The 128446-nt window shown below is 37.5% G+C and overlaps 2 long non-coding RNA genes across 2 annotated transcripts; both read left to right on the forward strand.

Moving 5' to 3' along the window:
* The first annotated feature begins 34071 nt into the window (after positions 1–34071).
* LOC144300583 (uncharacterized) lies at positions 34072–40861 on the forward strand. The gene is made up of 2 exons (XR_013367330.1): positions 34072–34276; positions 40430–40861. It is a non-coding gene; the product is annotated as an uncharacterized LOC144300583 (long non-coding RNA).
* Positions 40862–55574: 14713 nt separating this feature from the next.
* Positions 55575–98454, forward strand: LOC144300222 (uncharacterized). The gene is made up of 3 exons (XR_013366811.1): positions 55575–55694; positions 57030–57122; positions 98319–98454. It is a non-coding gene; the product is annotated as an uncharacterized LOC144300222 (long non-coding RNA).
* Positions 98455–128446: the final 29992 nt, after the last annotated feature.

The raw sequence follows: 128446 nt of genomic DNA on the forward strand, positions 1-128446 counted from the left end.
ATATCAAACATTATGCCTTCTACTGCTGCTTATCATCGTTATGAAGTTACTAAAATTTAAAATACATATAGAAGGATTTCCACTGAGAATATCCAATTAAATAAGGTTATTGTTCTTACAGAAACATAGGATCAATTTAAGTGTTAAGAGTGAAAGACTAGAGCACTTTCCTTTTGTCTGTGGAATGTTAAATTATCTCATAAATATAGTGACCAAAGGAGTTCAAAATTCCGAGAGAATGCTACTCTATCCCATGAAATAAGGAGAACATAGAAGCAAAAAGTATCCTAATCCCCTACTTCTAATAAGTCTATGTACACACACATACATATATGCGCGCACACACACACAGATGTCTCATACCACTGGAGGGCATCCTGGAATCTGTGCATCACCAAAATATTCAGTGATAAAGACATTTTCTTCCTGGCACATTAGAGAGAGAAACTGAGACCAGACAGCTAGTAAGATAAGACACACTCTCCCTTCAGGAGCACATGCTGCTTTGGCAAACACAAATATCACTCACTCACACACACATGTACTCAAGCCTGTGCATAATTCTCTTGACAACTCCAACTTATAACATTAGCATATGAATGCCGAGGCTTACAGTGATATTCGCCCACCAAATGGAATTTATAATATAAATGCAATAAAAAGTATCTGAAAGATTACTCCCCGGTCTGAATTGAGTCTGTCAGAACTTGTATGTAAAATACATGTAATATCTGTATAGAACCCAGTGTAAATATATTCTTCCTGCGTGCTTCCATGGAGAACAGCTGAGATGGTTAGGACAATACTAATTTCATACCTCCTTCCCAAATAATGCATAAAATAAATGGCTCCGATTCCCCAGCTTTATGTCTCTGTGTCTCCGCATTTTCAATATTTCACATGTATTAGGCCAAATGTGAGGTTTTTTTCAAGGCCTCTCTGTCTTCATTTTATTTTTGTTAGATGTCCTTTTCTCAGCTGCCAAGAATTATTCACAACTCCAGGAGAAAGATTTTGCAATTGTATCCATAATCTACTCAAACAAGAACCAGAGATTATTAGTATATGTGACATGTCTTTCCCAGTAGATTATAAGCTCCTTAAAGGGAATGACATTGACTTGTTTATTTTTAAAGTCATGTCATCTTTTAAGTCATGTGCCTGCAAAAGTAACAATTTATCATTTCATGTGATTCTGCATGTTGACTGGTGGTTCCTGTCATGCCTTTACCTGGGCTCACTCAACCATTCATCTAGAATGGTTGGCTGAGCTGAAAGTTTCTGGCTTCACTCACAGGTATGGCAGTAAGTGCCACCTGTCAGCTGGGCTTCCTTTGTCCTCTTCCATGTGCCCTCCTCCTGTCCTCTAGTTGACTCAACTTGCTCCTTATACTCTGCCTCTGGGCAATGCTGCAAGGCCTCATACAGCTTCCCACAGAGGTCACACAGCATAACTTCCACCAAGTTTTATTGGTCAAAACAAGTCAGAAGGTAGCCCAGGTACAGATGGGGGGAAATAGACACCACCTTGTGGTAAGAGGACTGGCAAAGTCACCTGGCCAAGGGGCAGGCGCCCAGGATCAGGGAAGCTTTGTAGCCACCCTTATAAACAATTCCCCACACCAACAGAGACCTAAGACACAAATAGTAGTCAAAATTTTTTTTGTTTAAATCATTCATTTATGTATTCATTCACCCACTTAACAAATATCAGGTGCCTGCAATGAGCTTTGGTGACTCTGGAAATAGAGTTGGAAGTAAGGAAGAACCAGTTCCTGATCTTGTGGAATTTATGAAGAGTAAATGAATGAGTGACAGAAAAGTGATAGACAGCTAGGTGGCGCTTGTAGAGGTAATGCCTTCGAATTCTAGGCTCCCTTCATAGTTAAAGGTTTATAAATGTTAAAGTGCCTGAATACCTTATTGGAAGTGGGGGCCTCAAGCCAGGATACTATCAAGGGACTAAAGTCAGAGTTGGATTCCAAAGGGTAGGGATTGGAGGAACACATCTCTATTGAAGGCAGAATAGGTTGCAAGAGCCAGAGGACCTGCCTGGTTTTCAATGTGAAAGACTCTAAGACCACTGATCAATAAAGGTCTGGTAGAAAACAGAAAGGAAACTCAGAGGGAATTTGGGGAGAATTAACAAAGGGACTATACATAGTCATAGGGTCAAAGTTGAAGGAAACAACAGGAGATACTTAGATATCCAAAGACAAGCAATGGGAGGAAGATATTACCTAGCCCTGAAACAACAGAAAGAGGAAACATTTTGATTTGGGGGCAATTTGGGGAGGGCTTTTTTTCTTTTTTTAGTGTGTGTGGGGGGGTAGATGCATTTCAATTGACCACTTCAAAAATACCTTGCAGATATTTGCACTATCAGCATCTTAAGAAATTCCACATTTTGCACATTTGTGTCAATTGCCAGACTTTTAAAATTTTATTTGTATCTCTTTGGAGATTTAGTTTTTATTTCTTCCACATTATGTGTGTGCATGTGTGTGTCTATATATACATTTGTTTATGTAGATGCTCACCATCTACTGGTGAGCATCCTGAAATCAAAGTACATTTTCCAAAAGTTAATCTGTCTCTTCACAAAGTTTAGCTCAGTAGGTACTAACACTAATTATATATTTACTTAAAGAAACGTGATTAGAAAAAGGTTGACCTTATCTTCACTTGTTCACTTTAAGAAAAAAAAAGATTATCTTTTGAGGAAACGCTTTTACCAAAACCAGGTGAGAGCTGGAGGTGTGGAAGAGAGTACTCTCAGCAAGAATAGCCATGGAAGAAGCCACTGCCAGAAGAGCAATTCCAAAACACAGATACAGCAGAGTAATCCAACCTTCACTCTACTGCCGGCTCCTCATTGGCCAGATCCAACCATATTCCAAGGGTATGGAGTCCTCCACCCCACTACATCTAATAAATCATGGGTAGGCCATGGTACCACTACACAAAACAGAGTACAATATATATAAGGAATTGGAACTTGAGAGTTGTGGAAGTGATAAATTTATTATTGAAGTTGTGAGTTTAAGATGTCTGCAGCCCATCTGATTATGGAACTCCTATAGGTAGTGAAAACACGAACCTGGAATTAAAGGGGACACAATATAACTTAAGATCAAGATTTGAAAATAATTGGCTTAAAATAGTTGCTAAATCCATATGAATGTGTAACATGGCCTAGGCAAAGTAAATAGATAAAGTTAAAATTTCATCTCTAACATAGTAGGGACATTTAAATACAGGGAGAATGGCAATAGAGAAAAGACAATGAGGTAGGTTAGAAGAGAACCAGAGAAGAGTGAAATCTAGAAATTCAAGTGAAAAGAGTGTTTCAAGAAGTTAATCACCAAACTCAAATGTAATAGATTAACCAGAAAAGAAATTACTGAATCTGGTAATTAGAAAGTCATTGGTAATCTGCACACATACAAAATGATGTCCTCCAAAAGGCTCCTGCAGCTGGTATTATCTGAATAAATAAAGTTTAGATTTGTGTTCATTATATCTGTAGATGACTCCATGTTGAACAGAATTACTAATAATTTAAATGATAACTCATAAAATGAAAGTAAAGAGGTTTTAAAATGACCAGCTTAAGGAGCACCTGGGCGGTTCAGTGGGTTAAAGTGTCTGACTTCGACTCAGATCATGATCTCAGGGTCCTGGGACCAAGCCCTCTGTGGAGCTTCACGCTTAATGGGGAATCTACTTGTTCCTTTCCCTCCCCTTTGCCCCTCCCTCTACTCAAGTTTTCTCTGTCTCTCTCCTAAATAAATAAATAAAAAGCTTTAAAAAAATAAAATCAAATGGCCAGCTTAAAAATATATGCATGCATACATACATATGAGACAGGTGCAAGATAAATATACATCTACCAGAAATAAATAAACATAAGCAAGGAAGAAAACTATTTGGATAACATATCATTTCATATCAAAAAGATTGTTTTGATCATAGCTACTGCTATCATATTTTATACCATATAGAACGATTTAGTAGGATACCAACATATGCCCCCCAAATCGAAATTTTTCTATGTTAATCAATGCACAGTGCATAAGGGAAAATAAAGTGGTTTAGCATCAGGGAACTGCTATTACTGTCTATGCAGATTCCTGCCTCACGTAGAGCACATTGGACCTTCCAGTTATGTCACTCCCTCCAGCTGTATATAATCTATTTCAGATTTTCCAAAAATTTCAAGTTTAAATCTCTTCTTTGAATTTCCCTCAAAGTAACTTGATCTTTACAAACTTTGAGAGCTGTTTTTCTCATACATTCTGAAGACTCTGCTGGAAAGGACAACGAGAATGGAGAAATGAAAAAGAAAAGAGGAGATGCCACAGAAATGTACTGGAAGTGTCAGATGTAGCCCCTTGCCTCTTGGAGACCGAGGCTTTACTTGGCTGGAAATCCAGCTTACTCCTCGACTGCTGGAAGTCTGACAATTATCCCATAATTCCTGCCCAACTCTAGGGATCAAACCAGCATCATTCTCATAGTCTGTCTTATTTCCTTTCCTATATTCCTCTGGGCATGCAGCTCAGGACTTGCACCAGTTTCCAGTGACATCTACTCATTTCTAAGCACTTCATCAGTTTTGGAAGAATTCATTCAAGCTGCATATGGTTGTCAGGATGGATCACATCACAACCTCCTGCCACCCTCTCCTTGCATGTTCTTGCTCCCTACCTTCTCACTCAGAAGCATGTACTTACCCCAACATCACCCTCTACATTCCTCCAGGCAAAGTTAGCTTTCCCTTTCTTCGGAAATCTTAATACTAAAAAAGGGGTAGTGATCAGCTTCTATCAAACTTGGTTACACAGACTCACTGAGGCTCTTAGCAGAACCCAGGCCTGAGCACTAACAGGACCAGAGAAGATAGAGATAACTTTTACATCCCACACAGCTTTTCACCATTACAGTACCTCACAGTTGTATGGTTACACAGCTAGCTTCAGATCAAACTCTGTCCCCTGAAATGGAACAAACTCCCCCAGTGAAAATCTAGCAAAAAGCAAGTTAGTCTTTATAAAAAAGCTTTAGACATATTCTCAACAAGCATCTTATATAAACATTCCAGTGCAATTTCTCCAAGAAAGAATACCTGAACTAGCAGGAAATGTTAGAAATCCAGGAAGGGAAATTAAAAAGCCATGTGTTTAATAAATTTATTTCCCTGAACCCTCCAGTATGTTAATGAGGCAAGAAGTGAAACACAGCAGGTCAGGTTCCCACTTCTTCTATTGAAATGTTATCACAATTTTATATACTAGAAAAGGGGCAGCCTGTGATATGCTAATGACTTCAAACTGGGAAACATGTGAGTTTCTAGACTTTGGGAAAAGCTCATTAAGCCTTTAGCCTAAGAAAAAAGTTCATCTTGGTCTCTCCTGAAAACTAGACCTTTCCTTATCCTTATCCATGTTCTGTTCTTATATGCTCCAAGAATCCTCCTTGCAGTTTATTATTTTCTCCTCTAAGCCAGGCTTGGTTTTGCTTCCCTGCTGGGCTTTTTTTTTTTTTTTTTTTCTCTAACTTTTGTCTGTTCAAATAGAGAGAACTGACTTCCAAGGTCACCTTGAATTCCTTATATTCTAACACTCTACCTATTAGGATTTGGGGAGAACTATGACATAAGATATGATTTTGTAAAGGCTTCTATAAAGTTAGAAATTGCTGCTTCAGCCACATTTTTTTAAACATCCCAGTATTATGGGGAAGAGTGAAATTATAACAGCTAATAAGTATCTATTTGCACAAAGGCCTATACTGTTTTTTGCAGCCCTAATCTCTTAGCTTTGTGGAAATAAAAAGTTCTTTCTTCGAATCTTTCATTGTGTTCTTAGTTGGATCCCTTTCTTCTTCCTAAACATTGGTGTTCCTAAGATTGCAACTATGGATAAGTGGGCTTCTCACACTATGCTCTATTCCTCTATAATCTTATCTAAAACTGTGTGTGTGTGTGTGTGTGAGAGAGAGAGAGAGAGAGAGAGAGAGACAGAGAGAGAGAATGAGAGAGAAAGAGAGATAAAGTCTAAAGCTCTAAGGAAGTAAAAAGCTTGAGAAATAAATTTAAAGAAAAAAATTATATTACAAATCAGTAACAATATATAATTTAAAAGTCTTCAAATTTTTGAAAAAATAAAACCATAAATCAAAGAAAAAATAAACAAATTCCTTGAAAATAAAACTTACTAAGATTTTCAGCAAAAAGGGGATGGAGAAATCTGCATAGTACTGCTCTTATTTTAAAAAATCAAATCTATAATTTGAAATCTTTCTACAAAGAAAACTTCAAGCCTAGGGACGCCTGGGTGGCTCAGCAGTCGAGCACCTGCCTTCGGCTCAGGATGTGATCCCAGTCCAGGGATCGAGTCCCACATCAGATTCCCTGCGAGAACCTGCCTCTCCTTCTTCCTATGTCTCTGCCTCTCTCTGTGTGTCTCTCATGAATAAATAAATAAAACCTAAAAGAGGAAGAAGAAGAAGAAGAAGAAGAAGAAGAAGAAGAAGAAGAAGAAGAAGAAAAAGAAGAAGAAGAAGAAGAAGAAGAAGAAGAAGAAGGAGGAGGAGGAGGAGGAGGAGGAGGAGGAGGAAACTTCAAGTCTAGATGGAGTAACTGGTACATTCTTCAAGATCTAAGGTAAAAAGCATCATCCTACACTGACCCCGAAGATAAAAAAATGAGGAAACACTATCAACTACAATATACAAAACCAGCATAAATTTAATACCATATTCTTCCAAAGATATTTTTAAAAAGGAATATTATAGACCAATCTCTCTTCTGAACACATGTGTAAAAATAATTTATATTAGCAAATAAACCACAGCTGTATTAAAAAAAAGATAATATATCATGGCAAAGTGGTACTTAAACCAATATTGCAAGGTTATTTTAACAGCATAAAATCAAGTAATTAGTTACTTCATTCTCAACAGAATAAAGAAAAAAAATTACAGTTATCTAAAAATGTGCATTAAAAACATATGGCAAAATTAAATTTCTCAGTAATTATATTAAATTTAAAAAATGAATTGAAGTAAATCAAAAGAAGTCCTAGAAACTAATGATAATATAATAATATAATAGAAACTAGTGATAATGTTATAATGTAATATATATAATATAATAGAAAACTGGTGAAACATTACTGTATTACATGTAAAGTACATTTCAAAAAAAAACAAAGATCATAATAATGGTAAAATATTGAAAGTGTTCTCAATGCAATAAAAATGAGACAATTATACCTTCTATCACTTCAGTTCAATCATTTGCTGGAAGAATTAACTAATGCAATATGACAAATATATATATACAAATAATGCTTTTATTTTTTATACAAATAATGACTTTAAAAGTAATAATAATGCACTAATTGTTTAAAGGCAAATTATTATATATGTGGATTATCCAAAAGAATATGCAGATAAACTATAAGAATTAATAAGTAAATTTAACAAGGTCATTGGATAGAAGTTCAATAAACAAAATACAATAATATGTCTAAATATAAATAATAGAAAATTATATTTTAAAAGTGATATCGTTTACATCAGCACCAAAAACATCAAGTACTTAGCAATAATTTTAGTAAAAGGTGTGTCAAAAACCTTCCCCGGAAACTAAACTTCACTGAGATAAATTGAAGAAAACTAGTAATGGTAGAACATACATAGATTAAAAGGTTCATTTTGGTAGAAATAGCAATTTCCTCAAATTAACCTATAGGTGTTATGTAGTCCATCAAAATCCCAAAAGAATTTCTGTGTGGAAATTGACAAGATGATTACAAATCTACATGAAAACCCAAATGGCTAACAACAGCAAAACCAATGTTGAATAAGAACAAAATTGGAGGACTTACCATATATTAAGACTCATTAAAAAGCTACCATAACTAAAATATTTGTGGTAATAACACAGAGATAAACAAACAGACCAACAGAAAAAACAGAAAATGTAGAATCCTATCCACATAGATATGGTCACTTGATTTATAATAAGCCCAATAAGTAACTCTAAATAAAATTAAAAGGATTGAAATCATACATAATGTGTCTCTGACCACAATGGTATGAAATGTAAAATCCAAAAGAGTAGAAAATTTGGCAAATTAACAAATATATGAAAATTAAACAGCACATGCCTAAATAATCAGTGGATCAGAGAAGAAATCATAAGGAAGATGAGGAAATACTTTGAGATGAATGAAAGCAATAAAACAACCTGCCAGAATTTATGAGATGCAGGTGAAGTAGTTATTAGAGGGAAATCTATAGCTGTAAATGCCTATATTTAAAAAAAAAAAAAGAAAAGAAAAAGAAAAAGAGAAAAGATCTCAGGGCACCTAAGTGGCACAGTTAGTTAAGCCTCCAACTTTGATTTCTACTTAGGTCATGATCTCGGGACTGGGAAATCGAGCCCTGGGTCAAGACCCTCATGGAGCCCTGCATCAGACTCAGCACTGGGCATGGAGCCTACTTAAGATTCTCTCTCTCTCTCTCCTTCTGCCCCTACCCTACACCCTCTCCCTCTCTCTAAAAAAAAAAAAAAAAAAAAAAAAAAAAAAATCTCAAATCAATAAACTAATTTTAACCTAGAGAAACTAGAAGAAGAAAAGCAATAAACCAAAATCAAGCAAAAGAAATACGTAATAGAGCATAAAAATAATGTAATAATACAAAAACAATTGAGACAATTAGAAAAGCCAAAAGTTGATTCTTTAAAACAATCAACAAAATTGACAAAATATGAAATAGGAATCAAGATAAACAATAGTAGATTAATAAGATTAATAATCTACTAATCACAGAATAAAAAGGACAATATGGGTCTGTTATAAGCAATTGTATGTCAGCAAGTTAGATAATCTAGATGAAATGTAAGTAATCTTAGAAAGATGCAAACTGCTGAAAGTGAAAACAGGATAGAAAATCTGAATAGACCTATAACAAGCAAATACACTAAATTAGTAATTTTTTAAAAATCCACAAAGGAAAGCCAAAACAAAAAGTCTTTGCAGGTGAATTCTACCAAACATGTAAAGAATTAATACCATCCTTTAAGAAACCTCCAAAATATAGAAAAGGAGTCCTTACTCATCTTGGGAGGCCAGTATGACCCTGACACTCAAACCAAAGACATCACAAGAAAAGAGAACTACAGAATATATTTTCATGAGTATAAATCCTCTATAAAATCTAAAGCCAGAAACATATAAATAGGATTATACACCATGACTAAGTGGGATTTATCCCAGGAATGCAAAGTTGGTTGAACATATGAAAATCAAGCAATGTATTACACTATATTAATAGAATAACGGGCCAAAATTACAGAAGCATCTCAGCAGACACATGTATGTGTGTGTGTCTGTGCGTGTATAACCTAAGGAATCTATAGGAAAAAAAGAAAAACAGCAGAAGTAATAAATGAGTTCAGCAAGGTTTCAGGATACAAAGATCAATATAGAAAAAATGTATTTTATTTCTATACATTAGCACTGAACAATTAAAAATATATTAAGAGGGCAGCCCAGGTGGCTCAGGGGTTTAGCGCCACCTTTGGCCCATGGAGTGATCCTGGAGTCCCAGGATGGAGTCCCACATCCGGCTCCCTGCCTGGAGCCTGCTTCTCCCTCTGCCTGTGTCTCTGCCTCTTTCTCTTTGTCAGTCATGAATAAATAAATAAAATCTTTAAAAAAATAAAATTATATTAAGAAAACAATTTCATTTACAGTTGCATCAAGCATCGAACATACCCAGGAATAAATTTAACAAAAGAAGTACAAGGTTTACACAATGAAAACTACAAACATTGAAAGAAAAGGTTGTTTTGAGAAAAATAATGAGATAGTGCATTAGGGAAGCTTCTGGGTTGCTTGTAAGTTTTTATAGTTTGCTATTAATGATTGTTACACAGGTATACTTAATTTGTAAAATTTCATTGAATTGTGCATGTAAGATCTGGGTACTTTATCATATGTATGTTATATTCAATTTTTAAAGGGTGCCAGAAAAACCTAATCAAATCATATCATACTTGGTTTCTATTCTCATTATTCAGCATAATACAGGCAACACAAGAAAGAAAGCTGCATTGTAATGAAGATATTGAGCTTGAAAACAGGGCTAATAAAAAAGTGTCCAACAGGGACACCTGGGTGGCTCAGCGGTTGAGCGTCGGTCTTTGGCTCAGGGCGTGATCCCGGAGCCCGGGGATCGAGTCCTGTATCCGGCTCCCTGCATGGATCTCCTGCTCCATCTCTCTGTCTGCTTTTCCCTCTGCCTGTGCCTCTGCCTCTCTCTGTGTGTCTCTCATGATTAATAAATAAAATCTTTAAAAAAGAAAAAGTATCCAACAATAGAAAATGAGTTCAAGTCACTGGATCAAAGTGAAACACATCTTCCAGTATAAAGGATGCTGTTAATATAATCTCTAAGAGAACAACAGTGATTATGAAGAAGTTGTAGGAGAACTGGATAAGGGAGATATTCTTGTTTTCAAAAGGAAAAGAGGTAGATTCCAGGAATAATTCATTTAGAAAAATGATATTGATCTCTATCAAAAATAAATAACATCTTGCTCTCTAATACTATTCTGTGCCAAATAGAAATAGTTCTTTTCAGAGTAATGACTGGCAGACCTGTACCATGAAGGGAACAAAATGAACCCAGGATATTTTATTATTCCCTCAAATAAGTAAATGTTAAAACAACTTGTAACAACAACAAACCAGTGAGTATTTGTCCCAAAGATATGAAGGAGCTCCTACCAGCCAAAACAGGGATAATTTAAATATCAAAATAATTAAGGTTGGTAATTAATTATAGACATTGCAAAAATAGGAATTCATGATTCCAAATTAATAATTAATTAATTAATTAATTAATAGGAAGAGAAAGCTCTTGCTTGCAGTATAATTTTGAGAGCCAAAGGGTAAATGTGATGGGAAAGGCAGAGTTAGAAAAATCACCATTTAGCACCTTTGGAGTAAAGATTGTTTCAGGTAAGAATTATCTATGGATTCTAAACACAGGGGAAATTTCGATGAGGACCATCAAATTTGCATCATCTTAGAGTGTCTGCTTATAGATTTCTAGCAGTTGCAATAAAAAAATAATAACTATACATTTTACCCAGTAATCAAAATCAATATACCAATGAGGAGCAGATAGCCATGATGTTCTTCCAGAAATGATACACGAAGACTATAACATCTCTTCTGGTCCATCCTGGAATGTATAAACTGATTTTAACCATGAGAAAACATTAGGCAATCTCAAAATAAGGAAAGTCACATTTTGAAAACAGGAAAAAAATGCTAAATTCTTCAAAAATACCAATGTCATAAAAACCAGTGGAAAAATTTTCAGAGTAAAGTCAAATAAGAAACATATCGATTAAATGAAATACCTGATCCTAAACTGGATTCTTTAATGATAGGGAAAAAATCATCAAAGGACATTATTGGGAGTGCCTGGGTGGCTCAGTCGGTTAAGCATCTGCCTTCAACCCAAATCATGATCTCTGAGTCCTGGAACCAAGCCCTACGTGGGCTCCCTGCTCAGCAGGGAGTCTGCTTCTCCCTCTCCCTTTGCCTCTCCCCCTGTTTGTACTCTCTCTCTCTCTCTCTCTCTCTTTCTATTTTGGTTGAAGAAATCAATTACATGTCTAAGATCAGAGAAACAAGTTGAAATTATACCTTTTTGAAAACAAAGAAACCTTACTTAACTATAAGCATATTAGGTGCTCATGATGTTCATTAAACCAATAATACCCATATCTACCATAAAATAATGATATAATCTTACATAGTATTTATAAAGTATTGCAGCAAGATCTAGAGAAGTAAAAATTCTCACTGTTACATGCCAGTTGTTGATTTCTGGGAGCCACATTTCAAGAAAGGCAATGCCAAGCTCTGGAGTGTACACAGGATAGGAGATGTCTAAAAACCATTTTCCTTTTAATTTTACAAATACCAAGTATTTACCCAGTGCTCAACATTTTTCTAGGAAGATTCAAGTGAACCCACAGTTCCTGCCATCAAAGAACATCACAAACAATTATCTGGCCTACTCCTCAATCATAGTGCCCTTCTCAGGGCTCTGACCACTCCACCCCTATTAGCAGAGTCAGTGCTCTCTGGTTATGCTCTTACCCATTCTAGCGTATGCAGAATGCAAAGTATCCAGATGGTAATCAAGTTAGCCCACTTGGTGCAGTAGCTGTAACTCATTGCTCTTCTGTTAGAAATTAGTGTTCTTCTGGGTACAGTGACTAAAACCCTAAGATTGTTGCTCGCTATGCATTTCTCTAAGGTTGATATCTGGCCTTGCATACTTTTGTCTTTTGGGAGATTGATTCTTGCCTCTAACTTTGAATTCTACTGGAGCCTTCATGAGTAGTGTTAAAAATCGACTTGATAAAGACCATCAGCTTGCTGTTTACGATAAGCCAAAGAGCTTCAGAGCTTCAGTGTCCCTGTGATTCACCTACCATCTAGCCTCTTTGACACCAGCAGCATTGTCTACCTGAAACCGTGCTCCTGGGTCTGTTCCTGGAAACCCAATGGGCTGCATCAATTTCCAGATCCCAGTGCCTTCCCTGCCAACCTTTTCTGCTTAAGACTTACATTTCTCCAACAATGAAGACAGGTGATAATACAAATAATGCAGGACACTCAGAAAAAAAAAAAAATGAAGCACATTTTAATAATGATTTTAAGGTGTTCAAACAAATCACTGTACAATTCTAAAGTAGCTCTTACCTAATTAGGGATTCAGGAAATAGTTTATAAAGGAAGTGACATTTGATCTAGGTTTTGAGTGATGAATAATTTTTATTAGCAGGATTGCTGAAAGCAAGAGTGGATTCAGATTTTGTGTGGCCTGAAACCTGTAGAAATGACAGAAGGAGGGACTCTTATAGAATGCAAAGTGACAACACAAAATTAAGTATTCACCATTCATTAAATATTGATTATTCATTAAGCAATCATTTAATGAGAATGAAAAAAGAAATGTCAATGAACTTTTAAAAACTGATAAGTACCAAAACATCACAACAACTAGAAAAATAACATAATATTTATATTAACTTACTACCTGACATTTTTGGCTACATGCTCTTTAAATCCTTCTTCATATGACACTAATTTTATAATATTTTTCTACAGAGACAAGAAAGATACTTTAATCTTTTATTGATTTGGTTGAACAAATTTTTTTTTATTATTTATAGTATAAAAGGGTTCCTTTGATTTCATAACTCATTACACTTAATGTCACATAAATTTTTAGGAGTATTGTCAAATTTGGGGAAATACCTGCCAAGTTATTTTCTTATAAAAGACCTATTTTGTAGTACTGCTATAAATTTGCATCCTAAAAGCACAGAAGTCTAATAAATTCTATTTTGTGTAAGCCCATCAAAAAAATATATAGTGATAATTTTACATATTATATTGCCATGTATACATCTGCCAAAAGAGAGTTTTTGTTTTAACTATGTCAATAAGGATACCTTTGTTCTTATTTATTACATTTGTACATTTACTACAATTGTACATGGATGATTAAAAGTTCTTGGGCAGCCCGGGTAGCTCAGCGGTTTAGTGTGACCTTCAGCCCAGGGCCTGATTCTGGAGACCCGGGATCGAGTCCCACGTCAGGCTCCCTGCATGGAGCCTGCTTCTTCCTCTACCTGTGTCTCTGCCTCTGTGTGTGTGTGTGTGTGTGTCTCTCATGAATAAATAAATAAAATCTTTTAAAAAAATAAAAAATAAAAGAACTTCTCACAGATTAGCTTCTATAGGATACACTAGGGTCTCTAGGATATAGTTATATTGATATAGAACCTCTGACCCTGCCATTGTATTTATTTTATTTTATTATTTTTAATATATATATTTTTTTTATTGAAGTTCAATTTGCCAACAAATAGTATACCACCCAGTGCTCATCCCGTCAAGTGCCCTCCTCAGTGCCTGTCACCCAGTCATCCCATCCTTCCACCCACCTCCCTTTCCACTACCCCATTTTTTCCCCAGAGTTAGGAGTCTCTCATGTTGTGTCACCCTCTCTGATTTTTCCCACTCATTTTCCCTCTTTTCCATTATAATCCCTTTCACTATTTCTTATATTCCCTGTATGAGTGAAACCTATAATGATTGTCCTTCTCTGATTGATTTACTTCACCTAGTATAATATCCTCCAGTTCCATCCACATCAAAGCAAATGGTGGGTATTTGTCGTTTCTAATAGCTGAGTAGTATTCCACTGTATGTATAGACCACATCTTTTTTTATCCATTCATCTTTCAAAGGACACTGAGGCTCCTTCCACACTTTGGCTATTGTGGACATTGCTGCTATAAACATTGGGGTGCAGGTGTCCTGCCATTTCACTGCATCTGTATCTTTGGGGTAAATTCCCAGCAGTGCAATTGCTGGGTCATGGGGAAGTTGTATTTTTAACTCTTGAGGAACCCCCACAGAGTTTTCCAGAGTGGCTGCTCCAGTTCACATTCCCACCAACAATGCAAGAAGGTTCCCCTTTCTCCACATCCTCTCCAACATTTGTTGTTTCCTGTGTTGTTAATTTTCACCATTCTCACTGGTCTGAGGTGGCATCTCATTGTGGTTTTGATTTGTATTTCCCTGATGGCAAGTGATGCGGAGCATTTTCTCATGTGCTTGTTGGCCATGTCTATGTCTTCTTTGGTGAAATTTCTGTTCATGCTTTCTGCCAATTTTATGATTGGATTGTTGGTTTTTTGCTGTTGAGTTTAATAAGTTCTTTATAGATCTTGGATACTAGCCCTTTATCTGATACGTCATTTGCAAATATCTTCTCCCATTCTGTAGGTTGTCTTTTAGTTTTATTGACTGTTTCTTTTACTGTGCAGAAGCTTTTTATCTTGATTAAGTTCCAATAGTTCATTTTTGCTTTTGTTTCCCTTGCCTGCCGTTGTATTTTGATGCTGGTGAGTAGGCCTAGGGGAAAGGAGGAAGATTTCTGGAACCCATTCCTACACTGGGTCAGCTTGAAACGACTACACATAAATGTGTCCAGTTGTAATAATTATACATGAAATGATCGCAAATTACATAGTTATCCTACTGTACCAGTTTAAATAAATGTATTCCCAATTCAGCCCCTCCTTAGCTCAATTCCAAAACTATCCACAGCCTTTCCAAACATGGGGAAGAAAGCAAGGTTAAATCAGAGTGGTAAAAGATAATAGGATATGTTACTTTTGTAAAATTTACAAAAAATATATATATATGACTATATGAAGGTATGGCTAAGGCCCAGAGGCTTGATGGGGACCAATCAAGAGAAGATCCTAAAACTAAAATTTCATCACTTCACAGTAAATACACCCTGGCTTCAATGCATTTTCAGGCAAAAGAAATTGACAGTTTCACCCTGAACCCTTTAACTGAGTCTACTATCTCAGCTAGTAAACTAGCAGTTTTATCTAATATTTTGTTGCACTAATAGAGGCATAAATTCAGAATAAGGAGGGGTGATGTCCAACATACTCATAAGACCAGTTTTGAGAATCAAACTTTATAAAGCCAATATTAAAATTGGAAGATGTCCAGAGGACAGTGATCAAGAAGATGTGAAGACTCAAAAGAAGAGTTACTAGAACTTGAATATTTAGAATGTCAAAAAGATGTCTGTCTTAGGGAGAAAATAGGATCTTTTGCAAAACATAGAAGAGATTGTCCTATGGATAAGTAATTCAATTTGCCCTACATTCTTTGGGGCAGAAGAAGGACCAGGAGTGGTTTGAAGACTTAGCACAAAAAATATATAAAATATATTATTAATAATGTTTCTATTGATTACATGTTAAAATTATAATATTTTGGATAACTTGGGGTTAAATAACATGAATCAATTTTACATGAATTTTTACTGTTTTAATTTGGCCACTAGAAATTTTTAAAGTACATGTATAGCTTTCATATATGTGGCTAACATTATATATTACAGTTTGGTAGCACTGGTCTGCTTCAGCCCGCTGAGATACTACCTAAGCCCTCAAAGCTATTGCAATTGTACCAAGAGCTGAGACATTGTACATTTAGGTAGTTTTTATTTGAAAATTTTTTTAATTTAATGTATTTACCTGTTTTATTGGTATCATTTGGCTTTTAATTTTTTTTATTGAGGTATAACTATAACTGACATACATTATATTGTTTTCAGGTATACCACATAATGACTTATATTTTTATCTATTATGAAATGATCACCCCAATCAGTCTAGTTGACAGTCATCACCACACATAGTTATAGAATATTCTCCACATCCTTGCCAACACTTGTTATTTCTTACCATTTTGATAGTAGCCAATCTAACAGGTGTGAGGCAATATCTTGCTTGTTTTGTTTTCTGTTTGGTTTTGGTTTTTGTAAAAGATTTTATTTATTTACTTGAGAGAGAGAGAGAGCATGCACATGAGCAGAGGGGAGGGGTTGGGGAGAAAGAAGCAGGCTCCCTGCTGAGCAGGGAGCCTAATGTGGGACTGGATCCCAGGACCCTGACTGAGCCACACAAGCACCCCAATATCTTACTGCTTTAATTTGCATTTCCCTTATGGTTAGTGATGCCAAGCATCTTTTCATATTCCTGTTGACCATCTGTATGTTATTTTTTAGAAAAATGTCTATTCAGATCCTCTGTCATTTTTTAATTGGATTTGTTTGCTATTAAGTTGCATGAGTTCTTTACGTATATTGGATATTAACTCTTTATCAGATATATGCTTTGCAAATATTGTCTTCCATTCAGTAGGTCACCTTTTCATTTCTTTAATGATTTCCTAATAACTAAAGCTGTGCAGAAACTTTTAGTTTGTTGGTGTCCTACTTGTTTATTATTGCTTTTTATTGTCTTCACTTTTGCTATCAAATCCAAAACATCATCTCCAAGACCTGTGTCAAAAAGCTTATTGCTTATGTTTTCTTCTAGGAGTTTTATGGTTTCAAGTCTTACTTCAAGTCTTTAATCCATTTTGAGTTCATTTTGGTGAACAGAGTAAGACACTGGTCTGTTTCATTCTTTTGCACGTGCCTGTCCAGCATCCCCAACATTTATTAAATAGATTTTCATTTCCCCTTTGTATATTATTGGCTCCCTTGTCACAAACCAATCAGACATACATGCATGGGTTTATTTCTGGGCTCTCTATTCTATCCTATCTATCTATGTGTCTGTTTTTATGTTAATACCACATTGTCTTGATTACTATAGCTTTCTGACATCATTTGAAATTAGGGAGCATGATACCTCCAGCTTTGCCCTTCTTTCTCAAGATTGCCTTGACTTGACTATTCAGGATCTCTTGTAGTTCCAGACAAATTTTAGGATTGCTTGTTCTATCTCTCTGAAAAATGCCAATGGAATTTTAGTAGGGTTTGCTTTGAACCTCTAGATTGCTTTGGATAGTAAGGACATGTTAATAATATTAATTCTTCTAATCCATGAGCACAGAATATCTTTTCATTTATCTGTATCTTCTTTCATGTCTTTCACCATCTTCTTTTCGAAGCTTTTGTAAATGGGACTATTTTCTTTATTTCTCTTTCTGATAGTTCATTATTAGGGTATCAAAACAAAACAGATTTCTGTATATTGAGTTTGTATCCTGAAATTTTACTGAATTTGTTAATTAGTTCTATGAGTGTTTTGGGGGAGTCTTTGGAGTTTTCAATATATACTATCCCATCATCTACAAGCAGTGACAATTTTATTTCTTTCTTCCAAACTGGGTGCCTTTCATTTCTTTTTCTTGTCTATTTATTCTGGCTAGAACTTCTGGTACTTTGTTGAATAAAAGTGGTAAAGTGGGCAGTCTTGTCTTAGAGGAAAAGATTTCAGTTTTTCATCATTGAGTGTGTGAGCTGTAGCCTTGTCGTTTATAGCCTTTAATGTGGTGCAGCATATTCTCTCTATACCCACTTTGCTGAGACTTTTTATCATAAATGGATGTTGAATTTTGTCATGTGCCTTTTCTACATCCATTGATATTACCATATGATTGTTTTTCTTCATTTTGTTAATGTAATGTGTCACATGGGTTGATTTTCAGATGTCAAACTATCTTTACATCCCTGGAATAAATTTCACTGGAACATGGTATATGATCCTTTGAATATATTGTTGAATTCAGTTTGCTAGTATTTTCTTGAGGATTTTTGCATCTGTGTTCATCAGGGATATTGATTGGCCTGTAAATTTCTTTTCTTGTGGTGCCCTTGTCTGGTTTGGGCATCAGGTAACACTGGCCTCATAAAATGAGTTTGGAAGTGTTCTAGTCTCTCTAGTTTTTGGAATAGTTTGAGAAGGATTGGTATTAATTCTTATTTGAATGTTTAGTAGAATTTCCTAGTGTAGTATCTTACGTACTGATTCAATCTCCTTACTCATCACCAGTTTGTTCAGATTTTCTATTTCTTCATGATTCAGTCTTGGAAAGTTGTATGTTCCTAGGAATTCATCTATTTCTTCTGAGTTGTCCACTTTGTTGGTATGTAATAATTCTGGTAGTTTCTTATGATTCTTTGTATTTCTATGGTGTCAGTTGCAATGTCTTCTCATTTCTGACATTACTTATTTGAGCCTTCTCTCTTTTCTTATGAGTTGAGTCTAGCTAAAGGTTTATCATTTTGTTTATTTTTTCAAAGAACCAGCTCTCAATTTTATTCTTTTTTATTGTCTTTTTAGTCTCTATTTTATTTATTTCTGCTCCACTCTTTGTTATTCTTCTGTTTACATTGAGCTTTGTTTGTTCTTCTTTTCTAGTCCCTTGAAGTGTAAAGTTAGGTCATTTGAAATGTTTCTTATTTCTTGAGGTAGCCATTTATCACTATAAACTTCCCTCACAGAACTGCTTTTTCTATATCCCATAAATTTTGGAATATTGTATTTCCATTTTTGTCTCAAGAAATTTCTTGCTTTTACTTTCAATTTCTTGACTTATTGGGTTGTTCAGTAGCATGTTGTTTAGTCTACATAATTTGTTCATTTTCCAGTTTTCTTTTTGCGATTGATTTCTAGTTTCATCCCATTGTGGTGGGAAAAGATGCTTGATATAATTTCATTTATCTTAAATTTGTTAAGACTTGTTTTGTGGCCTAACATATGATCTACCCTGGAGAATGTTCCATGTACACTTGAGAAGAATGTATATTCTATTGCATTTGGAAAGAATATTTTGTATATATCTATTAAGATAGTGCCTGCTCTATGAGGTCTCAGGACAGGTTTACAAGCAGCCCTTAGATGTGTGTTTAATTGGAAGCCTGCCCTTCAGGCTGCAGCTATGATGATAAGCTAATAGGCTTTTTTCCAGAAAGATTGAGCTCCTGAGTCTATTGTCTTTTGCTCCCTGCCTAGGGCAAGGGAGGGGGAAGAAGCCGCTGTTTAAGGACTATTTTTCCATTGGTTACAGCCCTGAGGGACCCACAAGCATAAGCCTCTCTGGTCACCAGAGCTAGATGATATAGAGGTGTCCCCTGACAGCAGCCACAAAAATCAGCACACTGGAGGAAAGCATAAGCTCCTTTCTGAAGATACTGGTGATCTGGAGTGAGGCAGAGAGGAGTACAAAGATTCCATTACTAGTTTCCATTTCTGGAGAGCCCCTACACAGGTCCCTACAAGTGTGCCAAACTGGAGCCTGCCCCTCAGAAAAACTGGGAGTGCTTTGGTCTTATGTCTGTGCAGTGAGCTGGGAGTGGCAGCCTGCCAAATACTGTCTCTCCAACTGTTACAGTCCCACGGGACCCAGGAACACAAACGCCCCCGGCCTCCAGAGGCAGGTGATCGAGGAGCATTCCTTAGTTGGCAACTTCAAAAACTGGGTCACCAAATACACACACTGGGGCCCAGTTTGTGTAAAAGATTGCCTCTAGGAGATAATGACATTTGGGAGCAATGAAAGGGACAGAGCATGAAGATGTCACCCACTGGCTAGAGTGAAGCAGAGGGGGGATGCAAAGATGGTACTTGCCACCAAAAAAAAAAAAAAGAGTGAAAAGAAAAGAAATAAAGAAAAAAGAAAAGAAAGGGGGGGGAGAGAAAAAGAAAAAAGACTAAAAAGAAGAAATGGTGATGCTATTAGCTTTAACAAGATAGAGGGAGAGCAGGAAGATGGTGCTCACCACCCTCCATCCCGGGATACTATCCCACCAGGCTCCCGCCCATACACCAATGCTTTAAAATTAGGAAATGAGTCTCTTTCACATAAAGTCTGGGCACTTTTCAAAGGCCTGCTTCTGTGCTGGGCCCTGGGTGGGGTGAGTCATATGCCCTTTGGTTTGCCACAGCCTGTGGGTCTCTTGTGCATGAGCCTCATGGGTCTCCACACTTGGCTTTTTCTTAAATAAGGAAAATGAGCTCCTATGGTGTTCAAAGAATAGTCCAATAAAGATATTTTACTGGCCCTTTATTCAATAGGAATTGATGGGTCATAACAGTATGTCTGACACTGGCAGGTTTATACTGTAATTTTTTTCTTATCAGCTACTTAATGAAATGAATTTCTATCATAGCATCTTTTAAATGTTAATACTCTTACAGCTGTCTTCAAAGACCTATTTTGAACTAAATATGTTATCAATCAAAATACTCATTAAAATTCGATGCAAGCTTATGTGGAGAGAGAGATTAAATCATTGAGGCATCTGGGCCTCTTATTCCACTAATGTGACCTCATTATATCGTAATTTGTTATTACAGAAATTTAATATTCTGATGCCATAGAATTACTAAGGGTCTTCACATTTCCCTGGTTTTCATCTACCCTAATTGCAAACTTTTGATCATTTACTGGTTGGGTTCTTGGATATTTCCAAGATTTGTATTTCTGGCAGACTACAATACGTAACCTAAGAAATCAGTACTCTCTGACACTGGAGATAGATGATGGCTCCAGTCCCTAAGGGAACTTGGAGACAGTGTTGTCTCTGATGAGATGAAGAAATATTTTTGAATCAGTGTTTCTCATTAGCCATTATTAATACAGGTAGACTCCTTCACATGTTGTATCTTTTCACTGAATGGCATCGCCTTTCCTAGATGTATGATGGAGTAAGAGCACAGAGGGTACTCCTTAGAGCATAAGCATTTTCTCTATCCACCTCACGAAGAGTCCTGAAAACCAAAGAAAATAATGTACAAAGCCCTAGTAAGTGACTCGCCAAATTCTTTTCCCAACCCACCACTTTAACCTAGCCATTCAACCAAACATGTTACTTGGCTCTCTCCTGCCATTACGTAGAACCCAAGAAAAGCCAAAGGAGGAGATAGAACATTCCAAGCGTCAGGAACCAAGAATAGAATATTTAAAATTTTAGTCCATTTTTCATATAAAGACAATTACCAAAATGCCATAATTTAGAAACAAACTCAGAATTAAATCTAAAAACCTTGTCATCTCTAACTCATACGTCTGTATCCAACACTTTACTCAATTACAACAAAATGATCATTCTTCCCATCTCTGATATTTTTTCCCCATTAATCGATCTCCTTAAAAAAAAGAAAAAGTCAACCTTTGTGGACCTAGTTGGCATGGGTGGGAATAAATTCTAACCATTTCCTAGAACCCAGAGATGCAGAATTAGTTCCATGTAGATTGTGATAGCAATAATTACGTAGCTTAATTCCTAGTGATCACAGAGGAAGAATCTATAAGAAGGACATGAGTTGCCCATCAGATCAACAGCTCCTAGTCTCAAGTTATTGTAACACTTATTTCTTATGACAGATGTGAGATGTCAGGAACTAGGTATTTTCATTAAATAAGCCCCAATTAGACCAGCTATCTCTTCTACTATTATTCTTCCCTTGCACCATATGCAGCTACACTGGCCTCTTTCTCCTGCTTCCACAGCCACCCACCCTAGGAGAGCCTTTGCCCATTCTGTTCCCAGAGACTACAGTGCTCTCCTCCCAGATTCCCACATGGCTGTCTCCCTCTTATTCTTAAGGCTTTGTTCAGTGATCACCTTTTCAATGTGGCTTTTCTCGTGACCTAATTGCAAACAGAAACTCTTTCTCTGCCCAGCTCCCCCATCTACTCTTCTGCTTGATCTTCCTGAATGGTGTCTACCACCACCTGACACAACACACCTCATACTTCACATGTTTGTCCATTACAGCCAGTCTCCCTGGCTCAAGTATGATGTCCACAGATAAGGATTTTGGATGGCTTCTTTGTTGCCACATCTCAAGCACCTATAAGAACATCTGGTACAAAGGATAATGAGTGAGTAAATGAAGAGAGCATATAGTAATGGATTTTTGTCATTTTGTTGGAGTGTTTCAAATAAGAGTTAGTCACCCAATGGAACATTATTTTAAAATCCATGCACTGCATAATTTTGGTGACTTGATTTATATGTATATGTCTATTTGTAAATATGAATACACTGCAGTCTAAATTGTTGGGGTTGTTGCTGTATGCATTCTTTAGTCACTGGAATAACAAATGGCTGTGAATTCACATAACCTTCAGCACGACTCTCAGTAACAGATGACAGACTACTTTCCCATTGTTTTATGTGAAATAATGAAAGAGAAATATGTAGGAGAAAAAGCCATTTTAGAGTGAAAAGAAATGCCCGAGTTGGCTTGGCACAACCACTATTCACAGCAGCAGGACCCCAGGAAAACAGAAACTTTAGATTGCTGCATGATGAACAGCTTTAAGTGCTTCCCAATCATCAATGCCTGGCTCTAGTTTCCCAAAACTTCATTTTTGGGAGATTCTACAGCCAACAGGCAACCGGCTTCAACACTACATAAAGAAAATTAAATCCCTTAAACCAAAAGCATGACATTTCTTCTCCACACCCTCTCGTTTGTCCTCTATTATTATTTGAGAGTAAGCCTTAGTGCAAAATGAAAAAAAAAAATAGCCAATTCTTTGCAGATAACTTGCAGTTCAATAACCTGATAATTATTCATTTCAGCTTAAAGCATGCTTGTAAATATCATTTCAAATGAAGCACTGACTTGATTTTTAATCAATGAAAACTGACATTTGTTGAAAAGCCTTTCTGAATAATTACCTTGCATTCTTATTACTAAAGCGGATTTAACGGAAAATCAAAACAAACGATATTAATTACATCGTATCCTCATTATATATTAATAGGTTCAGAAACCAAATGCTGAGTGTCTTATAGAACTGGGTGTAATATTTATATGAAGCTTTCTGATGGAAGCCAGCTTAATTCTAATGCATCCATTTTAGTGTTCTGACCTGTTCTCCGGAACCATGAGTTTTGGTCTTAGTTAGGAGCACACATATCTGGAATCCAGGTTTTAGGATCATCCCTGAGAACCCAGAATGTCATTGGATGTTGACTTTCTCATGCCAAGGGACATGAGTTAACTGATTGATCATACATCATCCACTTTTAACCTTATTATTGAAATACTTCACTGGGTGATGGATTGAGAATATCAAGTGAGGGGATCTCACTATGTAATTCTGGATGTATCATCTGTATGTTCAGCGAGCAACGGTGCAAGAACAAGCAGGAGCATGGAAACAAGAAGAATATCACAGGAGAAGGGATTTCCTTAGATCTTCCTCTCCTGGACTGGCCCCTGCACCATCAGGTCTTTTACACTCCTGTTCAGCTCTAGTTCTGGCTCCCTACTTGTAATTAGAAACCAGCAGGGGGGTTCCTATCTGTGGAAACTTTTTAAGTCATACAACACTTCTGAGCTTCGGGCTCCTCATTGGTAAATTAGAAATAAAAATAATATTTGGTTGTTGTTAGGGTTAAATTTTAAAGAGTGGTTATGAAGATTAAATGAATAATCCACATAAAGTACTAAGCAGAGTTTCTTATGTGTACTAGACTCTCAATAAATATTAGTTACTCAAATTGTTATGAAAGGCCCCTTCTCCTCCTGACATTATAGGACTATCTGAGGTACTGTGAATGTCTGATCAGACTTCTTACTTCTTTAACCTTTTACTCTGGCACACTTCTAGCCTCCAAACTTTTTGCAAAAGCAGAATGCGCAAGTACAAAGAATTAATTAAACTATAGGCACAGAAGTGCTCCCTACTGGAATACAGACCACACACAAAGCAGCAAAATTTCACCAAAGCAGGTAGTGTCCAGATAATACCATCATCCTTGGAGATGACATTTGCAAAATTGGAGTGATTCATTGAAACAAAAATTGACTGTGCCAGGAAGTGTTTTAGGTATGAAGACTCAGTGAGAACAAAAAGACAAGTGCATCTTGGGAAGAATATGTTCCAGTTGGAGGGAAAATGAGTGGATCAGAAGGGAATGAGTTGGTGATGCAGTGCCCTCCATCCTTTGCACAGGCTCCTGAGAGATTTCCTTGACTTCCCCATGACTCCACTGTACATATGAGTCAACGTTAAACTGCCATTGATTTAATTTCCTCATGTAAATCCTCAATCTCCCCCTTCTCTCCAATCTCATTGACCCTTCCCTCAGCCAGGTCTTAATTTTCTCTCACTTTGGTTACAACTGTATTCCATATATTCAAAAACCTAGAGGAATGGAGGGGTGGATGAAATAAAAACCATCCAATTAAAATTTCTAAAGATTAAAATGACAGTGACTGAGATGAAGAGTATAACTGGTGGGATTCACAGCAGGTTTGAAAATATTGGGAAAAGTGAATTGGAAGACACACCAATAGAAACAACCTAGAGTGAACACAGAGAGAAAAAAGACTGACCAAAATATGAGCAGAGTACAGTGAGGTGTGGAATACCTTCAAATGGCCTAATAGATGTGTAATTGGAGTTTTCAAGGGATAGGAAAGAGTGCAAAAAATATCTTTGAAGAGATGTTTAAAATTGTTGTACACTTGATGAAAATTATATACCCACTTTTGCAAGAAACTTAATGGAACCCAAGGGTAAGAACCATGAAGAATACTAATGATAAGAAAGCTAAAGCTCAGAGCATTTACCTAATTTTCTCTTTATTATATAACAAGCACTAGGTCCATCACAATGGGGATGGACTTTATGCATATCTTAAAGAAGTCACAGATATGGATCGGTAAGGACTAGATCAGAGGTGAAAGCAAGAAGAAAAAATATTACTGAGGCATGAAGGCAGAGATGCTGCCGAAGAATCTTTAATAAAATATATTAACATTTCATGCACGAAGCCAAGGTCAACAAGACCATGTCTCCTGGCAAGCAACGAGCTCTACCAACCACACTGAGCATGAAGCCAGTACCGAGGACCACAGTTTGTATTCCCTCTTCCTTATTCTGTGGCCTGACTTCTACATCTGCCTTCTTCCTCTCGGGCCTTAATATTCTGCTTCATGGGAGTATTGCCTCATTCTGTGTGGATTTTTATGTTTGCTTGTTTGTGTCACTAGATTTTCTCCTGTTCTAAAAAATAATAATAATAAAAAAAAGCTTGAGAACTGGGCTATGTATCATTTCCAAAGCTTGTAAGAAAAAGAGGTTTATCAATTATCTTTCCTTTTGCACTTTTTGTGCTTATAAAGTAGAAATTCCAGGTAGTCCTTCAGGACTAACCATTCATACACTTGAAAATGCTAGGGGGTTTTCATTATTTGCTAGATGAGCAGTCTTATTAATTTATTTTTCTTAAACAGTCTTTTACTTTCCTAATTTGACTTTGCCATTTTGTGATTTCATATATTTTCTCTGCTAGGTAATAATCAATAAATGGAACTACTGGTAAAAATCTGAAATTAAATTTATTATTGAGCTAAGCACACTTTTGGTCTTCCTATCTTCCCTCCCCACTCCACAACTTCTCAATATGGTTTTTTACTCAAGTCATTTATAATATGCTTGAGAGTTTATTCAACTAACAGTCATTCCACCGTATTGTGCACACACCATCTAGGCCTACTAGGGGGTGTAAAGATGAATGGCATTGGCAGGTCCCACAGGAGGTCTGTAACATAGGGACAGGGAGGCAAGATTACACTAAAAATCCAAGCCAAACAATGACAAGTGCTTTCATTATCAATGGGTATTCTTCTGAAGAGTTTGTTCAGATATAAAACACACGCACATACAGACACTGCAAGTTACAAAATCCTTGCTCTAAAGCAACTCAACATTAGTTGGAGCAGAATCCAGGCCTGGCCTCATGAAATCACGCATGTATGTACGTGCTTTCAAACAGTGTTTCTGAAGCTTTAGCTTTACCTAGCACTGCTGCATCTCAACTCTGTGACCATACACCAAAAGCCTAACACCCCAAAACACAAACAGCGAAACTTTCATCAGCACCACATTAAACCCACAAACATCAGAAAACTGGCAAAAGGCAGCAGGCCAAGAAAAACAAACAACTCATAGCCAAAAAGCTTCTAAAATTCTGGAAATAAACCTGATTTTAAGCAATACAGGTGATACTCATGCGTTTCTGTTTCTAAAAAAATTCGAAAGAATGGTGGTCTTTAAAAATACTCTAATCCTTGCCCCTAAATCTCTTACCATGTTTTGTGGCATTGAGATAGATGTAGCACTGAAGCAGGCCATCCAGGGAAAGCCAGGACAGCTTGCCTTAAAACCCCTTCTTGACCACCCCTCGCACTCCTGAAAATTGCACCGACCAAATAAATAGAGTGTGCATGAACCGAGCGTAGAAAAAGAGGCAGGTGCCAAGCAGGACTACTAAATTTATTTCCTGACTATTCATCCTTCCCATTTTTCTAGACAGTCCACAGGCAGATTGATCATGCAGCTAGGATGGCTGAACAATCAGGGCAGCACGGCTGCCTTTCCATTTGTCAGATGGAGCCAGAAAAAGACAAAGCCCGGAGAAGCAGGGGCAGAAGAGGGTGCATGAGTTCTGTGCTCTGGCCCTGGAATGGGAGACGTAATATCAGGGGGCAAATGGATGTCTGGGGGCAAAATGAGAGAGAAGGAGCCTGAGCCAGAGAAAAAGCCATGAACAATGGGGTAACTAGGAGGTGCCTGGGGGGAATGTACTAGTTATTCCCAGAAGTAAGGAGCAAACTGGTTGCAGGAAAACAGCTTTATTTCAGCTCCTGAATTGTCTTATGGGTGATTTCCCTAGAAAGATTTTCCTTTTCCTCTGAACAGGTGAGCATACACACTCCCCCAGGAGCATCTCATTTCTAGCCTAACGGGAGGGCTCGGATCCTAACACTCCTGCAGTTAAAAGCTCTCTCCTCTCCGCTCCAGCATCTAGGTCTGCTCTCTCTCCTTTGTTACAAATGCTCTGCCAGCCAGAGAAGGATTCTTTCTAGAAATAGCAAAGGGATGGAGATGGAGGGAGGGAGACATGGGAATCGAGACAGAGAGACAGAGACAGAGAGAGACAGACAGACAGAGACAGGAGAAGGTGGAAAGAGAGAGAAAGCAGAGCAGGAAAGCCCAGTCTGTTGTCGCCGTCCTGTCGCCTGTTCAGGTGACAGCCTGCTGCTTTGGCCGCTGCCACTGCTCTCTCTGCCCTTCAGACTCCCTTCACCATTGTGATGCAGTAATGAAGTAGAGCTGCCCTGTCAGACCTCATCAGCAGTCCCGGGAAGGCAGAATGAAATCACTTCTATTGACCCCCTGGCATATTTACAGGCTGTGTCTTTCTGCTGAGGCTGGTGGTTATCACCTTCCTGGCCCGTGATGCGTTTATTCAGCAGCACGCTACCTCACGCCCGGGTGCAGGGGAAGCACTCATCAGGAACCACAAACCCCTCTTTCAGGCTGCCAAACCTCTCCAATTACTGCAGCTGGAGGGGCCTCTAAAAACCCCTTGGACCAGGCAAGTTCTCTTGTTTGTACCCTCTAAAAATAATACCTTCTGAGCTCTGCACGTTTCCTCTGTCCAGCCTGCACGTTGACTTTGAACTAGCAGAGGCTCATTTATCCTTCATTGGCTGTGTCTCCAAGTTCCCCCCTTTGCTCCTGAAACAATGAGAAAGAGGCACTGCATTTCTTTCTGGAGAGGTAGCGGGGAGAGGATGCGGGGTGTGCCTGCTACTTCTCTCTCTGTCTTGGCTATCTCTTCAGATGTGCAAGTTATGCAGTCCTGTTCTCCTGAAGGGCAGCTAGCACTCTGGTCCCATGCTGCCCTCTATCTTTCCGTTTCTTGCTAAACAACTGATTTGGAAGAAACTATTAAAATAAGGGAAATTGTGTCATTTGGGTTTAAAGTCATGGAAACCAGATTTAGATATCCCTCTAAAATGTTGATAGATGAAGATGGTAAATTGTTTAAAGTACATGGCTCTTAACACAAATTAATTTAATTAGAGCTTTGGTTTGGGTTTTGGTGTTTTGTTTTGTTTTGTTTTTTACCAATACTTGTACATTTTCAATTTCTTTTATTGTATCTTATTTTTCAGGTTAGAAAGAGAAGCAAAGGTTAATATTATTAGACCTAGTATTTTTATCCTGTACCTGGCTATCTTTTCTGAATCTTATTACAATGGAACATTTATGACTTAGGATTTTTTACATTATGAGAGGCAGAGTTGAAGAACAGCAACAAAACCTACCTGGGACTTAGAAAACCTGGATTCTCTTCTAACTAGAATTTTAACCTTGTAAGTCATTAATCACTCTGAGCATTCGCTCCCTTATCTATAGTTCTGTCTAGAGCTAACATTTCCATACTTGCAAGCATGGCATTAAACAAAGGGAACGAAGCTAAATGACCACTTGATTAATAACCAAGCCATTTGTGAAACCTGGGGCAAAGGTTGATTGCTTCTCTTATCCACAGAGGCTAACGCATAATAGCGGTTGAGGGTGCAGCAGTAACATAAAAACATAATAAGAAAGACACCTAAACCAAGCATCAACCTTCTAGGGTGTGCTGGTAGAAACCTAACAACTAGTTCTTAAAACAAACAAACCAAACCACCGATAGGTAGCCTTTGCCAATTTCTGTGGTATAAATAACTCCTGCCATGGTCAATTTCAAGCTACCAACTTGATTTCACTGATAGAAGAGTCAGAAAGAAATGCTAAAAATTGGCTCTCCAGAGCCCTTCCAATGGTGCTCCAGCACACACAGCAAACTACTGTATGTTCAGCCCATCTACCTCCATCCACCACCTACTTCCATACCTCTCCACAGGTCAGCTGGGTTTTGAGGAGGGAATGGTGAGATTCCGAGAGCCTGAGACACACAAAATGAAAGTGGTAAGATTGTAAAGAAAAGCTTGCATTAACAGAGGGGTTTTGAATACTTCTCAAAAATGTCACAGAAGGGGCTCCTGGGCGGCTCAGTTGGTTATGTATTCCACTCTTGATTTTGGCTCAGGTCATGATCTGAGGGTTGTGGGATTGATTCTGGCATCATGGAACCTGCTTGAGATTCATTCTCTCTCTCTCTCTCTCTCTCTCTCTCTCTCTCTCTCTCCCCCTTCCATTCTTCCTCTCTCAAAAAAAAAAAAAAGTTACAGAAATATCCCTAATGTCGTAAAAAACAAAAGGAAGGGAGAGAGATCTTATACCTCTAGTCTTTCTGATATATAGTCCAAAGATAACTTAGAAGAAGATTTCTTTAAGGTTTCATGTGAATTTTGCATTCAATTTTGGAGCTATCTAAAACTATTTTAATACAAAAACAAGGAAATAATATGAACACTTTAAAACTAAAAAAAAAAAAAAAAAAAGATTTTAAATAACCCCTAACATACTAAAATGTAAGTCAATAAAAGATGCTAAAAAGAAATCACAACTTGAAGGATTTTGAATGGTTTTCTCCATGAAGGAAAGAAGAGAAGGATAAAAAGAGGGAAGAAAGAAAGGAAGAGAAAAAAGAAGGGAGAAAGGAAAAGACGGAGGCACGCAAAACAAGCTATACCAAAGCTCTACAACACGGAAGAAGATTTTTGAAAAGAGATACCACAGTTGTGACATCCTTCTCATGAATCAGCTCATCACCACTCTCCACAACAAGAGCTTTGGGTATACCACCAGAGCTCCAAATTTCTCTTCTCTTTAGCTCACTAGAAAAATGAACACTTTCTTATTTAGATGAATGCCTACTTAAGCAAAATGTGAATCAACAGAAGTGATGCTATAAAGACCACCAAGATGGAGGTGTCAAACAGGAATAAGTAGAAAGATATCACAATGATAGTGGTAATCAATGACAGACACATGGAATTATGAAGAGGTAATAGCCTTGGTCTTCACATCCTTAGAGGCAAAAAGTGAACAACAATCCAGAAGCTTCACTACCTCAATGGGAAATGGAATGTTTTGAAGAATTTGTGCCTATGGGTCAAAAAATTCCCAAATTGGTATCAGACCATTCAATTTAATTATGGTGCATCTGTGAGCACAAAATCCCAAGTGGAGCAGAAATTGGTGCAGGAAATTGGGGCAGGGCATAAAGAGTGTTCAAAGGTAAATAAAGACGTGATAAGCACCCTAAAGAAGCTAAGAATATAGCAGAGGTTGATGAACAGCTATATAAAGTACAAGGAAGGATGACAGGTATTATAAAGAGAGGTAAAACACAAGGTTGGGGTATTAACTCCCAGTGTGGAATAAGAAAACGCACCATAACCTGATTCTATGTCTATTCGTAAATTCGTAACTTTTTCCCCTACCAGTGGTATATTGTGCTTATGCAGAAATAAGGAAGTCATTTTTATTCCAACTGGATATACCCAGATTTGCCACGTTTCCTTTTCTCAAGTATCATTTAGCCATGAAAAAGGGACTTTTTACATATTGCCAGCTAAGACAAAGGAAGTTTACAAATAGCCTGCCCTTCTAAAGACCTTCCAGACCAAATCTCGGTGATGAGCTCATAGAGTTGTGCGCTTGGAAAACTGTTTCATGTACCTCACAGTGCTAAGGTGGAGGCTTTGCTTTCGGGTTCAGGCCATGAATCTAGAAATATCTAAGAGACATAATTCTGAACTTAACTTTAAAAAATCTGTTAATATCCTATAAAATTATCTGTCATTTTAACATTTATTAGGGCCACTTCATGTTTATTATGCAGGAATTAAGGAGCATATGGAGATTGTTAAAGAGAATACCATCTGGTCCACATACTGGATGACCTGGGAATTTTACATCCATTGTATATAACCATCTATGTCACTCAAAGCCCGCCACCTCATAGAAATCTAAAATATCCAGTCAGTGACATGTGCAGCAAGACATCTAGATATTTTGAAATTTCAGGTAGCTGAATTTTAATTTTCTTCATTTATAACATTTTAGGGGGAACCACCGCTAAGGGCCAAATTCCAACCACCCATAGCAGATGATTTAGCAAATTCATTAATTGTTCATCAAAACATATGTTTTAAACCAGCCTAGAAAGCTATCATAACAAAAAACATAGGCTGCAGGGCCAGACTTCTTGGATCCAAATTCTGGTTTCCCTCTTCTCAGACTAGAAAGCTTACTAACCTTCTCTGAACATTCCTACATGGTGAGGTTGTGATGATTAATAAGAAAACATCTGTAATACACAGAAACCATCCTTCAGCACTATGAAAGTATTAACTGTTACTATTGCCATAACTTTCTACTCCCCCAGTTGTATACATCCCTAAACATGGACTCTGCTATACTTAGGGTATTAATGAAAGATTTGCTTATGTTTGCAGGCCTTGCAAAATTCCTAAAAAACAAAATTTAACCAATATTTTAGATAATGACCTCTGTGATGACCTTTAAATAAGTTTTCCATGTTAACCCTCGGGCCCCAGGAAAAGGTGACAGAAGGGGGTCACTGGTGAAGTTTAGGGAACCTGTGACCCCCTCAAAAAATGTTTATGGCAAAATGATTATGTCTCAAAGGACATTTTTAGGAGGACATTGCCATGGCTTTCATCAGAATGGAGAAGAGATGCAAAAGTTGACTTAACCCCCTGCATTTAAGCCACAATACCACTGACCCTAGAATTCAAATAGAACCTAATTTAGGTATTCTCTAATTTCTCTTCTTTGCTCAGACCTAACCCCTAATCTTTATGTGCTGGCCAACATTTTATGGCAAGTGGCAATTATTACATTTATACCACTTGTTTCCTTTAATTTTCAGTTAAAACACAGACATGCAAACTATCATCAAGCCCCATTGTAAAATTTGGTTTTATTTATACTATTTTGAACTTAACATTTCCTTTCATTTTCATTTTGAATTCGTATTACTCCCCTTTCTCCATCAAATTTTTTTTAGAGAAGCATCCCATAAAGATATAGAGGATAGTAAGATAAACAGGCTTTGGTGCCTGGATTCCAACTTTCCGTCCAAGGGAAGATGAGAAACTGCCCCCAAAGAATGGCTCTGAGGAAGGTTGCAGAGGACACAACATGCAAAGTACATGCTTTGGAAACAGCAGACATGCCAAGATGGCTTTCTCCCCTTTTCTTCCTCTTCTAGCCCACTATCCCTTAAGACGAAGAATTAAAACTTTGAAAATGGCACTTACTGACTCCACAGACATCATCAAAATTTGCATAATCACCTCTAGTTTTATTCATTATATTCAGAAGCATATTTTCCACAGAAGAAGGAGAACTGGTAAAAAAAATAAATAAATAGCTTTTAATGTTTAACTGCAGCAATTTGTTCTATAATGAATTCATGTTAATAAAAAATTTAAAGTGTACATGGTGTAGTAAGTTAGAAATTATTAGTGTAATATTACTGAAAATGACCACATTCTCAGCCAATTATTTTGTGGGCCCTTGGTGAAAAGTTTATATTTATTTCCAAATTCTCTCTACATAAATTTCCTATGTTTCCCATCGGTGCCAATTTTTTTAGAAATAGACCTTTATTATTACACAATCATTTTCAAAAATATTTCTAATACTCCAGTGTTGGAAAAGACACGTGGAAAAGAATGCCAGTAGCTCAAAGACTTATTTCTTGTTTGAAACACAACTCCCGTCTCCATTGGAACACACTTTTAAAGTTGCCTCAAAACTTAACTCCAGAAAGAAAAACCAAATGAAAGATTTTCCAACTATTAACAGAATTTACTGTAATAAGACAAAGCATAAAAACCAGGTTCTAAATATCACGCTGACAACAATTTTGAGTTAGCCAAAAGGTAGGGTTCAGATAGTATCAGCAATTCAAGAGGAAGCATACAGGTTCAGAATGTCCAGGAATGATTCTCTGAAATCCAAAGCAGAATACACCTAATGCAGACAAATAAATGATTGTTGAAGCAAAACACGGGGGAAAAAAATGTCATTTGTTAGGACATAAGTAAACATGTAATAATGTTAGTTAGTTAGTGAGAAATCCAGCTCCTAATTTACACAGACATTAGATTTACCGTGGTTAAGAAAGAGCTTTCCTGTGTCATTTACATTTAGGGATCAGCAGTAATAGCATTTTATGGGTACCTAAGACAAGACCTGCACGTGCATGACTCTCTCATCTCACAATAAATACGGTTCTGAGTTAAGGCACCTGCGGAGCAAAGGAAAGGATGATAATGAGTCTTATGGGGGTCCTCAAGGGACTCATAACTCCAGGTGGTCTTAGAAATCATGGAGAATATCCCATCAGGAGCTCTTGGGAGGACGCCAGGGATATGCAGCTGGTACGGCGTTCAAGACCTCTTCACAAACTGCTTCAGTATGGGCCCTTGGCACTCCTCAGGGCAGCCCTTCAGCGAGCAATAATTACATCACATTCCATAGATTATCACCCCACGTATAATTTCTCAAAGGTTCTCACTAAGTGCTGTCTTGAAAGCAGCAGCTACCAGCTAGGAGGAGTGGATGCGAGGGGCGACTGGCATCAACAGAGGGCGCTGTCGGCCCCCCTCCCTGCCCTCGCAGTCCTTCCCTCCCCACTCCTGGCCTCCAAGGGAGGATTTAAAAAAAAAAAAAGGGGGGGGTGGGAGTGAATGGGTGACGGGCACTGGGTGTTATTCTGTATGTTAGTAAATTGAACACCAATAAAAAAATAAATTAAAAAAAAAAAAAAAGCCAGTGGCTGCTCTTAAAAACTCAGGTGCAGGAGGAATGCCAAGCCAGAGTTCTTTCAACTTCTTTGAATTCTGGTTCTGTCGCGTAACAATGATATGGCCTTTAATTGTTCTTCCTTCCGTCTCAGTTTTACCCTCTGTGAAATGGGGAGAGGAAGACCTGACTTCCTAAAGTTCTTGAGCCACTAAAGGCCCTCATGTGTATTAGGTGCCTGGGGCCAAATTCCTGTTCCTGGTACTCACTCAAGGAATGGTGGAAATGTGAGTATTTATAATTGATTAACTTCTCCAGGCTGGGCCTTCTGTTAACTTTCTCAGCCCGCTCACCGGGAGTTGGAGGACCTTTTGGTTAATGGCAGTGTCCTACATTCAGACTTCAGAACTCAAAAAATAAATATGCCAGCCCAGTCTTTCACTTATTCTCGAACAGATAATTAGTGAGAACTTTCTATGTGATGGGCTGCCTGTTGGTGGTGGGGATACAGAATTTTTAAAAAGAAATCCTTGTTCTCATATTTCATAATCTATTGTGGGAGGGGGGAATCTATATACTGATTGCCAAGAGAAATCATATGAATAGGAGAGGAAATTATTAAATAGGAATCTCATAAAAATTATCTCACATGTGATTGTTTTTTGTTTCTAAATGGATTTCCTCTCCATTTAGAAACTGTTTCTGTTCATTACTCTGCTGTTTACCACACGTTGTAAGTGGCTGCATCTTGCCAGCCCCATACATGGCATGAGCTTTGGAGCAAAGTGGGGGAAAAAAAAAAAAAAAAGCCATATCTATGCAGTTTTGACCAGTCCCTGACGCAGTGATGCATCCATTTCCAGCATTTCAAAAGACTGATAAGGTTCCTCAGTTTTTCTGTTGGACTAATGATGTGGGACTTGTAATGAGCAAGAAGAAGGAAAAGCCCCCCACCACACAGAGTGGTGTCTGTGGGAGATGTACTGCCCAGGACCCACTGCCCAGGGAGTGGAAAGGGAAGGGAAAAATTGGGAGTAGCTTAGCTGTGAGTATAGGAGATGAATGGGAAAGAGACCCCTGCAAGCCACATCCTCCTGGAGCACAGTCTAAGGAGCCTGCCTGAGATCTCACCTAGGGCTTCCCCAACTCTCCTCCAACCAGACTAAGGGCTTAGCCCAGAAGTTCTGCTGCAACCTCAAGCCCGTGCTTCTCTGAATGGCTTTGTAATGAGATACAGATCTAATGAGTAGCCATCTTTTAAAATCAAAAAGCACTTCAGCCTCATTAAACGCTTACAATTGTGTGTTATAAATGTTTACTCAGCACACAACTTTGGGTTGATCCTCAGGACAAGGCAATGACTTGCCAAGAATCACACGATTTACACTCTTTCTCAGTCCCGAGTACTGTTTGCAAAATGTTTTAGAGACTTCCTTATAAATATAAGCTGGAAAGCCAAGATAAGCCCTTGTTTATAGCATCCAAAATCTTTGCAAATATTCCAGCCTGTGAATTATGAATTAGCAACATTTCATTATTTTTCTGCAAGGAAAGGAGAAGCATGAGGTTCTGCAGAAAACCCAAACAAGTCCTTGGAACTGTGGCATTCAAAAGCCTCTCAGGAATTCTAGGGCTATATATGGAGAAAGGTCAAGGTCTTGAGGAAGCAATTTTCTCTGAAAAGTCTGATACTTGTTCTACACTTTGCCCCCCACCCCGCCCCCCCGCCCCATGAAGGAGCAATTATCTCCATCACATACAAGGTAGCAGTGTCCTACTTGCCCTTCTAGATAGAGGGAGAAAAGGTGCTTAAATATGAGGTTTTTCTTCAGCATCCTTTCCCGGCCCTATTTAGCACCCTTCTATCGCCTCTTGGAACCCTCTGAGTCTCTAGAACTACTTTGGTGCTCTATGACCAGATCTTTTTTCTCACCTCCCTCATCCCCACATCTTCTCCTGTCTCCTTCGGCTGAAGGAGCTTACGATACAGAGGAAGAGAAGCCTGGGACTCATGATCAGAGGTCCTGAGTTTGAGTGGTTTAACCAAAGATGGGGTCCAAGCATCAATATTTTTGAATGCTTCCCATGAACGTTGATATGCAGCTAGGATTGAGAATTAGCCTGATGTTAACTGATGGTGATAATACTCAGCTAGGACTTCAGCTAGAAAACAAGTACATAAACCCAATTTTCCCTCAATATGAGTTAACTGTGGTACCCAGTCTAAGGAATAAGTGTCCAAGGATGAATGTTAGTGCTTCATGGCAGGTCTTTGGGAAAGCTTCCTACACATTAGTGAGTCTTGTGAACATTCTCAAATCTGCTACTCCATCTACCCGGCAACTGGTCCTAATTTAGAAAACACTTGTACTACTCATCTCACCTATAGAAAGCTCAAAGCACCATTCGAGAAGTAACTAGTCACTATATAAATTTGCTGGTATTGTGTCTTAACAATAGGAACCAATCCAGGCAAATATATTACTGAGCCTCTCCTGGAGAACAACTGCTTTTTCCAAATAAAGGGTAAGCTTCCAGCCAATCATTTGGGTCATGTTCTTTAAGAAAAACAAAATTTTCTCACCTTCATCTGCAGACTGAGCCTCCTTGTTATAATTTAAAAATACGGCTGTACATCCCAATGGCCTAGGCCTTTCTTTTGGTGCCTCACCAAAATTTACTAAATTCTATTAAGAAATAATATTAATACTGATGTCTGAGTATGGCTTCTGGAAATCTATATTATTGAATAGTTATTTGTGCAAAAATGTATCATTCAGTAAATAGAATTTGGATAACTGAGAAACTCTGAGGAGAAAAAAAGTAAGTTGAGTCCATACTTCACATATTGAAACAGGTTGAAGTCAAATGGATCACAAACTAAAAAGTAAATAAATACAACCACAAATGCACAAGAAATAAGCTATGTAAGAATTCTTTTACCGTGTTAGAATTGAAACAGCTATTGATGGGATCCCTGGGTGGCACAGCGGTTTGGCGCCTGCCTTTGGCCCAGGGCTCGATCCTGGAGACCCGGGATCGAATCCCGCATCGGACTCCCAGTGCATGGAGCCTGCTTCTCCCTCTGCCTGTGTCTGCCTCTCTCTCTCTCTCTCTCTCTCTCTCTGTGACTATCATGAATAAATAAATAAAATCTTAAAAAAAAAGAAACAGCTATTGATTCAGCAATATGAAATATTTAAATATTATCATAAAAGCTGTTGAGAGAGAGAGAGAGAGAGAGAGAGAGAGAGATAAACAGACCATAAGAAAAGTCAAAGGATAACAAACTGGGGGAAAATGTTAATAGATGACATTTAAAAATCTGATCTTCCTAATAATGTAAAGTATTCCAAAAAATTATGAAGAAAAAGACCAACAACCCAATAGAAAAACAAGCAAAATATTAGAATAGATAGTTTATAGGACAATAGTCAATGGCTCATAAATCAAACATATGAACATATTTTTATTTTTCATAACAAAAACATAAATTAAAACTACACTGAAATGTCTTTTCACAGTTCAGAATGGAAAACATTCCAAAGTTTAATAGCACACTTTTATTGAACAAGGTGTTGTGAACTACCTTGTTCACTCATGTAAAGTGTAAATTACATATCTGTGGAAGACAAAGTAGCAATGCTATCAAAATTGCAAGTGACCATGTCATTTGACCTAACCACTCTCTACTTTTCTATAGACATACCTCCATGCATATGAAAAGACATGTACAATTATTTATCCAACATTGTTATAGTAAAATATTTTAAAATAATGTCTATCAAAAGAGGTTTGTTTAATTAAATTATGGCTTATCCACTCAGAAGAGTGCTTGGTTGCCATAAAATAAGGCCTAGGAAATTTCTTTCAGTACTGAAATTTATTGATGTCTAAGGGAACAAATGAAAACAGCACGGTCTGTTTTCATATTATATTATCGTACTATTTGACTTTTTTATAGGCCAGTGGCAGGAGCACTGATTGTCTTGCTATCTGATCTCTCAGTTTCATAAGAGTCACTGTAATGACTGCCAAAAAATTTATCCAATATTCCCTATCTAAATTGAAACCTTTCTAATGAATCCACATGCAAGTACCAATAAACATGGTGCCTGATTCCAGGCAAGACCAGAGGGAACTTCCATCATTTCTCAGGTGTTCTCCATATAAAACTGAGTCTCTGCCAATGTCCAATCGACTTCTGCATTATTATCATCATCTTCCCCAAACCTTAAGTAAAAATATCTCCTAAAATTGGAAAAGGAGAAAATAGGTGAACCCGACATAGGGAAATGCCCATACAGAAGAAAAAAGTTTGAGGTAAGCTTGATACCTGATAAAGTAAATTGAGAGAGGGTAACTCAGCCACAGGCAGATTCTGATTGACTAGATTTGGGTTTGGGTACGAGATTTGGCATTTCAAACAAGCTCTCAGGCTATGTGATGCTGCTAGTTCATGGATCATTTTTTTTTTAAGATTACTTATTTGAGAGAGAGCATGCACGCAAGTGAACTTGAGGTGGGAGGAGGGGCAGAGGAAGACACAGACTCCCCGATGAGTAGAGAGCCCAATGCAGGACTTGATCCCAGGACCCTGGGGTCATGACCTGAGCCCAAGGCAGACTCTCAACCAACTGAGCCACCCAGGCACCCTGCATCATATTTTGAGTAAACGTTATCACTGCGTAGTACACAGAAATATACTCATTAATGTGTTCATTGAGTATTAAACGTTTAGTTTCTTGTATGTTATTGTGCAGATATATTTGGGGAATTACTGTATAACAACTGGAGAAATTAGTTGGGAGTTTCTGATTGCCTGGGAACATATTGTTTTTTTCCTTTTTAAATAATAGATTATAAGTTCCAACGATGCAAAACTTGTAATCAAGCAGATTTTCAGAAATTCATATGTGTACTCATGCATATGTGAGTATCGGCTTCTATGTGCATAAAATAATTCTGAATGCCTCTGAAAGAATAAGAATTTTAACATTGAGTAGATTGGGAACATAAATAATGTTCATCAGTTCAATAGTGCTCAGACTTCATTATATCTGCTTTTGTGCCCTTTGAATTTGAATCAGATAAATACATTATTTATTATCAAATAATTTTTTTAATTCTCGTCCTAAAACTGATGACCTCTTGAAGTTGTATGGAAAGAAAGGAGAATTTATGCAGGTCTAAATACGCAGAAAGCTTTTCCAGGAAAGACATGGTGCTGAGCTCACCCTAACCAGCTTGAAAGAGCTTAAATCTACCCACAGAAGCAAATAAATGTGCAATGGTTATATCATCAGTGAATCAGAGTTTTCCATTCTTCTGATACCTTTTTAAAAATACTTACTAAAATTATACATAGACATGATTTTAAAACCACTTCATTTAGTAGGACATAATTTAAAAAAAATAGTATCTGATTTACTACTTACTCATCTAGTAGGGATCAACAGGGAAAAGTGTTTTTTTTTTTTAAGATTTTAATTATTTATTCATGAGAGACACAGAGAGAGAGAGAGAGACAGAGACACAGGCAGAGGGAGAAGCAAGCTTCATGCAGGGAGCTCCACGTGGGACTCGATCTCAGGTCCCCAGCATCACCCCCTGAGCTGAAGGCGGCGCTAAACCGCTGAGTCACCCGAGCTGCCCAGAAAAGTGTTTTTGATATTTTCATGATTGATGATTATGTTCATGCTGACAAATAGTATGTTTGTCACCTATTTATAAATTCTGGAATTTTATGCATTAACCATTCACTCTCTGCTATAATGGATAAAGATTTAGCTCACTGCCAACCCCGATCTTCACCTATCATCCATTGAAAATAGTTTTATCACTATCTGTTTAGGCTTTTCATAACTGTAAATAATTTCTTCTTTATTTCTTACATATCAACTAATAGGTGTCTCTTGACTCGTCACTCTGTATTATGAGAACATTCCTGTCCTTTCCCATCCTTTTAGTTCTCTATCCACTTTTGTCCTTTCAAACACTATAATACTGCCAAGGTGACAACATTTACATTTTGTTTTCTTTTTTTTTTTTTTTTTTTACATTTTGTTTTCAATCACAAATACATGGGTCATATCCTACATGTTGAAAATTTAAGGCAGTGTATATGTAATAATGACCACAATAAAACTATTGTTCATCCTACCCAAATAGTATGATATGATTCTTTTTCTTATGCAACTTATTACTTTTTCTGGAGGTCCTAATTGGTTTCTTATTTTCTTTCCATTATTTAACTTTTTCATCATTTTAAGAACTCAAGATTTTTCCCTAATATATTCATTTTTCCTTTGTAATATCAAGTCATATTTTTCCACTGTCTCTCCCTTCCCCAAGCATTCCATTTTCTGCTGCCATTTGTGTGGCAGTCTGGGCTTGCTAACAGAACTATCTTCCTAATCTTCCCTTCTTTACTGTCCTAGGTTGTATCCCTGCCACATTATTGGTCCTCTGACTGAGAAGCTCTTGGCCAACATACCCCTGCAGCAACCACCACAGTCTTCAGCTCAACAAGGAAATCATGAGGAAAAGGACTAATAGCAAAAGTCAAAACACTATATTCTACACTCCTCTTTTGCATGCCTCCAGAGTAGCAATCTGCCTTTTCAAGAAGTTCCCTAGACTGATGAATCAAATAAGGCAATTTGGAAGTTGATTTTAATTTGGTTTTTTAATTCATGCCAGTTATGATTCATTCTGTTTCATACTGAAATATTGTACTTTATTTTTCTTTCAAGAACTATTTGACAGACACTAAATAGAACCTCTTTTTTATAACAAAGAATGCTTAATTGTCAAAGGAGTTAAAATGCCATACATGGACTAATGATTAAGATTTTACTATATTTTACTAAGGTGCTCTGATTCTGTTTCCTTAATAATGACCTCTTCTTTTATAGTCTACTTGTGAGCCTATGAGATGGGATATGGAAGGAGGTCTATGATTACTCACCAACCTGATTAACTTTGTTCTCTTTTTGACAAAGTATTGTGTCATGGTTATGTACAGCTCCGATTCCATTTAAATATCTGTGTGACAAATATTCTGCAGAGGAAAAAGAATAGGACTTGAGTAATGTGACTAATTCAGCATACATAATTTGTTAATGCAGTTAGTGCTGAATCAGAACTATAAAATTCTTAGTGGAATGCATAAAAGATGGACAGTCTAACTTTTACTTTTCTTACGAGGGTTCAATTTACAAAAAATCCTAACCTTTTATACAGAGGTCAATATCTTGAAGACATGTAATGTGCAATTGACTTATTTTATTCATTTCCATTTTTCAAATCTGACCTAGGAAGTTTAATTTGTTTATCAAGCTCACTGCTGTTTCTTGTGCTTTTGAGCAAACATTTGCTCAATGTTTAGTATTTGTAGTTTCTTCCTATTTACCTGGCTCAGTGCTAGGCTCTTGAAGGAATCAGAATAATTAAAATACCAATACCTCACTCCAAGTATCTGGTAATATAGATACAGACATAAGAAACATATATATGAAGCAAAGAAGTATTCAAAACAGTATTCAAAAGCTATATCATGTGGCACAAAGAATTGGGTGGTATTTAGAGACATCTGAAGAGAAACAAAAATGGAGCACCCATAGAAGGCTTAGTAAATAGAGATAGGATTATACAGTTGCCTATGGGCTATTTTGATGCAACCATTTCAAGCCAATTTGTTGACTATGAAACAGAAATTTTCTGCTGCATCTGGAACATTATATAACTTCTTGGGTATGTTTTCTTTCTCTCTGTGTGATAGGAATAAGATAAAAAGATTAATGCTTGCTTGTGAAAGTTGACTCTAAATGTCAACATTTGTGCGTGTTTGAATAGAGCCTACCATTCTAACTAAAATTCATGCAAGGAAGATTCTTTATTCTTTGCAAGTAACTTGAACTCAGAATGTATTATCATTTTAGAAGATGTGTTAATACTACCCTATGACCAACCTTAATGCAATGGAGAAAACATCACCCACCTCAGTCTGGGCAAGTTTACTTTAAACACTAATTCTGTGGCCAAGAATATATGATACAGGGATACTTCATTTAAGGAAAGAGATATTTCCTTAAAACCATGGAAACTGAAAAGCAGAAATATTAAGTTAAACCATATGAAACTGCCAGTTGTGTAGATCAAAATAACAATAATTTTGTATGATCCGTTGTAGAGATGAGACTCTTTTCCATCCGGTTCTTCTGGTTGCCATTACCTATAACTAGCTCCCCCACCCCCAAATTAAACTTATAAAGGAAAGATTACTTTCAGGATTTCTAAAATCCTAATATTTAAAGTTGGAGGTAGATAAATCATCTCCAGCACAGTCAAAACAGATAACTGAGCTTCTCTAAATTCCAAGAAGTTTCTTTGAAGATTCCTTGGTTGATGTCTTAGAGCAGCTAAGAATAACTAGCATAACAATATGTGTATTTGGTTTTCAATAAATCAAATGATAATGCTTATTCTGGAACCCTTTTAGACTTTCATGTAGGAAATAAGGAAGAGAGGACAGAGAGAAATGCTTGTCAGCCTTGACCCAGAGCTCTTAAGACAAAGAGGGATAATATACTGAAGTCTATTCAAGGTTTGGCCTCTCCACAGATCATTACAACCAAGATGCCAATTAACACTAAATGTGACAGTGGCTTTTGTGACGTGGACAGCTGGCCACTCAAAGATACACAAGGACCACCTGCTCATATAACATAGGCCACCAAACAGGCACCAGATGGTAACAACATTTGAATGTTATTACTATAGTCACTTTCACCTCAGATCTATTTGAACTGGACATTAGGAGGCAGGGCTGTAAAATTCACATCTGATTTTTAGAACAATATGGTTCTCTATAAATCTCACATGTATGACTTACTTGAGGCCAAAGAATCATTCCTGGGCATTGGTGGCTCAGCAGAAGTTCTGCATCATGTGGCAACTAGAAGTAATTGGCTTAACCAAGATATACTACACCTGCTGAGATGCCCTTATGGAAAGCTTGGAGAGGAGAAATGTAGAAAAATCAACTACAGAAAAAGACTTGAATGAGGTGATGGGGTTGGGGGTTGGTAAAAAAAATAAAAAAAGAGTAAAAAATGGTTGTCAGAAGAGGCAAGTGCCAAAGTAGCAAGAGGAGCCAAGACATGCACATTTTTGGCTACATATACCAAGCCTTTGGAAATTGCTTCTGGCTATACAGATTTTTAAGAAAAAGCATTCTAAAAACTTTCAGACAGGCCTCTTGCCCATAAAAAAAGGTACAAATACAAAGGTATCAATAAATGTGCACCAGGAGGTTGAGAGAACATTCAAGAGTTTAAATCACTTCCTAAAACTGAGGTAATTGTTCTGTTAAATTGGCTGATGCCCCAAGCATGGCAAAAGAATTATAAAGTAGCTTAGTTAACAATTCTGAAAACATAGTTTGTACTTTGGACAAAGAGCCACCCATGGTTGTGTTTCATGGGGAGGAATGGACCTGAGATAACGCCTCCCAATCTTTAGTAAAGAAAATACATTGTCTAAGGAACTAGGGAGCATATGTAAATTGCCTAGCAAATTACACAATAATCAAAAGACCATACATATTTCACTAATGTTATTTATTCTGCATTATAAACTGAGGTAGTCTCTACCTATCTATAAAAAAAAAAATCCAATTTCCATTTCCCTAACAACTTAGATGAACCTTGTTGAAACAGCAGCCAGATGTCCAATATAATTTCCTGAATTTCAAAATGCAACTAACTTAGCAGGTGGTCCTAAGTCTCTAAATCAAACTGTTAGGGCTTTGAGGGGGAGGCTCCTAGCTTAGGAAAATGGGGTCAGTCTGAAAAGATTTAAAAAAAAAAAAAAAAGCTAGAAAAAAGGAAAGAGCAAAGAAAAATATTAGTAAAATTTGACAAATGTATTTCTTAGTATTATGTCAAACATGTTTACTGAGCTGCACAATTAATAAAAAATATTCTGTACTAGAGTCCCTAATTATTATTCCACACAGGACAGAACACCTCTTCATTATCCCTTTTTGAATTGATTGTGTACATCAAACAGTCGAGATATAAATAAAATATGCCTGCATGCATAATACCCTCACATTAAAGCTGGAGGCAATTAACCTATGATTTCTCATTAATTAAATTAAAATAACCTTCTAAAAAATGTCTAGAATCAAAACAGATTTCTTTTAGTGTAGATTTTCCTCACAATGATGCAGAGAGCTTGTTTACTAAATTTATCACACCAATAAAAAAATGCTATTTCTGTTTTTATCCCAGGCTGGTCTTGGATTTTCTCCTGAGGTTCCAGTCTCATTTAGCTAAATCCGATTACAGTGTCAGGGTTTTTTGGGTTTTGTTTTTGTTTTTCTCTCTGTCTTTAAAAATACTTTTCATCAAGGCTTCTTTTCTGTTAAATTGTCCAAGTACCTTCTTTCTGAGATGGATCACTATCATGTAGTGGAAAGCTGAAAACTATTTGGTGAGTTCACTGAATTTAGACAGTTGAAGCACATACACATGAGATACCAGGGGGTGTAATGGGCCTAAATATGGGGCTGCCCTCAGCATGGATGAAAAATCCTCATGACCTCCTGCTCAGGCTCTTCCCAATTTTTCCTCTCCTTCCCAGACTCCCCATTACACCAAGTTGTTAGTTACTTCAGATTTCCAAAGTCTCCCCTCTACAGAGTATTTTCATTCTAAGATAGACATAAAAGGATACATATCACTGAGGAATATATCCTTAATAATAGAATTCTTTGTTTTTTCTCTAAAGTCCTTTGCAGATCCCCTAAAATCTCACTATATTAAGAGAGCACATAGCCACAGATTGCCCCCACCTAAAACCTGCCTACCTTAGTACATGATCAGGTGCTAAAAATGTTCTTAAATATCATGCATCGATTGATCGATCTCTTCTCCAATGGGAAAGTCATATATATTCACCCTTTCTTTCATATCCTGAAAATCTGTATGACACACTACTTTCACACGGTAAATCCTCAATAAATGAGGTTATGTTGAATTGAGTGTTAAGCCTGGATTCATTCCTTTACACCAAATCAGCTCCTCATCTCAACCACCACAGGCTGTTAGTGACAACACTTGTCTTCTAGACACCTGGATAAGAGCTTTGGGACATCTTCTACTCTTTAAGAACCATTTCTTAACCCTTTTATTGATTTCCTCATGAGGTGCTATCATTTCTTCCTTCAAAAGATGGGATTACTTCCTTTTCCTTGATTCTGACCACCACAGCCCAATACAGATAGATAATTATTACTTTGCTCTTAAAAACCCAAACTTTCCCTAATTCTACTCACTGCCTCTAAATTATCCCTCTACAATGTCCATACCTATACTCTTTACAACAAACCTTACCTCAGCTTAATTTTGCCCTTGACCAGTTCTTCATATGCCTATGTCAAATGCACAACGCACATTGTCTATTGCCTATCCAACAAATACCATCACCTTTCCTATCTCTTCCCTGCTAGTAGAGCCCTGGATTTTGGCCCTTCCTCTGCTCTAGGATTGGTCCATACCAGCCAATGGTGTAAGGGTAGGCTTTTGTTCCCATTTTGACCAATGAGGTTCAAGAGAAAGTCAGGGCAAGGGGATGGAGGGGTGGGTTGGTGGGAGACTTCCATTCCTGAATAAAATGGCCAAACTTCATAAGGACAAAACAGGATACCTCTGTCACTTTCTTACTTCTTAGACTATTTACGGAAGGTTGTGGTGCTTAGAGCTATACCAACAGATAATAATAGTAGATCAAAAGAAGATAAAAACGTCAGGTCTTTGATGACATCCCTGAAGTACTGAACTAACACTTCAAGACTTTTTGTTAAAGAATAAGAAATTTAGTACATTGAATTGAAAATGAGCAAAAGAAATTATTTTTCTTATACAAGATGAATCTTCAAATGCACAATGTAAAGCTTTGTTACTCAATGCCCCAGTTTGGGAAACCACTGGCACAGAAGACCATGAATACCCCAAATACCATGTAACTTCATGATAAATTCTTGTAAGAGATTGATAACATATTACACAGGATTTAATGTCAGGGTACACACAATCTCGATGCAACAAAGGCATCTGAGAAATTCACTAAGCACGTATTTAAACAATTGAATCTGTCATGTGCATTCGGAGAAGTCCCTGAAGAAGAATTTGCCTGACAGGATACAATGGCATTGGAGAAGCTATTATAGTCAATTCTATGAATCAGGTACCCTGATTCCCCAAGGCAATTTTTACAAGAGCGGGTCAATGGCTTATGTATAAAGCTTTGTTTTAAAATGATAAGAGGGATTTGAGAAAGAGTTTCCTTTTAGTTACAATACCTTTTAATACTACATTAAAATAAGATAGGTGCTATTTATACAAAATACCTTTTGACAAAGGAGGATTTTATGACAAATAAATCTCAAAGTGATGTATTAATCCAATTTTTACTGCAGACCATCATAAATAGAACACGGTATACTATGCATAAAGAAATGATAAAGCATAAAAAGTGTAAAATATTAAAGTAGTACTACTGAATTTTACAAATCATATAGATGATTTTTAGCCACTTCACCTTGTAAAGCTGTGCCCTTATTGTAATAATGCTCAAAATGTACTCTGCATATATGTCCTTGATAATGACAAGTCCTTAACCTTTGAAAATGGAATTGTGCTTTGGAAACAAGACAATCATTAAGCTGAATGAAATTAAACTCAACTTGCCAAAAGCCCTGTGCTCCTCAAAAACCAATGAAACTCAAGTCTCTCTCATTCTCATGTCCTGGGTCATGCAAAGCAGGCCTCACCGATGTCATACAGGTGGATGAATGCAGATCCTCTCCCATGGTTCTTGCACATCAAAGGCCTCATTCCTTCAAAATAGTTTCCCAGTATCCAAGGACCCAATTTCACCAAAGGCTATATATTGAAGATCATTCCCACTATGTCATTTAATTCATGAGCTTAAATCCTCCTCAAATTCATGAGAAAAACTCACTTCTCTTTCCTTCATTTCTCAAAGGTTCATCTAATCCTAATTCTATCTAGTACATCAAACCACTCATTACCACTTCAGTGCTTTTACCTCAGGATCTATAAGGTTCATGCCTACACTTCCCCAGTGTCCTTAAGGATTCGGGTCCAGTATCCTCAATTCACTGCTTTCACATAGTCTTTCCCTTTGCATACCATCTCACCAAGAGGATGTCAACTCAAACCCTTTCAGCACCTCCTTTGCAGGAACCATGGAAGAAAGTTATGTCCCATATTATGCCAGCCCTCTGAGTCATTCCACCTCCTTCATCTCAAAGCTCCATAGCTTTCTCTACCAATGACGCTCAGACCTTAATCACACCATTAACAACTGAACATCAACTGAACATCAACTGAAGCTTCTGTTGATACTACTCAATGGTTTAAGAGCTTGAAAATGAGGGAACTATGATAGTTCTTTGATGCTAAACTGAGAGGTAAACATGCCAGCTCTCTTGTTTTAAACATGTACTATCTTGAATATACCAAATAAAATTTTGGAGTTAAAGTTGGTGTCTTTCCCTCTCTAGATTCTGATTTCTACTACTCATTATCCAAAACTTGGGAATGCAATAGATTCAGACTAGCTATGAGATCCCACTATCTGAGTTCTTGCCATAAACACCCCAAGAACCTAATATACTAGGAGACAAGGGAAATTTATTGGACCAGAATTGTGGAGCTGCACGGAAAGAACAAAATGGGTCACAAGGAGTGCAAGACTGGAGTAAAACCTGATTTGCCATATTAACATATTTTAAGAATGTTTAGATGAAAGGAGGATTGGTCAGCTATGAAAACATACATTAGAGTGATACACAGAGAAATAAGCATACACAGTGAGCTCCTCCTAGGGGAGAGGAAGCTTTAGTCAGAGTTTTAAGTACTTCAATTCTATAACAAACAAAAATTATGCTTAAATGGAAAGTGTACATGTCTACATAAAGCACATTCTTCTGCATTGTCAGATTCTAGCTATTCACTTTCTTTGGTCTATTTTACAGCTCTTTCCATATTGATAAGCATTCTGATTCTGTCTTGTCCAGTAGTGCTTCCATGAATTTCCTCACCCTCCTCCCCTTCCCCCCATGGGGGAGAAAGCCACTTCATCTCCACTTGCAATTAAATTCCTTTATTCCAGATACATTGGTTAACTTTTTACTTTCCCTTTAAAACAGTTTTAACACTGGCTGGATTGTTTCACCGAATAAGTATGAACTCTTTAATATAAATTCATTTGATATCTGTATGAGAGTCATCACTTTATCTTTAAAAAATTATCGTTAACACTAGTTAACAAAAGTTTCCCTTGTTTATAGATAGATGTAAAATGCTAGATATCAATTGACTGAATATTTCCAATTCTATAGGTGAGTCTATCTCCCATTAGTAAAAGAATATGTCAAGCTATCTTAATGTCATACAAATGAATACTTATCTTACCTAATTTCTCTTGTTATGACTTGATATTTATCAATTGCCCATTTGATTTTTCCAGACTTATTAAGATATTGATATATAACATTGTTCAAGAGGTACAAAACATTGAGCTGATCCATTTATATATTGTGAAATAATTACTACCATAGTTATTAGCTAGCATCTCCATAACTTCCCATAATTTCCATTTATTTCAAGTAGTGATTTTTTAAAAGATTTTATTCATTTATTCATGAGAGACACACAGAGAGAGACAGAGACATAGGCAGAGGGAGAAGCAGGCTCCCTGCAGGGAGCCTGATGCGGGACTTGATCCCAGGACCCCAGGACCATGACCTGAACCAAAGGCAGATGCTCAACCACTAAGCCACCGAGACACACATCTAGTAGTGATATTTAAGGTCTACTCTCTTAGCAACTTCCAAGTATGAAATACAGTTTTATTAACTATAATCTCCATGCTGTCCATTAGATTCCCCAGTGCCTCATCTATCCCATATCTGGAAGCTTATACTCTTTAACCAACATCTCACCATTTCCTCCATTCACTAGCCCCTCAAAGTCTATCCATGTCATCACAAATGGCAGGATTTCCTTTTTTCTCATGGCTGAATAAAGTTGCACTTTACATATATATATATTCTTTATATAGTCATCTGTTGAAGAACACTTAGGTTGTTTCCATATCCTGGCTATTACGAAAAATGCTGCAATGAACAAAGGGGTACAGATATCTTTTGGAGATCCTTTTTTTATTTCCTTTAAATACATACCCAGAAGTAGGATTGCTGGATCACATGGTAGTTTTCATTTAATTTTCTGAGAAATCTCTATTACGGCTGCACCAGTTTGCATTCCCACCAACAGTGCACAATGGTTTCCTTTTCTCCGTATCTTCACTAAAACTTGTCATCTCTTACCTTCTTGATTTTAGTCATTCTAACAAGTGTGAGGTGATATTGTGGTTTTGTTTTGCATTTCCCTCGTGATGACTGATATCAAGCAACATTTCTGTACCTGTTGGTGATTTGTATGTCTTCCTTGGGAAAATGTCTAATCAGTTCCTCTACCCATTTTTTAATCAGATTGTTTTTGTTGTTGTTGTTGTTTTTATTGACTTGTAGGAGTTCTTTATATATTTCAGATACTGATCCCTTACTAGATATGTGATTTGCAAACATTTTCTCCCATTCTGTGGGTTGCTTTTTCACTTGCTAATTATTTCTTTCACTGTGCAAAAGATGTATTCCCACTAATTTAGTTAGTTGTCCTACTAATTAATTTTTGCTTTTATTGTTTGTGCTTTTGATGTCACATCCAGAAAAGTTGCTGTGAAGACCAATATCAAGAAGCATTTTCCCATCTTCTTCATAGTTCCAGGTCTTATGATTAAGTCAAATCCAGTTTGAGTTCATTTTTGTGAGTGATACAAGTCTAATTTTATTCTTCTGTATGTGGTTATTCAGTTTTCCCAACATCACTTATTGAGGAGACCACCATCTTCCCATTTCCCATATTCTTAGCTCCCTTGTCAAATATGAGTTGACTATATATGTAAAGGATTATCTCTGGGCTCCTTAATCTATTCCATTTGTCTTGTGTGTATTTTTACAACAGTATTCTACTGCTTTGATGACTAAAGCTGTTTTATTTCAGTCTCAGCCTGTTGATAGTCGTGCTATAGGTAGGAATGCCTGGTGTCCTCACCTAGGCCCATATTACTTGTGAAAACCCTCATAACATTTCCCTGACCAGAACTAGTGTTGTGGCTGATTCATCCCTTGTGGTTCTAATTATAATTGCAAGATGTATGTCAACAACCACCGGAGAACTTTGAAAAAACAAGGTTTATTTCTCACAAGTCCTGTAGGCTACAGGGCACACTTGAGGCCACACAGTAAAGTTATGAGGTGAGAGAGAGAGACAAAGAGACAGAGAGAGAGCACAGACCTGGGGTTCTATGTCTATTGGAGTCAAGGGTAAGGTGCCTAGTGTTTCAAGGGTTCACTCTTTATTGGTTAATTTAAAACATAAAAGCAGTAATTAAAATGCAGACAGGGAAAAGCAAGCAATTTTCTAGGCCACCCAGGACTTTCTAAAAAGGAAAATTCATGGATGGGGCATCCTGGTTCTTTATCTAGTAGTGTAGCTGGCAGTGTGTTTATTCAAGATGGATGTCTTTGAAATAGATGCCTTAGCAATCAAAAGTTTAATGTCAGTCACTTAAATTATAATTTAAAAACCTATTGCCCTGCACTTGGCACTAGGGCAGTTTAGTATATAGTTTGAAATCAGGAAGTGTAATGCCTTCATTTTTGTTATTTTTGTTGTTATTTTTGTTATTTCTCAGAATTGCTTTGGTTATTTGAGGTCCTCTTTGGTTCCACACTAATTTTAGGATAGTTTTTTATATTTCTGTGAAAAATGCCCTTGGAATTTTGAGAAGCGTTGCATTACATCTCTAGATGGCTTTGTGTAGTGTGAACATTATAAGAATATTAATTCTATTCATCCATTGGCATGGGATATCTTTCCATTTGTTGGTGTTGTCTTCAATTTCTTTCATCAAAGTCTGATAGTTTTCAGTATACAAAAATTTCTCCGGGGATCCCTGGGTGGCACAGCGGTTTGGTTTAGCGCCTGCCTTTGGCCCAGGGCACGATCCTGGAGACCCTGGATCGAATCCCACGTCAGGCTCCCGGTGCATGGAGCCTGCTTCTCCCTCTGCCTGTGTCTCTGCCTCTGTGTGTATGTGTGTGTGACTATCATAAATAAAAAAATAAAAAAATAAAAAAAAAGATTTCTCCTCCTTGGATAAATTTGTTTCTGACTATTGTTTTTGATGTTATTATAAATGGAATTGTACTCTTTATTTCTTTTTCAGGTTTTTCCTTGTTAGTGTATAGAAATGCAACAGATTTTTGAATAGTGATTTTGTATCCTCCAACTTTACTGAATTCATTTATTAGTTTTAAGTTTTTTGGTGGGGTTTTTAGGGTTTTCCATATATGATATTATGTCATCTCCAAATACTGACAATTTTGCCTCTTCTTTTTCCATTTGGATGCCTTTATTTTATTTTATTTTATTTTATTTTATTTTATTTTATTTTACTTTATTTATTTTATTTTATTTTTGCCTGGTTGTTCTGTCTAGGATTTCTAATACTATGTTGAACAAAAGTGAGCATCCTTGTCTTATTCCTGATTTTAGAGGAAAACTTTGATTTTCACAACTGAATATGATGTTAGCTTAAATAAATAAAATCAGAAATGAAAGAGGAGACATTGCAACTGATAGCACAGAAATACAAAGGATCATAAAACTATTACAATTATACACCAACAAATTGTATCAGAAGAAATGGATAAATTTCTAGAAATATACAATTTGCCAAGACTGAATCATGAAGAAATAAAAAATTTAAACAGACTAATAATAAGTGATTGGCATTATTATTGACAACCTCACTTGTCATATATGGCCTTTATCCTGCTCTAGTATATTCCTTCTACACTCAATTTGTTGAGGGTTTTTTATCGTGAAGGGATATTTGGTCAAGTGGTGGGTTTTTGTTTTTTGTTTTGTTTTTTTTTTTTTGCATCTGTTGAGATGATCATAGGATTTTTATCTTTAGTCCTATTAATCTGGTATATCACATTTATTCATTTGCATATATGAAACATCCTTGCATCGTAGGGATGAATCTCACTAGATTATGGTGCACGATCCTTTTAATGTGTTTTTATATTTGGTTTGCTAATATTTTATTGAGAATTTTTGTATCTGTATTCATCAGGGATATGGGCCTGTAATTTTTTTTCTTGTAGTGCCCTTATCTGACTTTGGTATCAAAGTAATGCTGGCCTTATAAAATTAGTTTGGGAGTATTTGCTCCTCTTCAACTTTTTGAAAGAGTTTGAGAAAGATTAGCATTAATTCTTCTTTAAATATTTGATAGAATTCACCATTGAATTCATCAGAAACCATCTGATCCTGGGCTTTTCTTTTTGGGAGGTTTTCGATCGCCCATCACTCATTATTAGTCTGTTTAAATTTTTTATTTCTTCATGATTCAGTCTTGGCAAATTGTATATTTCTAGAAACATATCCATTTATTCTGATACAATTTGTTGGTGTATAATTGTTTATAATAGTCTTATGATCCTTTGTATTTCTGTGCTATCAGTTGCAATGTCTCCTCTTTCGTTTCTAATTTTATTTAAGTCTTCTCTTTTTTTCCCTAGATAATTTTGTTTATCATTTTAAAAAATCTCTTAGTTTCATGGATTGTTCTACTGTTTTTCTGGTCTCTATTTCCTTTTTTTCTGTTCTGATCTTTATTTCCATCTTTCTGCTAACTTTGGGTTTAATTTGTTCTTTTTCTAATCTCTATGGCATAGTTATCTGAAATCTTAATATAGGCATTTATCACTACAAACTTCTCTTTTAAAACTGCTTTTGCAGCATCCCATTGGTTTTGTTATATTGAATTTCCATTTTCATTTGTTTCCAGGTACTTTTTATTTCCTATTTGATTCCTTCTTTGGCCCATTGGTTGTTCAAAAATGTGTTGCTTAATTTTCATATATTTGTCAGTTATTCTGCTTTTATCCTGTAATTGATTTCTAGTTCCATACCATCATGGTCAGAAAAGATACTTGATATTATCTCAGGCTTTTAAATTTTCCACAACTTGTGTTATGGCCTGACATATGATCTATACTGGAGAATATTTTGTGTGTGTATGAGAAAAATGTGTATTCTGCTGCTTTTAGATGGAATGCTCTATCTATGTGTATTAGGTTCTTTTGGTCTGAAGTATGGTTCATGCTCAATGTTTCCTTGTTGATCTTCTGTCTGGATGATCTGTCTGTTGTTGGAAGTGAGTTATTAATGTTCCCTTCTATTCTTGTTTTGTTGTGTATTTCTCTCCCTTCTGACCTTATAAGATATTAATTAGTAACATGAAAGCCTATGAATGTATAAAACATACTGGTAAAGGTAAATATTTAATATTTGCTTACTATATTTAGGTGCTCTGATGTTGGATTCCTATATATTACAACTGTTATATCTTCTGGATGAATTAATCCTTTTACCATTATGTAATTACCTCCTTGTCTCTTGTTACCACTTTTGGCCCAAAGTCTATTTTGTCTGGTATAACTATAGCTACCCCTATTCTCTTTTGTTTCCACTTGTATGGAATATCTTCTTTCATTTCCTCACTTTAAGCCTATGTCTCTCCCCAAAGCTAAAGTGAGTCTCTGGGAGGCAACATATAGTTGGATCTTTTTTTAGTCATCTAGCCACTCTGTCTTTTGATTGGAGGATTCAATCCATTTAAGTTGGAGTAAATATTAATAGGTAAAGACTTAACTAATGCCATCCTATTGTTTTCTGGTCTTTTGTGGTTTCCTTGTTTCTTTCTTGTCTTTCTGCCTTCCTTTGTGAATTGATGATTTTCCATAGTGATATTATTTGATTCCCTGCTATTTCTGTTTTGTGAATCCCCTGTAGATTTTTGCTCTGTGATTACTATAAGGCTTACATAAAGCATCTTAGAGATATAGCAGTCTCTTTTACATTGATAACAACGTAACTGTGATCACATACAAAAATTCTACCCTTCTTCTTCCCCCCTTAATTTTATGGTTTTAATATTACAATTTACCTCTTTTTATATCATGTTTATTAACAAGTTATTGTAGCTATAGTTATTTTTAATACTTTTGTCCTTTCACCTTTTTACTGGGGTAAGTGGTTAACATTCCACCACATTACAGAATTAGAGAATTCTGAATTTGCCTATATATTTACCTTTACCAGTATGTTTTATACATTCATAGGCTTTCATGTTACTAATTAATATCTTATCATTTCAGCTTGAAGAATTCCCTGTCAGCATTTCTTTTAATGCAAGTTTAGTGGTTTCAGCCTTGTTTGCCTGAGAATGTCTTTATCTCTCCTTCCTTTCTGAAGAATAGCTTTGCTGAGTAAAGTATTCTTGATTGGCAATATTTTTTCTTTCATCACTTTAAATATATCATTCCATTCTCTCCTGCCTTATAAATTTTCTGCTGAGAAATCCATAATAGCCTTGTGCAAGGTTACTTGTAAAGTATAAGGTTTTATGTGGGGTTTTGGTTTTATTTTGGTTTGAGTTTTTTGCTGCTTTTAAGATTTTCTTTTTGTCTTTGATTTTTGTGAGTTTCATTATAATGTGTCTTAGAGAGAACCCTTTCAAACTGATTTTGTTTGGTGACCTCTGAGCTTCTTTAACATGGATACCCAAATCACATATAATATTAAATTTACATATAATATTAAATTAGTTTCAAGTGTACAGCATTATTTCTTTAAATAGCTTTCTGTCTCTCCTCTTCTCCTCTGGAACTCTAGTTATTCACAAATTAGTCCTTTTGATGCTATCCCTTAGATCACATGGACTTTCTACACTCTTTTTCATGTTTTTTTTTCCTTTCTACTCTTCTGACTGTCCACAGGACGGAGAGGTGGAAGGGGTGTGTGAGGCATGTAGGGCACTAGGTGTGCTCATAGGCCAATTGAGAGGCTCTGCAGGCAATACATTCTCAGTGGCACATGTACAGGCTTCTCTAATGTGATCCATGATGCAGTTAGGATCTGTATCCCTTTAGTATACTCTGAGATTTCTATTTGACACTCTCTTTGCCTCTTCTTGCCTGCCAATCATGTAGCTCATGACTCAGTACTCTGGATGGAGTAACAGAGAAATAGGCCCCTTTGGCAGCCTCCATACAGCTGGGAAGGTGGGTACTCACCCACTCTTTCTCTTTCCCATGGGAGATATCATGAGCCAAAGAAGATTTTTCTCGGCCTTTAGCTGTGTCACCTTGGGAGAGGGATGACATAGATAAAGTCAAATTGTCCCTCTTATACACTCTAGTTCCTCCAAATTTGTAAATATTTTCTCCAGTAGACTGCTGGAAGCTCTCTGGAAACTGGGATTTCCACAAAGGCTCTCTCGTCTGTGAGTGATTGTCTACGAGTGTTCTCCAGGGGTTCCCAGAACATGGCCAATAGAAGCTGAGAAGTTCATAGGCCACTGCACATTCTACAGCTAGGCTTGAGGTCTGTTTGCCTATCACCCAATGCGTGACTTATCTCAGATCCCTGGGCATATGGTGCTGGATCCTACAACTCTCTCTCAAAGGTATTTTTGTTCATAAATGAATGATGAATTTTTACTATTGTGGGGAAAAGACATGAGGTATCTTATGTCTATGCTGAAGTCACTCTTGACCATTAAATTTTGGCTTTCTGTATTAATCCTCCTTTAGGAAGAGAAGGTACTGACCATGCAAATATGAGTGTTTTAGTTCAGTGGCAGTTATATATCAGTTACTAATAACTGATAATTCTTAAGTCAAATTTAAATAGTGACCATACAAAACAGTTGTGAACAAAAATGAAATAAAGACAAGTAGTATAGTATAAAGGAAAATCAGGGCATGGGCTTTAAAAATCAGACCTGAGATTAAATTCTACCCGTTCTAATTTATAAACTGTGTGACCTTGGGCAAGTCACTTGATCCTTCAGAGTCCTAGCTTCCTCATCAGCAAATGTGGATTGTGACACAAGATTCTTGGGAAAGCAAAAATGGTGTATTTCTAATTCAGATGTCAGTCTATACTTCCTTTCCTTTTCATGATATGACACCAGCCCCCAAGTTCTTGTCAGTCCCACTGGGGCTGAAATCCCATGGTCCTCTTCCTAAATTCTTGTTTCTACTCAACATTTTATCTCTTGTGCATCCTGCCTCCTGTACCATTTTCTTTTCTTGAACAGTGCCACCCCATAAGAAGCACAGCACTTTTCCTCTCATTTCTTCAAAGCACCACCACTCACACAGGGCTCTGTACCTAGGAGACACGAGCAGAATAATAGCAGAACTTAAAAATAAATATTAAAAATGTGGTGAGCTATTTTCTGTTCCCAATCAACTTTCCTATTAAAATTGCTTCCTCTTACTCCCAACATTTTCCTCATGTCTCCTTCTCTAACTCCCAACTACCAAAGTTTCTGCTATATTTCTTTTGAAAATCAGTGTAATTACCTTTTCTTCTCACTCCCAAGGACATTCTTGTTATGTCCGGAGAGGCTGATTCTGAGAAGAATTTGGTGGTCAGCGATTAAAGTAATGTTGTTTTCTCTTAGCTACATTCCTAAAGTTCCTGTAAGAACAGGCATTCAATTAGTAGTAGTTATTATCATTATGTGGATAGATCCCCAAGGTAATGACCTTGAAATACTATTCTCATCTGAATATATAAATTCTTCTACATTTCTTAAAAAGCCAGTCCCTGTACTTTATGGTTGCCCTTCCAAATTACCATTCCAGAGATCACAGAGAGTAATTCAATGCTTTTGTTTTTTAGAGTACTGAAAAGTAACTCACTAACATTATTACATTTTTACTTATGTCCTAACAAATGACATTTTTTTTCCCATGTTTTGCTTCAACAATCATTTATTTGTCTGCATTAGGTGTATTCTGCTTTGGATTTCAGAGAATCATTCCTGGACATTCTGAACCTGTATGCTTCCTCTTGAATTGCTGATACTATCCCAATGGCCAGGGTATGTTATGGGATCTGGGCCTGGGAAATAGTACATTCCACTCCCTAGCCACAGACACTGGTCAAGGAATAGACATAATAGACATGTCAGTATCAAGTGAACCAGACCAAATGAGACTTAATTCTAGATACTTTCAAGGAAAACCTGTGACTTACCCCTAGCTTCAGGAAAAGTTGTTGAGTCACAGTTCCTAGATGTCAGCTCTCACTGGTGAACTGTCTCAATTGAAAAGACACACCTGCTTTAGGGCTTCCCAGGATAGCCTGCATTTGATAACTCATTCATGAAGTGGTATAAAGCCACCTTGCTTCCATATGGGACAACCCTGAAGGTCATCTCAGAATCTTCTTTCTGTTCTTTTTTTTTTTTTTTTTTTTTTTTGGTGATTGGTACCAACATAAAACTGAAAGTCATCTTCTAAATCTTCCTGTACCTAACTCACAATATCCAATAAGTGCTTCCTATGCATCAAAACCTATATTAAGTGCTTTTTTTGTATTGCTTTCTTTAGACCTCACCACTGACCTCTAAGATAATGACTGTTCTTATCTCCACTTTACAAATAAGAAAAATTCAGTTTAGAGATACTAAGTACATTTTCAAGGTCACACAGTGAGTAAATGAAGAAAACTGATTGAGACTGACTTCTATCTTCTCTAGGACCCACACCCTGAGCCAATTCTTTATAGTGCTTTTGCATCAGAAAAGCCAACACATTCTGCTTTTTTTTTTTTTTAAACACATTCCTATTTTTAACTTTGCAACTTTATCCAGTCACTTTTGGAGAGGAATATTAATTATCTGGAGGCAATTTGTAAGAAAATGTTCTTGTTTGCCATAGGAATGGAGATTCATTCAAGTTACCTCATGCATAGTTAACATGATACATATGCTAACTAATAATGGACTCAAGGTCTCTTAGAATCTAGAAATAGACATACAGTCAGGCCTCTTTGAAAGACAAAATGGATATTTAGGAACCAAGAAACTCCAATCTCCAGCTTATGTTTTTGCTTTTCATCTAAGGTTTGTTGATGTTCACTCTAGTTCTCATTGATTGACATGGCTCAATTCTTTCTCTGTCATTTCTTTTTCTGTGTATATCTTTCCATTTATACTTCTGCTAACTCTTGTATTCCCTCTCTATATCTATAAGTCAAATTCCTGAAGGATAAAAATGATATATTGTTTAGAGCCTTCCAGTCAGATCTTCTCAAATACTGTTGACTGCCTGTGATTGTTGCCCTTGGGTAAATTCCAGTTCAATAAGCTGTGGCTGAGAATATGAGGGTAGGGAAGACTGGACACTAAAGGTAAAGGAAATGGCCACCTATGCCTAAAGACACTCTGGGAAAGGTGCCCTCAACCAGCAATGACAGTAGAGACATTTTCCATTGAAGAAGACTGAGAAGAGGCAGGCATCCACAGGTTTGACTTGCCCAGTATGATGTGGAACAATTAATTGGGATTAAGTGCATATTTTACTCTTTATTGCTAGGGTAAGACTTCCCACACATTAGAAGAAATGATCTAGTTCACTTTTTTATAATCACTACTTTATACAGTAGTTTCAAAGTGTGATATAGGTCATGATTTCAAATGTGTTTCTTATATAGGCTTATAGGATATGATCATTGAAAGGGACCCTAAAAGCCATCTACTCCAGGATTTTCCTCTACGGTAAATATGACATTATGAAATAGTCTGCATTGTTAACAGATTTACTTAATGTAATCAATGTCAGAGGAATAATATGATCCCATCATTGTTTTAGGAAGATAATCTAGACAATGAGGTAAATGAGATATCAAAGGAAAAGAGACTGAAAGAGAGCAGTTAATATGCTTTGCAGTAGTTTGGATAAAAGATATTAAGAGTCTTACTAAGAATGAGGCAATGAGAATGGAAAGAAGCACAAACCAGAGGTATTTGTAATAGGTAAAAATCAAGGTGCTAATGACAATGAGATAATGACATGGAGTGGAAGGAGTGGCAGGAGTGACAGATACTATGACATGAAGATAAGTGTTGATTTTAGGGACTATGGTGCATGTAGTTAAGGAAAGAAATACAGGTGGAGCACAGGATTTTTCTGTAGGAAAAGGATGGCATCTGACACATGATTTTGAACATGTTGCATTTGAGTTTTCTTCAAGTGATCCATGTGGAACTTTCCAGAAGGAAGTATAAATCTGGGTTTGGAGCTTAGAATAGAGATTGGAACTGGTCATATACATTTGGCAGCATATGGTCTATTCTAGCCTTTCCACTTTGAATATTACTTCCAATAAACAAAACATGCCAAAAATAACGTGCATTTATTTCTTCTTCTGATCTCTCAAATACAGGTTAACTCTTCTTTTTAATTCCTTAAAATATGTCAAATTGTTGAAAAAGAAAAAAATATCCCAAAAGATTACATACTAAATGATTTCATTTTTGTAATATTTTTGAAAAAACAAGATAATATAAAATTTTAGAAATGGAGAACAGATTAATTGTTGCCAGGGTTTGAGCAGGGGCACTGGAGGGCAGTAAATGTAGCTATAAAGTTTTATGGTGATGGAACTATTATGTATCTTGATTGGTGATCTGTCAACATACACTTGTGATAAAATTACATAAAGCTAAACATATACACATTAGTACAAGCAAAACTGGGGAAATTAGAATTAACATTGATGGATTGACCAACATTAATATCCTGGTTGTGATATTGTACTACAGTTTTCAAGATGTTATCACTGGGGGGAAACTTGGTAAAGTGTACATGGGATCTCTGTATGATTTGTTGTCACCGCATATGAATCTACAACTATCTTAAAATAAAAAGGTTAATTTTTTAAAATAGATAACTATAGATAACTTTGAAAAAATTCCCCTTATCTTTCCTCCATTTGCTTCCTTGATTCAGGAAAGATTTGTGTCAAGCTCCTGGAAATAATTGGGTTTAAGGAGAAAGGAATGCCCCCTGAGTCTAAGAATAATTTGACCTGATTGAGAAGGAGTGGGGTGAGGAAATTTGGAGGAAAAAAAAAAAAAAAAGAAAGAAAGAGAACAAAGGAGCAATTGAAGAGTCCTTAGACATCACCAGATAATTGGGACAGGAATAAGGGATGGTTCATCTTCTTAGAAGGAAAGATGATGCTTGAGGAACCAAAAGTTACATGGTACCTAAGCCATGGTCCACAGACTACCCAACCCTCTCTAAGGTGTTCACAACCTACCTCTAGCCTATGCTAGCTGTCATAACCACCAGGGACTTAGGAGAGCACCCCTTGGTTAGCATCTAGCACTTTGTTCACTGAATGTACAAAGTAATGCTTATCCCTAACCCAATATCTTTTGGCCTTGTCCAAATTACCCCCCAGTAATGTTCCAACATATCTGTAAAGCCAAAGAAAGGAGAGTGGAACCTAGACATCCAGTGAAGAGAGATATTTGAAGGAGGTGCTCTTCCATCTATATTTAGGGAATGATGTTAAACAGGGCCAATTTGAGACTACCACCCTTCACTCTCAGAAAGACTCAACCCAGCCAGGTACCCAACAGTACCTTTCTGTTTCTTTAGCATTTATCTTAAGCCTATAGAAAGTCTGTATTCCAGTTTTGTATCATTCTTTATGTCTTTTGTTATGTAAGTCTCCTTCCAATACTAGTGAATTTCTTATCAAATTGGAACTCAGCAAAGAGATTTTTTTATGTAGTCACATTAGTTTATTTATATACCTCTACCTTTTATAGTGCATTAGGACTATGTGTATTTTGTTTTCTGAATTTCCATTTGGGGAGACTTCTACCTATCTTAAGCCACATTCTTCTCTACAAACACCTGCCAATGAACTACACTTTCCTCTGATTTTGTTTTAATTTGATTTCCTCCATGTTAATCCATTTGTCAGATTAACCTAGGAATTACCTTACTTTTTCTTATTATGAAATCTGTTATGTCTTCTATTACTTCTGCATCACCAGTGAGTTCTTCCTTCCTGGTAAGCTTTAGCTCCAAAGTTCTACATGTTACTTCTATCTTCTTGAAGAACAAAGTCTCATCAAGGCAATTGAAGAGTTTATCAAAGCCCTGGTTTCAGCAGAATGAGGCTTTCAGCAGATGTCTGGGTAGTTCAAGTTTTTTATCACAACCAGATCATATTCCTGCACCTGTTTTATAGTTTGTATGAGGAGTGCGTCATTCCCTTCCTCTAACTGCCCAGCCATCCATAGTAGTGATATCACATCTGTTTCCTTCCAGTTTACCCTTAACCAGATGTTCTCAGCTGTGTTTCCAAAATCAGATTTATTAACTTTCTTCTGTAAAAAACTTCTTGAGAAACAATGATATTCTCCAGCCATTTCTATTAGTTACATTTCTCTTGTAAATGTTTAATGTCACTTTTATCGCTCCTTATGATATTGGTGATTCTTATGAGCACGTGTGTATCAATTCGTGGTGAAATCTTTGGTTATTTTATTGCTCTATGCAACAGTATGTAGGTACATGTAACCATAGAGTCAATCATGACCTTCTTATTCACTTTTCCCTGTGACAGTTAACACATCCTCCTTCCTCTATGGATAAAGCTACACCACAACAGTAATTCTTGATGATATCAAAATTTTACAGAGTTCTTTGGGGACATTTCCTTTCTCTCCCCTCAATTTTCACTTTTTAGAGGACTTTTTTAACAGGTTGCTGATACTCCTGTTTAAATATGTTCTTTTCAGGCAATTGCCCAATGAGTCAGAATGACGGAGTTTATGGAATGCTAAGAATAATCATTCTCATCTAAATCATTGTTCAACTTGTTTGATAGCAAGCATACAAATTTAAATGGGAGAGAAAAAATCCAATTCTTCTTATAGCTTCAAGTAATTCTGAGAGGACAAATTGCATTATATAGATGAAGCATGAATGTTTAAATAAAAATATTTTCTTTATTTTTAGCTACCCTTCTTTTTTTTTTACCATTTTGATATATGCTTTATGAGTGACAACATCATTGCACAAGCTTCTCACAAATGTTAATGATTCAGAATAAGTTTTATTATAATCTCCTCTCATAACTTCTTCATATCTTTTCAAAAGTTACCTCATAATTGCTTATATAACATAAAGTGATTTGTAGAGTTTGGGTGTGGGTTATTTGTACACTGTTTGGGTTATTTGTACACTTGTCTTAATGTTCAAAAGAAAAAAAAATTTCTGTTAATACAATACCATGACAGGTGTTTCCTTTAATCCTGCTATGTAGCAGTAGGGATGGATGTTCTAAAATGAGAACATTGGTGATATTCAGATAAAAGGGATCATTTGTTTCCAATTCCCTTTGACAGCCAATTTCTCCCTAAAAAAGTCATAGTGACAAATAGATAACAGGAAAGTCAGTACTCCAGGTAATTAGGTGGCTAGTGTATAACATCTTAGTGGGCCAAGTTACTCACCTGTTTTCACATGTGGCCAAAGCATAAGCAGAGACCAACAGAAAATAGCAAAGTACAAAGAACAGAAATATGAACACTACCTAACTTGCAATGAATGAATTTCAGCAAAAGTATCAAAAGCAACAGTGCAGAGAAAGGTTAAGAGATGTAATCACAGAAGATGAAAAGGTTGCAAAAGAAGGGGAAAAAAGGAAATATAAAAGTACAAAAATACCAAGGAGGGGCAACAAAGCCATAGCCAAAGAAATCATAATATGTTTTCAATCTTTAATAGTCCAGGATAGTAAGAAATAGGCCAAATCAAGATAAGCAGTTCCATTGAGGGAGGGGCAAGTACCCAGTGTTCCAAACCACAGAGTCCAAAGAAGTATAGTACACATCAGCTTGGTTCAGAAGAACTCCAGTGGCTGTGGAAATTTATTCTCTGAGGAAAGGCCAAGCAACAGAAGGTTCCAAGAGGAAGTAATATCATGGTTTCAAGAATTCAATTCACTCACTGTATGACCCCAGGTATCAAGTAAGAGTTGAAGGGACAGGGTCTATCCCTACCTAGAGAGAGCTAGTCAAGAGATTCCTGTTGTCAAAGTGAGAAAAACAGCTTCAACAGAGAAATACAGTGTAAGACAGGAATCAAGGGATGGGCAACTAGATGTCAGCATTAGACAAACACCCAGATAAAGAATACATTCCTAGAGCTCTTCTTCTAGGCTTACTAGCAACAAGATAACCTGAAAAGTGACTGCTTACAAACTCTACCAATAGGAGATGCAAACGTTGCTTAAGGCTTGGTCAGTATTTATACAATCTATACAAATTGAACATGTAAAATAAAGGGAAGAAAAAAGAAGTTAGGATGAGTCAACTAAGTGTGTGAAGCCCTTACAACAAAAGAATGAAGATAATAAAAAAAGGACAGAAAAGGAACAAACTGGGTAAAAGAAAAACAATTAGTTGGGATGTAAGACCAAACCAGTGACAAAACTTTATAACTAGTGAAGATTTATCATAAGGTTTTTCTTACATAATATTTTTCTGGTTACTTCAACTCATCTTTCATACAATTTAATTAATATAGATATGAAAAATGATAAAATTAGGAATAATTACTCATAGGTAATTAATCCATTTATAAGCAAGTCACTATTTGTTTAAATGTTCCAGTTAAGAAGCCAAGTAAAATATTGTTTATATCATAAAAAGGGTAAATAAAAGTACTTCTGTTTTTAGTAATGATGTACTGGGTGACAATGACCACTCCTCCCTGCAAGAAAATAAAAAACTTTCAAGAGCTATAACACAATATTAAGTAATTATGAGTTGGTGATCCAGAATACGAAGGTGAGATAATACTCAAGGCTACTTTTACTAATTAAAAAGAGAAGACTGAGAAATTAAGATGAACTTTCGGTGGATTTCCAGGGCTAGAGGGGAAAACTCAAGGTTTTGGTCTCCCAGGATGGAAATCTTGGTACATAACTTCATTTGAGCCAAGTCCGTTAAAGACTGTATCTGAATAGTTAATGGTAGCCATATTAAATTATCATTGGAAACGTCTTCAGAATGTCTTTTTTCATCTCGATATCTCAAGATATTTTATCCCATAAATTTTGGTTAAGGTTATCTTGAAATATCATCACACCCAGGCACATTGCAAGCAAATATCATCTGTTAAAAAGATAACATTATCTTAGCCCTCAAATTATTTATATAAGTAATTTTTCAAACACAATGTCCAGTACAAAAAAAAAGGCACCTACAAAGCCAGTACATATACTAAGATACAGGACAAACCACAAAATACCAGAAGAAACAAATAGAAAATAAAAAGGTCAATAAGAAATTAAGATATTAGAAATAACAGGCACATTCTGTAAAATAAGTAGGTTTTCTGTGTTGTAAGAGATGAGCTTGAAAATTTTAGAAGGAAAAGGAAATCATAAAAAGTGACAGAATTTTTTTTTCTTTTTTTAAAGATTTTATTTATTTATTCATGAGAGACACACACAGAGAGAGAGAGAGGCAGAGACACAGGCAGAGGGAGAAGCAGGCTCCATGCAAGGGAGCCCGACGTGGGACTCGATCCCAGGTCTCCAGGACCAGGCCCAGGGCTGAAGGCAGAGCTAAACTGCTGAGCCACCCGGGCTGCCCAGATATTTTCATTAGTAGATAAATTTAACAGCAGACTAGACATAGCTGAAAAGAGAATTAGTACATTTAAAAATATATCAGAAAAAAATCCACAATTTAATAATGAGAAAAAGGATAAAAACTACAAAAGACATGACAAGATACATTGAATATGCCAAAATGTCTAATAAATGTTTAATTGGAGTCTCCAGTGATTAGTTTTATCTGTCAATCTCAACCTGGCTAAGCTATTGTACCCACTTACTCAATCAAACAGTGATGAAGGTATTGCTATGAACATATTTTGTAAATATGGTAGACATCTCAATCAGTTGACTAAAAGATTATTGTCAATAATATAGGTGGACTTCAACAAATATATTGAGAGGACTTAAATCAATACTAAGGTTTCCCTGCCAAAGAAATTCTGTTTCAAGACAGCATTATCAATTCTTACCTGACAGTTGCCAGCTTGCCAGCCTGCCCTGTGGACTTCAGACTTGACAGCTCTCACAATTGCATAAGCCAATTCCTTGAAATAAATCTTTCTGTTGCTCTTGCTTTCTCTCAGCGTGTGTGGATAGACAGATAGATGATGAGAGATGATAGATGATAGATAGATAGATAGATAGATAGATAGATAGATAGATAGATAGATATAGATAATACATATATGCATATATATATACATGCATACCTACACATATATGTGGATATTTAATTAACATTGAAAAGCTTTGTTAATTTTGACTACGTAAAACAATAATATTGCTTTGACTATAAAAATTTTGTTTCATTCTATGTAAAAAAATAATAATGACATATAATGTCAGTGGAATTTAAAGTATATTTTGAAGGAAAATGAAATATACAAAAAATATAACAAAGTTTACATAAATTTTAAATGGCGTGTAGGTGATCTAATATTCTTATATTATCTAGAAGAGTAAAAGTTTTGACTAACATTAGACTTTGATAAGCCAAGAAGGCTTCTAATTTCTAGGAGTAATTACTAAAAGAATAGAAAACAAATGTATAGGCTTCCAAATTTATAAGGTAAAGTTAAGAAAATGAACTATGTTTTTAAAAAAATATTCAATTCAAGTGATAGAAAAAGAATAAAATGAAAGAAAAGGCATGACCAAAAAAATGCATAGACAGATGGTAGTTTTAAACTCAAATATATAAATAAGTGCATTAAATGTAACTGGATTAAAAAGCTTTTTTAAAAGACAACACCTGTTACCTTAGATTAAGGGGGAAAATGTATACTGTTTAAAAGAGACTTCTAAATTATAAGGCTACAGAAATGCTTAAAGTAAAGGATGTAACAAGATATACCAAGCAAACATGAACCAAAAGAAAGCTTGTGTAGCACATAAGTACTGCACAAAATAAAACTTAAGGCAAAAGGCACTGGTAAAGATAAAGAAGTTCCTGTGTAATGATAAAATGTTCAATTTGCCAGGAAGACATAACAATTCTAAATCATACACATCTAATAATATAACCCCAAAATAAAACAAAAAGCAGCAGAAATGCAAATAAAATGGTTAATTCACCAGCATATTAGTGAATCTTAATATACCTCACTCAGTATTTGAGAAAAGAAGCAGACAAAAATCAATAAGAAAATGGCAAATTTGAAGAACATGATTATCAAACCTGAATTAGTGGGTAATATAGAACAACCAAATTCAGTAATTGCAGAATGTATTTCCTTTTCAAAATATATGAAACAGCTTTAGAGAATGAATAAACTAGACCAGAAAGACCATCTCAACAAATCAAAATCTCAGAGTATATTCTCTGAGCACAATGTAATTATGTTAGAAATTAATAAGCAGAAGATGCTCTAAAAATCTTCCCATATGGTTTAATATAAGAAATATACTTCTAATTAACCAATGAGTCACAAAAGAAATCACAAAGTTAATTAGAAAATCTGAATTCATGGATAACACAACTAGTATATATTCAAACTCATGGAACTCAGAAAAGACAGAATTCAGATGGAAAATACATATGTCAATATTAGAAAAGCCTAAAATTTAGTGAGCTAAGCTTTCAGATCCATAGATAGAAAGATTACATTAAACCTGAAGGAAGTGAAAAGAAGGAAATAATAAAGGCATGACCATAAATGATTGTAACAGAAAACAAATAAGTAGAGGGACCCAAGAAAAGCTCAATTTATAAACACCTTGAAACACTGATTATGGGTGAAAAGGGAAAGCACAAAGAATATCAGGAAAGAAGAGGAAAATGCTACAGATACCAAAAATGATAATAGGAGGAAAACATAATCTTACACCAAAAGTTCTGAAAATTTAGGTGAAATTGACCAATTATAAGAAAAACACAACTTAGAAAACTGACATAAAAATAATAGAGTTCAAAACATTCCCATAGAGAAAACTTCAGGCCTACATGGCTTCACTAGCAAGTTATTCTAAATATTTAGGAAAGAAATAACTCTAATCTTTCAAAAAATCTTCTAGAGATCAGAAAAAGAGGACACACTTTTCAAATAATTTCAGGAGGTCAAGATAACCTTCCTCTAAAAACTGGACAGAAAAGAAAAATTGCAGGCCAATCTCACTTGTGAACAGAGATTCAAATATTCTAAATAAAATATTAGCTAATTGAATCTAGCTATACAAAGAAATAATACAATATGACCAGCTTTGATTTGCCCCAGGAATTCAGAGTTGTTTTCACATTAGAAAATCAATGTAATTCAGTTCGTTTACTGAGTATTATGATGATTTGCAGAGAGGCAGGAAAAGTATGTGATAAAATTCAACATCTTGTCAAGATAAATATTAGCAAGTGACAAAAAATATCAAGCATTATATTTAATGGTGAAATATTAAACATTTCTTTCTGAGATTGAGGAAGGATGAAAATGCTATTGTTCTCTCTATTCAACATTATGCTAGAGATTTTAGCCCATACAGGAAGGCAAAGAAAGAATAAAAGGTAAAAGGATTAGGAAGAAACCAAACTTCCACTTTTCATGGATAATATGTGTGTACAGAAAAAATCCAAAAGATTTCACTGATTATTAGGATTCATAAAGATGTAGTAAGTTCACCTGATTAAAAATCTATGTACAAAAATAACTGTGCTGGCAGTGTTCTGCTTCTTTACCTGGATAGTTGCTGTATGTTCATTTGCTTTGTAATAATTTGTCAAGCTGTATGTTCATCTTTTGTGCACATTTTCTTTTTTTTTTTAAGATTATTTATTTATTTATTCATGAGAGACACAGAGAAAGGGAGAGAGAGGGAGAGACACAGGCAGAGGGAGAAGCAGGCTCCATGCAGGGAGCCCGATACAAGGACTCGATCCTGGGACTCCAGGACCACGCCCTGAGCCAAAAGCAGGCGCTAAACCGCTGAGCCACCCAGGGATTCCCCTGTGCACATTTTTATTAATCCTTACCCATTACCAGGACCTTAAAAATATGCTACTGTTCCTAATAGGATCTATCAACTTAGGAGAGACAAAAAAAGAAAAAAGTATGTAGCTCTTATACCTGAAAAGCAGCAGTACACATAAATGAAAACATTTAGAGCCTTCTTTAATGGACACCCTTGATGCTCACAATTTGGATTAATTTCATTTGTATTTTAATGTTTGAGTTTCTCCTTAAAGCAACAATTTCCTTTATATCATTTACAATAGACCCTGTAAAAGTATGACAGAAGCTATTTATCCACCAAAGCATACTACTTCCCTTTAGATATTTTCCCTCAAAATAGACTTTTGCTTAACAATTCTATGTACCCAGCTTTCAACCAAATTATCTGAATGTTTCACTTGGCACTCAAAGCACTGATCTATACATTACCCTTTACCCAAAGGAAAGGGTCACTTAGAAGCAAAGAATGATTTGATAAACCTATACAGCAAGACCATTGTCAATAGAACTGAGATGTTCTCTTAAAGACAAAGTATAACAATTTCTTTTCATTCACTGATCAATAGATAAAAATAAGTTGGATATTTATGGAACAAACAAGCACTATTTGATTCACTTATTGCTAGTTGCATTGAACATTGTTAAAATCCATTGGAAGCCCAAAGAGCCATTAGCAGAGGGTGGCAGTCACAGCATCCCCGTCATTGGGCCTAAAAGCAGAATAGAAAAGCAATACCAGACCTCATGTAGGGATACAGTTTAGAACTCTGGCAAAACTCCCATGCTCCTAGGGTACCTGCTTCCTTTTACAAAAACATCATGTGCTTTAAATGCCTGAACCACTTTTCATCTAAAAAATACCATCCACTATTGCACAGTTATTGTAATAACCTATATTATATGTTCATTAGACATTAAAAATACAAACACTGACATTCTTTGCCTTACCTGTTATGGCACAAGAAAGCAAAAACGAGTCTGTCAAGTAACAAAAGGATTTTGTTAAACATCCCAAAACTAATCTGTTATTATTCTGCCTGTCAGGGAAAAAAAAACCAGAAAACACAAATTCATATCATTTTCTATTAACCAACTAAAAATAGAGGACAAAATGTAATACCACTAGAAAAATGAATAAGTACTTGAAAACCATCACATTCTATAAAGGTCTAGCTTTTGGAAACTGTAACCCTGTCATTAAATTATTTCCCCAAATCCATTCACACAGTCATGTGCTGAGTCTAAGAGGAGGAGGAAAGATCATTTTTTTCCCCAAATTTGGTATCCAGCTTTCTAAAAAAAGACAAAGGCACATTTTATCATCCTGGAAAAAGTGACTTCAGTGAAGCAGATAAAGTGTCTAATAAGGCCTAATTATCTCATGTTGTGATTCTTTTTAAATCACTTTTAACCTCAGGAAGAATTTTAATTATCTTGTATAATAAAGTCTTTCCTTATTTCACCCCCTCTAGGAGAAAAGGCATATTAAACCTTATTTTTGTCAAAAGATAAGAGCAGTATTAAGTTTAAATTGATGTCATTATGAAATATTCGATATCAGGATTACAAATTTCAACTTTAGTAATTATTCGATTGGTCACAAAAAGAGTATCATTTCACCACCAACTCCTAGAAAGAGGCCATCACTGCTCTCAGCATGCATGTGATACACCAGGGACAGTGGGAGAGAGAAAAATGTATTCTTTCTATTCCAGTAGAGTCTTGTGATTCCAAGGTTAAATTATTGAAGCAGTTTGGGAGGTACTTTTTAATATGATTTTCAAAAAGTTTTCTCCTCATTATCAACTCTTTAATAAACACTTCAAAGTTTCTGTGAGCTTCTCTATTGGGAAAAATATTAATTCATGAGTCTTCTTCCCAAACATACGCTCAGTTCTCTCGTTGGGATTCAAGAACTCAAGAAGGAAATATTATGCAAGTGTCTGCATATGGAAAGACAAAGTTTCCCTTCGTCTTTTTTCTATTTCTCCTACAAATGCACTCCCTTCATGCTTGGCACATAACCTCTATCCTGCAATATGATTCTGGCACGAGGCACAAACTTTCCAACTCGGGGAAGGGGTGTTGGGGGGGGGGCGTCAGGGAGGCGCTTCTGAAACAGGATGTTAATCTCTTTTTCTCCTCTTGACTCCGAATCTATATAAAGGAATAGCAATAGTTAGCACTGACTACCTGCTAGGCATTGTGATGAGCACTTCCAACACATTTATCTCATTTATCATCACAACACTGTCCCCAACTACAAATGAAGTAATTGATCCTTAGAAATGTTCAGTGGCTTTCCCGAGGTTAGGAGACTAAGTAACTGGTGGAATTTGCAAGCCTCTCTGTACCAATACAGAATCCATTCATTTAACCACCATACCAATTGTACACAACCCTTTATTTTGACAGAGAGGAAATAGCTGCAATGTGGATATTCACGATGCCCTGGAAAAGCATGGATTTTTTCATATTTTTACATCTATGTAGTCATCTTTGAGCCTTGCCACAGAAATACATTTGGGTAAAACATTAAAGCAGACCATCCTAGCATTAAAACTCATGCTGGAGAATTACACAGATGCAGAACTCAATTATGTGATATTTTACTCAAAGGAATTCAAGTTCTCTTTGGCTTACTCAGTAGAAGTCTATGTTTTATTCTGGTCAAATCCCATTGGGCAGCATGCAGGGAGAGGTCATTTGTGCACTTAGGGGCCCAAACGGTCAGGGGCTCTGACATCTCACAAAAGCACCTTAGGTGCCAACCTCTAGCCTGGGGCCTTGGAAAGAAAGAGTAGGGCATTATTCTGTGTCAGGCACTAGTCTCACTAGTTTACACATATCAACCCATTTAATAAAACCACTTATGATTAGTCATTTATTATGATTTTGTAAATAATGTTGCCTTAAACTGTGCTACTCAGTTTTGTACTGGGAAGTTTTAACCACCACCTCGTAATCTTTCTTGAACTATTCATTTGATTAGGAAGCCCATGTTTTATTTCAGTCAACACAAAGGTAAACTTCAGATAAGTTGACCTATCTAATCTGTTAAAACATAGACCACAGGGCTCCATTCCCAGAGAGTATGATTCAATAGATCTGGGATGATGTCCAAGAATTTTCAGTTTCCCTAGGTGACATTGAGGCTGTTGATATAGATAAACCAAAAGGGCTTAGCTTGCAAAGGTGTGGTAAAACCCCACGTAAAGAATATAGACCCTCAGAATCTCTGGGGTACAAGAGAATGCCTTATAAGAATGGGTACAACTGATTTTGATTAGAATCGTAGAAAAAAAATGTCCCTCTGGGTTCCTGTGTGGCTCAGTCAGTTAAGCATCCGACTCTTGATTTTGGCTCAGGTCATGATCTCAGAGTCATGAAATCGAGCCCCATGTTGGGCTCCACTCTGGATGTGGAGCCTGCTTAAGATTCTCTGTCTCTCCTCCCTCTGCCCCTTTCCACTTTCTCTCTAAAAACAAAACAAAAAAAAATCAAAAAAAGAAAAAAGAAAAGAAACCAGTGCCCCTGGATATTTATTATAATAAAATTTCCAAAAGTCATGTAAGCAGACGAGGCTTCAGGTGAAATTATGTCGTATTGAGTTTTCACATCTCCATGGAGGAAGGAGATGCTGTGTTCTGCTGTGTTCTTTACGCTTGGCAGGACTTCCCAAACTCCTTCTAAAAAGAAAACTTCAGAGATTGTAGAGTAACCTGATTTAGAGCCACCTTGACATAGAGAAATGAGAAGGCATACAGGAAGAAATCTCACAGGCCATCCATCTCTCTGGCCAGGAGGAAGGGATGCTGAGATCATCATGAGAGATGGGCTCTCTGAAAAGAAGCCCTAGGAAGGCACTGCCTAGCCCACCCTCATAACCCACGCAGGGTGGATACCAGCAGAGTAAGGACACCATTCCTCAACTCTGGACTGCTTCTGACTTTGTAATTTGAGAAGAAGGCAGAACATGACATTGTGATCGATACCCCATTCCTCTTCCTCCATGGGTAATATTGCTTAGAATCCCTTCAGTGCCATAGTCAATTTCAAGGGCCTCTATAGAACATGATTGTATCTGGGCCCTTTCAAGTTCCAATTGTGAGATTGCTTTGTAGGACATTTTTCTAAAATAAATTGTTACATGTTTTGGTTTCTGATTCTCAGTGCCTTTGCTAGATTGGTTATTTTAAAAGTCCTGTTTTAACCACAAATGAGCAACTCAATTCTGTCTTCCATGCAGTGAAAGAGATTGTTATCGTTATACCAAGATCTGGTCTTTTCCTATTCTTCTAAGATTATGGAGGATTGGGAAGGGTGATCAGTTAGTCTGTCCTCTCCATTTTTTCCATCTGAGAAGGTCCTGGAACAGACAGAGAGAGCCAGAGTGTTACCAGCAGTCACAGGGCCTTCTCACTAAGCTAAAATATGTAACAAAGCTCTTTAAGAAAAAGAAGTTGCTCCCTGAGAGTCTCTCTGAGGGTGTCCTTATATCATCAAGTATTTCTATATGAAAAGGGGACAACGGGTTACAAGCTGTCAGGTCTCAAGGAAGAAATAGTCCATGTTAGCAATTCTACCATTAGCATTTCACTTATTCACTCAGCATATCATTATCAAAGGCCACTGTGTATATATCAGTGTATAAACCAGTATACCAGCAGAATGCTGGACTCTGGAAGTACACGAGGGAAAAGAGACACACATATAGTCCCTGCATATACCTTATATTACAACAGGAAAGCCAGATATTAAACAACTATGCATATTGTTAACTAATTGTGATTGCAGTAAGGCTTGGGGAACACTGCTAAAGGCTGAGGAGCTGAGCTGGTCCTGGGAATGGGAAATGCTTTCCTGAAGAACTGACACCTATGCTAAGTCCTAAAAAGAGGAATGGAGTTCTCTGCTAAGAGAACTTGTATCAAGCAAGGCAAAGACCCAAAGGCCCAAATGTGGGAGCAGATTGGGATATTTGAGGAACTAGCAGAGAGCTGTGTGAATGGGTTAAAGACAACAAGCATCCAACAGGAGATGGGGTTCCTGGGAGGTCAGGTGGGGCAATTGTGGGACCACAATCAAACGTGAAGCCTCTCCAAGCATCAAGGATATTGTCCAGAATAATCAAAGTGCTGTCCTCTGATCCACTTTTTTAATCCACAACATCTAGTGTAGTGCTTGGCAGAAGAAGATGTTCAATGAATGTCAGTTGAATAATGAATAAATTAATCAGAAATGTAAGCATGTGTGTAAAATCTATCTTTCACATATTGGAATCTGTGCTCTGGTCCATTTGCTGCAATATTGCAAAATCATATAAGTGTCTGGGTTTCTTGAATTTGAAAAGGCAGCCTAAAATAATTATTGAATTCTAAGCCACTATTCTCTCCAGTTAATTCCCAATGTAGCATATGCACTCTTATCCAGCATCTTTGGTTCTCGGTCCAAATGAAATAAGAATATTTTCAAAAGACATATTGGAGCATTTATATCATATCAGATACCAGAAAATCCTAAAATGTTTATTTATAAGAGCCAGAAGAGATAATAGTATCAGAAGCAGCTGAAAACAATATGGATGATGAAATGAAAGACCTCCTTCCTACAAAATTTTCCACCCTTTACACACATTTTTTTCATATCTATCCTCATCTCTGAATACATTCATCCAAAAACTTTATTTTTTTTCAAAAACTTTAAAATTTAAAAGCAAGAGGTAGTTGATGATGAGGTAGTTGATGATGTTTTCTCATTCACTTTATTCCTGTTTTTATATGTCTGGAGGTTTTTTTGTATATTTTTTATTGGAGTTTGATTTGTCAACATATAGTATAACACCCAGTGCTCATCCCATCATCTATTTATATATACTGAACTGTTATCATCTACCAGGTACCATGCTAAATGCAAGAAAATAAAAAATGGCTGTAACATATTTTTTACTGTCAACAGTGTTAGAAGGAGTCAATAGACAAAAAGTATTGAAAATTTGGGTCTAGGGCAGTGGAGACGTCCAAGAAGGAATGGTCAGTTCTATCTGTAGTAGGCTAGACAGGGAACATGGAGGTCCAGACAGGAAAGGTTCATAGGGGAGCTGACATTTTCCTTTCAACTAGTGTTGAAAATGTTCACCATACAACCAAGCGACATAGACAGGTAGCATTCCAGGCAGAAGGAACAACCAGAGCAAATACAGGAGGATCTGGAATAGCTTGCAGCTCTCCAAGGACTGCATGGCTTGGTACAGAAGAGCACAGGGCTTAAGGTAAGAATACACTTCGTGTTGAAGAGAGAGCAGCCACCAAAGATACTTACAGAGGAATGACAAAGCTAAGAATTTTATTTCCAAAAAATCTCTCTGGTAGCGGCATAAAGGTGGGTTGTGTGGAAATTAAGAATAAAGGCGATTGGCCAGGCAAGAAATATTACAGAGCTAGAACTGATAGAATTAAGATGGCTTTGTGAAAATGTTGATGTAAAACAAAAGGATAGTTAATGCAACTTTCATAACATTAATACATTGGTACCTTTGTATAGAATTATTCAAGGCTGTAGTTGGCTAGACTTAGAGGTCATCTAAAACTGGTGCCCTAATTTGCTGGAATCTGAGACCCAGAGAAGTAATGATCCCATAGCTAAGCAACGCAGAGTAGGCTCAGGTATCCTCAGTGGGCCAGCTCTCCTGAAGGCACCTGTCTCTTCATCTCTCCCTCCTTTATTAATCAGTTAGCAAGCAGCTGTCAAATAGCACTACTAGGATTCTATTCTAAGGAGCTATGCAATAAATTGTTTATAATACAAACCAAGACTTCATTTTATATTTGTACACTCACTTGTTCATATTGCATCATGCAATGCCTAAAATTATTTTTTAAGCTGTTGAAAGTGCTCCTTCATGTAAGACCCAGAGAACAAGGACCATACAAAAAGTGGTCTTTATTAACATTTATAATGTTCACTCATATTCACCTTTCATTCCTTGGATTGTGGTGATCTAAGGGAGTCTTTTGCTTTACAAAAATTATAAACCTGGGGTGCCTGGGTGGCTCAGTCAGTTAAGCAACCAACTCTTGATCTAGATTCAGCTCATGATCTCAGGGTTGTGAGATCAAGGCCCCGTGATGGGCTGCATGCTCAGCACAGGGTCTGCTTGGGTTTCTCTCCCTCTACCTTTGCCATTCCTCCACTCTCTAAAATAAATAAACAAACAAACAAACAAATAAAATCTTTTTTTAAAAAAATATAGGCCTGTGTTTGAAATCTAGTTCTGCCACTTGCTAGCTGTGCTATCTATCTTCAATAAGTCACTTAATTTCTCTGTGCTTCAATAAAATAGGCATAATAATAGAACCTCTCTGATAGAGTTGTGGAACCCTTAAATGAGTTAATGTACTCGAACACTGTTTGACATATGACATATAACATATAAGTGGTAGTATTTATCGACATAGATAAAAAGGGTTGCTAACCATGAGGTGGTCCAAAATGGGACCCTAACAGAGACAAAGCCCGGCTTTGTATTTCACCAGAGGTTTATCTCTGGCTATTTTCAACCTTACATGAGTCTATTAGGATATTTCATGTGATCAAGTTAAATTTGGATGAAGTGATTCTTCCACTCTCTTTGTTTGTGATTATTTTCTTCTGACTTCCTGACTCTTCAAGTATTATCTTTTCTCACTAAGGAAATAGTGTTGTACTACTTTGCAAGAATTATGCTAAACTTACCTGAAAATATCACAAACTCTGCCAGATATTTGCTAATGATGGAGTCGAGTCTCTTCAAATAATGAGAAATGCATTCTCATATTTCTCCTGTCTATAGCCAAATGCTAATGTTTATTGTTCTAATAGGAGATACCCATTTGTTCAACAACAATCAGGTACTGAGACATATTATGTGGTGCCAATGCAGCTAGGAATGCACAGACATTATCTATACTCAAGGGAATCACCATTTTATAGATAATTTGTTCATTGCACTCCTAGCCATAGAGTATCTACTGGGACCCAAGCCCTCTTCTTGGGAATGGTGTATAGTGCAAGAATGGGCTCAATGTAGCCTCTGTCTTCATGGAGCATCAGGTCTAATGAAGGATACAGACAAACATAGGGAAACAAAAAGGTTTATAATTACAAACTGAGAAAAGGCTACATGGGCAAAGAACAACTTCTCCCACCCCTCCAAGAGAGCGGGTCTATGAAAATAAGGTGAGAAGAGAAAGCCACCATGAAAAAGCAATTACAAGAGGGACAATAGCACAGGAGGCTGCCATAAAGGAACAGAGGAAAAGATGGTTGAAGTAGAAGGAGTAGTATAAGCGAAGGCCCCGTGATAGGAATAATTTAACTCTTTTCAAGCAGCAGAGGTAACCCAACATGGCTGGAGCAAAGGCAGCATGGGACCATCTCACAGATGAGACCACAGAGATAAGCAGGGACACAACCTGCAGAACTTTGCAAGCCATGAAACCATGGCCAAGGGTATGTGTATGTTAGTCTTAGTGCAACAGAAAGTCATTAAAATATTTTAAGAAGTGATGTTCAGTTTACATTTATTTAATCTTCTACTGGATGCTTTAAGAATGGATTGAAGGGCTGAACAGTAACATAGATGGAAAGGGCTGAGATCATGAGGCAGCCCATATAACTGCCCACTCTAGAGCTAACACTGGGAAAGTAGAGCACAGTTGAAAAGAAGCAGAGGAATTCTGATTCATTTGCAAGTAGAATGTGTGATCTCACTGATGAATTAGAACTGCAGGATGAGGAATAGGGCAAAATCAAGGACAATGCCCATGTCTGTGGCTCAGGCAACTAAGTAGACAGGAATGAGAAAGATTAAGGAGGAACTAGTTTTATGAGAAAAAAAAAAAATCTGTCCTTTTTTTTTTTTTTTTTTTTGGTCTTACACAGAGAGACCCTTTTGTAAATAATTACCTTGTAGTAGTTAAGTTCTAATAGATTTTCATATCAATAATCCAGAAGATTGTTTTACATACTCTGACTCATACTGAATTAAATGCAAGGGAGGGTTGCGCTCATCCCTGGATCACCTTCTTCTCTGGATAGTGGGCATCCATTAGTAAATGTCTGGTAAAGTGACTCTTAGAGTTGATAATATCCCAAAAAAGCTTCACCTCCCCTCCTACCAGCCTGACCTTTGCTTGGTACTAGTATAAGCTGCCTGAAAATATGCTGAATCCTAAACAAATCTGACATTAGAGGATGAAATGAATAACCATCTTAGAATACCATGTTACACTGAAATTTTAGTGTGTCTTCACAGCTATGTGGCCACCCCAAACGATTAGCCTGACTGAGGGTAAATGAAATGAGAAATCTGGAAGAAGGGTCAAGGCCTCCAAAATGATTAGCCTAACCCAACCATGGCATTAAATTCCCTTTGCCAATAATTGGGTCAGGGGTGAGCATGTGATTCTAACCTAGTCAATTCCAGTGAAGGAAAAACTATTTGTGGGCTTTTGCAAAAGTGTTTTACTTGGTCCTAAGGAGGAGACACAAGGAGACACAGCCCTTTCTTGGTCCCCTGGACACTGCCATATCCAGAGCTTGCTCACAACCTGAGAATGAAGCCAAAGCACAGGTGAAGGCAGATCCAACAGAAGATACATGAATTAAACAGGAGCCCCTCCTCCTTCCCAGGATGCAGTGCTATTCCTCTGCTTCTTGTGTGTGACACAGGACAATCAAGTTCCTCATTGTTAAACCAGTTTGAGTAAGGGCTTTCTCTTGCCGATGCTAAGCGTATCTTTACTAATATATAAGCCCTATCACTTAGGGAAATGATCAAATCATTGTGTGTTCTACTTGAGGGGGTGATACTGTATTTTTTTAATGCTACACCTACCTATTTTTGAGAAACATGTCTATTCTCTCAAGAGTTTATAAATCAAGGTGACTAGATTAAGTTTAACGACAGAGGCAAGCTGTCAAAGAATTAAAATACTTTTCAATAATGTTTCTTCACAATTATAGAATCACTTTCAAAAGAGAAATAAGTGAAAGAAATTCACAAAATGTGAAATATAAAAGTAAGAACATATTAAGACCATATTTGAGTAAATAACCCCTGAAAAATGAAAAAAATAAAAGAATCGACAATAAAGGAGGTTTTCTTTCTCTCTCTTCTGTCTCTTGATTTATTAGCTACCAAGTCAGATGAAAAGTAGAAATGGTACTATTGAAGTTAAGAGGGGAAAATTATTTGGAGGACACCTCTGATGTTGTAAACAGCAGGGAATTGTCTGAGCATCAAAAATGTCTTTGGATGGCAGGTTATACAGAGAAAGGACTTACTGGCCTTTGTGGTCCTTAAATCCTGAAACAGGTAAGTCACTAGAGCAGGGAGAGATTAGTATGGATCACAAGATAAACAGAGGGTATAAAAAACTATATTTTTTTGTGCAGCTGAGCACTGAGGGCCCTGAGGACAGAGAGACCTAGGCCAGAAACAATGAGAAAAAGGAGAAGGCTGCCCCTGCTCCATACCCTTCCATTGGGCCATGTCATAGCACAGGCTGGGCTCCAATCTTCGAGGGTTACCTCTATGGGAGGAAATTTCAGCTCTCACTGTGTTAAGTCTGTACATTTCAGATTTGGGCCACTCTAGAGTTAGTTTATTTCCCTGTTTTTTTCTCGAAAATCTCACCATAGGTATAAAAGTGATAGTGGTTAGAATATTTTTGAAATATTTAACCTCTCAAAAGCATAAAGTCAAACTCTTCATCTTCTAGAAAGTGAATGAAACAGGCTACTGTTTTTTTTCTTCTTGAGATTAAGTGAAAATTCAACTCATTCTCCTATTTCATACTACTTGTAGGAACTACAGTTTATTCTAAGTTTCCCACTAAACTTAGTCAAATGCACCCAGATAAGTGCTCATGTGTGTGTGAATACATGAAAATATAATTTATTGTAAGCAAAAATGTGAAAAGAACAGATTCACCTAGCAAATAAATTAAGGGATTTTTAATCGCTTTACAAAATTCACCATTATGGGAGCTCTTTAAATACTGAGTTTCTATGATGAATTTTTATAAAATTATTAATTCATAAGCATTTATTTACATAACATGTCACTGCTTTCTCAACTGCACCCCTTCACAGTACCAGGCCTTTTATGATATGGAATATACAATAAAACCTCAATTACCTATGTAACTGCTTATTGTCCTTTAAAAATAGCTGAACACATTTTATTTCCCACCCCCCACAGGTAAAATAGTAACTGAAAATATGACCAAATAATCTAGACTTTGAGAAATGATCCAATGCCAGACTTTCTTGATTTTTTTTCTTTGGAGTCATAACAAAACCACAGCCTGTTCTCTCCTGGAAAAAGTGATGACAATCAATATGCCAAGTGGTTGTTCCCAGAGTGGAAATGAGATGAAACTTGGCTGGGGGCTTCTCCTCTCTCTAGAAAGACATTTTATTTCCTGTGACAGGCACCACCTGCCCCTAACTTCCATCTAGGAGGGGATGAGTGGGGATGGGAGTTTCTACTGCTTTTCCAGAGTTAGAGGTACAATGTCAGTGGGCATTGATGGGGAGGCCACCACTGGATGATAGTTATCAGGTCCTGTAGCAACACAGGAGCAAGACAAGAGTAACAACACTGACCCTCTGGACCTAAGATGGGAAGACAATGGGATATCTGATACCACCACAGGAAAGCCAGCTGTCCCCAACAGAGCACAGACTTCTTGGGTCCTCAGCAGCAGAGGGCTTGAAAGCCAGAGCAAAAGCAAGTGAAGATTCATTAAGGAGCTCTTGTGAGGACACCTGTGAGGACATCTGTAAGGACACCTGTGAGGCCTCCCCTGAGAGGAAACCACACAAATACTGGGAAACATTTGAAAGGAGGCCTATTTATATCAAAGGAGTTAATAGGAGATCTTAGGCCAATTACATGGACTTAGGGCCTTTGTACTGAACTACTCACTCTCCCTTTCTGAAATGTCCTTCCAGACAGATACATAGCTTATCTCAACTGCTTTGAGCCTTTGGTTGAATATCATCTTATCAAGAAGTACATCTCATGGAGTATTGGCTCAGTCTGTTAACCATCTGCCTTCAGCTCAAGTCATGATCCTGGGTCCTGGAGTCGAGCCCCACATCAGGATCTCCCTCCTCCTTGCTTGTGCACTCTCTCTCTCAAATAAATAAATAAAATCTTAAAAAAAAAAAAAAAAAAGAAGTACATCCTATCTTTCTTAAAATAGTAATACACACACATAAACAGTACCTAACCTGTGTCATTACTTTAGTTTTTCTAATGCACAATTACAACCTGACATATCTAACATATAGACATATATAGATATGTATGTAGATATATCTAGATAAAGAGACACATAGAGATACATATTTTATATATTAGATATTTATTTATTTATTTATTTATTATTTACTTTTATTTATTACTTGGCTATTTCCCCTGAAAACTCTGCAAAGCAGAAATCTGTATTTACTTTACCTACTATTTTTTTTTAATTTTTTTTTTTTTTTTTTTTTATGATAGGCACACAGTGAGAGAGAGAGAGGCAGAGACACAGGCAGAGGGAGAAGCAGGCTCCATGCACCGGGAGCCCGATGTGGGATTCGATCCCGGGTCTCCAGGATCGCGCCCTGGGCCAAAGGCAGGCGCCAAACCGCTGCGCCACCCAGGGATCCCTTTATCTACTATTTTATTCCCAGAACATAGATTGGTGCCTGGCAGAGAGTAAGCACTCAATTATTATTTGTTAAATAAGCAAACAAATCCACCCCGCACTGTGGTGCAATTGTCTCACAGTTCTTTGTTCCGGTCTAGCTACACTAACTGTCAAATCTTGAACCTTATCATCACCCATAATCAATTGTCCCACTTCCACGTCTCTCTCTTCTATTAGTTAATTCAACATTTCCCACCACAAACATTATTCAGACTTGGTAAGACTCTTACTTTCTTCAAACCATTGACTCTATCCCTCAAACCCGGTTCTTTACTTCTCTCAGCTCAGCCTCCATAGAATATTAGTCAGTAACATTTCTCGATGCTCTATATTTCAGTTGTCCTGTCCTGCTGGGCCCCCAGCCCTGGGTGGCCCAGTCTCCACTTCTTTGTGACTGCACCCTACAGCTCAGCATTACTGAAGACAGTCCCATAACAGAGCCAATTAACTGATGGGATTAAACTCTACTGCCAACTTCACATGGATCCTCAAAACTCCCATTTTATTCTTTTACTTTCACCACATTATATCTCCTCCTAGTTTCCAGAGAAAATAAAAGCCATCATATGGGAAACCCATCATCTTTTCAATGACAAACACACAGGTCTACTCATATCTCATATATTCTATCAACTTCCTTATCAACTTGGATCCCATTTCACTTATTTTCTGAGGAACTTACACTACCAACTATCCTTTGTATATTCATCTTCTTCCTGTGATCTTATATTAGTTTTCTAGGGTCGCCATAACAAATCACCACAGACTGGGTGACTTCAACAACAGAAATCTGTTGTCTCACAGTCTGGAGGCTAAAAGTCTGAGATCAAGGTGTCAGCAGAGCTGGGTTCTTCTAAGGAATATAGATTATGTTCCATGTCTCTCTCCTAGCTTCTGGTGGTTTACTGGCAATCTTTGGCAATCCTTGGTGCACTCCTGAAGCATCACCCTGATTTCTGTCTTCATCTTCACATGGCATTCTACTGTGTGTGTCTCTGGATCCAAATTTCCACTTTTAATAAGGACACCAGTCATTTGGATTAGGACCCACCCTACTCCAGTATAATCTTGTCTTAACTAATTACATTTGCAATGAGTCTGTTTCTAAATAAGGTCACATTCTGAGACACTGTGGGTTAGAACTTAAATCTAAGAATTTTGGGGGGCCCCACTCAACCTGGCACAAATCTGTATCCTCCCCAGTGGCTTTCAAATATGCTTAAATCTCTCCCCTTAAAAAAAATTTAACACATTTCACTCTATATTCTGCCCCTACCTCTGTTCTTTTCCTAACAGTTACTTTTAAAAAAAATTGTTTTCTTTACTTGATGTCTCTATTTCTTCATTTCCCATTCTCTCCTTGATCTACTCCAAACAACCCTCCAGCAGCTCCCACAAAGGTCAACAGTGGCCTCCTGTAGATAACATAATGCTTATTTTTAGTCCTCTGAGTACTTGCCCCCCAGAAGCATTTGACAACACCAAACATGCCCACCTTCTTGAAATAGTCTCCTCCACTGGAGATACCACTGGCATTGTTTTGTTTTTATCTTTCTACTCACTTTTCCACTTTCTTTGCAAATGAATCATCATCTATGCAGCCTATAAGCAAGCCTATAGTCCTTGGTCATGGATCCACTCCATTTTGCACTCTGTACTCTCTTCCTAGGTGACCCTGTACATAACTCTGGCTTCATTTACCTCCCAGACACAAGTAACTGAATCCCACTGACTACTTGCTTCTTCTTAAATTTCCTAAACTTTTGTCAACTTCACATTTTTAAAACTGAACATAAAATCCTCACTCCATCACCACCAATACTATAACATTCCTCTGCTTAAGTTCATGACACCAATGAATTGAAGCATTATGCAGGCTTGACTAAAGGATCATATACCAAAACTGTTATTTCTTCCTTTACCTTCTGTCCTCCAATTCAATCAGGTTTAAAATACTTAAGCATCTAGAATTAGGATTTTTCAAGATGAAACATCTTACATGCAAAAGTTCATTAACTCTCATCACCATTCTATAAGGTCATTTTATCTATTCACATTTTGTAGATGAGGAAACCGGGCTTGGAAAAGTAATAATTCCCTTAGAATCACCTAGATAGCAAATAAATGAAGTCTTGTGTTGACCTAAATCTGACCTGAGAATCTGAACCCTTAGCCACCCTACTAAGCTATGATCACAATCATAGTTCATGTTGAAGTCATCAGGAAAAAGTAAAAAGCTGCATTTAATCCTGGTTTTAAGAAATCAGAGAAAATATGGGTAGAGAAAGAAGTGAGAGTTGTGCTGTCTGAGAAAAGGGAAGATTAAAGTGATGCTGACATATGAGAGGGACAGCAGAATCCATTCCATGGACCAGAGTCCCTGTTGCAGACTATTCTATAAAGCTGAACATAGAAGCGAGGGTCATAAAATGGAATTTCTTGAACACCAGGCTGAGAAGTTAAAACCTGAACCTCTAAGCAATAGGAAATCAAGAGCGAAAGCACAGTGATTTTGAAAAGCATGAGATAATATGGGCTGTTTTAGTTTCCACTGTTCTTCCTGGCAGCACCCAAATCTCTCATAGCCACTTTGGGTTCAGAGGGACAGTGAGGACATAAACACCTCCTTTCTGAGTTATAACTGATAACTCGTAGATAGGCACACTCCTGCAATCCCATTCACAAACATGCATTCAAGGTGGTTAGGCTTTCAATACTAAATTTCTAGGTATTTCATAGGAATATACAAATTATTTATAAAATGTACCTTCCTTGACCTGGTTATCTCTTCTTTTGTATAGTAATGCATCTTTTTCTCCATCAAAGATCTATGCCAGAAATCAATCTGAAGAATGGAAGGTAGAGATGCGCACCATTGTTCTGGGAGATGGTAATGCATTTCTTATGGTGACCACACTCAACTTCCAAAATGCCTTATTCTTACAGGGGTTTGATGTGTCAGAAGATGAACTTGTTGACTCACCAGAAGACTAAGACCATTCCTGGATAGGTTTACCTAAATTAGACCAGGCAATTTGCTAGGGACTGGAGATAGATGGAACCAAATGGCTCCTATCTTCATAGAGCTTACCATCTTTGGGGGAAGACAGACTAATCATATAGACACAAACACACCAATTGATATTGATGAAGACTCATATTACATCATTCACTTTAATGTGACAGATTAAAATTTGTTTTGCATTTTATGTGCCATCATCCCTGAAATGCAATCATGGAAGTCCTATAGTACATGATCCATTTGCATGAGTCCTCAAGCAAGTTACTTAATTTCACTAAGGTTCAGTTTCCTCATATATAAAATGGGAGCAATAATAACAATTGGGGAGTTTCATGAGGATAAGTGAGATAATTTACGTGAAAATGCTTAGCATTGTGCCTAATATAGACTAAATACTGGAATATGTTAGCTATTGTTACTTTCAGAGCAGTGCTTCTTAGAAATCTGCATCTTTCATTCTACAGGATACAGAATCTGATTAGTCAAATAGTTTTTAACTGAAACATCAACAATGTTTTGTTCTACCAATAAATGTTGACTAAAAATCTCTTACATGCAAATCATTATATATAACATTTTGGAAGTAGGGAAAGAAGATGGTAGCTTATTATCTAGTAAGAGAAGCAGATATGAATATAGATCAATATGGACACAAATATATATACCATGTGGGAGCTGGACATGCTAAGCGTGAGATGGAGATGGAAAAAGCCAGACTGGAGATGATTCAAATTGGAACACTGGAGTGATCCTCATATCAACAGTAGCAAGCCTTGCTTGGATCTGGAGGCGGGACAGAAGCCCAGATGGAGGCAAAAGAGAAGAGTGATCAAAAGGGAAAAATTTCAATTTCACCCCAACTCCCTGCTGGGGAAAGCCTCTTAACCAATGTCACCGGGCATGGGGTGGGGAGCAGGGGCACATATTTCAGGGAATGTTTCTATTAAAAGCACTATGGCCATGATCATCCTAAGTGCTCGATGCCAACATCCACACAGGATGCAGGTAAGAGATACGAAAGAGTCCTAATCGCAAGTGGTTAGGATTTCTTAACCTAAAGCAACAACTTTAAAAGTTTACAAAAACGTGCACCTAAATGTTTCTAATGGCTTTATATGCAACTGCCAAAACTTGGAAGCAACCAAGATGCCCTTCAAAAGGTGAATACAAATAGATGAAGATGAACATCCAGATGAGTGGATGAAGACATGGAAACTTTAAATGCATATTAATATTAGGAAGATCCCAGAATCTGAGAAGGTTATGTACGGTGTGACTGCCAGTAGGTGACATGCTGAGAAAGGCAAAACTATGAAGACAGTAAAGACCAGTGGTTGCCAGGGGTTTGGTGGGAGGCAGAGATGAACAGATACTGGAGCATAGGCAGTGAAACTATTCCTTATGATGCAGTAATGGTGGATATGTGCCTTTACGTATTTGTTGAAACTCACAGAACTTACAATGCCAGGAGTCAACCTTGACATCAGCTGTGGACTTTGGATGAGGATGGTGCGTCCCTGATGGTTCATGAATTATAACAAATGTTAACTCTGGTGGGTGATGTTGACGGTGGAGAAAGCAATGCATGTATGGAAGGTGGGGCATAACAAGACATAACCAGCTTTGTTGTAAAACCAAAACTCAAAAAAATAGTCCAATGATTTTTTTAAATGTCACTAGGGGAGTGCCTGAGTGGCTCAGTCAGTTAGGCATCTGACTCGGTTTTTGGCTCAGGTCATGATCCCTGGGTCCTGGGATCCAGCCCAGTATCAGGCTCCATGCTCAGCGGGGAGGTCTGCTTTTCCCTCTCTCTCCCCCTGTGCCCTCCCTCTATTCTCACACATGCACTTTCTCTCTCTCTCTCTCTCTCTCTCTCTCTCTCTCAAATAAATAAATAAATAAATAAAATCTTTTAAAAACACTTTAAAATCTCAGTGGATGGACACTGCAGATTGATGACAGGTATGGAAGGGAAGCTTATCTTTCCTTGTTCATCCTTTTTAGCTTTTTCAATTTTCCTCATGACAATATATTATCTATTCGGTGAATAATTTCTTTAAATAAAGAGGTAAAAATAAATATCCACACCAATGAAATTTACTTGAAGTCTACAAGTAGTTAAATAGTACTTAGTCATATATCATATCTGAGAATGTGCAGAAAGCACGATTGGTGATTCTGAGGCAGCTTTGAATCATCATACCCATTTTACCACTCGAGGAAGCCATACAGACACATGAAGTACTTCGCTCCATGTCGCACAGCAGCGTGCCAGGACTACTTTTATTATATTTATACTTTCTCTTCCTGCTATTTTGCTGCTTCTTCATATTGCAAGGCACAAAGAATGGCAGCTCCACGGGATCTGCTAATGTATCATGAAGATAATCGAGTTAGCACAACAGATTGTTCAAAATTAATAAGCTTTAAACCAGTTATATGGTTTGAATACCTTTACCACTTAGAAATTACAATCGACCTTCATACCTGACCTCTGACCTCTACAGCCTGGCTAAGCCATGTCATTCAGCCAGGTGAGGGGTTTAAAGATAACATTATAAATCTTCCAGCCTCCCAATAACACTGCAAGAGGGCACACTCCCAGGAGCTGAGAGGCTTCTTAGTTCAAGTTTCCATATAAGGAGACAGACATTAAAAGCAAAGGTGAGGGATATGGCACAGCAGATATTTAAGTCATTAAATCACTGTTCTAAGCACTGTTCAGGTATTAACTCACGTAACCCATACAGCCACCCAGTGAAGTAGGTATAGCCCTTGTTCCTACTTCATAGATAAGAAAATAAATGTATTCATGGGGTAAGCAACTTGTTGAGGTCACTCAGAGATGGAATCAATCTATAAATTCTGCAAAACAGTGTCTAGTTGGTATAGAATATGTTTGCTCATTCTTTCCCCATGCATTAAGATCTGAAAACAGAGGCCACAGCTGTCAGCAGGACTATGGAATTTCTTTCAGCTCAGAGGCCTGAGGTATTCTTGAGGAAGAGAGGAAGCAAGCTAAAAGTTTCATTTCATTCAGAAGAGTCACCTTTTGGAGCAAGGAGTCTGCAGGGAGGTCTATGTGTGGTATAGTCTTAGGACCTTAATAACCAGGCTGGAATCTCAGGTCCTAACCACATCCAATACTGGGACTGGTGTGCTGTAGATGCCCAGGTCTAACCTCAGGAGTAATTTAGATGACTTAGTTACCTCAGGGTGTGGTCCCCAACCAACATCAGCATCACCTGAGAATTTGCTAGAAATGCAAATTCTCAGGCCCCATCTCAGACCTCTTGAATCAGAATCTCACAGTGAGTCCCAAAAGTCTGCATTTGAACAAGTATTTGGGGATAATTATGATGTATGCCCAAGTTTGAGAACCTCCACCCTATAGGATCCCCATAACTGATCCCTGTCCTCTATCCCCAGAGCACCTCATCTGACAGCAATTTTCTCTCCGTATCCTTGGAAGCAACCTGAGCCCTTCTAATTCTGTGGGACACTCACCTGTGACAGTAGCACAAAATGGGTGGGACTCTGACTTCCTATTCTTTTTTTCTTACTATTCTAAAGAAAAGATGATTTCTCTTCTGAAAATGCCGAAGGCAAAATAAATCATCAAGTTGGGTTGTTTTTTTTGTATGTGTGTTTGTTTTGACAGAAATGAATCACTGCAGGAAAATCTTTCAAGCTTGGAGTGATTTATTCTACTCAAACCCCAAGTCATTTCAGTAGCCTTGGCCATTTCTGGCGTGGTGAAAAGTTCCAACTAAATCAAATGGAGTGCAAAGCCTGCATGAATTGGTTTTCCTGACTCTCTTCCAGATTGTGGGGAAATCCAGGAGAGACTATCTCACACCACCTTCGGAACCTTCCCTTTTCCCCCTTTCTGTGTAGACAGCATGTTAAAAAGATGTGTAAGTGACTGTTTTAAAGATCTGTTCCACCTGCTTGGGGAGACAGGAAACTACAGATGCTGCTGCCTAATCAAGGAAATGGCTTCTGGAATCCCAGTTCCAAAGAGGATTATGTTCTTCACACGCCCTCTTGTGGCGACTGTGAGATAATGCAAGCAGGTAAGGCCTTGGCCTATGCTCCCTGTACAGGGCACACTTAGAGAATTAGAAAGCTAGGAATTCGGGATTTGGGGAGCTTGTCTTACCCTACATTATGCTTGTTTGGAGCCTTTTTGAAATCTATAGACTATTCTTCCTAAGAGGATTGTGATGACATGTCCCAATTAAAGCCGTTTTGCAAAGAACAGTGAATCAATACTAGCTTTTCATTTAAAGAATTTCTAACAGTGCAGGAAGCTGCAAGCTTAGAGGCAATAACTGGACAGCTCGTAGCTGTGTTTACATGGGCAAAGCAAAGTCCGAGGAGAGTTTCTTTTTTTTTTTTTAATTGAAGTTCGATTTGCCAACATATAGTATAACACCCAGTGCTCATCTCATCAAGTGCCCCTCTCCGTGTCCGTCACCCAGTTACCCCATCCCCCTGCCCGTTTCCCCTTCCTTTGTTCATTTCCCAAAGTTAGGAGTCCGAGCAAGAGTTTCTATCATTTTCTGGATTATTCATCAGTTAAACCAAAAACAAGGTATAAAAGAAATAAGGATGTCTGTAGGTATGTAGGTATTGACATACACACTTATTGTGCATCGTACACAATCCTCAGAACAAAGCCCTTCCTCTTCTTGGCAGTAGGGTTCTGAAATCCAGCATTCTCCATATGGCTATGCTGCTTTGAGCAGGGAGGAGGTGATGACCTTCCTCAGCTTCCCCAGGGAAACATGGCACTGCCCCTCCCTTAGCCCTCCTTCACCTGAAAAACATCTTTCTGCCCAATTAACCTCTGAGAATGAAAAGCCTTTCCTGTTGACACACATGAGTTTGGCAGTATTGTACTCTTGCTGTTCCTCTTCTAGATTTAAGAAAGACATCTGCCTCAGGTTAGGAGCTCCCAATAGATACAAGAGATCCAATGCACTGGTGTCTAGCTAATCACCTCCACAAATAGATATTAATGAAAGTTTGATCATGGGAAGATTACATTAATTATTCAGTTTTTCTAATCGCCTAGAAATAAAAATGGGTTTGTCAGAAGCTAGACAAAGATTTCCAATATCAAGAAACACAGGGATGAGTGTGGGGATTAGGAAGCATGGAGGATTTCAGACAGGGCTCTGGACTCAGTTTTGTCTCTTCAATTCGACAAGCCTTTGTTGTGGGGGCCATCGTGTGCATTGTGGGATACACAGCAGCGTTCCTGGAGCTTCCCTACTAGCTGTCAGTAGCCTCTCCCCCAATTGTGACAACAAAAAAAAATGTGTCCAGGCATTGCCAGATGTCTCCTGGGGCAAAAAACAACCCCCGTGGAGAACCACTGACTCATGAGGGTGCTGTGTGTAGCAAAATTGTTACATATTGTAATGGGTGAACTGAGATGGCACAGGAGATGTCTGACTGTAGGCACTGGGGGATACAGCCTTACAGAGAGGTCAGGAGACAGAAGGCGCTTTGGAGTTAGTGAGACCAAGTCTCAAATTAAATGATGTGAATTTAGGCCTCTTTTTTACCCATTAAGCCTCAGTTTTTACATATGTAAAACTTACATATAAGATCAATAACAATATAACAACAGTAATAAAGTAAGAAGGTTATTGAGAGGTTAAATGGAATAAAGCAAAGAATCTGGTATATTGTCACATATGACAATGTCAGTAGATAGTGTTCATGCTTCCTCTCCAGAAATTTCGAGAAATAAAAGGTAGCTTTTGGGATATAGTCTAAAAGAGTCCCAGGAGACTGATCTGGGAGGGGTAGAAAGAGCCCTATGCTTGGGACCCTTTGTGAATAATGTCACCCTGGCTTCCTTCTGAAGAATTATTCCTGCAACGAAGGCTATGCCCGTTCAGAACAAAGTGCAGTGCAGATGTGTTAGCTCTCCAGATAAATAATCACTCTAGGGCAGCAAAGCATATAAAATCATTCCAGAAACGGAAATATTTATAGTCCTTAAATGTCCACTTTGGTCTCTATTTTTCAATCAGAAAAGTGCAAAATCACCCTTTTAACATGCGGAGCAAAATCATTACACTTTTGTATCAAGGAAACATTCTTGGAGCAATTTAAAGCAGAAGGAATGTTTGCAATGTTATTTGTGTCTGATAAATGCCCCTTTCTGAAATAATGAAAGCTAAGTTTCCAGATGATTCCTATAATGTTTCAAGGAAACCTTAAGTGACTCGGTGAAAGCATCTTCATTGCCCTTGCTGCTCCCTACAGCTTTAATTATATCATTTGTTTTTATCTTATAGAAATTGCCAAAAAATACAAAGATGTTCAAAATGATTTAAAATTCCCACACATTAACAACCATGGCATCAGTAATTTCTTTGTGAACTTCATCCCATTGGAGATTAATTCTCTTTTTCTCAGGATCCCTATTCCCTGATCTATACACATTTTTTATTGTCTCCTTTCTCTCCAACACCCAGGAGTCCTCATTGAAAAACTGGGAGAGGATTCAAATTCTTCATATTTTAAACTTTGCCCATGCCATTACCACTGTCACAAATTATTCTAGGTTGAACTACATGAAAATAACAATAATCAACTTTTTTTTTCCTACAAAAATGATGAGTTCATATGGGTTCAGACCAGAACTCTATCCCTATTTCTCTCTCTGTTAAAATTCTGCTCATCTAGTGTCATTTTCCCTGTGGAATCCTCTACAATGACCCTACCTTGAAGCAATCTCCCCTTTCTAAAGACATCTGCTCTGCAGTAGTACTGTTGTTGCTCGCTCATTACATCACTTTTGGAGGTGTTTCTTTAAGAGAGAACATAAATTACAGAAATCAGCCAGGAGCACCGTGTCTGACTCCCAACTCCTCCAAGTGCTTGCTGGGTGACCTTGGGGAAGTTGCATGGCCTCCTAAGTCTCAGTTTTCCACTTACAAAAGAGTTGTCTTAAGTATTGACCAAACAGATTCAATATTTGGTATAATGTCTATTAGGTAAGGGCTCAGTAAATGGCCATTTATAAAAATGATTAGAGGTTGTTATCTGTGAATTCCTGAAGCTGGGCCTTATCTATTGCACCCTGGCCATAGTTCTTTGCATACCATGGGTATTCAACAAATAACAGTAAAAACAACAACAACCATGTAATAACTTACTTTTATAAGGCACTCACTCTACCTGGCACTATGCTAAATATTTTCTTTGCATTATCTCATGTAATCCTCACCACAGTCTTGGGATGTAGATATTGTCATTATACCATTTTAAAGATAAGAGATTTGAGGCAATGAGAGGTTAAATAAATGGAACATAGGGGCACTTGGGTTGCTCAGTGGTTGAGTGTCTGCCTTTGGCTCAGGTTGTGATCCTGGGGTCCCAGGATTCATTCCCGCATCAGGCTCTCCCTTTGCCTATGTCTATGCCTTTCTCTCTGTCTCTCATGAATAAATAAATAAAATCTTTTTTACAACAATGGAACATGGCCACCCAAGGGGGAGCCAGAGCTGGAATGAGGGTTGTCTGGCATCAGAGTTCATAATCTGTTGGGTGTCTCCCCAAGAATGCCCTAGACGTATTGGAAAGGCCTCAAAAATCTCTTTCTATTTTAAAGTGTCCATGATTCAAATGTAATATTCTTTTGGCACTGGTTGATATTTGTATTCCCTTAACTAATCGATTGTCTCATTTTTTTACTTTGTCTCATTAAGTATTTGATATTTGGGTTGTAAGTAGCTGTAGATTTTGTCAACACAGCTGAGCAATACTAAGTCATGGTTAAAATTTAGAGTTCAGTTCATTTCTACAATTTACCTTCTGGATGTGGGGTAGCCTGTGAGGCACATCACAAATGTATATGAATACTTTAAGGTCCTTAGCTCAAAGTATTTATAGCTGTATCATATTGAAAGACTAAACTTAGCATCTGTAGAGGAGGTGCCACTGAAATCTCAAACATAACTGAACTTTGAGAATCATTTCAACAAACATCACATATATACCCCTGTGTGCCTAGCCATGGGAGCCCGTGGTGCCATGGGAGCATTGGGAGGTGCCATGGGAGTTCAGCAAGAACACATGACCCTTGACTGCAAGGAACTTATAATTAAGATATCTTACTTATGAAGACAATAACATTCTCGTAAGCAATTAGATGATTATTTAAATCAACACATTCATTCCATCAACAAATACAGATTAAGAACCAGCTACCTGCCAAGCCTGTGCTAGGAGCTGGAACAAGGATAACCAAGTTGGGCCTGGCCTTGCCCCCCGCCACCCCCCCCCCCCAGCCATAGTATCTGGGAGAGTACATGACCAATATGCAGGAAAGGTAAAAAATAATATCACAGTTTAGAGATTTCATGGAAGACTAGGGTAATTGGAAAAGGTCTCTGGAGCGAGAGCAGGCTTTTGAGTCTGCTCTTCAACAAAATATGGTAAAATGCCACTTGGTGACTTAATTCCCAAACACGGCAATCAATACAAATGCATAATGTCGTCTCATCAATTTCACACTGGTGGTAGAAGACATCCGATGAAACATGATTACACTTCCAAAATCTGCATTCCTGTTCACATCAAACTTAATAGCATTTTAAGCTTAGTATTCTTATTTCATTTACTGAAAGAACTAAGGCAAAAATAACCTCAAATTTGAAAACGTTCCCTGCAAGGATTCTTATAGAACTATGCTAAAAAGACAAAGTTCTGCACCATGGTTAAAATTGAGGTGTTTTCCTTTCAATTCAAAACCTCAATTTTCAGACCTTAATATCTTAGGCTTTTCAATCACAGGAAGTTGGTTACAGAGAGTAGTTACAGGGGAACAGGAGACGGCTGATAGCATACTTCTGCCGTACAACCACGGCCTGTCATCTTTAAAATGGTTAAGTAAGCAATCCAAAGAAAAAGATGTTGAGGGTTAAATTGCTAACTCAATCGAGATGAAAGACCTGGATAGGTCAAACTGTATTTTTTTTTTCCATTTCCTTTAATACTAGCGGAGAGTGTAAGAAGCCCCGCTATTTCCTTCCCCATATGATGGTTTAGAGGAGCTTTCTACAGTGTAATTCACCTGGTATCAGGGATTATCTTTTTATCTGCAAACTAAACAAGATGAAATTATGTCAGCACAAGTCTCTGCAGACAAGATATGTCAAAAAGATAAATTACATAATTTATATTTGCATGCCTCTGCATTTTTAATATTGTTATATTCTTTGCATTTCTAATTATATTTGCATTTTAAGTATTGAATTCATTTTTAATTTCAGGGGTAAATGATACGAGATAATTAGGAATGGATGGACAAGGGACACTTTCAGATCCTTTTCTTTGCCACAGCTACAATCAAAGGCTTCTTTCCTTCCCGTGATACACCCAGAGACCCCAAAGACCAGTATAATAAAACTTAAGGCCTAGCTTATTATTAATATGGTGCCTCTTGCTATTGTCCAAATTATTCTTTCCCTGTCATGTGAGCAGATTATACACCTCTGCCCTTGTGATGCCTCCTGGTAGGAGGTAGAGTTTGCATCTCTGCCCCACCATTTAGCCTGCGTATGTCAGCGGATGAGGAAGTTTTCAATATGCCACCACAGCCTCTGTGCCCTTGCTCTCTGCCACAAGAACACCATGTCCCAGACAGGGGCCGCTCCTTCAGCCTGGATCCAGGAATGAAGAGATATGGGGAGTGGAATTACAGATGGCCTACAACACTGAGCAGAGCTGCAGCCAACTCACAGCCTTTATGCAATGAGAGAGAAATGAATGCTTATTTTGGAGACCACTAAAATTCTGAAATCTTTACACAGAAAACCTGACTGATACAACAAGCAGTGGTTATTATTCTATCATACTGTCGTAGTATTTGTATACAGCAAAAGAAACAAGCAAAATGAAAATGCAGCCTATGTACGGAACGCAGCAGAAATGTACAAAACGCAACCTACAGAAAATGCAAACCATGACAAAAATGTTTCAAACCACCTGTTAAGGGGTTAATATCCAAAATATATAGGAAACTCATACAGTTCAAGAGCAAAACAAACAAACAATCCAATTATAAAAATGGACAGAAGACATAAATAGCCCTTCCTTTAAAAGAAGACAGCCAAGTGGTACATGAAAAGATGCTCAACATCACTAATCATCAGGGAATGCACATCAAAACCGCAATGAGCTATCACCTCACACCTGTTAAAATGACTGTCATCAAGAAGACAAGAGATTGCAAGTGTTGGTGAGGGTGTAGAAAAAAGGGAACCCTTGTGCACTGTTGGTGCAGCTACTATGGAAAACAGTATGGAGATTGCTCAAAACATCAAAAATAGAACTACTATATGATTCAGCAATCCCATTCCTGGGTATATATCCAAAGGAAATGAAAGCAGGATATCAGAGATCTGTACTCCCATGTTCATTGCAGCGTTATTCACAATAGCCAAGACATGGAAACAACCTAAATACACACACACGCATGCGTGTGCGCGTGCACACACACACAATATAATATGATATAATATTACCCAGCCATAAAAAAAGAAGGAAACCGTGCCTCTTGTGACAATATGGATGGACCTTGAGAATTTATGCTAAGTGAAATAAGTCAGAGAAAGACAAATACCATAGGCTCTTACTTATACATGGAATCTAAAAATGCCAAACTTATAGAACTAGAGAATAGGGGCAAGGTGTCAGAGGAATTGGGGAGGTGTTGGTCAAAGGGTATAAACTTCTAGGGATGGAGGTGTTAACTAACCTTACTGAGGTAATTATTGTGTAATTTAAGTGCATCAAATCATTACATCATACACAGGAAACATGTATGTTGTAAGCCAACAATGCTTCAGTAAATCTGGGGGCAGGGACAATGTGCTACAGAGTTATCTTCTGCCTCTAAGAGCACCCACAGAAATCAGTAATGGCTCCTCTGTCTGCACCCACCACGCACACAAATGCTCTGAGGCACCAGGCCCATCTTCATGTCTGTCTGTCAGCCTGTAATGTGGACTCACATTCAAAGCAGTCTCAAAATCATGACTATCAAATTTTAAAATAACATATATTTCACAGACACTGCCGAATTGTTAGGACACATTGCATTTTCAAATCTTAAGCTCCTGGGGCACCTGGGTGGCTCAGTCAGTTAAGCATCTGCCTTCAGCTCAGGTCATGATCCAGGGTCCTGGGATCGAGCCCCACATCAGGCTCCCTGCTCCAAGGACACTCTGCTCTCCCTCCCTCTGCTCATGCCCACTCATGCATGCTCTTTCACTCTCTCTCTAAAATAAATAATCTTAAATAATAAATTAATTAATTAAATAAAATCTTAAGCTCCTTTTCTCTCTAGCTTTCATCTACTTTATTTGGCCCCTTGAGAGTGTTCCCTTCTATCAACTTTCCTGTTCACAAGGCCATTTTTATTTTTGCCTTTCTCCATACGGATGCTCTCAACTCTTCTCATGCAGTTCTTTCCCCTCTATGATGTCTATTTCAAGATTCCTGAGAGATTGACAACTCCTAGAAATACCATCACCCATCTGCTTTCTTTCCCGTCTTTCATAGTGGCGCCTAAATTTTCCTCTCTTAAACACGGCTTCCTAAATGCTGCATGACTATGACAAACCTGACATGCTTCTAGCTAGCTGACTGACTCTCGTCTAAGTTTTGTGCACCTGCCAATTTTCGGAAAAGTGCTGAAGTTGCTATGTGTGTGCATTTGTGTGTCTGCGCCTACACCAAAATGTGAACTCCACTTCTCTCTGGATGCTGAGCTAAGGGTGATTATTTATCACTCCTTCCCCTCTTCCTCGGCTTCCTCCTCTTCTCTTTCTACTTCTTCTTTTACTCCTCCTTCATCTTACTCTTCTTATTCTTCTCCTCCTCCTTTCCCTTCCTCTTCCTCTTCCTCTTCCACTAATTGGAACCTCACTCCGAGTTACAATTCTACCCACACTTCCAATGTTGCTTTTATCTTCTCCATCTGGTGGGAGGGGTTCATTCTTTGTTACCATCCCAAGTTCTAGAAAGTCCATCACTGTCAACACTTGAAAGTTTTTATTTTCATTTTTCTTTGACTTTTCTTTTTTTTCCCCCAGCTTTATGGAGGCATACCTGACAAATGAAACTGTATATGTTTAGGATATACAACATGGTGTTTTGATATGTGTAAACCTTGTGAAGTGATTGCCACAATCAAGCTAATTAACACACCCGTCACCTCACATAGCTATGCCTTTTGGTGTTAGTGGTAAGAACATTTAAGATCAACTCTCTTAAACAACTTCAAGTTTGTACTACAGTATTATTAATAACAGTCACTATGCTGTACATTAAATCTCCAGAATTTATTTATCCCACATAGCTCACCCTTTGTACCCTTTGATCAATATCTCATTGCCCCTTCCCCTTAGCCCTTGGTAACCACCATTCTACTCTTTATTTTTATCAGTTAAAATGTTGGGATTCCACATATAAGTAAGATCATAAAATATTCATCTTTCTGTGTCTGGCTTATTTCACTTGGCACAATCTCCTTCAGGTCCATCCATTTTGTCATAAATGACAAGATTTTATTCTTTTATAAGATTGAATAATATTACGTGTGTGTGTGTGTATATATATATATATATATATATACACACACACATCACATTTTTTATCCATTCATTCATCAACAAACACTTAGGTTGTGTCCATATCTTGGCTGTTGCAAATAATACTGCAATGAACCTAGGGATACAGATATCCTTTGAGATAGTTATTTCCTTTCCTTTGATATATACCCAGAAGTGAGATTGCTAGATCATCTATTTGAATATTTTTAGGAATTTCCATAGTGTTTCCATAACAGATGTACCAATTTACACCCCCTCTAACTCAGGTGCAAGAGTTCTCTTGGCTCTATAACCTCACCACTTGTTAACCATTGTCTTTTTGTTAGACATTTTAATAGGTGTAACGTGACATCTTATTGTTGTTTTGATTTGCATTGCCCTGATTAGTGATACTGAGCACTTTTTTATATACCTGTTGACCATTTGTATGGCTTCTTTTGAGAAATGTCTACTCAGGTTTAGCCTTTTTTTTTTTTTTTTTTTTTTTTTTCTGAGAGGGGGATAAAGTGGGGAGGAGTAGAGGAGGAGGAAGAGAGAGAGAGAGAGAGAATATCGAGCAATGAGGGGCTTGATCTCACTACCCTGAGATCATTACCTGAGCCAAAATTAAGAGTCATCAGCTTAACTGACTGAGCCACCTAGGTGCCCCCAGGTAAGCCCATTTTTAAATCAGGTTATTTGACTTTTGCTATTGAGGTGTAGGATTTCCTTATATAGTTTGGATATTATCTCCTTATCAGATAGATGGTTTGCAAATATTTCTCCCATTCTGTCAGTTGCCTTTTTACTTTGATTATTTCCTTAGCTGTGCAGAAGCTCTTAGTATGATGCAATCCTACTTTATTTTTGTTTTTCTTGCCTATGTTTCTGGTGTCATGTCCAAAAACTTGTTGCCTAGAACAATTTCAAGATTTTTCCTTATGTTGTCTTCTAGTCATTTCACAGTGTTAGGTCTTACAGCCATTTTAAGTTGATTTTTATATATGGTGCACATGAGATAAGGATCTATTTTCATTCTTTTGAATGTAGATATCCAGATTTCCCAAAACCATTTACTGAAAAGACTCTCCTTTCCTCACTGTGTGTTCATGGCATTCTTGTTAAAGATCAGTTGACCATATACATGTGGATTTATTTCTGGGCTCTAGAGTAGAGAGCTCAGACACACAGGATAATTTTACACCTAACAACTCTGCTACTCACTGTAATCTTCCATGACAGCTTTGTGCCGTGTTTACCACAGGACTAAAAATCCCAAGGTTCAAATCTTGAATTGGTATTTCTGGAGACCAGACCCCATCCAGGAGCCCACCCAGAGTCACCTCCCTAGAACAAAAGATACTCCTGGTGCTGCTGGTACTTAACACTTTACAAAGGTTTTAGGAACAGGCAGCTTGGATGGCTCAGCAGTTTAGCACTGCCATCAGCCCAGGGCCTGGTCCTGGAGACCCAGGATTGAGTCCGATGTCAGGCTCCCTGTGTGGAGCCTGCTTGTGTATGTATGTCTCTCTCTCTCTCTCTCTGTGTCTCTCATGAATAAATAAATAAAATCTTAAAAAAAAAAAAAAAGGTTTTAGGAGCTCTTTGCAGAGACCAACATATGTATTTTCTATTATCTTACAATCTCCCTCATACAACTTGACCTCCCTGTGTATGAATTTCTGCATCCATATATGGACTGCTCCTGCACTAAGTGAATATAGTGTTAGAGACGCTATAATAAATTTCTATCTCCAAATATAAAACACAGTTATAAAGATAAATAATTGATGTCATTTAACTTTTCAGATGTAACCCAACTTTTCACTGGATAACTGATGAGATGGATTTGACAACTGACATCCCGCTAAAAGTGACATGTGAAAGTGTGTCAACTAACACCATGTGGTCATTCATTCAATATATTTATTGAACGCTTACCATGTGCTAGGTAGGCTTGAAACTGTTTGCTTTTCTTTTCTTTTAGATATAATCAATCCCTTTTATTTTATTTACTTTTCTTTCTTATACATACTTATTTTTTAACTATATTGAAGCACAATTGAAATATAAAATTTTGAGATATTTAAAGTGTACATTGTGGTGATTTAATATATGTATATATTATGAAAGGATTTCCCCCATGTAGTTCACTAAAACACACATCACCTCACATATTTATCTTTTTTTTTTTTTTAGAATCACATATAAGTGAAAGTGTCCAGCATTTGTCTTTCTATCTTATTTCATTTAGCTTAATGCTTTCAGTTCCAGGGGTGTTTTTGCGAATTGGCAAGATCTCCTTCTTTCTGATGGCTAAATAATGTCATGTTATATATACTATATATATATATATATATACACACACACACACATATACATATAAGTCTACCACGATTTCTTCATAAATTTATCTCTTCATGGACACTTAGGTTGTTTCCATATCTTGGCTAAATGAATAATGCTGCACTGAATATGGGAATATAGTTATATCTTCAATATCCTGCTTGCATTTTCTTTGGATATATGCCCAGAAGTGGGATTTCTGGGCCAAATGATAGTTCTAGTTTTAATTTTTTGAGGAACCTCCATAGCATTTTCCACAGTGGTTGCACCAATTTACATTCTTATCAAGAGTGCACATAGGTTCCCTTTTCTCCACATCCTCACCAACACTTGGTATATCTTGTCTTTTTCATGATAGTCAATTAATATTCTGCAGAATAAAACTTTTGGCCACTGATAAAAAGTATTTAAAAAGGAAAATTGGGGCATATTCACATGTCAGGGCAACACCAATTGCGACCAAGCAAAAGAGTATTCTGGTTGCAAACCACAACTGACCTGGTCCACCTAGAAAGGGCAGGCCAAATAGGCACTCTTTATTGTGATTATATCCAGAAGGACATTTTTTCATAGTGGATGTATCTGTATTCAAGTGTTTCTTTCTTCTAATTATACAAGATCTTAAAAAAAAAAATCCAACATAGAGAAAGTGGAAGTCCTCTTATTTATAATGCCAACCTCCACCTGTAACTACTGTTAACAATTTGGTATATACCTTGCAGACTGACTTTCTAAACTTATCTAAATACACAGTCTTTTTTAACAAATACAATTCAGTAACTTAGCAAATAAATTGATGATTTCTAAGTTTATTTGTGAAGCAAGCTTACCTCTTATGAAGAAACAATATTTTGAACCACGGACAATCATTTTTCTTGATGTAAACAAATACTTTTTCATTGTGATCTAAAAGATAAAGGAAATTCGGATCAAGGGTCAGATCACCCTAGGGGGAACTGATAAAAATCAAAGTCAATAGAGTTACAAATGGCATGGTCTGATGACCCTATATCTGATAGAATAATAAAATCAAATTTTCTAAATCCACAATATTAAGAACCAAAGAAATTAATCTTCAGAGGAAACGGGAGAATTCTGAGCTGTTAGAACTCTATTGGAGAGACCTGATGTTAAAAACTGAAGACTTCTGAGGTGCCTGGCTGGCTTAGTCAGTAAAGCACATGGCTTTTGATCTCTGGGTTATAAGTTCAAGCCCCACTTTGGGTGTAGAGACTACTTAAAAAATAATAATAAAATCTTTAAAATAAAAATGAAGACTTCCTTCCCATCAAAACTACACTTAAGGAGGAGGGGAAGAAATAACAATGATTTTGAAGCTTTTGCAGAAGAAATCCTACTTACAAGCAGTTTCAAATGGATGTTAAGTCTTAAACAATACAAGAAGTGAATATATCAATAAAAACATGAAGTGAGATGACCATTTTCAGATTGAAAATATAAGGCATTGATCTCCTCTCCTCCTATTCATAACAATCTTAGGTTTCACAAACCTATACTCCCATAGAGAAAGTTTGGTTTACTGATTGTACTTTAAATAGTATCGAAATGTTTTCTTACTACTTTGAATCTATTTTTCATCCTAAAGAGAAAGTGGCTGTCTTTTTAGGCCTGCTTTAATCAATTTTAAAACCTAAAATGTCAAGTGACTGGTATGATTTTTCTTTTTCTTTTTTTCTTTTTCTTTTTTTTTTTTTTTTTTTTGAAGATTTTATTTATTTATTCACAAGAGACGCACAGAGAGAGAGAGGCAGAGACACAGGCAGAGGGAGAAGCAGGCTCGATGCAGGGACCCCGACGTGAGACTTGATCCCAGGACTCCAGGATCACACCCTGGGCCAAAGGCAGGCTCTAAACCGCTGAGCCACCCAGGGATCCCCTGGTATGATTTTTCTTTAATTTTTCCAATTTTATGGTCTCCCAGAATTCTTTGAATGTGTAATATGATAGTTAAGAAAACAAATTATGGAATCAGATGGACTCTATTAAATTCCAGTCCCATCAATTAATATAAACAACTCATGCTTCTTTGTGCCTAGCTTGGTCTTTTAACTTACTAAGTAGATATAAAATAGTATATTCCATGGAAGAGAATTAAATGAGATATTGTCTATGTAATACTTAGAATAATGCCTGATATGATAAGCTAAAGATTCTTGAATTTTGTGGAAATGTTTATTGGGTAAAAATTAACGTGTTTCAGCTATGGGTAGAGTGTGCAACATATCATTAGATATGCAATAAATTCTGTTGATTGAATGTTAAGAAAACACCTGCATTGTCAAATGAAATGTTACACAGTATTGTGGTCTTCTTTGGCAAGTTAGAGCTCTCTCCTCAGGATTATCTCAGCGTTACAAGCATGCTTTTATTACAAGAGTTTTTAACTATGGGGTTCTCTGGGGCAAGGTCTGTCTTGTTTAGTTCTGTAACCTCAGAACCTGTTTCAGGAACCTCTGAGGTTTAATAACCTCTCAATAAATGTACTTTGAATGACTGAATTTCAGTTACTTAAACAAAGGGTAAGACTCACTTGAAACAATATTTGTCAGAACAATCCCTGGCCGAAATTTGACTCTTCCTAGAAGAGGAAGGATGGTTCTGAGGAATGTTAAAATGGGTATATTTAAAATAAGGAAGGTTCCTGAGCTCTGTCCTCAGTTTTTCACTCAATAGTAATAGTACAAGACACAAAAATAAAATAACATTTCCTGTTCTCTCCTGTCCTAGGAGAGCTTATATTAGAGAGAATAACATTTTTACATAGGATCACCTGGACGATTCAATCAGTTAAGCAGCAGACTCTTGATTTTGGCTCAGGTCATGACCTCAGAGTCATAAGATCAAGCCCTGTGTCCCGCTCTGCACTGGGCAAGGATCTTAAGATCCTGCTTAAGATCCTCTTTCTCCCTCTCCCTCTACCCCTCACCCTGGCTCATGCTTGCGCTCTCTCTCTCTTTCTCTCTCTCTCTCAAACAAAAGAAATTACATAAATCACTATAAGTAGCATGTGATAAATTTGGTATAATGAAGTTTCTTTTGAAAAGGATGGATTTCCAGCTAATATAATAAGGTTTTACATCTGAAGGAATGAGGTATTTAGGCTGGTAATTGAAGGTAGGTAAGCACTCAGTGCTGGAGGTAGATGGATAAGAAAGAAGATGGAAAAATAGCATGGCAGAAGCAGGAAGGGGAAAGCTGCAGATTGATGAGAATGTAAGATGTGTTTAGAAAAGCTCTAGCTTCTCAACTATGCTTGTAGTGTTTGTTAAATGAATGAGGGAGGAAAGCCAGGTTCAGGGTATATTGTTGAGGAAATTGAATGCCAGCTTGGACTGAGTTCCAGTGATTTAAGAAGATACATGTGGTGTAGCATGCAATGGTTTGGGAGGTAGGGAGACATCTAATGTGAAAGCTCAAGCTAAGATAATTAGTGCCAGAACAAGGAATTAAAAGGAAGAAAGAGAGATGAGAATCATCTCTGAGGTCAAATTACTAAAACTTGGCAATTGACTGGATATGAGAAATCAGTGGAGAGAAGGCAAAGATGAATTTTCATCATTAGACAGTCAACCTTTGGTCAGAAGATGAAGTATTCCTTCCCTGTGACTCACACATTACTGGAAGCTTTTGACTTCCTGGAATTTTTGATGAGATGTCTAAGTCTCTCAAGAATCAATTTTTAACCACAATTTTACCATTTTGTTCATGTTGTAGTATCTCTACAACAGTTTTTGAAGCAGAGACTATCTTTTCCAACTCCTGATGTGAATTGGATCCAAAGTGACCACTTCTGACTAATGGTCTGCAAGTCCATTATCTCAGGACAATCTGTTGCCTGGATGGCAATGAATGAATGGTTGGATGAGTGGTGTTCTGATAAATAAGAAAACTTTCAGATATATTCACACTAGGAAAAAAACAAGATCTGCTAGCTCATCATACTGATTACAGGTTTTCCAGTGTTCAGTCCATGTACATACTATTCACTGTGCCCCTGGAAGTGGATTCAGACACATAGCCCCTGAGAAATTACAGTCACACAGCCAAAAGCCATGACTCTGGGTTAGACTTCTCTTCTTAGCTATTCTCTTCAAGATCCAGATATAATACCTATTTAAAAATCTCCACCTAGATGTCCGATAGCTATCTCAAATTCAGCATGTCCAGAAGATAATTGACCATCCTTTATGCCAAACATACTTATTCTCTTGTATCCTTTGGCACTTAAGACTCAGAGCCATACTTCCTCTCTTTCTCTCCTTTCCTTTCCTTCCTCTCTCCTCTTTAGTCTTATCTTACTGTTTTTGTTCCTCAACTAGGACCCTAGTCACCCTCCAGTCTGCCTCCTTGGATCCATTCACTGTATTATGACCAGAGTTATTTCTCTAAGATGGACATTTGAAATCGGAAGATTTTCCTTGAAACTTGTCAATGGCTTCTAATTTCCAAACAAATTAAAAAGTAAAGTCTGAACTCTTAAATCTAGTTTTCTGTGCAGCACTCACTACATCACTTTGTGGCAGCTCCTTTATCTCAATTCTCTAACATACTAAAAGCTACTAAATGTTTGTGGGATGAGAAAATGAAACAGTACTTTGTATGGTTTTATGATATTATTTAATTCTCAAAGAACCCTGTGAAATAAAATTGTTCTTCCTGTTCCCTGGAGAAAGAAAGAAAGACTCAAAGAAGATATTTGCCCTGTTGAGGAAACAGAGAGAGTAACTGACAATGACTGGCTTGAAGAGTAAGTCTATCAAATCCTAAAACATCACAGCTCACCACACTCCATAATGCCCTTTATTTGTATTTGTTGTCTTCTGATTTTTGTAGTTGCTCTAAGTAAACTTAAAATACACCTTTCATTACCATCTGTATGTGTGCATATATGTGTGTATCATTAGATTATGAACCCCCAAAATTCAAAGCCATATTCACTTCCACAACCCCAGGACCCAGCACAATACCTTTTATACATGTCTTTTGTTGGTTCTTAATGAATTATTTATTAAATTTAATTAAATAATGCAATGGTGAAGATGATTTTATTTTAGGAAATAATAAACCTTAAACCAATTATAAAACATAATTTTTAAAGTACCATGTAAGTACCATTATAGATGAGATAAACAGTATATAAAGAAAAAATATTTACTGTATGCATTTACTATTTGTAGCTCATGAATTTTAACTACTAAAGGAGACAATATGTCTCTAAAAGCTTGGTATAAGTAATAGGCCAATGTTCTCAGGGCAAAATTTTCCAGTTATATTATTAATAGGATTTCATTTTGCTTTGGATTCAGATTGTCCTTGGCCAATGTCATTATTCAGTCTTTCATTCTGAATTCTCTGTACAGAAAAATTTCTTTGGGATCATAACTGCTACCAATAATGGAAACTTTCAGGTCAAGTGAAATAGTAAGTTCTAAGGGAAAATATCTCTTAGGAGGCCTCCAACTTTCGATAAGGTGACCTTAATTCTATATTGATCAAATATGTCTGTTGTTCTGGAAGCCATATTTTCATGATAAATTTTTTAAGAGTAAAGAAAGCCAGATGGTGAAGGTATCTTTATGGAAACTGAGTTACCTGAGAAAATATTGGAGAAATTGGATTTATACAGTGTGGTGATAAGATTTAAGAGAAATATTTGCAAATATGTGGTGTTTTTAGAATGTGCAAAATTACCTACCCCATGCTTTTCTTCTAGAAATGGGCCCTATTCTGATCCTTTTTCCACATAGGTGCAGCAGGAACAGCCATGTTCCTATGTGACACAACCTTTAAAACATGGTAGATATGGGGAGCCTGATGGTCCAGTCAGTTAAATGTCCAAATCTTTTTTTTTTTTTTTTTTTTTTTTTTTAGGGGGGTGGTGAGGAGCAGAGAGACAGGGAAAGAGAATCTTAAGCAGGCTGCATGCCCAGCACAGAGCCTGATGCAGTGCTGAATCTTAAACTCTAAAATCATGACCTGAGCCCAAATCAAGAGTCAGGCACTTAATTGACTGAGCCACCCAGGTGCCCCAAGCATCCAACTCTTGATCTCAGCTCCAATCTTGATCTAAGGTCATGAGTTCAGTCTCCATGTTGGGCTCCACACTGAGTGTGGAGCCTACATAAAAACAAAATAAAACAAAAAAACAAGGTAGATTTGTTCAGGGGTGGAACTTGATCCAATCATAGCAATAACTTTCCTCTCCAGGAATTATGAGAGAGAGTACAAGTGCAAGAGGGGCACAGGTTAAACCACAGATGAGAAACAAGGAGAGAATCTTGGTGCTTTTGAGCCTCTGATTCCAGATTATTTCTGAAGCTTAATGCATTTGCATTTCTGTTCTTAGTTCCCATAGGAAAACTCTGCATCCTTCTTATATTCCCTTTTTCGCTTAGAGTAGTTAAAATAGGGTTTTGCTTATCTACAAATTAAAAAGTCCACCTTAATACAGTTGTGACATGAAAAAAGGAATTGGACATTCTTCCTGTTTCCACAAGGAGATAAAAACAAGGACCAATGTGTTGAGATTATGAAAAGGCAGATATCAGTGAAAATACGTGGAAGAACTTGATAATCATTAGAAGAATCTGTAAACATGTTGCTGAATGAACTTTCTGTCCCTGGAAGCCTTTAAGAAGAGGCTGGATCTTGCCCTGATATAGACGTAGTAGAAAAGACTTCTGATTCCCAAGAAATTGGATGAGATAAACTGTTAAGCTCTTCCCAACTGTGGTATTCCATGAGGTCTTATGAAAATAAATCATCAGTCATCTTCAAGTCCCCTGGTACCTACCTCAAATATATAACTGTGTTCTATCAAGTGCCACTATCCCAATGTCCCTGTCCCCATCTCGAGTAGTTGAACTCTACTCTGTCACATTTCTAAAAGCTTGGTGCTTGGCTGAAGAGAATGTAGCAGGGATAAATGTCAAGGTGGTTATGGGACCTAGATAGGAATTGCTAACTTGACACTGGGAGACTAGTCTTACAGAGGTGGTACAGGAATTAACCAACAAAGGGACCAGTATATGAATAAAAAGGATGGAGGAATCACAACTTGGAGATGGCTGCAAGGATGGCTGACAAGCTCCATGACAGTATACCTAATATTCCCAGCATCTAGGCAGTGTCTGGATCATAACAGAAGCTCAGTAAAGTCACTGAGTAAATGGATGGATGGATGGATGGATGGATGGATGGATGGATGGATGGTGAATGGACAGATAAATTAGGCAAGAAGTTTAGGTAAGAAAATATGAGAGGAACATGAGTACAGAAATTAGAGTTAACTTACAGTGCTTGGCATAATCAGTTGAAAAACCACTTCTTTTTTTAAAGATTTATTTATTTATTTGAGACAGAGACAAAGAAAATGTGTGTGAGGGGGAGGGGCAGAAGGAGAGCAAGAGAGTTCTCAAGCTGACTCCACATGAGCACTAAGCCCAAAACAGGGCTCCATCCCACAACCCTGAGATCAAGGGTCAGAGGCTTAACTGACTGCACCACCCAGGCACCCTGAGAAATCACCTCTTTAAAGCCAAACTGTATGCATTAGTCTCATTTGCAGTTTCAAGGTTCCATTCACTTGATTTCAGAAGTAATTGTTAAATTTGACCACTAAGCACAGAGCCCATTCTGGCTTTCTGGATTCCAGACATATAAACCAAAGTATTCCCATCACAGTCATAATCACAGATTCTTGACCATCATAGTTCAGACTCACTCTCTCAAAGCATCAGACTCAAGTTAACCAATGTTACTTCTCTATCCTTCAATCTAAAGCAAATTTTAAGTGAGGGAGTAATCTCTGAACAAAACAAGAGGTTTGAAAACAATTTTGATGGTTGGAAATAAATTAAGGTGCTTAAAATGCCCATTAAAGTCAGTGAAGAGCTTGAGTCATGCTGGCAACAATATAGAAATCAGGCACTTTGGAATCTGAAAACTCTTGAGTTATATAAGTGACCTGAGAGTACTGGGAAGAGCAGTCTCTGAGTGCCTTGTTCAAATCCCTAACCGGAGCGCAGGTGCTCTGAAGATTGGAGGATAACAAGCTGCTCCTTTCCCCAACACCCCCTTTACCCCTCACATGTTCAACCTCTGTTTAAGGGATTAAATTTTTTCTTTCTTTCTACTTTCAAACCCTTGTCTTTCACCTGCCCTATTTTTTTTATTTATTTTTTTTACCAGTGCGCTGAATTCCACTTTAACCATGTGCATCAAGCACTGAAGGCCAAGGAGAATAGGGCAGAGTAATGCCTTCAACCATGGACAGCAGCGTGCTAATCCTAGAAGCCAAGTCTTCCATATACTGACTATGCTTCTTACTTATTTTTTCCTTAATTGTTTTTCCTGATAAGCCATTCCTGTGATTTTTAAATATTATACCAAGTCTTAGGTGAATCAGGAAAAATATTGGCCCCAGTCTTGTGAAGGGTGGTTGGTGACGCTGGGGGGTGTCGTATTTTGTTTTGCTGGATCCAGTTCACAAAAGGAATTCTACCCAGAAGTCATATAAAAGGGAACCCATGTCTTTCATTTTTGCTCTTGATGCTAGTAAGATTAACTCACACAGTCCCTTAGAGCATTAACTGTGTAACACTAGTTTGTATCACCAAATTGAACCAGCATGACTCAGGGAAGGACTAATTTTTTCTTTAAGCTCCTAATGTGGCCATGTAAGTGTTTCTGTCTCAGTCCTAGATTAGTCCCAATTCTGATTATTTCTATATAATACCATATCATTTTTCTTCCATCCACTTCACCATGTGGCAATTTATTTATTAAATACATAACCAATTCTGTGTCAAAATTAAAATAAGAACTTTTTCAAATATGGATTTCCAGGTTATTACCACATGCTCTGACGTGTACATGGGATCCTGTGTTGTAAGGTGAAACTCACTAGTACTGAACACAGTAACTCAAAAATCTCCATGACTTCATATAGTCAAATTTGTCTCTAACTCAAGTTCAGTTGGTGACTGAGGTAGAGAGGGAGGGTGCTCATCTCCACACAGTCATCCAGGAACTAAGGCTACTTCCTACTTCTTGCTCCACTATCCCTTGTTACTTTGGGCTCTCCTGCTGTGTCTTGGCTTCCTCCACCAGATGGAGGAAGAGAGAGAACATGGGGTTCACAGGAGGCTCTTATGGGCCAGACCTGGAAGGGGTGTACTCGCCTCTGCCTGTAAATGGCCTCAGCTAATGCAAGGAAGGTTGGGACATGTCATAGCTAAGGTTCCAGGAGGAAAGGAAAATGGGATTGGAAAAAAAGTAGCTAGACTCTGGCACATTTAGTGGCTGAAGAATAATAGCAATTCAATTATTATTCAACATTTATTGATCACATACTGTGTACCAGTCACTGTACCCAGTACTTTACATTCATTACTTCATTAATCCTCTCAAAATACCTAAGAAGTAAGTCTCATTATTACTATCTTATAAATGAAGATTCTGAGGCTTAGGAATTAAGTATTTGATCAAAGTCCCACCATTATCTGAGATGGGATTGGAGTCCAGACGGTGTTTCTGGAGTACCATTCTGCATCCACAGTCAAGACAGCCGATTCTTCAGCCACCTGCCCTCCAGCCCTCCTCTACAGAGTTCCACATTTCAGCACCATGATGACAGCATCCGTCACTTCCTGGGCCACATCTTCCCATCTGCTCTTGCTCTTGCTGACCAATGTAGCTGAACTGACTAGACCTTGTTTCACATCAAAAGACAGTAACAGGTTTTTAGTACAAACAGCCCCTGTCTAAATATGCTCAGAAGCTCAGTTGGTCCTGCTCTGCTTCACGGAGCAGGTATGATATATAGAGAGAGATAGATAGCCTGTGATTTAAACTGAGGGTAAAAAGTGGTTCAGAGCAATTAGGAAACCACAGACATCATCCTCCACAGATGCATCCTGTTTCCTACCTCCTGGATGCCCTTCTGCAAAGAATATGTGTATCTTCTGCACTTCTGGTGGTCAGAGATCAAAGTCCTCTCTGTGTCAAATTAAAGTCCTCTCTGTGTCTATATTCTTTCTCCCTCTCTCCTCTTCCCTCTCCTTACCTCCTCAGCATACACAGGCACACACCTCAAAAACCCCAAACCAAAACAAATAAACACTCTGTGGCTGGAGGAAAGAAAGATCTGCAGTACATTTTCCATCCTCCAAATTTCCAAGGCCCAAACCACCTACATATGGATTACATAGGTACAAACATGAAAAATAATAGAAAAGGTGATAGAATGATATTAATTCTAACTGCTATGACCTACGTCCTCTGGAATGGGTCTTAAAAATATTGCAAATAGTGAGGAACCAAGGCTGAACAACAGAAATTAGAGAGGAAAGGGAAAAAGTGGTTGCAGCTTTTGAACTAATTCCCCGGCTTCCATCCTCCTCCAAATAAAGACAGAGGAGCCTGAGGCCATACGATTTCAAACCAGTTAAGTGAGCCTGGAGCATCCTCCCAGGAGCACTGAAATTCGTGTCAGGCTCAAGAGAGATCTTTAATGAATTCAGTTTTTGGACTCAAATGCAAAAGGTGAACCCACATAGGCTTCTCTAAACCTTAAGCTGTTAAACAGGCAAGAACAAAAGCTCACCAAAAGCCTCTTTCAAACTGGTTTCAGCTGCAAAACATTTTTTCCCCCAGACAAACCTGCTTTTGGAGTAATAGCCAAGTTTTCTCTGTTTAAACTCAAGACATGATTTTAGAAGCTGCATGTTGTTGTGGAAAAACCCTAGTCTCATAAAGTAGGTTTTTTGTGTGTATGATTCTTTGTATACCATTAAAGGGAAAATGCACAGGGTCACAAAAGCAGAATTTTAGATGGATATATTTCAGGAAGAAATCATCATAACTGATTTAAGGAGACAATACCTTATTAAGACATTAGGCAACACCACACACTGAAGGGAGGAGAGAGAAAGAGAAAGGCAAATCTTTGGCAGCCTAGATCTTTAGTAGAGATACACACCCTATGAGCCTAAACTACTGCCACAGAAAAACTGAAGGGATTTTGTTTATATAAGGATGATCAAAATGTAAATTAAGCCTCCTCGAATGGGCTTCTAATGTGTATGTAAGGATCCCAGCAGTGGCTGGTTGGGCTCTGTCTCTGTGCACCAAAGCCAGCTCACCCTAAGACTCCCCAGGGACCAGTGATGCAGTGGTTAAGGACCCAGGTGGGAATCCACTGACCTGAGTTGGAATCTCAGCTCTGCCACTCACTAGCTAAGTGACCTTGGGCTCCACTTTATGTTGGAGTCCCCATCTGCAACATGAGGATAATAATAGTAGCTAAATCATAAGTCAGTGGTAGCAAAAGAGATGTTTGTGTGTCTTTTGTGTGTCCACTTCATAGCAAATGGAATTTAGCAGCAAAAACTTAAAGCCAAATGGCATGAAACAGCATGGGCCAGACCAGAACACACTGCTGTATTGAAGCCAGCCCGGGGTGCCAGGGAGCAGGGACTTCTAGACACCCACGAGAACTGCAATTTGGTGAGGATTAATATGCAACCATGGCAGCTGATGATTTGGATCTTGTTTATTGCATTTCCAGTGTCTAGAATATGGTAGAAATAGTCATTCAGTGAATGGAGAGTACATGCATGAGGGTATCCATGCATGAACATCATTATCTTATAAATGCTCCTCTACATTTTGCTCAGCTTGCAATAAGCCTTTCTCTGACCAGTCTGCTAATGGCTGAGACATGGAATGTCCATCTGCTGTGGTTATGCAGAGCCTATGGGGATGGCCAAAATATATCTGGTATCTTGGATCTGTTCCATAAATTCTCCAGAATACCAAAGAGCGTCTGACTACTTGAGGAAAATGTACTGTCTGACAAACACCCAATATTTTTTTTTACGTGAATAAATGAAGATAACAAACCTGATTTAATTAGTACCTGTGTATCTAACCTTCTTTCCCCAGCCTCCCTTGCCCTCAAGCTTGCTGAGGACACTTTTCTCATTATATTCTGGAGCTAAGGGATCTGCTGAGTTGAGCTGGAAAACAGGCTGCCTTTGCAGTGGCCTCTCCTCTGCCAGCTACAGGCCAACAGAGATTCTCTGCAAAAACAGGAGAACTGCAATGCAGTATTTTCCTCTGGAACTTTGAAGCTGTATTAAAGATTTCAGACATACAATGAAAGCATATTTGTTTTCAGTGTTCAAATGCAATTTAAATGGTAGCTGTTAAAGAAAGCAGATGAATTATTGCCAGCTCAGCAGCACTTTTTTGAGCTAGCCGATCATAATGGTATTTTGCTGAACTAAATTATTTTGGTTCCCCTTGAAAATTATGTAGCTCTTCCCCAGAAAGAGTCTGCTGTTAATAACTGTAACCCTTTAGTACCATTGCAGGGACGAAAGCTGGGGAAAAAAAGCTGTCCACTAAAAACAACCAGCCCTGAACCTTCCAGAAGCAGAAAAAGAAAACATAAAGGACCAGCAGCAGGGAACTCATTGCAAAACAATGGCAAATTACAAGCTACTTCTTCCCTCTAAAGGTCATTTTTCTTACTGCTACTGATGCTAATCACAGGGATTCGGATTTCTCACTGGAGACTTGTATTATTCCGCGCAACATTACTCCTGAGTCCTATCTCGCTTCTGCACATTGTGTAGTCCAGGGAATGCATTCCTGTCTCACACTCCAGCACATTCTTCTTCTTCTTTCTTGCCTGTGTGCTCAGAGGCTGGCCACTCAATTCTCTGGTCTCAATATAACTAAAATCTGTCAACACCCATGAATAGAATACACCCCAGCCCCAATTCCAAAGTCCAATTTAATCTGAGAAATCAAAAGAGAGTTCTGGCTCAGCAGAAGACCCACAGGATCAGAGCTCAATGCCCTGGGTGGAGCGTGAGAGTGCAGGGGAAGAAAAGCCAGCGCTCCTTATCCACTCCTCCGTTTAGGAGGTTGGTATGATTTGCTATGGAAAATGGAGTTTACTTCTGCACTTTGGAAGGCCGATATTCAGAGCCAGTGCAAGATTCCATTAACCCACCTAACCCGCAGTGAGACAGAAAGCCAGCAATAGGAACTTGGCTTTATAAATATAAAAATGAAACACTAACAGGTTAAGAAACATGGCCAGATTAATACCAAAAAAGACACTGTGCTCATGCATACGTGTGTGCACATGTACGTGTGTGAGAGAGAAAGGGGCAGAGAGACAGAGGGACAGAGAGAGACACAGAGAGATTTAGATCTACTATTCTGTTACTTTTCCTTTTATCCTAGATGATTTATTTTCTCTTTCCTTCTTTTTCTTGCCCTTTTATTTGAACATGTATTTTTGGCTCTCTCCTTTGGATTTTACAAATTTACATACACACATATAAAAACTTTGGATAAGGCCTTTGACTCTTACCAACATCTGCCCATTTCCAGAAATTCGTGCAATCTTATCAGAGAGTGAGAATGAGTTAAAATGTCTTCCAGAGATAGCCAGCCTTTGTTTTCTTCATTTCCAGCTAACTTCGTTTCCCCTCTTCCGTCATCTCATAACTGGTAAAACCCCAGGATGGTTCGTCATCAAGTCATTAAGCCCAGTCTATGAAATTGCCACTTGGTTAGCTAACATTATCCTGCACTCAGGGGTGAAAATGTTGAATCTTTAATTAACCTGCGCCTTTTCTGCAAGCAACTAGCCTCTTTCATTCCTGAATGTTAGATTCTAACTCCTCTTCCCATAACTAATATCTAAAGAGAGGATTTCACAAAAACCAAAGAGCTTGCTAACTAAGCTCTCTGTTTTCTTTTAGTGAAATTGCTTCTGCGGTGGGGACTTTGCATGTCCTTCCCATTTACCGTACCTGAATTAATTCGTTGATGCCTTGTGAGAGCAGCCGTATAAGGGTATGAGACAGAGGGAATACAGCCCTTCACCCAGAGCACCCCTGAAATGCAGCGATGGTTCAAACTAACTAGCCTGTAATAATATTGGCAAGTTTATAGGGTTCTTTTATGAGCAAGGTAATGACAATCTGCAATGGTCACCTTGACTTCTTCCCTGTCCCTTAACTCTTTAAGCCTATTATTATGAGGCAAAAGACATGAAATATCTTCTCCTGAGAGGCATATAAATCATTTGTACAGAGATCATAACAGAGTTCTGACCGAAGCAGCACTGGCTGTCCACTCACAGTGGTGTGGTGACAAAGCCACTGGCCCCATGGATGATGAGACCTGTGCCCTTTGCTCCATTGTGCATCAGGCTTCCTTTACCTGGTGACACTCACTCTTTCATTGCCTTGGCTAAGCTCCGACACCGCTAGGTAGATTTTCCACAAGAATTACTCAGCAGAGCCAGGTCTCTGGCCCCTGCAAGTTCTCATTCAATATATAGTTTTTGTCTGCCTCACAAAGAACATGAACTACATGAATGACATACTCTGATTTCCCATCAGAATCCAGATTTAAATTTCCTATCCTGTTGTCAGCAGCACCTTTCCTGTTATATAGGTTGCGTACTGGCATCTGTGCAGCAAGTTCGATGCTGTGACTACACCATGCTTGTGCATTAACCTTAGACAGGTTTCTCTCTCCCCACACCCTTCCAGCCATTTTGGCCAAACAGAAGAGGGCAAGGCAAGTGCACATCAAGAAGACCGGCTTTACGGGAAGTACTTGCCAAACAAGAAAAGGCTGGGCAATCATGGCCCTTCTTGCCCACATGAATATCTTGCATGACAGAAAAGGAGAAAGTTGAGAAATCAAATAAGAGCCTTCACATCCCCACCCCACCCCCGAGATGGAACCCCAAACGAAGACATAATAGAAGCATCCAGACAGTGAGCAAAAGCCACAGAAGCAAGGTGATAGCACACCGACCTGTGTGTTGTGGGAGGGTGTGGAGCCCAGGAGGCTGCACAGCCACAGCCAGCCTAAAGCAGAAGCAGTGTCACAGCACAGAGGCATGATGATTCCATGAGCTGCACGGGCAGTACTCCTGGCTCCTTAACAGCCTGTCCAGTTCCTGCAAAAGCCCCAGTCTCCATTTGTCTCGCCTAAGGGTGGGTACTGCTGGGGAAACAGCAGAGGACTGAGAAAAAGATACAACAGCTTCAATATGTGGCGATTTCAAAACCAGTAAAAACAATCAGGACCACGGTCCCTAGTAGTGAATGCCAAACCAGAGAAAAGGCCCGGCAGTCAGCAAGGTTCCTTAGGAAAGCAAAAGGAACTGGCCCTCCTCACCTCCTCCTGCTGCTGCAAGATCACGGAGCCCTACCCATCCTGTAAACCTGGAAGCCTCCTTAGCTACCTTAGGGAGATGAGGCAAAAATATGAAAATTTAGCATCTACTCAAAGATATGAGTCATCCAAAATAGACTACTTAAACCAAAGGGACGGGATTATCCTTATTCAGAAACCTTAACTCCTCCACTGTCTAGAGAAATTAATGTGTTTTAGGGAAGGGTAGGGATTGGGAAGCTAAATTGTGAATGCATTTATTCAATTTATTTAATTGAACAAACAAAACCTAAACCTAGAAATCTATTGTTGTGTATAAGAAAATCTTGCTCCTGGGGAGCCTGGGTGGCTTAGTCAGTTAAGTGTCTGGCTTTGGCTCAGGTCATGATCTCAAGGCCCTGGAATCTAGCCCCACATCAAGCCCCTCATCAAGCTTAGTGCTCAGTGGAGAGTCTGGTTGTCGCTCTGCCCCTCCCCCAGTGTGTATGCCCTTGCTCTCGCTCGCTCTCTCTCTCTCTAATAAATAAGGTCTTTAAAAATTTAAAAAAAGGAAAAAGAAAATCTTGCTCCTAGGTGTAGGGAGACAGAGACAGAAACATTCATAATAGAATTACTTGTTATTGAAAACAAAAACAAAAACTGAGAATGACCCAAATGCCTTTCAACAGAAGAATCAATAAATAAATTGGGATAACATCACACAATGAAATACTATAAAAGACAGTTATGTGTATCAATATGGATAAATATTAGGTCACAGATAATATCAAGCAAGTAATGAATGTTGCAAAAGGGTACATATACATAGCATTTATAAAAAGCATCACAAACATGCAAAATTATTGGTTCAACATAGTAATAATTGCAAACATTTACTATGGAGATTCCTTTTTTACATATACTAAATGAATTACCTCTACCCCCACTTTACAGATAGGAAAACTAAGGCATATATATAAAGAAGTAAAATAACTTTTACTCTGCTTAGCTAGTAAATGGGAGCCACAGGATCAAATCTAGGCAGTTCATTTCCAGAGCACATGCTGTTAACCACTATGCTTGACTACCTCTCATATTCTATACATATGAAGTAAAAATATAAAGAAATGCATAGAATGATAAAGTCAAAATTCAGAATGAGTGTTTACCTATAGGGCAGAGAGAGCAATGAAAGGAGGCCAAGTACACAGGCCAGGGAAAAGGGAAGCTTTGGGGCACCTGGGTGGCTCAGTGGTTGAGCATCTGCCTTTGGGTCAGGTCATGATCCTGGGGTCCTGGGATCGAGTCCCACATTGGGCTCCCTGTAGGGAGCCTGCTTCTCCCTCTGCCTATGTCTCTGCCTCGCTCTGGGTATCTCTCATGAATAAATAAATAAAATCTTAAAAAAAAAAAAAAGGAAGGGAAGCTTTAATTTTTTAGGCTTAATGATATTCGTTATATTACCATTTATACCTTTATTTCAATATATCTGGCATATTTTGCTATAAGTTGTTAGATAGCTATATTTTCTTTGCATACTAAGTATCATGTACATTAACTTGACATGCTATTACACTGAGGTAAACTACAGACTCTGGGTAATAATGATGTATCAATATAGTGCATCACTTATAACAAATGTACCACTCTGGTGGGGTTGCTGATCATGGAGAAGGCCATGCATATGTAAGGCAGGGCATTTAAGGAAAATCTCTACCTTCCACTTGATGTTTCTGTAAACCTAAAAATGTTCTAAAAAACTTAAGCCTATTTTTAAAAATAGTTACATATAGCAGCAGCATCTGGAATAATACTGGCGTATGAATTGGGGTACACATCAGGTGACAGTGTCTGCAGCTTCTCCACATCAGTTGAGTCTAGACAACTATGAGAACAGTACTTGGGGATTTAAATTAAACTATCCTTCAGTCACCTTTAGTAACTATAGAGAAGAGAGGACAGAGTCAGAAAGCAAGCCTGAGTAACCTCATCAACACTCCCCAAAGGCCTGGGGGATGGGGAGGGGACACTGGGGGACCTAGTGCAGAAAGAGTGGCCTGGAAGAAAGTCAGATGCGGGAAGTGTCTGGGAGTATGGACACTATATCATCCAGGGGCTAAATAGACCTCCTGTGAGAAAATGAGTGAAACTATCAGTGAGGGTGACAAAACATGAGAGACACCTAATTCTGGGAAATGAACAAGGGGTAGTGGAAAGGGAAGTGGGCAGGGGGTTCGGGTGACTGGGTGATGGGCACTGAGAGAGGCACTTGGCGGAATGAGCACTGGGTGTTATGCTATATGCTGGCAAATTGAACACCAATAAAAAAAAAATTTTTAATAAAATAATAAAATAAATAAATAGGCCTCCTGACCTGTTGTGGATGAGGAAAAGGAAAATTCATGGTTTTCAGCCTTGGAAGCCCTGCCAGGGATTTTTCCATCTCGATTTATAAATGAATCTCAATCCTGCCCCAGCCTTCACATTGATTTTAAAAGGTTTTTTGTTTTTGCTTTTGTTTTTGTTTTTTTAATGTTCTAAGAAATTCTAGTAGCCACCTCTCCCATGGCAAAGTGTTTCCACTAAGGTATGTATTGCTCCCCACAGCCTGCTCCCTCACCTATGGAAATAAGCCAAAGCTCCTGTGTTTGTGAGCAGTGTTTGCTTACAAGCCAAATAATACAGGCAAAATGAATTTGAAAAAAGAATGAAAGAAAGAATCAGATCATTGTATTGGCATTGTAAATTTTTTAATGTTCTATTTCATACTTTACAATAAATGGTTTGGGGGTTCCATCCAAACACGTACAATTTTTGTTTTGCTCTTGGAAAATGGGCATAACTCCCAGTTTCTACCTTCTCTGAATCCATAGAGATATAGGATAGCTAAAATTCCCATTCTTTCTCATATATCTGGGTTTGCCAGGCTTATAGTTGCCTTTGGAGCAGAAGCAGAAGAGGAAGACACAAGAAAGAAGAAAAGAAGAGAGAATACAGGAAAGGAGAAGTACTAGAGAACAGAAAAATCAGTAAGAGAGGATAGATGATTACATTTTCCCCATACTGGGCACTGACAAGAAAACCAGGGCTTTGTGTCCTGCAAGTGTGGTTCTTTTCCCAGATAATTAAGAATTGTTCTCAAAACTAATTTCATAACGGTATCAAAAAAGTTTTCACTAAGTTTTTAATTTTTTTTCCTTTTTTTAAAAAAGATCTGATTTATTTCTCTGATGGAGGCACACAGGCAGGGGGCAGGGACAGAGGCAGAGGGCGAAGCAGGCTCCCCACTAAGCAGGGGAGTTTTTAATTTTAATTCCAGTATAGTTAACATACAGTGTTATAGTAGTTTCAGGTGTACAAGAATCATTCAACACTTCCATACATCTCCTGATACTCATCAGGACAAGTGCACTCCTTCATCCCCATCACCTGTTTCACCCGGTCTACCCACCCCCACCCCACCCCGCCACGTCCCCTATGGTAACCATATCAGTGTGTTCTCTAGAGTTAAAAGTGTGTTTCTTGGTTTGTCTCTCTCTCTCTTTTTTCCCTTTGCTTGTTTGTTTTGTTTCTTAAATTCCACATGAGTGAAATCATATGGCGTTTGTCTTATTCTAACTGACTTGAGTAACATTTTTTTAAGATGAGAAGTGTAGACATGAAGAAATAAAAAGACCTGAACTCAGAAACAGCTAGATCCCCTAAGAGTGGAAGACAGGGTCTCCCACAAAGGACTCTACCATATGTGCACAGCACTTCTGGGCCTTGTAATAACTAAGAATCATTGTATGTGTACCTAAAAAGCCTAAGCAATAAGCTTGAAAGCCTTGGCAGAGATCATTATGATTCAGCAAAAGGGAAGTGAATGCACAAGCCTTCAGACCCTGAGGGGCAGGCATTGTCAGAGACAAAGGTTAGTAACAGCAAGGAAATGTAGAACTAAAACTAAGCTTCTTCACAGTTGTTCTAGACCAGTGGTCCTCAATCAGGGATGATTAGCCCTCAATGGGATAAATGTCACTGCCTGAAGGTATTTCAGTTGTCCCAGTTGAAGCAGGGAGTGGGAAGTTGGAGAATAGTTCTACTTTTCCCAGATAAGCACCCAAATCTGGCATCTAATGGGTATGAGGCTGAGGATGCTGCTAAACACCCTCTAGTCCCTCAGCAAGAAAGTAGCTGCTCCAAAACATTGGTAGTGTCAAGATTGAGAAACTGAGCTCTAGACTAAGCACATTCTGCAGCTCCTTTATAATTCTGAAGGAATAGGAAAAAGTGGGCCCCAAATGACCAAGACTGAATTTCATGACAGCTCCAATGAGTAAACATCAAGCCAGATTTTCACTTTTTTATATAAAGATGTGACATATTTGAAGCAAATGTATTATATTGCATAATGGGAATCTCTCTCCACATTACTAAGAATTTTTCTAAACATAATGTTCCCCAACATATATTATAGCTGCTACAGTTGGAGCAAAGTGATTTTGAGAAAATGATCATGGTTACTTTGTAGCTTTGGAGAATACTCAGAACTGCCTGTAGAGTGGAAAGACTAGACCCTGTCTAACCAGTCACTTGGGTATGTTCTTTGGTGGGCCAACATGCAGACACCATGACCAGACAGGATTGAAATCTCTAGAAAAGTGAAAAATATATTTGCTTTGCCAAGGTACAGACATCAACCAACTTCTAAGGAAGCAGAAGTGTTCTTTCGTACTCTGCTGTAAAAATGATGGACACGTCTTAGCAAACATTTCATGGTACCTAAACGAGTTCTACACCAAATTCCAATGTAGGGAGGTTTCCCTAAACTCCACCAAGCAATTTTTCAGGATACCAGTTGGGTGTCCTACCATTCAATTCAATTCTGACACTATCTACCTGGAAATAGCATCAGATTCCGCAGGGAAAGGGCTCAGTCCCACAAGACCACCCTCCACTTTGGATACCAACCACAAGTCCAGGTTATTACCTGTGCTTCTTGATGTGGGAAACAAAGAAGAAACAGTATTAAATTTCCTTACTACCTATACCCATTGGCAAGTCCTTGAAACAGGCAAAGTGACATTCCTCTAGGGACTCAACTGTTTCAAAGTTGATAATTTGCTAAGGGCAAAAAGTAATCTTAGCCCAACCCCCAGGACTCTGTAAATCTACTCAATGTATAAAAATTCTTTTGGGAAAAAAAAATTCCTTTGGAAACTTCCTTTATCTCTACCCCCAAAGATATATGTTGGCAATCATTCTCCAGACCTATGACCCACTGATATATACCTGAAGAGTCTTAAGACTGAGGGTTTACGAAACAATAATAAATGACCTTTCCCAACAATAGCTATGCCCTCAGGGTCCTGGAAAACTTGTTTCCAAAATACCTGAGAGACTTCTGCTCTCTATAACCCCATCCCAACTTGAAAGTATATAATAGGCCACTCCTCAGGATCCCAGTGCAGCTCCTTCTTGTCCCCATGGGCAGAACCTTTAATAAAGGTTTAATAACCCTTTAATAAATAGTCCTTTAATAATAACCCTTTAATAATACCACTTTTTTGCACCAAAGACGTCTCAAGAATTCTTTCTTGGCCATCGGCTTAGAACCCCAACATCTTTCTTACATCACTTCTAACCAATTGACTGTAAATTGGAGGTTCCAATGATCCCCTCCAACTCAGGATGCCAATTGTAAGTCCAGGTTGTTACTTGCCCTTCTGACTGACTGCCTATAAATCATAGGTGCCCATGACCTCCTCCTTGGGTTTGACTAACTTGCTAGAGTGGCACACGGAATTCAGAAAACCTGTTTACTCACTAGATTACCAATTTGTTATAAAAGGACATAATTCATGAACAGCCAGATGGAAGATATGCAGAGAGCAAGGTATGGGAAAGGGCACAGAATTCCCATACCCACTCTGAGTATGCCATTCTCTCCAAATCTCCATGTGTTCACCAGCCAGGAAGCTCTCCAAACCTTGTCCTTTTGAGGTTTTATGGTGACTGTTGTGCCCAAGATTGAGAATCTGAGAAACCACCAAGGAGCCGACACCAATGCAAGCGCACGAGGGTTTATTAGCAAGCTCCAGCTTGGGTCCAAGTATACCCGACACAGCAGAGCAGGGACTTGGACCCCGAAGTGGGTGACAGCTGGGTTTTTTATAGGCTGGTCTGGGGGATTTTCAGAAGGGGTGGAGGAATTTCTCAAGTTCTGTTTACATTCTGATATGGGGCTTTCAAGGGCATTGAGCTCTGTTCTCATTCTACTATGGGACTTTCTACCACAGGTGTGGGCTCTGTTGTCTTTCTGATATGGGATTCCCTGCCGAGGACATTCTGCAGTTTTTCCTGTAAAGTTCAGCTCTTATTCACAGGGGCCTAACATGGCTGTACTTGTGCTAATGCTAAACTTTAGGTGGAATGGCCTTAATTTTTCGTGGCCTCCACAGTGACTTCATTACAGAAGCAAGATTGATTAAATCATTAGCCATTGGTGATTGAACTCAATACCTAGCCCCTCTTCCCTCCAGGGATTTGGTGGGGTGAGACTGAATTTCAAACTCCCTAATCACATGGTTGTTTCTCCCAACAATCAGCCACCATCTTTAGGTGCAAGCCAAAACTCACCTCATTAACATAGCAAAAGACACCTTCTGCTCTTATCACTTAGGAAATTCCAAAGATTTTAGGAGCTCTGTGCCAGAAATGGAACCAATGACCAAACATATATTTCTTATAAATCACAATATCATAGAATCCATGAAAATAATCCACCACAAATAATGTGAAATCTAAAAGTAAGTTTGGGGAGTCTTGAAAAAAATCAGGGGGCTCTGGAGGGGAGGCTCTCCTGATCCAACAAGAAAAAGTTTCCTAAAACCCATCTCCATTGATATCACAGATAGCTACAACTCCTTGGGTGGAGAGAAAGGGGAAAAAGTCTAAATATCCATTTGCCAATGGACAGCAGATCAAGGTAAAATTGATCATGGTCATAAGAGCAACTGCTTCACGGTAACAATCCACTGCAGATAGCCAGAAAGACATCACAATGGACTCTCAAACTGAAGCTAAGATCCAATGTGAGAAACTCAAGCTCAGGAGAAGAATATCATTCTAAGGATTGAAAATATTACCATTAAATGGGGCCTGAGCCAAATTTTATTTGAAAATTTGAAAACACAAAGATGTGGCTTTTTTTATGCTTAAATGCCATGGAGCAAATTTATTCCACACCTGTGGAAATACAGACATACAAAACACAAAAAATACATAAAAAAAAAAAAAAAAAAAAACGTAGCACAGGGGATCCCTGGGTGGCTCAGCGGTTTGGCGCCTGCCTTTGGCCCAGGGCGCCATCCTGGAGTCCCGGGATCGAGTCCCACATCAGGCTCCGGGCATGGAGCCTGCTTCTGTGGAGGCCGAGAAAAATTAAGGCCATCCCACCTAAAGTTTAGCATTAGCACAAGTACAGCCATCCCAGGCCCCTTTGAATAAGAGCTGAACTTTATAGGAGAAACTGCAGAATGTCCTCAATGTCCCTCGGCAGGGAATCCCATATCAGAAAGACAACAGAGCCCACACCTGTGGTAGAAAGTCCCATATTAGAATGAGAACAGAGCTCAATGCCCTTGAAAGCCCCATATCAGAATGTAAACAGAACTTGAGAAATTCCTCTAGCCCTTCTGAAAATCCCCCAGACCAACCTATAAAAAACCCAGTTGTCACCCACTTCGGGGTCCAAGTCCCTGCTCTGCTGTGTCGGGTATACTTGGACCCAAGCTGGAGCTTGCTAATAAACCCTCGTGAGTTTGCATCGGTGTCGGCTCCTTGGTGGTTTCTCGGATTCATGATCTTGGGCACAACACTTCTCCCTCTGCCTGTGTTTCTGCCTCTCTCTCTCTATGTCTATCATAAATAAATAAATCTTAAAAAAACAACAACAACGTAACACAAATTCTCTGATCTGGAGAAATAAAGGACTTCTCAGGTATGAAGAATAAAACAAAAACTCAACTGAATTAAAGACTCTGGTTTGGGGCAGCCCAGGTGGCTCAGCGGTTTTAGCACCGCCTTCAGCCCAGGGCCTGATCCTGGAGACCCAGGATGAGTCCCTCGTCGGGCTCCCTGCATGGAGCCTGCTTCTCCCTCTGCCTGTGTCACTGCCTTTCTCTCTCTCTCTCTCTCTCTCATCTCTCTCTCTCATGAATAAATAAATAAAATCTTAAAAAAAAAAAGAAAAAGACTCTGGTTTTACAGGACAATCCTTTCATTTCTCTGTGATTTAATTTCTTCACTTCCCTTTGGGAGAAATAATAGTTTCTATTAAAAGAAGGAAGTATTATGAGAAAAGTTTCTGTACCTATGGTGCTTTTACATAGAAAGCATGACATGAAAAACTTCCCTTTCACATGAGTTCTCTAAAATGCCTACATACCATTTCTCCAGGAAACTTACTGGACAGAGAAGGTAAACTATAATTTAAACACCAAATAATGTCTGGTAAAAGACCCATCCATTTATACCATTTATTTTATTTGAATGATTTAAACTCTAACTTATTTGGGACCATTAGTCAAGTTTTAATTCCTCCTCTCTAGTCTAACATGTCAAGTATCTGACATAAAAAAGAACAATAGCTTAGGTAAGAAATAGGAAAAGTGTATCTAATTATTAAAGGTAATAGTATAATAATTTTTTTACAAGGATGCAAGTTAATTGATTCTTACATTTTATTCTCTCCTTAGATTTTAGTTCATCTTTATTCTTTTATGTTTTTATAACTATAGATTGTGAATTAATCTATTTAAATGGGATAGTATTTCACAGAAAATGGACATCCTCATGAATCCCAGAACTCCTTACCAAGATGAAAGACCATGTTAATAAAACACTATTAAATTACTCTGCAATAGTAATTGCTCTGCTTCCTTCCACCATAGTGAATGGTAATAAAGGAAGATTTCCCCATACAAGTGCCCACTGCCATTTCAAAAAATGAGACCATTGGCTTGATTTAAAATTTGGCTGTAGGGTCTACCAGTTCTAATTAAGATGACTAAATCTTGATTTAGAAAAGAAAGAGAAAGAGGTTAAAAAAATACAGAATGTCCTGATCAAGTAAGAAGATAATTCAAAGGTCTTTATTTTGCCCATGGAAATGACTGCCAGTTGGGATATATAAAAGAAAATTTAATCAAGTTGATATAATCTAATACATAGGAACTGACTTGAGCTGCAAAATATGAAAAAGAAGTTTTCTGTGATTCAAGAATTCAACATATAATGAATACTAGGTCAACAGAATCAATATCAGCAACTCCATTCCTAAATGAATATTTTTAATTGTCTTTAATTTTGTAGCTATTTATATTAATCAAATAAACAAATAAATGGTAAATTACCAGCATGACAATGACTTCTTTTTTAGAAGCCAGGGACTTATAAAGCATAGCCACTGAGGAGAAAGACATATAGAAAGCCAAGGATACTTGGCAGTACATAGATATACACCTTAGATATATTTAAATATAAATTTACCATATATGTGCTATATTAGTCCACTGAAAATTATAAAACATTGCTGAGAAGACTAGGAAACACTAAATAAATGCAGAGAAAAACCCTGTTTATGAATAACAAAATTAAATATTAAAATATCAAATCTACTCAAATTGATCAACACAATACCAATCAAAATCCCAGCAGATTTTTGTAGAAATTTACCCTCTGATTCTGAAAATGTATATGGAAATGCAAAGGATCGAGAGTTGCCAAGTGATTTTGTTTTGTTTGTTTGTTTGTTTTATTTGTTAAGAGTAGCCAAGTGATTTTGAGGAGGAAGAACAACATTGAAGGCTTACACAATACTTCAAGATTTGCTGTAGAACTACAATACTTACAACCGTTATAATATTGGCATAAAGGACACTCAAAAAAATCAATGAAAAAAAAAAAAATCAATGAAACAGGATAGAGTCCATAATAGTCCCAAGTATCAGTACTAAAATGATTTTAACAAAGTTACCAAAATAATTGTATGGAGAAATGATCAGTTTTTTCAACAAATGGTGCTAGTACAATTTGATAGTCATATGCAAATTTTTTTAAAAACTTGGATCTTCACCTAATACATACATATATATATATATATATGTATGTATAACTTGAAATGGAAAACTGTAAAACTTCTTAAAGGACAAAAATCTTGCTGATCTTGACTTAGCCAAAATTTCTTGACTATCAGAAAGCTTCAACTATAAAAACAAATTTAGAATTCATCATACTTAAAATCTTCCACTCTTCAAAATTCACAGTTAGGAAAGTGAAAACATAGGCCACACACTGGGAGAAAATATTTCCAAATTCATATCCTATAAGGAACATGTCTCGAATTATATAAAGAACACTTAAAACTCAATAATAAAAGGACAGACAGCTCGGTTTTTTAAATGAGCAAAGATTTAGACAAATATTTCACAAAAGATGGTATACAAATGACAAGCGAGCATATAAAAAGATGTTGATTATAATTAGTCATTAAAGCACATATTAAGATACCCCTAACACTCACCAGAATATCTAAAATTTAAAGAATTGATATAATCAAGTACTCGTGAGGATGTAGAGCAACTGGAACTCTCATTTATGGCTGGTAGGAATGCAAAATGGCACACAATTTCATAAACTTAAATATACATTACCATTTAGCCCAAAATCCCATTTCTAGAGAGTTAGCAAAGAGAAATGGAAAAAAATGTCCACCCAGTTGTTCATAACAGCTTTATGCAGACTAGCCAAAAAACTAGAAATAACCAAAATGCCTATCAGTTACAGAATGGGAAACTTCAGTATATCACACAATGGAACACTAATCAAGAAGAAAAAGTAAAAGAATACTGATAGGTTGAACAACATGAATGACTCTCAAAGCACTATGCTAAGTTAGAGAAGCCAATCACAAAACAGTGCCTACCTCATGATTCCATTCATATGAAATTTTAGAAAACACAAAACTATACAGAAAGAAAAAAACTCAGTGTTTTACCGGGGCTTTTCAAGAGGAAAAGAATTGACTACAAAGAGCTATTAGAAAATTTTAGGGTGATAGAATGTTCTATATCATGATTCTGGTGGTTGCCATATGACTGTATCCATTTGTCAAATCTCACATAATTATCCACTTAACAATGAAGAGTTTTATTGTATATAATTTACACTTAGATAAAAAAATTTTAAACCTAGAAGTAATAAAATTGTATAAATCTAAAACATGGAATAAATATAGCAAAATACTAATAAATGTTAATAAATTGTTATATGTAGGTAATAGATATATATCTATTCGAATATTATGCCCTTTCTACTTCTCTGTATTTTGCAAATTTTCTCTGTGAAAATATGTTTAAGGAAGATGGTAATGTGATAGGGAAAGGTACCTAGGTGAACACCAAAAGTAAAAAAAAAAAAAAATCTTCCAAGATTGTCTTACCATCAGTTATAACCACCTCCACATACAGTGGCTCTGAAATGAGTTTATGACCCAACCAAGACTGAACTGTCATATTTCTTGATGATACTTCCACTGCCTTTAAAAACAAAGTCTCAGGAACAAAGAGAAAACCAAGCAGTGAGACTAGCGGTGCTATTTTAACAGAGTGAATAATTTCTTACTGGCTTAGACTCCTTTACTTTTTCTCTTTTTTCCAAGTGCAATATTTGCTAAAAAGAAAATTTTTTTTGGTGTTTTATTTGGTCTTGGTGTGTTTCTTTTTAGCATGACTATTCAAAGATTTTCTTTTTTTATTTTCTTTGTAATTGATCTGTTGGTCAACGTATTTTTAGAAAATGAAGAGGTAAAAAAGGACATGTTTCACTTCTCTCACTCTCTAAAACAGTTCTAAGAAACCAGGTAGAGAAAATACTAAGCAGAAAATATTGCCATTTAGCAATTATTAGGAGACTTCGTTTAAAAAGAGAAAATATTCCCTGAAACTCTGTGATGTATTAAATGCTCATTAAAATTAATGAGAATGCTTTTATTCTTACCTGTGAGAATTTTTTTTTTTTTAAAGCACGGTTTAGATAGAAAAATTTTTAGTCTTGCAAGTGTTCTATAAGTGTTAAGAAGTCTGGAGGGACCATATGAGAGAAAGTGAGAATGTGTAATGCTGTGTGAAAAAAAATAAAATTGTTAAGAGTTTGATGGGTAAGAAGAAAAAAAAGATATCACAGTTTTTCTGCTTCTGCCTTTCTACCACAGGATTTCACTAATGTTCTCAAGTGAAACACTCTTCTGAAAGTTTAAACAAGATCAATATTTTCCTTCATGTCAAATACATAAAAACATATTTTCAAAGGCAGAATGTTTTAGTTATCTATTTGTCATGGTGGAAATGATCAATAGTTGATGTTGAGGGAAAAATCATTTTGTCCATGTTTTCAAATAAACAACTTTTCTTTATAATAAGAAGGAAGCCATGTTATATATAAAAAATTATCATTTTGTCCTCTTTCCCTGATCTAATTAATAAAAGGAAGGAAGGGAAGCTCTTCTAACTTATTAACCACAGACAGAGGTAACTATTACATTTTCAAGAGAAGAGAAAAAATAAATGCTATTATCTAAAGAGCAAGGAGGATTAAGAGCAGCTAAAACTGGTCTGTAAGTTCCCATTCAATGTCACTGGATCCTGTTAGCAAATGGTTTTACTCTTGTGTAACACACAGTGGAAGCCCCCATGAGTTCTCTTTAGAAGTCCTTCACTTAGACACCTGAGACTGTCAATATTGAACAAACTAGAAATTCAAGGGGCCAATCAGATCATTTTTTCCCTTAACAGTAACCAACACTGCTTTTACTTGCCTCCTTTTACCAAACACTGCATCACCAAGAGAAATATGGAAATTCCAACATCAGAGATTTCTTTTTTGTTTGTTTTTTACAGATTTTATTAATCTTTTCATGAGAGACAGAGAGAGAGGCAGAGACAGAGGGAGAAGCAGGCTCCCTGCGGGAAGCCTGATGTGCAACTCGATCCCAGGACCCCGGGATCATAACCTGAGCCAAAGGCAGACACTCAACCACTGAGCCACCCAAGCACCCCAACATCAGAGATTTCATATGTGTGTATATGTGCCTTCTTTTTATTAGGAAGGCATTCATCACATGCTAGCACTATCCAGGAAATTAGGGAAAAATTACATGCAAGATGTAAATTTTAAAAGTGTGCTTTGGGGCAAGCTGACTCTTGATTTCACCTCAGGTCATGATCTCAGGGTCATAAGATGGAATCCCCACCCCACACAGTCGGGCTCTGAGCTATGCCTGGAGGCTGCCTGTGCTTGTGATTCTCTCTCTCTCTCTCCCCCTGCCCCTCCCCTGAAACTGGTACTATCTCAGAAAAAAAAAAAAAAAAAAGATGCTATCTAGGTATAACTTACTAGATAACAAGATAACTTATAAGGTAAGACAGTTCCATCTAACACCATGATAGAAAAAAATAATTACTTAGACCATTATACAGATGGCATTGGGTTACATACTACGTAACTTACAGGAATGTATATGACATGATTTGTACCCTTTACCAAAGCACTAGTTTATTAAAGAGAAAAATCTATAGACATAAATCTTCAGGCAGCAGTGTAAGAGGATCCATGGGGCAAACCTATGACTAGATGCCAAAAGGATGGTACTGATAAAGTGCAATGCTCCCTTGGAGGCAGTGATCACTAATCTGTGGAAAATTCTGTGAAGTACTCAGCATAAGTCATCACTGATTGAATGTCTATGCTTTTTGAGTAGTTTCTCATACTGGGAAGGACACAGAATGCAAATTAGTCCCACTTTGGTGTGAAATCAGACTTTACCATCCAGAATCTCAGCATTAGTAAAGTGAAAATGATAATAGTTTTTAATTCATTTTTTGACGAAATTTATCAAATAAGGTGCTCCAAGGACTCAGAGGTCATCTCCCTGGGGGCCAGGTCAACAACCAGTTCTGAAGATCTTGGGAATGTACCGGGTTTGAGCAAATCAGGCCTGCTAAATTAATCCTTTCCTGTACAACTGACCAATAGCCCCCAGTAGGTCCAGGCCCTAATTCCTGGAACCTAGAGATGTTATATAACAAAAAGGACTTTACAAATATGAGTAAGTTATTGAGATGGAGGGAATATGCTGAATTATCTGGGTGGGTCTTAAATGTAACCACAGGGATTTTGTAAGATGGAGACAAGCATATTTAACTATGAAGAGAAAGAGGACAATATGAAGACTAAAAGCAAGATGCTAAAATGCTGGCTTTGAAATTAGAGAAAGAGCCACAATTCTTTACATAATACAAAGAATTCAACCAGAAAAGCAAGGAAAAGGAGTC

The sequence above is a fragment of the Canis aureus genome, chromosome 28 (genome assembly GCF_053574225.1).
Source record: "Canis aureus isolate CA01 chromosome 28, VMU_Caureus_v.1.0, whole genome shotgun sequence".
In the NCBI taxonomy this organism is placed as follows: Eukaryota; Metazoa; Chordata; class Mammalia; order Carnivora; family Canidae; genus Canis; species Canis aureus.